We start from the raw sequence: 118,758 nt of genomic DNA, 5'->3' as shown, positions 1-118,758 counted from the left end.
GGGGCGTGATCGGGAGAGAATCTAGTGGTGAAGAATGGAGGTGTGACTCTGTATGCAGGGTTATGACCAGGGAAGGAAGGCCTGGTTCAACTGTGAGGTCATGGGGGGGGTGGGGAGGGGGAGACAGGAAGACAAGTGACTGTGCCTTAAGGAACCAGACCGGCGCGTCTTTTAGCGATCAGAGAGCATTTAGGAAGGTCAGCGGGTAGAGGCGTGGTCGGGAAAAGAGAATAAAATAACATAGAATAAAATGCCTGGGTCATGGACAAGGCCACCACTTCTGCCTTAATAGATGTGGTTAATGAACAATAGAGATGTGAATTTGCCAGAGGGGAGACCGAGGAATAGTGGTGAGATTCTGCGGTGACCACGGGAGGTGGGTGTGGTCAAACAATTGGGGCGTGGCCAGTCTCGTGGAGAGGTGGTACCCAACCAACGCTCCTGCCCAGGCTCGAGGCCCGAACTGGATATTAACTGTCCCGGTCCGGCGGTGTCCGGAGCCGGGTGCCTCAGCTGTGGTCCAGGAGAAGGAGCGGATGTAGGCAAAGGTGAGGAAACGGGATCTGTCTGCGTGAGGACAAACCCGAGCGAACAGGCTCCTGAAACTGGACCAGAGCTGGGGGATGCAGGGCTTGTGGGCTGGGCGGGACCGTAGCAGACAGTGGCGCCTGGGAAGGGGCCCCAGAGGGGTGATTGTGGAATCTGAAACCGCCCTTGTCACAGCCTCCCACCCGCCCGAAATGTGTCGACTGGGGGTCCTGCTGCTGCTGTTCCCCTCAGCCTTGGTGTCCTCTGCCGCCCCGATCCATGATGCTGATTCTCAGGAGAGCTCCTCCGGGTTTCTGGGCCTGCAGAGTCTTCTCCAAAGCTTCAGCCGACTGTTCCTAAAAGTGAGTGATGGCGCCGGGCGTTGGTGGCGCACGCCTTTAATCCCAGCACTCGGGAGGCAGAGGCAGGCGGATCTCTGTGAGTTCGAGGCCAGCCTGGTCTCCAGAGCGAGTTCCAGGACAGCCTCCAAAGCCACAGAGAAACCCTGTCTCGAAAAACAAAAACAAAAACAAAAAAAAGTGAGTGATGGCAGGGTTTGGGGGACAGAGAGATGGGTCAGGCAGGAGGGAAAAGGAGTCAACAGAACAGAGAGGGCTGGCAGGGTCGTGTCTCGGATGGTAAAGTGATTGCTTAGGATGCACACAGCTGGGCTCGATTGCCCAGCACGGGTTACACCAGCCCTCAGGAGGCAGAGGCAGGCGAAAAGGGAATCTAAAAACCACCCTCTCCTACATAGGAAGTTTGAGGCCAGCCTGGGATACGAGACTTTACCTCAAAGAACAGCAAGGTTATAAGACAGTGGCTTGAACAGACAGATGATGGGGGACAGGACGACACAGCATAGGAAGAGAAGCTGGGGCTGGCCAGGGCTGAAAACGCATCATCTCGGGTAGCAGGGCCTGGATGTGGCCATGGCTCACGTGAAATCCCAACATGTGAAAAAAAAAGTTCAAGGTCATCCTAGGCAGCTTTAGTCAAACCCTGTTTCAAAAAATTAAAAGAGCCAGGCCTGGTTACCCATGCACTTAGAGATAAAGTCAGGACAATGTCTGTGAATTCGAGGCCAGCCAGGTCAGCCAGAGCTACAGAGTGAGACCCAGTCAAATTAGATACATGAAAGAGGGCTGAGGCCGGGCAGTGGTGGTGCACACCTTTAATCCCAGCACTCGGGAGGCAGAGGCAGGTGGATCTCTGTGAGTTCGAGGCCGGGCCTCAGAGGTAGAGCCCTCCAGCAGGGTGCATGGGGTGAGAGGTGGAGAGGAGAGGTGGGAGCCAGGCCCTGCAAGGACAAGAGCAGCCTGCAGGCGCACACGGTTTCCCTCCCCCCTAGGATGACCTGCTGCGGGACCTGGACAGCTTCTTCTCCTCCCCCATGGACTTCCGGGACCTTCCTAGGAACTTCCATCAGGAAGAGAACCAGGAGCACAGAATGGGAAACCACACCCTCTCCAGCCACCTGCAGATAGACAAGGTGCCTCACCAGGACGGCCCTTCGGAATTCCCACCACTCTTTACCTGACAGGAGGAGGAAAGGTGAGGAGGGAAGCAGGTTTGCTCTGACTCTTGTATAATCCTCACAGATGACTGACAACAAGACAGGGGAGGTGCTCATCTCTGAGAAGGTGGTGGCCTCCATCGAACCAGAGGGGAGCCCGGAAGGTGACTGGAAGGTAAGGACCCATCTTGCTTCCAGGTAGCCAGGAGTCGGCGTTTTTCTATAGTTAAGGAAGTCCTTTGTGCCATACTGCTCTGGTTTCCTTTCTGTTGCTGTAATAGAATATTTCAGCCAAAAGCAGTGTGGGGAAGGAAAGGGCTTATCTGGTGTACGCCCATCACTTAGGGGGACTCATGGTTTCTACTGTCAAAAGCAAACAGAGAAAGAAACATCTTCGCTTGCTTTGTCCTGTCTTAGGTGGTTCAGGACCCATTGCCTAGGTAATGGTGCTTGCGGCCCACAAGGGGATGAGTCTTCCTGCGTCAGTTAGCGACATTGATGTAGTTAATTTCCTGTTCCGAGTGTCTTCCCAGGTGATTCTAGGCCGTGGCAAGGTGGCATCTAAAATTAGCCAGTGCACACTCTGTACACGGAATATCTTCAAAATTTCTGGGGCTCAGTGTGACGTGTGTGAAAAGGGACAGGTCAATAGGTGTGATTGTAAACACATGTGATCCCAGGACTTGGAAGGCTGAGGCAGGAGGAATGCCACAATTTTAGGCCAGAGGCAAGAGGATCTTTGCAAGTTGGAGGCCAGCCTGATCTATAAAGCAAATACCTGGCCAGCCAAGGCTACGTATCAGGACCTGTCTCAAAACAAATACAGAAAGCCTACTTGTAAACTTCAGAGAGTTTTAGAGTCTCCACCAATCGTAGAAACACAGAGCACATCTCAGAGATGTTTTGTCTTGATTCAGTTTGGGGTCCGTGTACACACATGGGGATGCCCAAGTAGCTGAGTGTCTTCCTCAATCACTCTCCACCTATGTATTTGTTTCCCTTTTTATTGTTTTTGACACAAGGTCTCCTTGTGAACCCTGGCTGACCCCAAACTCACAGAGATTGCCCCCCTCCACCCCGCTTCCGAGTGCTGGGGTTGAAGGTGTGGGACGCCACAAAAGGCCTCTCTCTACCTTGCTGGGGTTTTTTGTTGTAATTTTGTTTTTTGTTTTTTGCTTTGAGTCAGGAGTTTCTCACCGAATCTGAAGCATCCACAGTGCAGCTAAGCTGGCTGACCATCAAACTCCAGGGACCCTCCAGTCTCTGCCCTACCCCAACCCCGGAGTGGCCATTGCATGCAGCTCCTGGCTATCCCGTGAATGCTGGGGAGTGAACTCAAGTTCTCATAGTTGGGCACAAGCACTTTACCAACGGAGCCCCTTTTTTTTTTTTTGATAGGGTGTCACTTTGTAGCCTAGGCTGGCCCCAAACCTACAGGTTACTGTGAAAACAAGCCTGCACCACCAAGCCCAACTGAGGTTAGGGTAATTTCAAAACAGGAGCTTGGCATAGACGCCAGGAATAGTCACACACCATGTTTCGTTTGGTTTGGTTTTTTGAGATAGGATCTCTCTATGTAGCCCTGGCTGTCCTGGAACTTGCTTCCTATTCCAGACTGATCTCCACCTCTGCTTCCCAGATGCTTGTTTTAAAGGAATGTGCACCTGGCATAATTTCAGGCTTTTTATTTAGAGCGACCCAATATTTCCACCTTTACCTTCCAAATGCTGGGATTGCAAATATGAACCACCACACCAAACTTAATGATTTCTTTTTTGTTTGGTTTGGTTTTCTCAGACAGGGTTTCACACAGCTCTGGCTGTCCTGGAACTTGCTCTGTAGACCAGGCTGGCCTCAAACTCACAGAGATCCACCTGTCTCTGCCTCCCAAGTGCTGTGATAAAAGACATGTGCTACCACTGCCTGGTATTTGTTTTGTTTTGTTTTTCAAGACAAGCTTTTCTTCCATGTAACCCTGGCTGTGCTGAAACTTGCTCTGTAGACCAGGTTGGCCTTGAACTCCCAGAAATTTCCCTGCTGCTTCTGCCTCCCAAGTGCTGGCATCAAAGGTGTACACCATCCCCACCCAGCTAATGCGTTTGGTTAAGAGAACTGGCTATTTTCCCAGAGGACCCAATTCCCAGCTCAGTTCCAGGCACCCGTATGGCAGCTCACAACTGTAAACCCAGCCCCAGGAGACTAACACCCGCACACCAATATACATAAATAAAATGAAGTAAATTATAGAAAAGAAAATTTAGCCACACAATGGCCAGATGAGTTACATGAGCCTGTGAGACACCTGACATGGGTGTTGGGAACCCCTCCTAGCGCACCGCTGATTCGTGCAAGTGATGCGCATACTTAGCATGTAAACATAAAATAAATCTCCCAGGTAATAGTGGGAGTTTAAAAACAAACTTGTGTGCTGGAGAGACAGCTCAGTAGTTAATAGCACGGCTGCTCTTCCAGAGGATCCGGGTCCATTTCCCAGCAACCACATGGCGGCTCACAGTTATAACTCCAGGTCCAGGGAATCTGGTATCCTCACACAGACATGCATAAAGGCAAAACACTAATGCACATAATAATCTTTAACAAAATAAATAATAAAAACTTATTACACAAAGAATGCAGCAGGCCAGACAGAAAACAGAACTGCCAGCCCCAAAAGGGTTTTTAACCCCAAAGCACCAAGTGGGCTGAGATGTAGGCTGAGGCGTTCCAGTGTCTTGGAAGTGCTGTGTGACACTTGACCAGGATCTCCCTGCGCCTCCTTCACAGGTGCCCAAAGAGGAGGAGAAAGAGGCCCTGCCGCCAGTGCAGAAGGCCATGGACGGTTTGCACCCAGAGCCCCGGAGGGTGTCTTTCTGGATCATGAAGCTGCCGAGACGGAGGACCCAGCCAGATGTCCAGGATGGGAGCCGCTGGCTCATAGAAAAGCGACATCGCCTGCAGGCCATCCGGGATGGGCTCCGTGGTGGTGCCCATGAGGACAACCTCGAGGAAGAGGCCCATGTCCCCCAACACATCAAGCTGCCTATACGAAAGACACACTTTCTCTACATCCTCAGGCCATCCCAGCAGTTATAGGGTGGCAACCAGATGTCCCTGCATGTCCCTCACCCTACCCCAGCACCATAAGGAAATAAACTTTTTTCTTACATCTAGCACTGTCTCCTTTTGGTATCCGTTCCCAACCAAGCCACAGTAGCCATTCCCTCTAACGCAGACACTCAATATGTCACGTCTGCTGCGCGGCCTGTGTCCGAGAACGTGCGGAGGGTGTCGGGTATTGATAACACAGAGACTCGTTCAATGATATAAAGAGAACTTTAAACAGGCTCCAAAAAGGTTCAAGAAAAACTTCCTAAGAAAGGCTCCCACCAGAGAAGCCTCTGCTCTCTCCTCTCCCCTGGCTGGTTCTGCTCTGACACCAGAGGTGGATGTGTGTGGGTTTCTGAAGGTGCGGTTAGTCTTTGGACAAGGTCGAGGTCAGGGCGGTTTCTGTGGGAAGGCCTTTCCCAGGAACTTATTGTATCATTTTTAGTAAACATGTTTTTACTAAACATTGTCTTACAGCTGCCTACTCCCAGGCAGAAGGGGAAGTGGCCAGGAACTTATTGTATCGTTTTTAGTAAACATGTTTTTACTAAACATTGTCTTACAGCTGCCTACTCCCAGGCAGAAGGGGAAGTGGGTCTCTGCTCAAGGTCTGGTGTTCCCACAATTCACCCCTTTTTATTTTTAAATGAGGCACTCCTGGCTTAGGTCAAGTAGGTCACCCTCCCTTTCCCGTCTTTGGGGGACCTTGAACCCCTGTTTTAGGTGGGAGGGGTCTTCCCCACAGGTTGCCCGTCATCGGAGATACCCCAACCTTAAATCATCTGTAACCAACCTTCATGGCTATCGGGATTGCCATGGGCTAAGCTAAGCAATACTTGGTTACGGATCTCTTGTCTCTGGAACAAGGCACGTTTGAGCTTGGCATAAAGCCAGAATGCCTACCGCCACTGCCACCATTTCCAGGACCCCCATTGACATAGCGCCTCTCCATCACCATACCCATCACCAGATCTGGGCCATAACATTCTACCAGCCTTCGTCTGTTACAAGGGTAACCCGCATGTGATTTACATTTACAATTTGATAAAGTTTCCAATCGTTTTAAGATCTGCTCAGGAAAGCATTTAGAGAGTGCACTTGCACAGATACATTGGGCACAATCATTGACGTTACACATGTAGCATTATGAAAAATATGAACAATAGTTGTCACATTAGGACAAGTTGCATTTCTCCAGAAAAATACACTGGCCTAGGCGCGATTTCAGAAACAGGAACCACCAAGTTTGATATTTCAAGTGACCATGTCCTGTTCAAATACTGAAAAGAGGCTTTTGCCACTCATAGTCCATACCAATGTCCAAATGCTTTAAATGGGTCCTTTTTTCTCTGTTGGCTTCACGATGAAAACTCATGGGTCTGGAAGGTTGATGCAGCAGGTCTGTTGAGAAACTGGAAATCTCGAACCAACTATTTTCTTTCTTTCTTGGGCTGTAGATTCGATGACATCAAGGGTCAGGAACACTGATTTAGGAGATCTCACTCAAACTGGCTTAGGTAGGCTCCCATGGTCTCAGGTCCAGTTTTTCTCTGCTCCATGCATCTCACTAAATGGTCTGACAGCTGCCGAAGCTTTATTCTTTTCCTACAAGAAAACACAAACATGCCCTCGACCCCAAATTAGGGTCTTCTCCACTGTCTAGTGTATGGATGTCTCCATTTGATCTGAGCAATGGTTGCTCAAGTTCCATCATGCCAGAATCTGTCTGAAGCAATCTGTCTGAAGCACTGGCATTCACATTATAAAATTTTTAAATGAGGAGTGTATTATTTGATGAGTCATGTGGGGACTGGGGACATTATTCCCCCTTTTTTATTTTCTAAAAAAATTTTCTTTTTTGAACTGTTGAAGCTGGACCATAACAGTAGAAGGATTTGTCTACCCTCCTTGGTTAACTATCTAGGTAAATTGGGCTTACTAAATAACTTTTGAAAATTATTTGAAGTCTGTGAGCAGTCTTTCCCAATCTAACCTGTAGAACTCTCACTAGCTGACAAGGCCTCATTTGTATCTTAAATTTTTCTGTTAAAACATTAACAGACTGGCTGGATGTTCCTTTTGGCTATATTTAACGCAATCTAGGTAGCTTCTTAACTATTTTTGAAGGGATTTAAGTATCCTTTTAATCATATAAGCAGTTCACACTCACACATTCGCAATCACATTTCATACATACCGGTGTGGCCACACCATACATTCAGAACATACATGCATCTTTCAGTCATCCTTTTTCCCTAGGTCATGATTAGTCTGTTGCAATGAAGCTTCCTTAATTGAAATCTATGTAAAAGAACAACTCCAGCCAATCCTTGAACTAAAAAGGTTAAAAAGTCCTATATGTTTTTATCATTCCTCCATTTGAGCTACAGTCATGGGGTACAGCCGTACCTACTCCTTGTAACTCTGTAGATGCAAGGTAGAGAGGCCAGGCTTTTGGCCAAAAGTTTTTAGAGATGACTCACAAAATAGAACTTAAATGTAAACAAAATTTTCCATTCCATATACCTTTGTCTTTTTCTTTTTCTTTACTTAATACCAGTACCTCTTTTACTGTTACCAAAAAAAAATTTTTTTTTGAGTCAGGGTTTCTCTGTATTGTTTGGAGGCTGTCCTGGAACTTGCATAAAGGTGTGTTGGGATTAAAGGCGTATGCCGCTGGGAATCTCTTGGATTCCCCTACTTCCTGACCCTGGTATCAGGCTTAGGAGGGGAAACTCAGAATGTCTAGTTTCTGACTTTTTAATCTCATTGGCAGCAGCCGCTTCCAATGTATTATTGGTGTTATAAAAATTGATGAACAGGGAGCTGGAATGACTAACTGGCATCAACATGGGAGGAATCCTCACCAACGCCCATATTTCACTTACCTGAGTGTTCAGCAATGGTTGGATCTTTATCATGGTGAGCATTCCTAGTATCCGGAGTAGTATTGGGGTCGACATGCCTGATGCACCGTTCGGGGACCCAAATGGGCTTCTCACTTCCTGGAGGGAAAACACAAACAGCCCCTCGGACCCTAGCTAGTAGGGGAGTGGGTGGCTGCCATTTTCCTGTAATCAAATCCTTCCATCTGACCCATCCCAAGGACTGGGAGGGTTTGTTCCAATGTCTCTCCATAGCAGACAAATTATTACGGTCTACGGTCAAAAAATTTAAAATGTAAAGTATGGTGGATAACTGAATATTGGGGGAGGTAACATACTCCCCCTTTTTATTTTCTTAAAATACTGTTTGAGAGTGGCATGGGTGCGCTCCACAATAGCCTGTCCCGTGGGGTTGTGAGGAATACCAAATGAATGGACAATGTGATGTTCCCTGCAAAAGGCAGCAAAGCGATTGCTGGCATAGGCAGGGCCATTGTCCGTTTTTAGGAGCATCGGAGTACGCCCATGTAGGCAAAGGCCTGTAGGCAATGAGAAATAACATCTTTAATCTTCTCTCCTGAGTGGAGAGAGGCAAAAATCAGTTTAGAATACGTATCCACAGAGACATGCATATATTTTAATTTCCCTGCCTGCGGCAGGTGAGTGACATCCATTTGCCAGAGATGGTTGCCCCTGAGGCCCCGGGGATTTACCCCTCATTGGGAGAATTATGATAAGGGGCACAATCAGGGCACTGAGAGGTAATCTGTGTAGCTATGGATAAGGGGCACCCAGTGTGAAATTTAATGGAGCGGGCATTTAGATGATACCTCTCATGGAGCTGGTGGGCCAGCTGCTCCTGAGTAAATAAGACCCTAGGGCGGGTCAAGGAGTCAGCAATTTCATTGCCCTGGGCAAGGGGTCCTGGAAGGTTAGTATGTGCACGAATAAATCCCACATAAGCAGGGTGGATGCGCTGCCAAATAAGATGTTGGAGCTGAACTAATAAGGAACGAACCTGGGAGGTTGGAAGAACATATGGAGAAGTTTCTAAAGGTCTAACAATGTTGGCAACATAAACACTATCCGTATATAAATTAAAGGGCTCTCCCTCAAACATTTGGAAAGCCATCAAGCAAGCAAACAACTCGGCGGCTTGTGCTGACATCTGCCCTATGGGTACCCTCTTCCGTACCTGAGAAGAAACCACCACCGCGAAACCCTTGGAGGAGCCGTCTGTAAAGACTGAGCGAGCTCCAACTAGAGGGTTCTCCTTTAAAATCTTGGGAAAGATCACAGGGTGTTGTTTAAAAAAAGACATCAAGGGGCTGTTGGGATATTGGTTATCAAACTGTGCGCCTGTAGATGTAATAAACAGGGTCCACCCATCATGGAAGATCTGTAGATGTTCCACCTCCTCCTTACCATAAGGAAGGATAATTTTATCAGGACTCTTTCCAAAGGTTTGAATGCTAAACTTGTGTGCCTTCCACAACAATTGTAAAATGAGATCATAGTAAGGGGTCACTACCTTCTTAGGGAGGCTGACAAATGTACCCAATAAATAGGACCAGTCTGCCAAAACACGGCCGTGGGCGAAAAGCTAGATGAAAGTACAACCAGAACAAGGGGCTGCCCATAATCTATACGCCAAAGGTGGGCTTGCTCTATACTTCTTAACAGCAATTGTAGGGCTTCCCTGGCCTCTGGGGTAATCTGTCTAGGGAAGTTGGAGCAGGATCTCCAGGAAGAATATCATAAAGCGCTTTAAGGGCCCCTGTTTTAATAGAAAGAGAAGGGCGAAACCATTGCACCTCTCCCAAGAATCTCTGCCAATCATGAAGTGTTTTTAAATTTGAACAATCAATTTGGAGTCTTTGTGGCCGGAGGCCAGTTTGTTGAATTTGATGACCCAAATAAGTATAAGGGGGTCTCTTTTGGATCTTTTCAGGAGCCAAAATAAATCCGTGAGCCTCCAGAAGTTCCTGTAGCTCTGCAAAGGCTATGTAACATTGTCTTTCTTCGGCCGCGGCCAAAAGAATATCATCCATGTAGTGGATAATGTAAAGATCAGGAAACTTACGTCTGAGGGGATCTAAACAGGCAGCTACATAAATCTGGCATATAGTTGGACTATTAGCCATCCCTTGGGGAGCACCACCCATTGGAAGCGAAGGGCAGGCTCCCTAAAGTTAATCGCAGGAAGGCTAAATGCAAACCGAGGACTATCTTGAGAATGCAAGGGAATAGAAAAGAAGCAATCCTTCAAGTCAATAACAATCAAATGCCAGTCTTTAGGAATGGCCACAGGCACGGGCAAGCCAGGCTGCAGAGCCCCCATAGGCTGCATGGTCGCATTCACGGCCCTCAAGTCTTGTAGTAACCTCCATTTCCCTGAAGATTTTTTTATTACAAATATAGGGGTATTCCAAGGGGACGTGGAAGGAACCAAATGACCTGCCTCCAATTGTTCTTGAACTAACTGGTGAGCCGCCCTTAGTTTCTCCGCTGGTAAGGGCCACTGTTCCACCCATACCGGATCATCTGATAGCCATGTGATGGGTATGGGGGCTGGCGGCGCAACAGTGACCCTCATCAAAAATGGCCAAAACCCTTCCTATCCCCTGGGGCCCTGGTCTCCAAAGGGAGGGATGCCACAGGGCAAACCTCTCCCTGTTCTAGTTTACCTAGTTCCCTCCCCAGGCTCCAGCCCCTCCCTTGTGTCATCTGGGGGCCCCTGCTTTTGGACTTGGGTGCCTGGGTGGTGAGGACCACTCCCATTTCTTGCATGAGGTCCCGTCCCCAAAGGTTAATAGGGAGGCCAGGCAAAACATATGGCTGGAAAAGCCCTGTGTGGCCCTCAGAGTCTTGCCACTTTAGGATTCTGAGGCTTTTTTGGGGTACAGCCTGTCCTATTCCCTGGAGGGTCACTGTCCCTTCCTCTTTCGGCCAGGCGGGGGCCAGAATTTATCTGAGAGGACAGAGAAATCTGCCCCAGAATCTAAGACGCCCCTAAAGGACTTGCCTTCTATCTTTAATGTAAGCTGGGGCGGTTCTCCATAGTGGCTACCCAAAATGCTGCCGGGCCGGTACTTCCAAAACCTTGGTTGCCCCTTTTCTCTTTAATTTTTCTAGCCTCACAAGGAGCTGTAGGGAGAAGGAGTAACTGAGCAATCCGTTCTCCTGAAGGGATGGCAACAACCCCATTGCCCACTGATGTCATTATTTTAATCTCCCCCTCACTATCCTGGTCTATAACACCGGGGTGTACCTGGATGCCTCGAAGAATAGTACTGGACCGTCCCAAAAGTAGTCCGACCGTGCCTGGGGGCAATGGCCCATGCACCCCAGTAGGGAGGGCCTGGATCCCCATTTCCGGTGTTAGGATTGCCCGGGCAGAGGGAGCGAGGTCCAATCCTGCACTCCCTGAGGTGGCTCTAAGGAGGTCTGAGATATGAAGGGGTTGCTCTGGGGGAGAAAATGAGTCCTGCCACTGCCCAGAGCAGGGGTCATTGCCCCGTACACATTGGTTTTGGGGCCCTGGGGCGGGGCCCTCCTCCCGTTTCCCTGATTATTATTAGCAGAAAGGAAATTTCCCTCCCTGTCAGTTTTAGAGTAGCAGTTATTGGCCCAATGATATCCCCTTCGACAACGGGGCATAAACCAGGTCTCTTGAGACCCGTAGTACTATTTTGAGGGCACTCTCTACGGAAGTGTCCCTCCCTACCGCAGCTAAAACATGTTTTTCTCCCTCCCAGAGTAGGTCTTTCTTTCCCCACTTGGGGCCGAATAGCAGCAGCTAACACTTGGCCCTGGATGAAGTTCCCATCAATGTCCCTACAGATCCGGATATAGTCATTTAGACTTTTATTGCGATAGGGACGAAGGGCTTCCTTACAATATTTATTTGCATTTTCAAATGCCATCTGCTTTATGACTGGCATCGCAGGCCCAATGCCCCCAAATATTCTTTCTGCTACCTGACTGAGACGGTCTCACGAAGTCTTGAAAAGGTTCGGAAGGTCCTTGAAGGACTTTGGACAGATGATCTCCTCCTTCCTTGGAAGGCAATGCTTTCCAAGCTCCTTGGGCCGCTGCTGCCACTTGGGCATAGACTGCGATGTCATATTGCATTTGCTGCTGAATGGTGGCGTATTGACCACTTCCGGTAAGCATCTCCACATTTCTCTGGGGCTGTCCGGCCTGTGCATTCCTTTGGGCTGTCTGGCTGCATCTTTCCTGAAACTCACCTCTCCAAATCAAATAATCTCCCCCCGACAGAGCTGCTCTGCAAAGCTGCTGCCAATCGCCAGGTGTCAAATTAAGAGACGCAAAAGATTCCATTAAGGAAAGTGTAAAGGGAGCCTGTGCTCCATAATTTAAAGTTGCCTCTTTCAGTTGTTTTATATCTTTGAAACTTAAAGGGTCATGGCGCCGAATGACCTGTCGAGAATTGTTCGGGTCTGGAACTTCCATTACCGGGGCCACCACCGGGCAGCATTGGACCCCTCCTCTGGGTCTTCCCTCCAGGTCCAAGAAGGACTGGGTTATCTCATAGGAGGAGTCCCTTTTTTCAGAGTATGGGGAAGGGTTTCTCTCCCTGTCCTGTCTTTCCTTAAGTAGAATCTTTTTTAGTTCTTTTTTAAGGGCCGCGATCTCAGCAAGTAACCGTTCCTTTTCAGACTGTGACGAGTCTGAGTCTGAGCTACTTCCATTTTCTAGGTCTGATAGAGAAGGATATAACCGATTCTGACCGGAGTCCTTCTTTTGGGTCGCGCCCGGAGATGTCTACCCGTTTTTTTGTTGTTACTAAGAGACTCCTCCTCATCCTCACTAACAATGGAGCCTCTAGTTTCAATCACGGTCTCTTCATCATCACTCTCTGCCCCTGAACTCAAGGAGGCTTGAGTCTCAGTCTCTTGTAACTCTAAAAAGCCTCTTTTGTGTCCTGAACTACCTGGCGGTGACGAACCTTATCTGTCAAAAGTGCTCCCCTCACTAATCTCCATAAGGAGAATGTCGTAGGGGGCAAGGACTCAGATCCCTCTTTTCGTAAAAGTCTATGAAGATCACGGCGAACCTCCTCCCAATCTGGAATGTTTAAGCTTCCCCAGTAATGAACCATGGACTGGCTCGTTCGATCGATTTTAGAAAGCCTTCTAGGGTTTTAGACTTGACTGCAGTCCCATGTTCTTTAAGTAACTTTTTTAGTTGATACTGTAATGATTCTAGCTTCCCGGAACTATTCCCCATAGTTTCTTAACCCCGTCCACTTACCTCGCTTTCACGATCTCAGTGGGACCTCCAATTGTCACGTCTGCTGCGCGGCCTGTGTCCGAGAACGTGCGGAGGGTGTCGGGTATTGATAACACAGAGACTCGTTCAATGATATAAAGAGAACTTTAAACAGGCTCCAAAAAGGTTCAAGAAAAACTTCCTAAGAAAGGCTCCCACCAGAGAAGCCTCTGCTCTCTCCTCTCCCCTGGCTGGTTCTGCTCTGACACCAGAGGTGGATGTGTGTGGGTTTCTGAAGGTGCGGTTAGTCTTTGGACAAGGTCGAGGTCAGGGCGGTTTCTGTGGGAAGGCCTTTCCCAGGAACTTATTGTATCATTTTTAGTAAACATGTTTTTACTAAACATTGTCTTACAGCTGCCTACTCCCAGGCAGAAGGGGAAGTGGCCAGGAACTTATTGTATCGTTTTTAGTAAACATGTTTTTACTAAACATTGTCTTACAGCTGCCTACTCCCAGGCAGAAGGGGAAGTGGGTCTCTGCTCAAGGTCTGGTGTTCCCACATCAATACACACACATACCTTTGCCTGTATCTCATTCAGAACACTGTCTTCAGGTTCCTATTGCTTCCACAAAACACCATGGCCAAAAAGCAAGTTGGGGAGGAAAGGGTTTATTTGGCTTACACTTCCACTTAGCTGTTCATCACCAAAAGAAGTCAGGACAGGAACTAAACAGGGCAGGATCCTGGAGGCAGGAATTGATACAGGAGTCACGGAGGGATGCTGCATTACGGGCTGGCTTCCCATGGCTTGCTCAACCCATCTTTTTGTTTTTGTTTTTCGAGACAGGGTTTCTCTGTGGCTTTGGAGGCTGTCTGGAACTAGCTCTGTAGACCAGGCTGGCCTGGAACTCACAGAGATCCGCCTGTCTCTGCCTCCCGAGTGCTGGGATTAAAGGCGTGCACCACCAACGCCTGGCTTTGAACCCATCTTCTTATAGAACACACAATGGGCTGTGCCCTCCCCCAATAATCACTAAATGAGAAAATGCCTTACACCTGGATCTCATCTAGGTATTTTCCTAAACAGAGGCTGCTTCCTCTGATGACTCTAGTTACGTCAAATTGACACACAAAACCAGCCAGTACAACTGTCTCTTGGTTAAGAAATTTGGTCTCCTATGGCACCATGATGTGTGCCTGGTACTAAAGCCTTTCATCCAGTCTGTTTGTCCTTCTGAGCCCCAAGTTTTAAAGCACCAGACCTACCGAGCCACAGCAGATGTTTTTTAGATTTTACAAAAATCCCCAAGATCTTACAAGAGGAAAAACAACAAATATTAAAAGATTATTTGTTAATATAAAATGTTTTTGTTTAAAAATACTAATTTTATTTATTTTGGTTTTTCAAGACAGGGTTTCTCTGTGTATCCCTGGCTGTTCTGGAACTCACAGAGACCGCCTGCCTCTGCTGGGATTAAAGGTCATTGTATAACTCTTAGATCACATTCTGTTAATGAAAGTCAGGGCAGGAGCTCAAAGCAGGAACAAGCAGAACCATGGTACCCTAAGCCTGCTTTTTTTTTTTTTTTTTTTTTTTTTTTTTTTGGTTTTTCGAGACAGGGTTTCTCTGTGGCTTTGGAGGCTGTCCTGGAACTAGCTTGGTAGTCCAGGCTGGTCTCGAACTCACAGAGATCCGCCTGCCTCTGCCTCCCAAGTGCTGGGATTAAAGGCATGTGCCACCAACGCCCGGCTCTAAACCTGCTTTTTTCACACAACTAAGAACTACCTCCCAGCCGGGCGTTGGTGGCGCACGCCTTTAATCCCAGCACTTGGGAGGCAGAGGCAGGCGGATCTCTGTGAGTTCGAGACCAGCCTGGACTACCAAGCAAGTTCCAGGACAGCCTCCAAAGCCACAGAGAAACCCTGTCTCGAAAAACCAAAACAAAAAAACAAAAAAACAAAAAAACAAAAAACAAAATAAGACCAAAAAAAAAAAGAACTACCTCCCAGGTGGTTCTGCCCACAGTGGGATGAGTCTTCCCACATCACACAGGAACCAAGGAACTATGCCCCTGGCTTGCCTACAGTCTAATGAGGCATTTTCTCCATTGACTTACTCTTCCCAGACGACTAGATTTTATCTAGGTGACAAAAACCTAACCAGCACACACGGGGTCTCGTGTGCCAAGCTGAGAAAGACTTTGAACTTTTGCCCCTACTTCCTGAATGCTGGTCCACCACCATGTGCAGCTCACTGTACCCGCTGAGCTACATGACCACTCCCTATCACTAAATACACCCTTGCGTTTTCGAACCAGGGGTAGGAGGGTACACACGTGACATGGTGTGCGCGCGGATTCAGGGAACCTCCTTCCACCCCGGTCACCAGGATGGGTGACAAGCGTCTGTGCTCACTGAGTCATTTGCCAGCTTTATTTTTGGATAGTCTCACTATGTAATGTGGCCAGCCTAGGACTCCGTAGACCAGGCTGGCCTCACTTTCCTCCGTCCCTCCTCCTGCCTCCTGTGTGCTAGCCTAGCCTTCAAGCAACCTGGCCGTTCTGCAGAGAGCACACAGGGACGAAGCCTGGGAACGTCCCTCCCAGATACACCCTACCACTTGATGGACCCTAACAGGTTGAGCAGACCCAGAGATGAGGTGGAAAGTGCGGTAAGAGGAGCACGTTTTCTCAAGTGACAAGCCAACGAGAGGTTGGAGTCTTCTGTTCCAAAGATCTTTGGGAATCAGTCCAGTCACTTTCTCCTTCTTTACTGCCACGGGAAAAAAATAAAAATCGTAAAAAGCTGCATGTCTCTCCTTCCTCTTGAGTGGGAAGGTTTGAGTAGCCCCGCGTGACGGGCTGAGGCAGGGTGATTGCTCCAGCCTGGACTACATAGCTAGGCAATGCAGTAGCAATGGCAGTGTAGAAAGGGAAGAAATAGTAGATTTGGGGGGAATGCTAGTTGGGTACGCATTAATGCCACAGGAGGGCATGGAGCGGAAGTGAGGCTGAACCAGGCTGCGCATCATTGTGACGGTAGCGGATGGACCCGGACCCAAGAGAAGACAGAAAGGACTCGGTTCAGTGACTGACAAGAAGCGAAGGGTGAACAGTCGAACCCTAACCTTCTACTTCATCAAGCAGAGGGAAAATCCCCATGCCACATAAGAAAGCTGCAGGTGGTCTAGCGCCATCAATGCTCGCTCCGCCAGGGCGCATGCGCTCGCACTGGTCTAGGCGGGCCTCCCGAGGAGTTCTACGCATGCGCGACTACGGGGCTCAGGGTAAGGGGATCCCCTGGCGCCTTCGACCTGGTGTGCGCTTGCGTGGAGACGAGAGGGGCGGGACTTGGCCGAAGCCCGCTCGTTTGCATTTCTGGCGGGATAGGCGCGCGTGAGCTCGTCTCCCGCGCCGCTCGCAACCGCCGTTGGTCGTCGGTGGCCCTCAGCCGAGGCCCGACTCCAGGTACGCCCTGCCCGTGGCGACTTTCCCCGCCGGAGCCACGTCAGAGTCACTCCCGAAACTATGGCAGGACTCCCCAGTGCCGTCAACCGCCGGCTCCTTTAGAAAACGCTCCTACTTCTGACCAAAGCCCCTCCGATGATTACTTTTGTTTTAGTTGTTTTTGTTTTCTCCCCGAGACAGGGTTTCTCTGCGTGGCCCTGGTAATCCCAGAACTCACTCTGTAGACCAGGCTGGCCTCGAACTCAGATACTTAGATATTTGCCGGCCTCTTCTCGACCCCAACCCCCCTCTGGGATTAAAGGTGTGCGCCACCACTGCCCGAATTGTTTTGTTTTGTTTTGTTTTTTGTTTTTGGAGACAGGGTCTGTCTCCCTTGAGCAGGCACTAAAGGCCACTCACCTGGCTGGCTTGTTCGAGACAGACTCCAGTGTTGCCCAGGCTGGTCACGAACTTGTTATCCTCTCCCAAACATGCCCAGGTACAATCTTCCAGAAAGTTTGAAATTTAGCAGTTAGTTATATTGCGGCTTGGTTTGGTTTGATTTTGGTTTTTTTCAAGACGGCTTCTCTGTAGCTTTGGAAGCTGTCCTGGAACTCGCTCTGTAGACCAGGGTGGCCTCGAACTCACAGAGATCCGCCTGCCTCTGCCTCCCGTGCACCACCACCGCCCGGCAGACAAGAGTGACCCTTATTTTGGCTGACCTGGCTGTAGCAGAGGCGGTGCAGAGGAGGCATGCTGAGTTTCTGTGGTCGTGGCGAGTAAAGGACTTGGAGGTCACTGATAGAGAGGAAAAATGGTTCAGTGGTTAAGAACAGTTGCTGGACGTCAGCTTGATGATTCATGCCTTTAATCCCAGCACTCGGAAACATGTGGCTCTCTGAGTTCAAACTTGGGCTAGTCTTCATGGCAAGTTCCAGGCCAGCGAGGGCTACAGAGGGGGACCTTGTTTTAAAGCACAAAACCTGAAACAGTACTCTTGCAAATCACCCTCCCAGCACCCATGTGGCAACCCACAACCATCGGTAACTCCAGTTGTTCCAGGAACTCTGATGCCCTCTGGCCTCCAAAGGCATCAGACACACGTGTGGTACATACAGATGAGGACAAAACACATATAAAATAAAATAAACCTAAAGGGAAGATAGGGAGGCTAGAAAGCAGTCCTGGTGAAGCACCTTCCTGTTGAGGCAGAGGTCGCAAATTCAAGGCCAACCTGGCCATCTTAGGGTGGTTTTGTCTCAAAGAAAAGGCTGGACTGGAGCCTAGTGAAGCGGCTGTCTAGAGTCGACTAGTGAGGGGCTGGTGTGGTCCAGCAGGAGAGCGCTTGCCTAGAACCCGCAGTAGAAGGCAGTGTGGCGGCGGGAGAGCGGGCTGAAAGTGTCTCAGGAGGCCAGCAGTCTCCAGGCGGTGTGGGGGCCAGCTGGTTCTCAGCCCCAGGCAGAGTGAAAGGTGTTTCCAGAAGACGCAAAGGCAAGGCAAGGCCCAGACAGAGACCACAGCAGGAGCAGGTTAGAGTTGCTACAGGGTACAGCATGATTTGGGGAGAGAAAGCAGCTGGCCCAGACCACACTGTGCCTCTGTTGCTAGACACAAGCGGGCTCTGCCCCAAGGTGATGGGAAGCCATGGCCGCACAGGTGAGCTCTGCAGCCTGTGGGAATGGAGGCTGGGACATGGGCCCAGGGAGAACAGGGACCTAAGGCAAGACTGAGGAGGCAAGAGGAGTCTCTAGGACAGGGACAGGTGACTCCACCCTCTTGTCTCCCCATCCCACACCTCAAATCCATAAAACACGCTGGAGTTGGGATGGGGATGGCAAACAGGTTCTGAGAGCCCTGGGGCAGAGAGGGAGCAGTTTAGAGGCAGATAGTCTGAGGAAGCCATCATTTTTCTTGTCCTTCTAGAAGCTATCTGGGCAGGCTGTCCCTTTCCCAGCCCTCCTCTCAGTGGGGGGAAGGTGAGAGCTTCACCAGCTGCCGCAGAGACACAGGAGTGGTCCATGGACCTGTCATCGGACCCGGCTAGTGACTGCACTGCACAAAGTAGGTGTCTGCTTGGAAGAGGAGGAGGTGGGAGCCGTGGGTCAGCGTGGGAGCAGGAGAGGTGGCCAGGCAGGGTGGGCAGGCGCTAAGGATGGTGGGAGAAGTGTCAGTGTGCTTGCCACATGTCTGTCCCCATTTGCTCCTCTCTGGAGGGCTCCTGGGGACAGAAGGCTGCATTTGTGGTAATCCACACCACCCCACCTCTTCCCACAACTCCTCCTGTGTCCCGATGGTGGGCCAGTGAGATCTCGTACTTGGGGTAAAAGAGGTTCCCTGCCCCCTCTCTCCCTGCTGCACTTCTCTTCCTAACACCGGCATCTGTCAACCTGCTTAGTCTAAGACTCTCCTCTGGAGCATGGCTCCCCAGAACCTATTCCACTCTTGGTGATATTTCCCTCTGTGTGTGTGCGTGTGTGTGCGTGTGCATGTGTGTGTGTGTGTGTGTGTGTGTGTGTGTGTGTGTGTGTTCTTGCAGTGCAGGAGTTGAAATCCAGCGTTTTGTGTGTGCTAGGCAACCAATCACCACTGAGCTATGTTCAGCTGTGTTGAGCTCTGGGTTTCGTTTTTTGGGACAGAGTCTGGCTTTGAACTTTTCACTCCTTCTGCCTCTGTTTCTCAAGTGTTGAGATTACAGGCATGCTCCACTATGCTCAGCTCACATATGTAACTTAATTTTTTAAAAGAGAGAGGCTGCCAAGGGGCTCATACCTGTAGTCCTGGAACTGAGGATCTAAGGCAATAAGATAGAAACTTCAAGGCCAAATCAAGCAGGTGATGCAAATGGTATTAACTGATTTTATTTAGTTTTGTATGCATACAAACTGTTTTCTGCTTTAAGCAGCGTAAAAACATACTGAGTTACCCTGTTTTCAGACATCTTTGAGAACTGGTATGTGGTGTTTCGCACTAACAGAACACTGTTCCATCGTGGCCTGCTCAGGTGCAGGCAGCCTCAGCCCACTGGTGCTGCTAGCTAGAGCAATGCCTGCTTCACTGTGGAAGCTTGGTGCCTTGTGGGCAGATGCAGATACGTAGGTGTGGGAGCCAGCACACATCAGCTCAGGCAGGAAGGTGCTGGCTAACCGACTGTCTTCTGTGGGCCAGCCTCTGTCTCTGCCTCTCACTCCTGTTCTCTTTCCTGTCTATCTCTGTCTCTGCCCTGACTCAGAAACTCTGTTCCCCAAGAAGCTGTTTCCTTCCTCTGTTGTCCTAGTCTCTCCCCTCAACTCATCTCTGATTTCTGTCTCTCTCTCCACCCCCTGAGGATGAGCTAACAGGGAGAGCCAGTCTGATTAAGAAGCTCTCTCCTCTAGATAGTCAACTGGGGTCACTGCGGGAGTATCTTGTCTTCCAGACTCCTAGGTGTTCATAACCAGGCCTGCAGCTTTGCTCAAAGCTGAGATCTGCCCCTCAGCTTCAGGAGTAACCTCTGCAAATAGGAGGGATTTACAGGCAGACCAGCGTGCCAGGACTAGAGAGGGTTGAGGGCCATCTAAACCTCGCCTGCACCAGCAGAGGGCGTGTAGCCAAGTCGACTCCTGAGGCTGCCCTAGGAAAGGGAATAACACACCCACAGGAAAAGCAAGGGCTGAAAGACAGAGACGGCAAAGCAGAGAGGAGGCACTTGGAACAGAGTAACAAGATGGAGGACGGGAGAAAACAGGACCTAGGGACACAGGGCAGAGGCTAGACATGTGAGAGAGGTTGGGGAAGAAGGGGGAAGAAATATCCCAAAAGAAAAGTAGGGCTTGGGGCTGGAGAGATGGCTCAGAGGTTAAGAGCACTGACTGTTCTTCCAGAGGTCTTGAGTTCAATTCCCAGCAACCTCATGGTGGCTCACAACCATCTACAATTCAATCTGGTGTATATGTAATAAATAAATAAATCTTCAAAAAAGAAAAAAGAAAAGTAGAGCTTGGGACTGGAGAGATGGCTCTGTGGTTAAGAACACTAGCTGCTCTTCCAGCAGTCCTGAGTTCAATTCCCAGCAACCACATGATGGCTCACAACCATCTGTAATGAAATCTGGTGCCCTCTTCTTTTTTTTAAGATTTATTTATTATTATGTATGCAGTGTTCTACCTGCATGTCTGCCTGCAGGCCAGAAGAGGACACCAGATCTCATTACAGATGGTTCTGAGCCACCATGTGGTTGCTGGGAATAGAGCAGAGGCAGAGCTGTGAAGTGAAGGAGGAAGGGGGGCAGAAACAGTGTCTCTGAGGATGGTGTCTCTATGTACCATGTCCTTACTGGGCCACAGAGTCCTCCTTTGTAACGCTGGACGATGAGGAACAGTAGACCAGCTGAAGGCCACCTCCCTCACTAACCTGGGCTCCTAGTGCCCTCCCATGGGAGCCAGAAAGGGTCCAAATCAAACCGGTGCAGTGAGTCCTGAGCTGCAGGGTGAGAAGGGGATTCTTGTGCTAGAGGCAGCTGGGGCAGCTTCGGATGCTTCTGCCTCAGACTGTCTTTAGGAATAGCAGCTGCCGTGGTCTGATGCTCCATAGGTGCCTGTAGTTCTGTGCCAAGCAGAGACCCACCTCATTTTATCCCACTCTTTCTAGAGGACACCGCTGAGGCTCAGGTTGAGTCCTAAGCACCGTGGGGGGTGGGGCAGGCTGCTCACTTCATCCCCAGCTCACTCTAACCCTGCAGCCACGTACAGTGCATTGGTTTCAGCAAGCCAGGCCAATGAAAGCCACCTCCAGCATGGAGAAGCTTCCCGTGCGCAACAGTTACTGGGTGCCTTCACTTCATATTCATGCAGTGTGAATAGAGCTGTAGGTCAACAGATCTAAGAAGATAGACACATGGGCACACATACACAACGAGTCGATCTGAGCCAGTCAGAGCTGACCTACCACCACACACCACACATGTTCACATATACAGACACATACACAACGAGTCGATCTGAGCCAGTCAGAGCAGACCTACCACCACACACCACATATGTGCATACACATATGTTCACATATACAGACACACACATTGCACATACACACTGAACAACTGAACATATCACACATGCATGCACATACACACATCTTCACTATGGGGGTGGAGCAGCCTTCTCAGTTCTCTTGAGGAGGTATTTTACTTGTATGGAAACAGACCCCCAAAGAAAAAGAGTCTAGCAACAGATATGCTGTGTGTTGGTGTTGCTGACTCAGGGGAGTCTAGCAGGAGGCTCAGCTCCTATCCCTGCTACCCCTGTTTAGACAGCCCCAACCCTCTTCCTCCTGATGCTGGCCCTGAGCTCCTCCAGTGCTGACAACACCAGGCTGGGGATGAGAGATGAGCAATGGTCCCTGGGGCTGTAGCGGGCGGGCGGGCGGGCGGGGTCGATGAGGCTGCCCACGCCTTATTGGATTGTTCCTGGCTCCTGGGCCACCTTCATCCTGGCTCTTCCCAGAATCCTTTTCCTTGCTTTCCTCAAGCCTGGTCCCCTTTGCCCATTGCCTGAGAGGCTGGAGAAGGGAGGGGGTGAGGGTCATCTCAGAGCTCATTAATGGCTCCTGAGCCCATTGGAAACAAAACATTAGACAGATAGCAGGGGGCATTCCCTGACGTGAGAGATGAGGCCCACATGGGAGAAGTGACTCAAAAACCCTCATGTTGTCGCCTCACCGGAAGCCTCCTGCTGTCTTTCACCAGTCCCAACCACAGACAGCTCTGAATTAATAAATTAGCCCCAACTCAGCAGCCTGGGTATTGGGCAGGAAGATCTTGGGGTCCCCTCACACAGGACAGGCCCTCATTTCTCTACAGTGTGCCTCTGGGAACAGCCTGAGGAAGTGAATTCAGAACCACTGCTCAGCCTAGAGGAGCAAATCCTTAACTCCACATTTGAAGCCTGTGATCCTCATAAGACAGGTGGGGGCTGGGGAGCCACAGGGAGGAGGGCTCGGTCCTTCAGGAACGGGAAAATGACATGGGTAAGGGGTGGAGTAGGAAGAGCTTGAGCCCCTAGTAAGAAGTTAGCGTCTGGCCGGGTGCAGCAGTGGGCACTGCCCTGGCTCATCCTCTTTGGTCTGCTCTGAGATGGACAGGAAAACTTGACTCGGGAGGGACTTGTCCCAGGGTCCTCTGCATGCCATGGGGCAGGCCTGTCACCAGCCCACTGATGACAGTCACTGTCCACAAGCCATGACCTGCCCTACTGGCCATCGCCCAGTGCAGTCCTCCCCACCATGCTCTGTCCCAGGCACTGTGGCTGTAACACACCTCCTGGCCTACCTGGAGGCTGTGACAGGACAGGGCCCCCAGGATGTGCGCCTCCAAACACTGGCCCGAAGTTTGGACCCTTATGGGGAAGGTGCTGGAGCCACTGTGGAGTTGGACACCTTCCTGGTGGTGATGCGGGACTGGATTGCTGACTGCCAATTGCATGGGTGAGTCCGTACACCAACAGCCTCCCACTGAAGTCTTTCAGGGTTGCTCAGCAGCCAGGACCAGCTAGGCCCAGGGACCCATGCAGTTGGCTTGAGACGAAGGAAAGACATGGGAAGATGTGGAGGGCAAGGGGGGGCTGAGGACTAAATGCCCAAGAGGTGGAGCTGCAAGGGGCTGACAACAGGAAGGGCTGCCCGGCACAGCCCAGGCCCTGCCCTCTGGCTTTACCCTCCGCCCCCACAGAGCCACTCTCTGACTGCCTCCCTTCACCACCCGACCCTCCCTACAGGCACAGGTTGTGGCTGTGGTGGCCACAGGGGACCTGAGCCTCTTGCCTTTGATACAGGGGATTAGAGCGGGCAGAGGAGCCCGCCTTCGGGGGAGCCCTGGCTTCTCCACACCTGCCATCTGGTGAGACTATTTATAGAAGGAGACGGGTGGCAGGGGTCAGCAGGGTAGCAGGGGCCTCTCATCTGCTCGCTCCTCACAGCAAGGACTAAAGAGACAGCTGGGGCTTTTGCTCAGCCGGCAGCTCTGGTGGATTTCTGGGACAGTCCCCTCATCCTGGACTTTGGGGTCAGGGTTTCCATGCCCTCCTCCCAGCTCCAGCCCTAGTGTAGAGGCTGAGGAGATTGCAGTTTCCTTGTTCTCCCGCTGAGGGGCCCTAGGACGCCTACATTATTGAAATCTTTGCATGGCACAGGGCAGTCTTGGCCTGCTAGGCTCCTCCTCTTGGCTCTGCCCACCCTCACCCCCAAACACCTCTTACACCTGCTTGCCTTTCCTTGAGGACAGACATCTGTCCAGCTGTACCCAACCATATGCTAGGTGCTAGGTGCCAGGGCCTCACACCCAGAGGTGTGCACTAGAAAGTGCCTTACAGAACCCAGACTGCAGCCCTCTTGGCATTTTCTTTTTGTTTGTTTTAGTTTCAGTTTGGGTTTTTTTGACACAGGGTTTCTCTATGTAGCCCTGGATATCCTGGAACTGACTCTGTAGACGAGGCTGGTTTTGAACTCATAAAAATCACGCTGCCTCTGCTTCCTGGCTGCTGGGATTAAAGATGTATGCCACCATACCCAGCTCTTGGCATTCTCTTGAACCTTGAGGCTTCTTCCGTCTTGGGGGCCAGGGAGGAATGTGAGCAGCAGAGGGGCAAAGACGGAGAGAGAAAGGAGGCTTAGGTAGAGGCTGGGGAGTGCCCAGGGAGAAAGAGAATGGGTGTGGCTGGAAATGGAGTCAAACTGGCTGAACTCCAGCAACTGACAGATAACAAGGGCCCGACGAGCCTTAAGACTTGAGGGAAGCTGGAACCAGGAGAAGAGTGGGCTTGGGGAAGTGGAGGCACCCCTGTTTCTGAATACTGGCTGGGCCCAGGCAAGCATAAGCAAGCAGCCTATGCAGTAAGAGTAATTCAGCCCAGGGGACCCCAAAGTTACATATGGAAAAACTGGGATGCCAGAATCCTGGGACAAATCCTGGGTGCTTTGACACCCAAACTTTTAAAGTCACCAGAGAGTCCAACCTCCTTTTGTCTGTCTCTTTCCAGCATGCTCAGAAGCAGAGGAGCCAGCCAACTTGGAGAGCTTTGGAGGAGAAGACCCCAGGCCTGAGGGGTGCCTGTCCTCCCCACCCCATCCCACCCCATCTTCTCCAGCCTATCTGGGGCCCGGGGGGATTGATGTCTTTTGGCTCAGGAGAGCCTTGGAATTTGATTCTGATTGTCTCCAGAGAAACCCATGCCCTAGCTGCCAGCACCTGCCCCCCCCCCCCCAGGAGATTGGGGTTGTGAGGGCAGGAGCAAAGCTGGTGACCAGGCCCTTGCTGCCCTCAGGCCTGCCACAGCCGAGCTGCTGAGCAGCCTAGAGGACCTAGAGCTCAGCAACCGCCGCCTTGCTGGGGAGAACGCCAAGCTGCAGCACAGCGTGGAGACTGCAGAGGAGGGCTCAGCGCGTCTAGGGGAGGAGATCGCAGCCCTGCGCAAGCAGCTGCGAAGGTGAGTGTCTGTCCGAAGGTGAGTGTCTGTCCGCCTGGCTGCCTCAGGTCCAGGCAGCCCCTCCACTGCCCAGCCCCTTCTGTCTGGGAAGGGTTCAGTCTGACGTCACTCCCGCTTTTGTTCTCATCCCCTCTCCTCCACCGCTTTCTCTGTTTGCTGTGTGACCCCATGCTCTCTTCCTCAGGTGACACCCCACGCCGCATGCCCCCGTCCCTTTCCCTCTGTTCCTGCACCCTCGTTCTAGCTGTGCCTCCTCATAGTCTGGGATGTTTTACTCACTTCTCTGCCTGCCTCCTCAGCACCCAGCAGGCCCTGCAGGTGGCCAAGGCGTTGGATGAGGAGCTTGAGGACCTGAAGACTCTGGCCAAGAGCCTGGAAGAGCAGAACCGCAGCCTGATGGCCCAGGCCCGGCACACAGTGAGTGCTAGCGAGGTCCATTGCCTATGGCAGAGGGGCAGACGAGAAGGGCAACCTGCCATCCCTCATGACCCTCAGCCCAGCTCTTCAGTGAGAAAGGCCCTGACTGTACTCCTCAGTCAGGGAGACTGACAGGGCAGGAACTGGAACCGATTCTGTCCTCTCTGGGGTGGGCCAGGAGAAGGAGCAGCAGCACCTGGTGGCTGAGGTGGAGATACTACAGGAAGAGGTAAGCTGAGGCCCACCCACCCATCTTTAAGGGTTCCTGCCCCTGTCCTGCAGACCAAGGGGGTCCAGGATCCCACAGTCTGTGGTAATCCCTGGGCTCATGTTGAGGGCCTGGCCAGCTCTTCCCTTGTCTGCATTGGGGGACCCTCGACATCAGGGGAGCAAGCCAGTGGCTTCACAACACGGGGTAGTGTGAGGTTTCAACCAGAAGACCTAGAAAATTCCTAACTCCCGCAGGGCGGAGGTGGGCACGTCTTTAATCCCAGCATTCGGGAGGCAGAGGCAGGCGGATCTCTGAGTTTGAGGCCAGCCTGGTCTACCAAGCGAGTTCCAGGACAGGCTCCAAAGCAATACAAAGAAACCCTGTCTTGAAAAACCAAAAAAAAAAAAAAAGAAAGAAAGAAAATTCCTAACTCAAGGTAGAATATGTAGGATGTACGTAGTAAAATCCCATAAACTGTCATAGTGTTTCATACCTGTCATCCCAATATTCGGGAGTCTGAAGCAGGAGGATTTTGAGTTCAAGGCCAGCCTGGGCTATATAATAAGACTGAAAGAAAATGTCAGATATCATTATTTATATCAGTATGTTGGCTTGATTCCTGGCAGTGCAAATGAAACTGCAAAAACTCATAAAGCATTTTTTTTTTTTTTTGGTTTTTCGAGACAGGGTTTCTCTGTGGCTTTGGAGGCTGTCCTGGAACTCGCTTGGTAGTCCAGGCTGGTCTCGAACTCACAGAGATCCGCCTGCCTCTGCCTCCCGAGTGCTGGGATTAAAGGCGTGCGCCACCAACGCCCGGCTCATAAAGCATTTTTTAAGCAAAGGTTTTGAAGTCATCTGCAGAAGCATGGTGAACCACCTTCAGGCCTATGATTCTTCCCTTCCTTTTTTTTTTTTTTTTTTTTTTGGTTTTTTGAGACAGGGTTTCTCTGTAGCTTTGGAGGCTGTCCTGGAACTCTGTAGACCTGGCTAATCTTGAACTCAGAGATCCACCTGTCTCTGCCTCCCAAGTGCTGTGATTAAAGACATGCGCCACCACTGCCCGGCCTTCCCTTCCCTTCTAAGCTTTTGTTTTTCATTTTGGTTCTAAGCTTTTGTTTTTCATTTTGGTGGTGCTGGAGATGGAGCTCTGGGCCTTGGGCATGCTGGGCAAGCAGCCACCAGGCCTGGGTGTTCTCCAGAAGCCAGCAGGAACCTGGACAGCCGGGTTGCAGTAATGGTGAAGTGATGGTATTTACCTGAGGGCCAGCCCTACAGCCCAGACCTATTTAAGTCCCTTTACACTCTGAGCTCTTGTCTACATTGCAGTTCATCAAGGGTTAAATGCTATCGGTGCCATCCCTCCTCCCCCAAGGTGGCAGATGAGTTGCAGGTCCATGATGGGTTCACATCCCAGGCAGCACTGGTCCTCTCTTGACCCCATCCTCTACTTAGCCATCCATGGGGAGGCCAGAATTGCCTTCAAATCTGGGTTTAGCCCTTGCTCTCTACCTGCTGATGCCTGGATGCCTGTCTCCTCTCCTGGGCTGTGACTTTAGCTCAGCCTCCCAGGGTCACCTGGGGAATGTGGCTGCTTTCCTGTGAAAACACACAGCTGTACTGTGTGGTCTCCATCTGCTGCCCTGCAGCAGTTCTGGGTGAGTTGGAGTTGGAGGGATGCTCACTCAGAATCAGGTGTCCCCTGGTGCCCCGTCTCCCCCAACCCCTGTTGGCCAGAGCTTTTCAACCCCAGCTCCAAGTTGCACAGCTGCCTCATGGGCCCCAGCTCCTCTCCTGAGTCTCTGTCCTGTGTCTGCACTGGGCTTTTTACTGAAATCCTAAGTCTCTCTTCTTCACTGCTCAGTGGCTTCTCTGTGGACTGTTAACCCCCTCCCAAGGCAATGGGAGTCTCTGAGCAAGATGGCTGCTGCATTCAGTCGGGGTAAAATATCTTGTAGAACGTTTTTAGGAAGAATTTAATTTATGTCTTTGAGTGTTTTGCTTGAATGTATGTCTGTACACCATGTGAGTGCCTAGAGCCTATGGAGACCAGAAGAGGGTATGGGATACTCTGGAACTGGAGTTACAGATGATTGTGAGTGCTGGGGATTGAACCCGGGTCTTCTGGAAATACAGCCAGTACTCTTAGCCACCAAGCCATCTTTCCAGCCCCCAGAATTTTTTTTTTAAGAATGAAGAGATCTGGGGCTGGAGAGATGGCTCAGAGGTTAAGAGCACTGACTGTTCTTCCAGAGGTCCTGAGTTCAATTCCCGGCAACCATACGGTGACTCACAACCACCTTGAATGAGATCTGGTGCCCTCTGCTGGCATGCAGGCAGAAGACTGTATACACAACAAATAAATATATATATATATAAAAGAAGAATGGCCGGGCGTTGGTGGCGCACGCCTTTAATCCCAGCACTTGGGAGGCAGAGGCAGGCGGATCTCTGTGAGTTCGAGGCCAGCCTGGTCTACAAAGTGAGTTCCAGGACAGCCTCCAAAGCTACAGAGAAACCCTGTCTTGAAAAAACAAAAACAAAAAAAAAAAAAAAAAAGAAGAAGAAGAATGAAGAGATCTAATCCCAGCACTTGGGAGGCAAAGGCAGGCAGATTTCTGTGAGTTCAAGACTAGTCTGGTCTGAATAGTGAGTTCCAGGACAACCAGTGTTATGTAGAGATACCCTGTCACCAAATGGGGGGAAATGGAGACCTCTCCCTGCAGGGCCCTGTCCCAGCTCATAGACACCCAGCAGTGATGGCTTTCCTGTCCCCTGATGTCTGCAGCACCAGTGCAGACATCATGCTGCAGCATGCCAGCTCCAAGGGAACGAACGGGCCAGTTCTGCCCAAAGCAGTTTCTGGTCTCTGGGTTATCGGGTGGCTCAATGGCTTTTTAATATTATTATTTATGTGTGAGTGTTCTCCCTGCATGTCTGCCTGCAGGCCAGAAGAGGGCACCAGATCTCATTACAGATGGTTGTGAGCCACCATGTGGTTGCTAAGAATTAAACTCAGAACCTCTGGAACAGAAGTAAATGCACTTAATTGCTGAGCCACCTTTCTAGCTCTGTTGTGTGTGTGTGTGTGTGTGTGTGTGTGTGTGTGTGTGAGTGTGAGTGTGAGTGTGAGTGTGTGGGGGAGTGTGAATGTGTGTGGGAGTGTGTGTGAGTGTCAGTGTCTGTGAGTGTGTATGTGAGTGTGAGTGTGTGTCAGTGTCTGTGAGTGTTTGTGTCAGTGTCTGAGTGTGTGTGTCAGTGTCTGTGAGTGTTTGTGTCAGTGTCTGTGAGTGTATGTGTCAGTGTCTGTGAGTGTGAATGTGTGTGTGTGTGTGTGTGTGTGTATGAGTGTGTCTTTGTGACGGTGTGCTGAGAAGGGAACCCAGGTTCTGGCAGCAACACTGAACCATATCCCCAGACCTGGGTTTTTTGTAACAGGGTCTCACTGTGCAGTGTGGGCTGGATTTGAACTCCTAATCCTTCTGCCTTAGTCAAGTAAGATCTGGGACTTTAGGCAAGCTCCTGCATACCCAGTCTCTCACCAGTTTACCAGTTTTGTTTGTTTTGTTTTTTTGTTTTTTTTCCTGCTTGTGGTCTTATAGTCATAGATGGCTCAAGACAGACAGGGAGGCACCAGCCTCCCTCCCCCACCACACACACACACACACACACACACACACACACACACACTCCTGCCTCTCTCTGTGTCATTTCAACAACCATCTCATATCGTTGGCTGGGAGGATTCCTTAACCACTGCTGGAAGGAGCCTGTTAGGGTGTCTCACCTTCAGCCTGGAGCTAAGACAGCCAGCCCTGGGTTGGAGTAGCTGCTCCCTTAGCAGGCTGTTTTCCTTGTCACTGCCCCAGGGCATATAATGCTAGACAGCAAGAGTTAGCACCCCTGCCTCCTGCCCCAGAGGAACTTCCTAGGCATGCTAGCTCCATACCTTGAACTATTGTGAGCTCCTTGCTGGCCTGCTGCACTACCCACTGAAATCTAGACATTGAGATCTCAGGTTACAGCTGGACCTGGTAAAGTAATGAGACATGCTGCCTCCAAAGCTCTGGCTGCTGGCTGGATCCCAAAAACCTAGAGCCGCTACTTCTGCAGAAGGCTGCAGGGTGCTTTTGGGTCCCACCAGGTGGACAGGTGTTGACACAGCACTTCCAGCTGTCCTTCCTCTGCCCTTCACCCAGCAGCAGCCCAGGCCGCTGAGGTGAGTGAGAGGCACTGATGACCCAGAGCAGAAACAAGGCTGGAGGCCGGAAGAGGCAGCCTCTGTCTCCTGGGGCTCTGAAGAAAGATGAGATGTGCCAGACTCAGGTGTCCGGAAACTTGGACTTTAAATTGTCATATTCTAGTTTGTTTGTTTTTCGAAACAGGGTTTCTCTGTCACCACCCAGTTTGGGCCATTTTATTCTTAGGTCCCACTGATCAGCTGTTGTGGGTGACTTTTCCTGACCTCCTTTTCTCCACTTGGAAGACTCAGGCCAGGCACTACCTCCTCATTAAGCCTGTGACTGTGCCACCACCTAGCCTGGGCCTCTTCAGCGAGCCTTGGGCTAAGCATTCTCTGCTACTCCACTTCTGGCCCCTGCACACCTTGTGCCTTGAGTACCACCACTTTTCAAATGCCTTTTGTCACCCAGGGCTTCATCTGGCCCCCAGAAAAGGTTGAGTATTAGAAGTGGGACTGGGCTGGGCAGTGGTGGCGCACGCCTTTAATCCCAGCACTCGGGAGGCAGAGGCAGTCGGATCTCTGTGATTTCAAAGCCAGCCTGGTCTACAGAGCAAGTTCCAGGACAGCCTCCAAAGCTACACAGAGAAACCCTGTCTCGAAAAACCAAAAAATAAAATAAAAGAGGTGGCACTGGGCATCACACAGATGGTGGCCTTGCCCAGGGTTTTAGCACCTGTGCACTTTCCTCTGTAGAGCTGAGGGAAGGATGCTATTAATGGCTGTACAGCCATGACAGGGCTCTGTTACAGGGCCAATGTAATGTGGACATTGCAAGCCCTGGATCTCCTGCCTGCTTGCAGGAAGGGAAAAGGGCACATGTGGGGTGCATGTCAGGACAGGGGTCCACATCTGGAGGTGTGGTGTCCACCATGGACCTTGTGTAAAGTCCTCTGTGTGCCAACCATAGTCTTCATGCTCAGAGAAACAAGAAGACTGGTTGATTTTGTTGCTGATTTTTTTTTTTTGGTTTTACAAGACAGGGTTTCTCTATATTGTTTTGGAGGCTGTCGGTCCAGCCTGGCCTTGAACTCACAGAGATCCACCTGCCTCTGTCTTTTGTTGCTGATTTTAAGTTATGGTTTTGCTAAAGGAAATAAGTTGTCACAAGTAGGTAAACGCTGGGGTTGTTCCAGGGGAAATGGGAGATCTGATTTAAAATGACTGAATTAGACAGGAAAACAAAAGATATAGGGAAAAGAAGAAACCAAAATATAATTATTGCAGCTGGGCATGAGGATTAGGTGTAGTGACCACACCTGCTGAAGCAGGAGGATCACAGGCTCAAAGCCAGCCCAGGCTGTGTATTGAGTGTGTTCATTATACTTTCCTATAGTGTTGTATGTTAGGAAACATGAGTGCAAGCATCCATAAACATCCATCTCTAACATTTATATCTGGTACGTGCCAGGCACTGTTGACTCTGCTGTAAATACCTGTGGTCATTAGCATTCACTGGCCTATGTTAGAATAAGAGCTTTGTGGCCAGGCAGTGGTGGCGCACGCCTTTAATCCCAGCACTCGGGAGACAGAGGCAGGTGGATCTCTGTGAGTTCGAGGCCAGGCTGGACCGACAGCCTTCAAAACAATATAGAGAAACCCTGTTAAAAAAAAAAAAAGAGCTTTGTGATCCGGAACATATTACTCCATCCCTCTGTGCCTGAGTTGCCCTTATCTTTAAAAATGGGAAAAGAAATGGAATGTCACATGCAAAGTGCTTGGAAGTTACTGGCTCCTTTAACTCACAGGGACCCAGGGAATCAGTGGGGGAACCGCCTGTGGAGAAATTGCAGCTGAGGGCGCGGCGTGGTGGGGGGGGAATAAAGGACTAGCTGGGTGCACACGGGGCAGGGAATGTCAGCTGTGAGCATGAGCACTGCTGACTCACGGTGAGCAGGGCTGTTCCTCCCTCCAGAACGGGAAGCTGCTAGCAGAGCGAGACGGAGTGAAGAGGCGGAGTGTGGAGCTGGCCACAGAGAAGGATGCTCTGAAGGTGCAGATGTACCTAGGCCTGAGGACCATCACCTCCCGCACCCCAGTCAGCACGTCAGCTGCTGAGAACAGGGTCCTGCATCAGAGTCCTCCAGAGTGGCTGACACACCATGGGTGTCACTGAGGGGAGATGTGGGGGGCTGCTGGGAGGCTGGGTGAAGAGATAAATGGACTCTTTCCTTGGCAGCGGCAGCTCTGTGAGTGTGAACAACTCATTTGCCAGCGTGAAGCAGTCCTCTCAGAGGTGAGGAACAGGGAGGGGACAGACCTACCCTTAGCATACCTTCCTAGCCCCCACCTTGTGTGGCAGGAGCCCACCCAGCTCTGAACCCTGGGCAAACCCTGGAGACGGGCCTCCTCCGGTCAGTGCGGCCTGCAGGGTCTGGAAGCAGCTCTGCTCCAAGCTTTCCCAACTCAGCCAGCTCCCACTTCAGCAGCTTCATGTCTTAGGGGACTGAACCCTGGCTCTGTTCCCCAGCGTACCCGCCACGCAGAAAGTCTGGCCCAGACTCTGGAGGAGTACAGAACCACCACCCAGGTAATGAGTGCTCGTGGCACCTCTAACAACCATCTTTCTGGGGTCTCCCCAACAGTCCAGTGCTGCTCTGTCTTCACTCTCCACCCCTCCTACCGCATTCTGCCTCCCGCCCACTCACCTCCCCGGAGCTCCTCCCCTCCCTCAGCATCTGCCTGGGTGGCTCGGGCATGTTTTCTGTGAGTCTGCCTCCTTAGAAGAGTCTCCTGCCTTTGTCGTGTTGCTGGCTGTGCCTTACGCTCTGGGCCTCTGTGCTCTCGTCTTTATGAGTGTCTGCACTGCTTCTTCACCTGGTCCCTTAGCAGTTGGTGTCTGGGAAGAGGAGCCCGAAGTATGTGGGACTCCACCAGGGCCCACGCTCTGCCTTCCTTACAGGAACTAAGGCAAGAAATCTCGAACCTGGAGGAGCAGCTGAGTCTAAGCCAGGAGGGCCCAGAAGAGTGAGCGGATAGTCAGGAGGGGGGCAGGGATGAGTGGTGGGTCACGGGTGGGGAGGATCAAGCGGATGGTCAGGCAAGAAAGGGGCAGGAGGGGGCTGGGCCACAGGATGAAGGCTGCAGAATGTGGTCCAAAAGATAGGCCTCCCCCTGTGGCCAGGCTACTGGAAGGGGCTGAACCGGGAAGAGTAGGCTGGATCATGGCACTGCCCCCATCACTGGACTTGGAGATTCAGGCTATCCGACAGGTAGGCTCTGCTTCCATGGAATGTTCTGAAGGACACCAAGACAGAAACTCCATGTGTCCTTATGCAGACCCTCAGTCCCAGAGGTCTGGGCACTTGGTGATTCAGCTCTCACACTGCTGCCAGAGTTACCCGCCCTCTCCAGCATGCCTGCTCTGCCTCAAGCCCAGCCCTGAAAAGTCCCCTCACGTCTCCTACCAGTCTATGGTCCCTTCACCGGCATCCTCCTCCCTGTTTACCTTCCCATCATCAATTTTCCCCAACCCTTCTGCCTCTATCCTACCTGGGGCCCCACCTTGCCCTGGCCCTCCCAGGTTCAGACGCAGCCTCTGATTCCAGGAGAGGGACGCCGCAGGTGCTGGCCTCTCCAGTCCCCTGTGTGGAATGTGGCCCTGGGAGGAGGCCGCTAGGGAACAGGTGAGGAGAGGGGACTCTGAACCACAGAAGTCTGGAGGACCCCAGGATCCCACCGACCCTCTCAGCCCTCTGCTGTGTCGTCCACCCCTTGAGCTTACCAGATAGCCTGCTGCATGCCAAGGGTGTGGCCCCAGCCAACAGGACACACCCCTACCCTCAAGGGATGGGCAAACTCAAGTTGCCCTGGAGAAAGAAACCCTGTCACGGTTCCCTTATCTACAATTGTGCATATTGTGGAAGACATGAAATGTCTTTGAGAAAAGCTGCTGGGCAGTGGTGGCGCACGCCTTTAATCCCAGCACTCGGGAGGCAGAGGCAGGCGGATCTCTGTGAGTTCGAGACCAGCCTGGTCTACAGAGCGAGTTCCAAAACAATACAGGGAAACCCTGTCTCGAAAAACCAAAAAAAAAAAAAAAAAGACAAAACTTGGGAGGCGGACATCTTGGAGGACATGTAGGGGCTACAAGAGCAGCCAGGTGTGCAGGCCTGGAGGCCACCAATTACTAGAGAACTGTTGGGTGGATGTGACTCACACTGCAATTCTAGAACTGGGAAGGCTGAAGCAGGAGGCTTACCATGAATTTGAGGCCAACCTGAGCTACCGAGTTAGACCCTGTCTCAAAAAACAAACAAGGAAGGAAGGAAGGAAAGATAGATGCGGGGCAAGGAAGCCACACAGCTCTATCCCAGCTCCTAGGAATCAGAAGCAGGAGTTCAAGGCCATCCTCTGCTACTTAGTGACGCTCAAGCAACATGAGGCACTGAGCAAACAAAATAAGTGTCAGTTAGTGCAGTTAGTGGGGCCACAGGCACAAAGGAGGCTTCTCTGGCTCTGGGCCCTTTGGAGGAGCAGGAAACAGCCTGAGACCCCACCAGAGGGAAGGGGGGAGAAAGTATCGAGCCCTCTCCTGGCACAGGCACCCTGGAAATACTGATCTCTAGTCCTCAAAAGCAGCTAGGTAGAGTCACCAGCATCCACGGCATATGTGGCTTTTCCTGGGTGCTGAGGGAGTCCACAGAAAGCACAGAGACTTGTGTCCCTGTGCTGTCTACTTCAGTCTGGACCTCAGGTAGAAGGTGCTGGCTGGAGCTGGGTCAGAAGCTCAGAGAGAGAGAGAGGGTTCCTTGGTGCGAATAGTCAAGGAAACCAAACCTTAATGTTCTGCAGAGAGACTTCCAGGGAGAGCCAGTGTGTGCTCTAGGAGGGAGCAGAGCAGTGTCTTTAAGGTAAGGGGTAGGTGATGGAGCCCTCCCACCCTCAGCCACAAGGACTATAGCACCCTGCAAAAGTCGGCATGCCCCTCCTCCATTCCTCAATCCATGGCTGCCTCAGAGCTCTGGGCCTGGCCCTGCCCTCAGCACACCCTGACCCTGGCAACTCCAACAAGAGGTGGGCACCTGGACCCCAGGGAGACTTTCAGGAGCTGTGGGGAGCACTCCAAGGGCCAGGCTGGATGGTACAGGCTTGTAATTGTTCCCCTACAGGGAGCCAGAGATGCAGGAACCAGGCTGATGGGGCCTTGAGGGCTCCCAGCCATGGAAGACCCCGTCCTGGGCACCCATTCCTTGAGGGGCTGGTATGAGCCTGCTGGATCCCAGAGTCCAGCTCTGTGACTGACAGGGTTGTGTTTTGAGGCCTTACTCAGGCTTTGAGTAAGGATGGAAAGCGCTGGATGTCTGGTCACAGTGCCCTCCGCTTCCTGTGGTGCCCCCCTCCTCCAGACTCCTGCTGCCACAGCTAATGAGGCCCCTACACAACCTCTAATTGGACTTGCCTGGGCAGAGCTGAGATGGGACTGCCTGGGTGCTCTGAGCAGTGTGACCTCCTCCTACGTCAGCAGGATGGAGGGAGGAAGGGTGGAACACGCAGCTCACTTTACTCTGGGAAGCGGAGGACTTGGGGGTGACAAACCCTGGGGCCTGACCTCGGGATTGTAAGGGGATCACACAGCAGTGTGCACTGGACTGGACTGGGAGCAGCTACGTCTGGGGTTGGTGCTGGTCTGATGGCAGCTGCAGGGCTGAACCCTGATCCTCAGGCATAGGCTGGTGTCAGGGACACCTGGGTCCCTGTGGAGCCATCAGCCTTTGGAGCTTGATACCGGGGCCTCAAAACGGTCTCTGAAGCATAGACTTGGGGAAGCATGGCCGGCATACCTAGAGAAGTGATTTGGACATGGGAGAGTCCAAATAGTGAAGTCTCGGGGCTGAGAAGAGGGGAGGTGTATTCCCAGTCTCTAACAAAACCTGAATGACTAAGGCTAAGAAGTGACATGACACTCCCAACAGGGTGCCAGAGCTCACATACCCTGAGTCTGTGGTGGGGGTAACGTAGGAGCTGAGGTCAAGGGCTTCCGAGCCTAGTGGGGTCACAGGCTCCCAAGAGTTGGTTGTGTGGAGTCTGTGAGCATACAAGGAGCTGCCAGCAGACCCTGAGCGCCCCTGTATCTGCCGCTCAGTGGGAAAGTCAGTGATGGTGTTTGCTCTAGGTTGTCCAGGAGACAGGAAGAAGAAGAAGAAGAGGAGAGCTGGGTCCTGGTAGGCGATCCTTCCTATCCCAGCCCCTTCCCCCAGCTTGAACTCCTTGGAAACAGACAGAAAAATCATTTGATCAGGAGATAACAAGGCCCTCGGTGTAGCTAATGAGAAGCAGGGGTGGGAGAGGAGAGGGGGAAGGGAGGCTGGAGGCAGTCGGCAGCCAGGATGTTCCCCAGAGACCCCAGCCACATGAATACAAGCTGCAGTCCTCACACCCTGAGCCTGGAGCTTCAGACATGGCTGCTCACTAACCCACAGCCCACTCACCAAAGATCTGGTGGCCTCGGTGATCTGGCCCGAGCGCCTGACCCACCCTTCTCTGGTGGGACAAGGTGGAGGTCTCAAGAGAAGGTAAAGGAACTTGAGGGATGAGTCCAGAGTCCGCTAAGGAACGTAGGAGCCTGCCCTCCCCTGCCTTGTCACTTAGACCCCTTCAGTGAGGAAGTCCAGCTCGTTTTTTTCTGCTCTCAGTTCTGGGCCAGCAGTGTGGGGGCGGGACCCAGCCGTTGGGAGTGATGTGCTGGTTGTTTGTCAGCTTCATGGTCAGTGTATTTGGAGTGGATGTGGACATGAGAAACCCTGAGTGGCACAGAGGTTGGAGAGACAGGAGGAGTGGCAGCAGGCTGGCAGAGCCCTCAGGAACTGACTGGCACTGGGAGACAGCTCAGTCACAGCCTCTGTGCCCAGCATATGGACAGGCCCCTGTAAACCCTTGTCCCTGGAGCTAGAAACCTACAGAGTCCGTTGGGAGGGGGGAGAGCGGTGCTAAAAAGCTCCTGCCTTACTGGCTACCGTGTGGGCACTGTTGAAGCCCTGCCTTCTTTCCCCATTCAGTCAGCCCTGCCGTCATCCGATCAGGGACAGGTGGCCTCCTCTGTGTAGTCTGCACCCAGGGTACTGACCACAGACTCTGCAGATGGAGTAAATGGGTGTGTCGTGTCCTCTTTCCTCCCAGGTTGACCCCTCCAGCCCTCTGGGAACCGCTCACCGTGAGCTTGCCTCAGGAAGCTCTCCTGAGAGGTAAAGGGATGCATGGGAACTGGAAAGGGACTTAGGACAGACCAGGCCTAGCAATAATGCCCTTCCTTCTGCCTTCCAGTTGTCAAGATGTGCCCGAGGTGCGACACGCCCTCGTGCCTGTGGTGAGAGATGTGGTGCCAGTGGAGAGGCCCTGGGCCCAGCACTCCCCGGGGCTCAGGTGTGCCCTTCAGGTGTCTCCAGGAGCGGGCGGGTGCCACATGCTGGTGAGGCCAACCTCCCGGGCTACCTTGAGCCTCTCCTGCCTCCCCTGCAGAGTCAGCCGGCACCTGCTGGCTCCCACACCCATCCTGGGCCTGCTGCTGCTGCTGCTCTCCATCCTGCTGCTCAGCCAGTCCCCGACGCCCACTTGGCCACACCTGCAGCTCTGCTACCTTCAGCCCCCGCCAGTGTGAGGCACCGCACCCTGCCTCCTGCTTCACTGACTCAGTCAGGGCTCTGGGCCCGCACCCCTGCCTCGTTTCCGTGTAACCATGGCCCCTCCTGGGTCTCTCCTGTTTTCCTGACAATAGCAAATCATGCAGTAATGACTTCAGCGCGGGATGATTTCCTCATCAAACGAGTTGGAGGGAGGAGGGCAACTGGGCGTCAGCTGAATCACAGGTTCCCAGGCTTCCTCCATCCTTCTCTCCTGCTTCAGAGGCTGCTTCTGCAGCACCCCACTCATAGTGCAGGGCTGGTGAGAGCTTGCTGTCCCTGGTCAGTCAGGGTGTGTCAGCAGGAAAGCCAGAGGCTTCTCTGACAGCTCTTCACCGGCAGCTCCACAAAACGCGGGGCCACGCAAGACCGTTGGCTTGCCGGCCCCAGAGCCCTCCGCAGTTGGCACACTGCTGTGAAGGGCCCTCTGGACGCTGGCGGCACCCTCAGCTTCCCTCGCGTTTCCTTTGTCAACGCTGGCGCCGTGATTGGCAAACACCCTCCCCCACCCTGTGCGTCAGTTTTGAGTGCTGCCACAGGCGGGTACAGGTGTCATTCAGGAGAGGCAAACTGGCAGCCACGCAGGCTCTCCCGCCCAGACGCTTTTCCTAGTGCCCTTGAGAGGGTCGCGATGCGCAGTCTCAGCCTCTCTGAACAAGACTGGCCGCCTACGGAGCCAGGAGGTCTGAGCAGAGCTGCGGGCGGGGGAGGAGCTGGAGGAGGAGAACGGGGGGCTTGGAGAAATGCGAGCGCTTTTGACCGCACCCTGAGTCCCGAGCTGAAGCAGCCTGGTGTGGTCGGCTGGAGACAGCCGCCAAAACTCGGGTTTCGGGACGCGAGGTGTCGGCTCGCGGAAGCCTGGATTGCTGCTGCCCGCTAACGGTTTATGCACGGTAGCCCAGGCTTCAGAGCCGCAAGCAGCAGCTCCGCCCTCACAGCGTAAAGGCCAATGAGGGCTCGGTCCGCCTCCGGGAAATGCAAATTTAGGAGGGCGGCCTCTCCGACCTCTGTAGACCAATCAGGGCACGGTCCGCTAGTCCCGCGGGCTTGCAGACTCGACTGGTGTCGTGGGGGGGGGCCCTCCGGGAGACGCGGGCTCTGATTGGTTGCCTGCTCTGGCACTCAGGACCGCCCGAACTCCTGCGAACTCTGTAAGACCTCCAGGGACCGAGGAATGAGAAACCTGTGGAGGTTAAGGAACTCCCGCCCTAGCCTGGAGTGATAGCGCACACCTTGCAGAGGCAGACACATCCTTGTGAGTTCGAGGCTAGCCTCGTCTACAAAGTGAGTTTGTGGACAGTCAGAACTGTTATACAGAGAAACTGTCTAGAAAACCCCCGGGTGGGGGAGGGGGAACCTAACACAGACGCACGCCTTTAGTCCTGGCACTCAGGAGGCAGAGATCGATGGATCTCGGATTCCGAGGCCAGCCTGTCCTACAGAGCGAGTTCCAGGACAGCCAGGGCTACACAGAGAAGCCCTGTCTGCAGAAAAAATTAAAACAACCCATCACAGAGTTGGGTCAGGGCCCCCGAAACTGCGACCAAGGAGAGCGGGGTGGCGAGGGGATCCGGAGAGGACAGACTCGGGGAGGGGCCCGGAGGCTGCGGAGACGGGCGAGGCCACGGGCTGCAGTCAGGCGGCGCACCCCGCTGGGCCCCTCCCCACCCCCGCGCTGGGGCGGCTCAGCAAGAAGGCGCGGTCGCTGCGGGGCAGGCTCTTTATTGGGCTCAGGGCGCGTCCAGTAGCAACAGCTTCTGCATGTACGAGTCTAGCCAGCGGCGGCGCTCCAGGGCGGCCAGCAGGCGCGCGCGCTCCCGAAAGGCTGCGTCGTCCGCTAGCGCCAGGCTGCGTCGAGCCGGGGAAGCACCCAAGCCCGCCCAGGCCCGGCCGGGAGCGCGGAGGCTGCGGGAAGAGACATGCAGTGGGCTGAGCGCCAGGCCCCACCGGCCCCGGTCCCCACTGGGCTCTGACGTCAAGTCCTCCCCCACCCCCGCCGGCTACTTCGCCTTCCTCAGGGGGTCGCCTCCCTTTCCTGGGTGTCCGGGATCTCACACGTACCTGAACACACCAGCGAGGGGCAGGGCAACACCTGAGGCAGGGCCGGTGCCCCAGGGCACAAGCAGGAGCAGCAGCAAAAGCAGCAGCAGCCGCTCCCGGGGGCTCCTGGACACCTGGCAGGTCTCCATGACCTGTGGACACAGGAGACGGGATCCCGATGGTACCATCCCACCCGGAACCTGGAGCCCACCGTGAACCTCCCCGCCCGCCTCCCGCGAGGCCCCCTACCGTGCAGCGGGCTCGGGGAGCGGTGCTCACACCCCCCTTATATACCCGCACAACCCCCGCCTTGGCAGTGACGCAGGCCGGGCTGGGGGCGCGGGGTCACTCCACCCCACGCTCATTAGGAGCCGCCAGCGGTAATGAGAAGCATGGTGGGGCCTCTACTGCTGCGGCCGCCACCAACTAATTGGGACCCGGAGCTGGTGCCGAAGAAGAGGAGTGGGGAGGACAGCAGAGAGGTGGACACAGGGGTGTGTCAGAGGGATAAAAATAGAGACTGCACAGGGGGACCATCGGAACACAAGTCGGGGACACAGGCAGAAAGAGAGCGGAGGAACCCAAGAGGGGAGAGAGGGGGAGTAATAACGTCAAGACAGGGCAAGGCAGGGTGCCCTAGGGAGGCAATAACGGGAAGACAGGCAGGCCGAGGACTCTGCAGACGGAGAGGCCACCGAGAGGAGGGTGTGGGAAGGCCAGCAGAGACGGCCAGCAGGCGGGGAAGACGCAGCCGTGTGCACACAGGTGATGTCACTCAGGGCCTGGGCTTCCACGGGGAGGTGTCTCCACCCTTCTCCCAGGGGACACTGGGACGTGGTGAAGATAGGACCCAATCCGCCATGCCTGGCGTGTTTAAAGGGGGCTCCCCAGGCCACCCCACAGTGCAGCACACCTGTCGTACCCGCACTCAGCAGGCTGTGTATGCTGCGCAACAAGACCGTCTCACAGGGGGGTGGACGGACTCCTACCTCTGCAGAGAGCAGGGGTGCACGCTTGAAATCCCAAACCCGAACCTGGTCAAGACAGGCTTCTGGCAAGGGGACACCCGGAAGCCGGGGTCTTTAGTCTGGAGAGGACAGAGTGGCCTAGTAGGATTAAAGCGGAAAGGTACCAGGCACTTAGGTCCCTGGGTTTGGCTGGGGGAATGGGAGAGGGCCCAGGACTTTTTTGTTTTCGAGACAGGGTTTCTCTGCATGCAGCCCTGGCTGTCCTGGAACTCAGTCTGTAGGCCAGGCTGTCCTTGAACCCGCTCTCTAGACCAGGCTGAGATCCCTGCCTTTGCCTCCCAGCTGCTGGGATTAAAGGCGTTCACCACCACAGCACGGCTGATCCCAGGACGCATATTTGGGGAGTTTATTTTGTATCTATTGGGCTGGTAGTTTTGAGGGGGGAGCTTTTGTGTATGGTTGAATGGTTGGGTATTTTGGTTTTTGTTGTTTTGTTTTGTTTTTCAGTCAAGGCTGTAGCCCAGGCTGGCCTGGAACTGATTCTGTAATTTGTGGCAGTCTTCCTGCCTCAGCCTCCCAGATGCTGGGATCAAAAGCATGGCCCACCACTCGTGGCTGTGGTTTTGACGCACAGCCTTGCTAGGCAGGCCAGACTAGCCTGGATATCACTCTGTCGCCCAGACAGCTTCGAGTTCATAACCCTTCTGCCTCAGCCTTCCAAGGACAGGGGTCACGGGTCTGTACCGTCACACCCCGCCAGACTTTGGCTTCAAAGGGAAAACAGCGTGGTTAAACCCTTCCTCCTCTGCCCTAGTGATGAGGTCCTGTCTCTGCTTCTTTAAGAACCTCAGCTTGTTGCTAGGCTCCCAGGATTCCCCAGAGAGGGGTCAGGTGCTTCACCTGTGCGCCTGTGGACCCTAGCGCCTGCCCCTTCCAGCGCCATTCAGCCACGCTCCCGCCTGTGTCTTTGTCCAGCGCTGATCATCTGCGGTCTTGAACACCACTGAACAGGTAAGAGACCCCATGACCCGAAGTGTCCCACCCAAGACCACGCCCCCATCTCCAACCCACCGCAGAAGCCACTGAATCTCTACAAACGGGACAGAGCTTACTGTCCTGACTCCGTCCCCGGGCTGCACCTCACGTCCCTATTTCTCGAAGACTAGAACCCAGAGTCACCTCACCCGTGGTCCAAGGATCCCGTGTCCTCTCCCCACTTCCAGGTCCCAATATCCCAAACTTCTAAACGCCTGGTTTCTGGCAGGATCAAGTGACACAGACCCCCAGCCCTTCCCGGTGGGGACTCAGAACCCCCCAGCCCTTCTCAGGACCATGGAGTCTCCCTCCTCCCTGGCTCAGCTCTCCCCTCTTAACCTGTGGTGTCAAAACCTGTGCAGTCCTGGTGCCCCAAGAGCCCTGGGAGGAGAAGGTTGTCCTGTGTCCCTTAGCCATCTGAAGCCCTCTGGAGGTGGATCTAACATTTTGGGAGCTTGGAGAGGGCATCATGTCCCAGTTTTTCGGGTACCCACTGGGAACCCAGCACTGCCACTCCCAAGAATCCCTGAACTCCGTAACCTTGGTGACCACAGTTACCACCCCACAGCCACTAGGGACTTGCAGTTGGGTTTTGTCAGAGTCCCTGTGGGAGCCAGTGGGTGTGGCCGCTGGGAGAGGGTGTGGCTCCAGGATGCTCTGGCCTTAACCTTTTCCTGCCTACTCCTTCCCCAGCTCTAGGCCTCCCTGAGCCATGCAGCCCTTCAGCCCCATCTTCCTCCTCCTCCTCCTCCTCCTCCTGGATGGTCTGGGTTCCAAGGCAGCTCCCTCAGCCTCGCTGCCTGTGGGCTCCGATGCCCAGGGGATGCTCCCGCCCTCTAGGACACCCGTTGGTGCTCTAGAAAATTCTACTAGAGATGGACCTACGCCAGGATACCCTGCAACCGTTCCTCCTGAGCCCGCAAAGACACCGCCCTCAGCGCCCCATCGCATCTCCCTGGGAAACCCAAGTGAGACCCCCGGCCCCAGCCTCTCAGACGCTCCAGAGACCCCAGTGCCCGCCCAGCTTATGACCTCAGTCACAGAATCCCAGGAGGCTTCGCAGGCCAGCCCCTCCAAAGCCGCACTGCCAGAATCTCCTGAGACCCCCAACCCTGACCTGACTGCAGTTTCCCAGTCAGGAGCTCCCGACACCCAAAAACCGAATCCCTTCGAAGCTCCACTCCCAGAGTCTCCCGAAGCTAAACACGCTGACCCTGTGCCAACTGTACACCAAGACTCCCCTGGAGCCCCCAAAGGAGGTACTCCCCCACTCTCTCCAGGCGAAGGGCCTAAAGCGCCAAGTCCTGAGCCCACCCAGCTCCTCCACTTCAGATCCCTAGAGACCTATGGCCCTGGTACCTCCAGAACCCTAAATTCCGCCTTACCGCCAACCACCCATCCTGACGCCTCAGAAACACCTCAGCCGTCATTTCTCATCACCCACCATTCCAATCCCACTGCTGTCCCCCAAACACAGTCCCCCACCACCCCCAAACAAAGCGCAACAGAGGCGGCTGTGGCCTCTGACCTGGAAATCACCACTAGTCTTCCCACCCAACCAACAGCAGCCTCCAGAGAGGAAGCCACCATGCCCGGTGAGTCAGGCTTGAGTCCCAGCCCGGGAGCCCCTGCAGCCACCCGAGCTGACTTTCCTGGCCTGTCCACCTCAGATTCCCTAGGAACCAAAGAGCTCAATGCACCCCAGAACTCAGGCCCTAAAGGGCCAAACAACGTTCCTCCCGCTGCACGGATTGCAGGCCCCCCTGCTCCTCCACAACACCCCAGTCAGGGAGCCCCCAGGGAGCCTCAGGCCCCTCAGAGACACAGCCCAAGAGAGACTGTCAACACTATCATCGTGGTGGAACGAGTGAAGGAGACCGGTGAGGAGCCTGGCCGTGGATCTCAGAGCAGAGGGCTGGGCCTGGAGCCCTGGGTCTGAGGGAGGAGGCTTGGCCTGAGGGAGGAGGCTGGGCCTGGAGCCCTGGGTCTGAGGGAGGAGGCTGGGGTCAGGATTCCTGGGTCTAAGGCAGGAGGCTGGGGCTGGACCCTGGGTCTGAGGGAGGAGGCTGGGGTCTGAGGGAGGAGGCTGGGCCTGGAGCCCTGGGTCTGAGGGAGGAGGCTGGGCCTGGAGCCCTGGGTCTGAGGGAGGAGGCTGGGGTCAGGATTCCTGGGTCTAAGGCAGGAGGCTGGGGCTGGACCCTGGGTCTGAGGGAGGAGGCTGGGGTCTGAGGGAGGAGGCTGGGCCTGGAGCCCTGGGTCTGAGGGAGGAGGCTGGGCCTGGAGCCCTGGGTCTGAGGGAGGAGGCTGGGCCTGGAGCCCTGGGTCTGAGGGAGGAGGCTGGGGCTGGACCCTGGGTCTGAGGGAGGAGGCTGGGCCTGGAGCCCTGAGTCTGAGGGAGGAGGCTGGGGCTGGACCCTGGGTCTGAGGGAGGAGGCTGGGCCTGGAGCCCTGGGTCTAAGGGAGGAGGCTGGGGCTGGACCCTGGGTCTGAGGGAGGAGGCTGGGCCTGGAGCCCTGGGTCTGAGGGAGGAGGCTGGGGTCTGCACTCCTAGATCTGAGGGAGGAGGCTGGGGTCTGAGGGAGGAGGCTGGGGTCTGCACTCCTGGGTCTGAGGGAGGAGGCTGGGGTCTGAGGGAGGAGGCTGGGGTCTGCACTCCTGGGTCTGAGGGAGGAGGCTGGGCCTGGACCCTGGGTCTGAGGGAGGAGGCTGGGCCTGGAGCCCTGGGTCTGAGGGAGGAGGCTGGGCCTGGAGCCCTGGGTCTGAGGGAGGAGGCTGGGCCTGGAGCCCTGGGTCTGAGGGAGGAGGCTGGGGCTGGAGTCCTGGGTCTGAGGGAGGAGGCTGGGGTCTGCACTCCTGGGTCTGAGGGAGGAGGCTGGGGTCTGCACTCCTGGGTCTGAGGGAGGAGGCTGGGGTCTGCACTCCTGGGTCTGAGGGAGGAGGCTGGGGCTGGAGCCCTGGGTCTGAGGGAGGAGGCTGGGCCTGGAGCCCTGGGTCTGAGGGAGGAGGCCCTCAGTTTAAATGACTGTGTCATTTCTCAGGGGTGACTCTGGTCAGCCGCCCGCGAGGCTCCATCAGTGGGGCCCTGTGCCTGTTCCTGGCGGGGACAGGGATGCTGATTGGCGTCTTCCTGCTGCTGTGGTGTCTCTACCGCCGAGCCTCCAGACACAGGTCCTTTGCACACCACAGGCTCCAGGAGAGTGGAGACGAACCAGGTGAGTGCCCACAGGTCCTTGCCCAGGCCTTGCAGGGGACTTGGGATATTTGAAGGGCACGGGCCCAGCCCCTTGTCTGAAATTGCTGCTCTTCTGGAACCTCCCCCGCGCGTTCCCCTCTTCTGAGAGAGGGTCTCACCATGTAGCCAGACCCACACACACTCAGAGCCCCCAGGATATCCCCAGCTCCTCCGCACACCCTCGCCCACCCTTGCCCCTGCAGTGCTGCACCTGGAAACCCCGAAGGACCCCTTGGACCTGTACTTCTATGCCCCTGACGCGTGGGTGCCGTCACACATCGCCACGCGGCAGCCACCTGCCGCACCGCCCCTGCCGCCCAAGCTGCCCCCGCCACCCCGAGGGCCGCAGCGCCTGGAAGCCCTGTCGCCCTCCGCGCTGTCCCCCAACTTCGCCTGATGCCCGAAGAGCTGCAGACCTCACCCAGCTTCAGCGCCCAGAGGAACCCCAGAGCCAAGCAGAGCTCCCCAATAAACCGGCTCGCCCACCAGAGTTTGCGCCTGCGTGCTCGGCGGAGGTGGAGAAACCGAGTCTAGACTGGGGTCCAGCCTGGAGCAAGCAGGAAGCTGGGAGCTGCAGTGTAGACAGCAGGGAAAGACTGAGGAGGCTGGGGTCTGAGGGAGGAGGCTGGGGTCTGAGGGAGGAGGCTGGGTCTGAGGGAGGAGGCTGGGGTCTGAGGGAGGAGGCTGGGGTCTGAGGGAGGAGGCTGGGTCTGAGGGAGGAGGCTGGGGTCTGAGGGAGGAGGCTGGGGTCTGAGGGAGGAGGCTGGGGTCTGAGGGAGGAGGCTGGGTCTGAGGGAGGAGGCTGGGGTCTGAGGGAGGAGGCTGGGGTCTGAGGGAGGAGGCTGGGTCTGAGGGAGGAGGCTGGGGTCTGAGGGAGGAGGCTGGGGTCTGAGGGAGGAGGCTGGGGTCTGCACTCCTAGATCTGAGGGAGGAGGCTGGGCCTGGAGCCCTGGGTCTGAGGGAGGAGGCTGGGGTCTGAGGGAGGAGGCTGGGGTCTGACTCCTGGGTCTGAGGGAGGAGGCTGGGGTCTGCACTCCTGGGTCTGATGGAGGAGGCTGGGTCTGAGGGAGGAGGCTGGGTCTGAGGGAGGAGGCTGGGGTCTGAGGGAGGAGGCTGGGGTCTGAGGGAGGAGGCTGGGTCTGAGGGAGGAGGCTGGGTCTGAGGGAGGAGGCTGGGTCTGAGGGAGGAGGCTGGGGCCCGGGCCGCATCAGCTGACAACCTACCATGTACACCAGAGCGTTTATTGGGCGTGGGGTGGGCAGAGCGGGGTTCACTGTCACAGACAGACACAAAGACACGCCCCTGCCCCAGGGACAGCCCCTTCCTCCCGCCTGCTCCCTTCCTGGGCGTCCTCCTCCTCGCACACCTCCCCAGATCTCTACATTGAAAGAGGGGTGTCAGTGAGGGAAGCACCCCGCATTTGGGGTAATTTAGCCCCCGAGGGGACACACTGAGAAACTGGTGGCAGCCGGATCTACCCAGGAGAATAAAGCGCCAGGACGGGGCGGGAGGCCCTGAAACCACCGCGGGAAGCCAGAGCCAGTGGACCTGAGCAGCCGCTGCTCAGACCGAGTCAGAAAGAGCACGGGGCGAGCCGAGCCACTTGGGCCATTTCCCTGGGCACTGTGCTAAGCTAGGGGCAAGGACAGGCCCGGCGAGTGTGCCGGCGAGGACGGGAGGGACGTAAGCAGCGGGGACGCTTGAAACCGCCATTTCCCCTCAGAAACGCTGGTGAGAATCAGTCCCTGGAATGGCGGGGTTGGTGGTTGGCCGAACCAACTTGGGAACTGCAGAATGACCAGGGGAGCCTTGGAACTAACAGATGACAACCACGAGTTTCTCTGGGTCGGGGACCAGCTGAATAATCTTGGGGTGGCCTGAGAATCCCTGGGGTCCTACGGAGAGGGGTGGAACCTCAAAACCACGAGAGAGAAAGGGGTTGACCGTCCAAATAAAGCCCTGAAAGGAGAGACTGGAAACCACTCGGGGGGACAAGCGGAGAGGCCTTGAAACTGCCGGTGAGCAGGCTCGCCCCTGGGGAGGCAGATGAGGAGGGAGGTCGGCTGACAGCACGGGAACGGGGGAGACTCGCATCCTAGGCCCCGGGCAGGGCCCAGAGGAGGGGATCCCTCCCCGCCGCCGCTCGGCCGGCGGGTCCTGAGCGGAGGTCTGGAAACTGCCAATCCGCGGGAGGCACGTGGTCAGTAGCCCCGGGCCGGGGGCGGGGGCCTGGGGGGCTGCACTGTGCTGTGCGTGGCGCCGTAGGAGGGCGGGGGCGCGGGGGGCGCTCCCGGGGGCTCGGCCTCGTCCTCCGCCTCGCTTTCGTCGCTGCCGGCCAGCTGGTCGTGGCCCACGAAGCCACACTTCTCCTCGCTCAGCTCCTCCGGCTCCGCCCACGGCTGCTTCTCCCCCGAAGCGAAGACCCCGTAGAAGATGACGCCCCCATAGTGCACCAGGGAGGCGATGAGAAACACGTACTGCCACTCCTCCCGAGTCTGGGGGGCAGACAACGCGGCAGGGGTCACAGAGGGAGGGGCGCACACCTGCCATCTCAGGAACTCTGCAGCCCGACACAGGAGGATGGCCAGCGTGGGCTGAGGAGGCCCTGTCTTTAAAAATACGGATATCCGGCTGGGCCTGGGTGGCGCACGCCTTTAATCCCAGCACTCGGGAGGCAGGGGCAGGCGCATCTCTGTGAGTTCGAGGCCAGCCTGGTCTACAGAGCGAGTGCCAGGACAGCCTCCAAAACAATGCAGAGAAACCCCGTCTCAAAAAAACAAACAAAAACATATATCCACGGGCTGAAAAGATAGCTCAGAGGGTAAGAGGGCTTACTGCTTTTACAGAAGACCCAAGTTCAATTCCCAGTGCCCGCATTAGGCAGCTCGCAACGGCCTGTAATTCCACGGAGTCAGATGCCCTCTGTGGACACAGCAGTCACGCTCACCAACACACAATTAAAATAAAGGGAGGCCAGGCGTGGTGGCGCACGCCTTTCATCCCCACTCAAGAAGCAGAGGCAGGTGGGTCTCTATGAGCTCGAGGCCTGCATGGTCTACACAGAGTTCCAGACCAGCCAGGGCCACATAGTGAGACTCTGATCAAAATAAATAAATAAATAAAAAGAAACAATAGGGTTGGTGAGATGACTCAGCAGGAAGAGGTCTGCCAACCCTGATGACCTGAATTCCACCCGGGACCCATACGGTGGGAAGAGTTAACCAACATACATCCCAGAGCACAAAATAGCTCACGCACGCTTCGTTACCAGAAAAGCTAATAAAAATGGATATTTTAGAAATAAAAGAAAATCTCTGAGGTCAGCCTGGTCTACAGATTGAGTTCCAGAACAGCCGGAGCTACACAGAGAAACCCTCTCTTAAAAAAAGAAAGAAAGGCCGGGCGTTGGTGGTGCACGCCTTTAATCCCAGCACTCGGGAGGCAGAGGCAGGCAGATCTCTGTGAGTTCGAGGCCAGCCTGGTCTACAGAGAGAGTTCCAGGGCAGCCTCCAAAGCCACAGAGAAACCCTGTCTCGAAAAACCAAAAAAAAGAAAGAAAGAAAGAAAGAAAGAAGGTAAGAGAGACAGACAGACAGAGAAGAAAGGAAGGCAGGCAGGAAATAAATAAAAGAGGAGGAAGGCTGGGTACCAGAAGGTTCCGGGCATCAATGGGAGGGCTGTACCAACCTTGTGCTTGGTCATGGCACCCACGATGATGGGACACACCATCCCAGACAGCGTGCCCACGCCATTGGAGATGCCCATCAAGATGCTGGCGTATCGAGGGGCAATGTCCAAGTGGTTCACGTTAAACCCTGGTGGGGTTTCAAGTCAGCAGCTGTCACACCAAATCCTCACTGCAGTGTCACGCCCACCCATCCTGTGCTCTTCTGAGGCACTCATTTAAGACAATCTGTGAATGTGTGTGTCTGTGTGAGGGTACGGTGTGTGGGTGCGGGGGCCAGAGGGGTCCACTCCTGGCAGTTGGGCAGGCTGGGAACCAAATTCAGGGCCTCTGAAGGAGTGGCAGATCCTCACTGCCACGACGTCTCCCTGGCTCCTGAGACGCCCATTTCAGGGCCTCAGCTGACTCCAGTCCCCCCCAGCTACCCATCGGGGTTCTCACCAGAGATGGCAAAGCCGCTGAAGCCCACAGCCAGGACCAGGAAGGAGATGGCCACCCCTTTGGAGTGTGAGTATCCGACCACCAGCAACAGCGTGGCTTCCATCCCGAAGCCTGCAAAGGGCCGTGTCTCCCGAGTCCCTGTGACCCCACCCACCGGCCACCCTGCCGCATCCCGGCCCCCTCTGACCTGCAGAAGACCTGATTCCAGTCCCGCCAAACCAGAGCAGACCCCACCTCCAAGACCCAGCCCCATCTGTGTCCTTGGGCCACTCAGCCTTAAAAGGACCCACTGTGGTCCTGTCTTCTGACTGGGGCAGCTCTGCAAGACCCAACTCCCCGTCTCTGAACCTTCGAGCTCACTTCTATGTCCCTACCACATAAGCAAGCCTGGAACCCCAGTCACACCCCCACCCCACTCCCAACCACCAGCTAGGTCCCCTCTCGGTCTGGAGTCCCTAGTCCCCACCCACGCACGACCTGTCTCCCCAAAGCCCAGCAATGACCATCTGGGGTTTTAGGGTTATATAGGTCTCAGATGATCCCCGTCCATAGCTACCCCTGCTCCCCTCCACCCCAGCTCCCAGACTGGGCTTTTTGTTGTTGTTTGGGGTTTTTTGTTTTGTTTTTTGTTTTTTGAGACAGGGTTTCTCTGTGTAGCCCTGGCTGTCCTGAAACTCGCTCTGTAGACCAGGCTGGCCTCCAACTCAGAGATCCTCCTGCCTCCGCCTCCCGAGTGCTGGGATGCGTGCTCTACCACCTGGCAAGACTAGTTTAAGTCTGGTTCTACCCAGCCTCATGGAGGCCCCCTCCCAGTTTAGTGTCCTCTCTACCCCACCTGGGGCTGTACTCGTCCGTCTGCCTTTCCACATGGTGGTCTTCAAACCTAACTTCCTGAAAGTGTTGCACACTGCCCTTGCCCCCCCTGGTGGGGTCAGGTCAGGCACACCCTGTATCCCCACCTCCACCCTGCCCATCAGCCCCGCCCCTCCGCTCCACCTGGGCCTCCACCCTGCCCATCAGCCCCGCCCCTCCGCTCCGCCTCGGCCTCCACCCTGCTCATCAGCCCCGCCCCTCCGCTCCGCCTGGGCCTCCACATCAGCCCTGCCCCTCCGCTCCGCCTGAGCCTCCACCCTGCTCATCAGCCCCGCCCCTCCGCTCCGCCTCGGCCTCCACCCTGCTCATCAGCCCCGCCCCTCCGCTCCGCCTCGGCCTCCACCCTGCTCATCAGCCCCGCCCCTCTGCTCCGCCTGAGCCTCCACCCTGCCCATCAGCCCCGCCCCTCTGCTCCGCCTGAGCCTCCACCCTGCCCATCAGCCCCGCCCCTCCGCTCCGCCTGGGCCTCCACCCTGCCCATCAGCCCCGCCCCTTCGCTCCGCCTGGGCCTCCACCCTGCCCATCAGCCCCGCCCCTCTGCTCCGCCTGAGCCTCCACCCTGCCCATCAGCCCCGCCCCTCTGCTCCGCCTCGGCCTCCACCCTGCCCATCAGCCCCGCCCCTCTGCTCCGCCTCGGCCTCGCCCACTCACCGCCACAGTTCATCAGCTTTCGCACATTGGTGGTGGACATTATGCGTCGGCTGCGCAGGAAGTCGGCGATCTGGCCTCCGATGGGCACGATGATGGTCATGACGAGGTGAGGCAGCGCCGACACCAGGCCCACCTGTGAGGACAGGCCAACGGGCAGCCACTCCCTCTGGGCGACTACAGCCTCCTCCTCCAGCCCTGCCTAGGGACGCAGGTACCCTCTCCTCTCCCCCGAGTCCCCTCCTCCTGCATCCCAACCTTGCTGATCTCAAAGCCGAACACTTCTTCAAAGTAGGCGGGCTGGGAAATGAGGAGCAGGTAGAAGGTCCAGCTGCGGCAGAAGTTGGCCACGATGATGGCGTAGACTGGCATGGATGTGAAGAAGCGCCTCCAGGGCGTGTTAAACTTCTGTGGGGGAGGGGAGGGGAGGGGAGACCGTGCTAGGACAGGTAGCAGGGCTTGGAACTTCATGTCCCTCAGGGACCCCACCGTAGCTCACGAAGCCTCCAGCATGGACCACGTCTTTACTCCTGGGGACTTAGGAGTTCTAAAAACCCAGCTTTAAGGTTGCATTGCAAGGTTGCAGGATGTCCTGACTCCAGAGAGGTTCAGATGCTGCTGTCCATGATAACCCATAAAGGTGAGCCCCGTAAAATGTCTCTTCAATCACCCCCACAAAGTTTAGCCATACCCACAGCAATATCTAGCAAAATCTCAAATTGTAACCCCCTGCTGCTTTTAACCTCATCCCTGGCTCTAGCTCAGGGTTAGGGCCACCGTGTACCACTCTGTGTCCAGTACCTGTCATCCTGAGCTCCATCCAGCCTAATCGCAATCTAGCCCGGCCGTTTTCCTTTTCTTTTTCTCTTCCATTGTTTTCAGTAGTGGGAATAAGACCCACAACCTCATGCTAGGCAAGCACTCTATGGAATCACCCCAGCCCCTCACTGGGGATTCCAGGCCAATGACCTACCATTGAGCTATACCTCTAACCCACTTTTCACTTTTGAAACAAGCTTCACTATGTTTCCTAGCCTGGTCTTGAACTCGCTTTACTGCCTGACCTCCTTGCAATCCTCCTCCTGCCCCAGCGCCTCCAGTAGCTGGGACGGCAGGCCTGCATCACCACGCCCCGCTCAGCCCCAGCCTTGTGCTGGGCAGTCCTGTCTCCTCTCCACCCCACCCAGCCCCGGAGCACCGCGACCGACCAACCGTGAGAGGGTTCATGAGCTTGGCGCTCTCTCCAATGGCATCCTCGATGTATTTGCGCTCCTCTTCTGAGATGCTAGGGTGCAGTGCGGGGGACTCGTAGGAGACGAGCAACCAGAACAGGTACCAAAAGATCCCAAAGCTGCCTGGGGGGGGGAGGGGAGAAGGATGACATCGGCCTCACTCACCCCCAGTGCCACCCAGAACCACGCATTCAAGTCCCTCACCATAGACATAGAAGACAGAGCTCCATCCCGAATACTGCACCAGCACCCCAGCCAGGGGCATGGCAACCACTGCCCCAGCGTAGGAACCTGAGGAGACAAGGGGCAGAGAGCTGGCCTGTCTTCCCTAGGTCCAGGAGAGCAGCCCCTCAGCCCTGGGACGTGCCAGCCTCATCTGAGATCGCAGCTCAGCCACTCACACACACAGGGGCCAGCCCCTTCATCTCACCACAAAAGGCTGTCGTCGCCAGCCGACTCCGTTCTAAGGGAGGAGCCCATTTGCTCCAGATGCCGTGGCAGGCAGGGTACGTGACCCCCTAGGGAGGGAGCACCGAGGTCAAAGAGAAGAGGCCAGGTCAGAGAGGGGAACGGGGCTCATGGGGCAGGCTTTACCTCCACCAGTCCCTGCAGGATCCTCACGAAAATGACACAGCCATAGTGGACACGGGCTGCTGAGGGGATCAACATATTTAGGGTAGAGGTAGCCACGATGGCAAAGCCAAAGACCCTGTGGAGAAGGCAGGAAGAGAGCCCAGACAGGGCAGACGCAGTGAGCTAGTCTCGTGGTCCTAGCCACCCAGCCCTCCCGCCAGCCCTGGGATTGTGCCCTTCCTGCCCGCAACAGAACTCAAGGCCACCTTTAAGATATGCCCTCAAACAAGGACCCTCCCAATTTGCTGGAGCCAAACCCCGGGCTACACCCTCTAACCCCACGTGCATGGCTGAAGGTCTGCCGCCTGGACACTCCACACTGTACCTGTTGGCTGCGAATTTCTGGCAGATAAACCCTCCAGGAATCTGAGTGACAATGTAGCCCCAGAAAAAGGAGCCGTGTATGAGGCCGACAGTCTCTGGATCCCAGTTGAACTGGGCTTTCTGTGGGTCAAAATACACATCAAAGTAGCCGCCCTCCAGACTCGACCCTCCACCAATCGGCAGCCACAGACTTAGTCCTCAGACAGTCACCGACGAGATCCGCCCCAGCCCAAATCAGAGCTCACTGCAGCTCCGCCCTCTACGTTGCCTACCTCTTCAGCTATAAGCGCGGCTGCTAGAAGCCTAGTGTTTGCTTGCTCACCTCAGAATTCCCTCCCTGAACACCCCCAGGAGTGGGGACGACTGCCTCCTGTTTGGTGACAGACCTGTATGGGGTCTAGGCAGGGCCAAGAAGCAACTAATTAGGGGCATTCCTTATTACATGGGAGCAAAGGATGGGGCTTCAGGTAAACTACAGAGCAAACTAAGGTTTTTTTTTTTTTCTGTTCCCAATCATGAGCGTGACTTCTATAGTACCCAAGTTAAAACAGTGTAAATCTGAGTGTGGAGGAAGCTTTAGGTGTGGGTCAGAACTAATCAGGTGGACAAAGGCGGAGACAACTTTGGAAAGGAGCTTGAGATAGGAGTGAAATTGTTTAAATGTCACCCAGGAACATAAACAGGGGACACGGCTGGAGGAGAACTGGCCACAAGGTCCAAAATGGACTGAGGTAATGAGAATCAAACCTAATCCCGGTGTGACGTTTCCTAATCTGGGATGGAAAGGGGTGGAGCTTTCTATCCGGGCAGGATTTAGGAAGGCGGGGACAGGGAGTAAGGTCAGATCTGTAGGGGGGCCACAGGATTATAGCTGGGAAGGAGTGTGACCTGGCCACGAATGACGTCACGGGCCGTGAGCAGGGCTCGCTAGAGCAGCTACCTGCACCACCACGTGGCCCCCGCGGTGGGTCGTGCTGTTGTTGACCATGGACACGATGGCCACGCCCAGGTTGCAGCGGATGCCGAAACTGATGCAGAAACCCAGACCGCTCATGATGGCAATGATATAGCGGCGAGGGAGGCCGAAGCAGGTGCAGTCCACCACCGGCGGGTCCCGCGTGTGCGTGGTCACCGGGCGCCCATCGGCGCTCAGCTCCAGCGTCTCCGCGCCTTCCTGACGCTTCTCCAGGAACCTGCAGGGCGTCGGGAAGCAAAGACTCAGCAGTCCAGGCCCCTCCTCCCAGAGACGCAGGGGATCCCGGCTTAACCTTGCTCTGCTGCCCTCACTAGGATGCAGGCGTCTCTGGACCTGACTTTCCCTCCAGGAACTCAGGCTGTCTCCTCCCTGTGACACAGGAGTGCATGGCAAAAACCACATCTCTTGTCAGACCCAGAATCCTGAGTCGGAATTCCTTCGGGTCCCAAGAGTCTAGGTCACCACCAGCTGTCTCCTGCCTCGATTCGACTCTCGGGTCAAGATCTTCAGTCACCTCCCCAGCCCTGTCTCTCCGCCAAGGAGTTATAGACTCTACACTACCCTTTGGAATCAAAGCGCAGGTGCCCGCAAGCCCCCAACACGAGCTCCAAGTTGGTCCCCTGCCCCCTCCGCAGACGCAGATCCGAGTCTATTTGAGTCAGCAAAGGTACAAAGGAGAGGCCTGGGCAAAGGTGTCAACAGAGCAGATGCTTCCCAGCGCCGTGGATATATTTACAGCCCCTCCCCCTGCCCGGTGCTTGCCCGGCCCTGCTTCTAGGCCCCAGCTGTGGGGCTGCAGCCCATTCCCACACATGTGGGTTTGGGGAGTTCCTCAGGGGTGAAGTCCAGCAGTCCGGCTTGGGCCCCCTGGGGAATCTGGGGTTCAGACTGTCAGCCTGGGGAAGTGAGGACTGGTGTCCTGGCAAGGGACAGATGGCCCTGGTAGGGAGATTGGCGCATTCACTCCCCAGCGTGACTCTCGCCTCCGCCCGATCTGCATCCAGGATTGAGTCTGTGATGATGGATAGGGCTCATGGAGGGGCTGTCTCCCAGCCAGAGAGAGGCTGCTGGAGGCAGGGGGCCTGACCTGGAGACGGGGAGGAGAGACCAGAGAGGTGGGAGACGGCTGAGTGGACAGACAAAGAGCTACGGGACAGAAGCATGGGGGGGGGGGATAGAGGACCAGCCTGAGACTGGGGGAGGGGCTAGTGAAAGGCTGGAGACTGAGAGAGAGACAGACAGACAGACAGACAGAGACACACAGAGAGAGAGACAGTGACAGACAGAGAGAGACAGACAGAGAGAGACTGAGAGACAGTGACAGAGAGACAGACAGACAGAAACACAGAGAGAGAGACAGACAGAGACAGAGAGACAGAGACAGAGAGAGAGACAGAGACAGACAGAGAGGGACAGAGACAGAGAGAGAGACTGAGAGACAGACACAGAGAGAGAGACAGTGACAGAGAGACAGACAGAGAGAGAGACAGACAGAGAGAGAGAGAGACAGAGAGAGACAGAGACAGAGAGAGAGACAGTGACAGAGAGACAGACAGAGAGAGAGACAGACAGAGAGAGACAGAGACAGAGAGAGAGACAGACAGAGAGAGACAGAGACAGACAGAAAGACAGAGAGAGACACAGACAGAGAGAGAGACAAAGACAGAGAGACAGACAGAGAGAGAGACAGACAGAGACAGAGACAGAGAGAGAGACAGACAGAGAGAGAGACAGAGACAGACAGAAAGACAGAGAGAGAGAGAGACAGACAGAGAGACAGAGAGAGGAACCAAAGGATAGAGTGGTCCAGAGAGTAAGAAACTAGAGCGGGGAGATGACAGAGACCTAGAGACAAGGAGGAGAGAGGGTCAGAGAACTAGAGAAAGACAGACAGAGGCTCAGGGAGAGAATAGGGACTGACTGACATTCAAGTAAGAGACACAGAGGTGGGGTGAGGAGGTCAGAGCCTGATATTGAAATGGAGAGATGAGGAGACTTGGAGGACAAGCCATCTGAGGCGGGTGAGGCGCCTGAAGTGCGGGGATACTGAGTTCACCGTGGCCCTCTGAGGCGGGTAAGCAACCAGGGCATCAGGCCGGATCCCAGGAAGGGGTGAGAACAGATGGAGGCGAGGGAGACAGGGACGGGGGAGGAGAGAACAGCCAGACGGGCTGGGGGGAAGGGGGACCAAAGAACACGCCACAGCCCCATCCCGAGACTTGAGGAGGCGGGGGAGTGGGCAAGGGGTGGGGCGGAGACCAGCATGGCAGTTCACACCTGCAACCCCAGCACTCTTTAGGCTGAGGCAGGAGGACTGTCGTGAAGTGAAGACCAGCCTGGGCGACAGAGACAAGGAGAGCAGGACGCAGCCCCGTCTGCAGTGTTTGCCGCGCGTGTAGGAAGGTCTCTACCCTCAGCACTGCACACCAGGCATATCAGAACACATCTGTAACTGCAACACTTAGAGGCAGAAGCAGGGGGATCAGGAGCTCAGGGCCATCCTTGGCTACGTAGCTGAAGCCAGCCTGCTTTACCAGACTTTGTCTCAACAACTCAAGCCACATGGTGGCGCTCGCCTTTAGTCACAGAGCTCTGAGTTCCAGGCCAGCCTGGTCTACATAGACAGGGATGCATGAGAGCCTGCCCAAAAAAAATAAAAGAGGGGCTTGGGGACAGAAAGAGAGATGGCGCAGAGAGTGCCCACGGAAGGAAGAGAAAGAGGGAGTCCAAGACCTGGGAAGGAACGCTTCCAGAACGACCAAACCGGGCGTGCGCCCCTCCGTAGCACATTTCCTACCTGTGACACTGATTCCTGATACCTGACTGACTCTGAAACTGCAGGTGTGGGTCCAGCCCCAGACTTTTGATATTTGTTGTTTGTGTTGGATGGCAGACCTAAGACAAGCTGTTCAAGCAGGGATTCTGAGTATCAGACAAGAGCAGAATACAGCCATCACTGCGGGAGCAGGTGGGACCAGGCGGTGCGTGCTTGTAATCCCGGCACTGCGGAGATGGAGGCCAGGTGATCGGGAGCCCAAGGGTCAGCCTGGGCTACTGGACACCTTGTCTCAAAATAACAAGAGTCATAGAGAAGCCCCAACCAGGCCAAGGACTTGGTGAGGGAACGTGTCCCTTAGGGTGGAGTTTCCCCGATCTCAACTGCTCTCTCTAGATACCTGTCCACTCCCTCATCCTATGCCTCGGTAGCTGCCTGGTTTCTTCTTATTATAGAAGTAGGAAATTGAGACTCCAAAAACAGATGTCACAGGTCCAAGGTCACACCAAAGGAAAGCAACTCGGTGTGGTCCATTCCTGGCCCCCAGCATTGCCCTGCCCAGAACTTGGCTGAAAGAAACAAGACCCCTGTCTCCTGGCTCTTCTTCTCTGTCCAAGAGAAGCCCCCACCCCCAGCTAGTATCACTCATCTCCACCTTCAGGAGCATCTGTGGGCTCTTAGCTCTCGTCCCAGGCTTGGGAAGAATGACCTGCGTTCCAATGATGATGTTCCTCAGCCGTGGATGCCCCCACTGTCAAAGTGAATTCTGGATTTTTGTGAGCAAATAAAAGCTTGCCCCTCCCCAGTTTTCTGCTGCTTCTCCTGGGGTCTCTGAGTTTGGAGAGGGAAGGCAAGGCCCAGAAGGGGAATGGAGAGCCGGGGAGAGGCCGGAGGAACACCTCCCTCCTGCCATCACTCCCTCCAGCCCCCTCCACCGGCGTGTCTTTCTCCCGCTGCTCCCCTGACTTCACGCTGGTGTATTTTGAGAAACTCGTGAAAGGAGGCGAGAAAAAAGGGTGGGGAGGGGCTGGGAATTGGAAAATGGAGAGAGAGGTGAGGCTGTCTCGGCTGCCCTCCCCCCACGGCACCCTCCTGCCTCCCTCTGTCCACCTTATCCCTCCCGTGCTACCAGAGGGTGGGGTGGACTTTGGATGGAGGAGGCGAGCTGGACTACCAGGCTAACACTGGACGCAGGTGGCCCAGTGGCATGGACTGGGACCATGTATGGACCAGGGCACTGATGGAGGAAGCAGGGTCTAAGGGCACCATGCCCACGAGGCCATCTCCTCCCCGCACTGTGGACAGATATTTTTAGGCTTCTCAAGAGCTGAGTAATTTCTCTGACTTAGAGCCAGAGCTGGGGTTGGGGGTGAGAGGCTGGGAGGTGTCCAGGCTACCTCAGGGGACACTGGGGTCACTGGAATCACGGCTCTGGGTGGGAGCATATCTCACCCAGTTCCAGCCTGGATCCCGTGGGAAGTCCATATTACTCCCCAAGATTAATTTGGTTTTGTGGCCTGAAACTCCCTCACCGCCCTGGAACCTGGGATACCCCAGCTTTTTCCTCTCAGCTTAACCCCCCTCAAGGACAAGAACCAACAGCCCCAATCCGCTTTAGCTCCAGATTAAACGCCTCTAGGGACAGAACCTGAGAAGGAGGATAGATGGAGAGAGCCAGATTGGGAAAATAGCAGTGCCGGGGAACGGTGGGAGATTCCAGGAGAGGCAGAGATCAAAGTGGAGAGCAGAGGCCGGGAGAAGGGAGGGCTGGGGAGCGCAAGGGGCGCAGAGTCAGGACCGATGGGCATTAGTGAGGGGATTGAGACCCACAGATAGGGGGAGGAGGAACCCAGAGAGAGGAGACCTAAAGTCAAAAGACAGGGGAAAGGTGGAGAGTCAGAGAAGAGGGAGGATACTCGATCTCAAAGAAAGAGGCAAGCCCCGGTGAGATAGGTGCAGGGGCAAAGATGATGGACCAGGCTGGCTAGGAGAACAGCATCCACAGGACAGAATCCTGAACAGATGGGTGGGCCTTCCGCACCATGCCGGGATGTCATGTCTCTTCTCCCTCTGTCCGTCTGCTCCGGGTGCAGTGGGGGCGTCCTCACCCTTCCCCTCCCAGGAACCCCACCAGGCTCACCGGTGCAGCCTCCCCAGGGCGCGCCCCGCCAGCTTCCGAAACTCCTCCTGCCGGAACTCCATGGTGGCTGTGCCCACGCGGGTCCCCTACCGATCCCCCCGCCCGCGGGCCCGGGCGGCCGCGTCCGGGATCCCGGGGTCCGCCCCGGCCCGGCCCGGCCCCGCAGCTCCGCTCGGGGGGAACCAGGCTGAGAGTGCCAGCTGCCCGGGGCTGTAGCGGGACTCAACGTCGGGGGGCGGGGCGGGGCGGGGCATTCACGCCCACCCAACGAGGCCCCACCCCTTGCAGACAGGACCCGCCCTCTCCTTCCTCCTTCCACCCGCCTACCTGGGGGCTTTTAGGCCAGTCGGCTAGGCCCCAAGCCTTACAGGCTAGACCCTCCTCTCCTTCAGTTCTCCCGGCCTAGAGCCCCCAACCTGACCATCTCAAGGCCACGCCCCTGGGATTAAACTCTGAATTATCTCGTGCCTCGCTACAATCCAGTTCCCCAGTTACTCTGCCTGGTCCATGCTCTCTGGGTCCCTCCTTCCCAGAGCTCTGCACTCCTGAGCTCATTTCCCCATCCGATCTTTGGCTTTCTTATTTTCTTTACCTTGAAAAAACATTTTTTTTGAGCCGCGACTTGGGGAGGCAGAGACCCTGTCTCAAAAAAACAAAATAAGCAAACAAAAAACACGTGAGTGATGGTGGCGCACACCTTTAATCCCAGCACTCAGGAGATGGAGGCAGGCGGATCTCTGAGCACGAGGCCAGCCTGGTCTATAGAGCAAGTTCGAGGACAGCCAGGGCTACACAGAGAAACCAAAATAAAATAAGTTGGGTTTTTTGTTTTGTTTTGTTTTAAGACTGGGCGTGGTGGCACACGCTGTTCACTCAGCAATTGGTAGGTAGAGGCAGATGAATCTCTGAGTTCAAGACCAGCCTGGTCTACAGCGCAAGTTCCAGGACAGTCAGGGCTACACAGAGAAACCCTGTCTCGAAAAACAAACAAATGATGATGATGATGATGATTCTATATATGAGTGTTTTGTCAACATGTCTATCTGTGCACTACTTACATGCCTAGTGGTCGTGCACACCTAAAAATAGCATTTAATCCCCTGGAACTGGAGTTGTGAGCCGCCACGTGTGTGCTGGGAACAGAACCCAGGACCTCTGGAATTACCAAAGAGATATCTCTCCGGCCCCTTCTTTCCTGTGTGTGTGTGTGTTTGTTTTTTTGTGTTTTTTTGGTCATATTTGAAATTGGATCCAGATCCCCACACATTAGGCAAGCCTCCAGCCCTCACTCTGTAGCTCAGGCTGGCCTTGAACTTATGATCCTCCTGCTGCAGCTACACAGGTCCCTGGACTACACTGGCTTTCCCGTATGTTTCAGATCCCACTATTCCCCTTGAGTTCTGCTTTTCCTCGGGACTTATGGGCACGCACCCCATCCTTCTCTTCCCTCGCCTTGGAATTCTGCGCTACACCTAGGCCCACCACACTGCCCTTGGTGCCCGGTGGTTCCCTCCACACTACCCTAGGAGATCCCCAGGCTCTATGACACTCTTTTTTTTTTTTTTTTTTTTTTGGTTTTGGTTTTTTGGTTTTTTGAGACAGGGTTTGTCTGTGGCTTTGGAGGCTGTCCTGGAACTCGCTCTTGTAGACCAGGCTGGCCTCGAACTCACAGAGATCCACCTGCCTCTGCCTCCCAAGTGCTGGGATTAAAGGCGTGTGCCACCAACGCCCGGCTCTATGACACTCTTTTGAGTCTGCGCCCCATCAGCTGAGTCTGATCTCCTCTAAGTTCTACTCCCGCCCCCCAGATGTGTCCCTCTGCTCCTGTGGACATGCTAAATTCTGTCTCTGCCTTCTGGGGCCTGGCTCCTCCCCTTTAGTCCCTGCCATCTGGGGCCTGGCTCCTCCCCTTTAGTCCGTCTCCTCCCCCCAAGTCTATCCCAGTTGTGACTTCCACTCCAGCCCCAGGACCCGTCCCCGCCCGTTCCAGTCCCACACTATGTGGGGAACCCCAGCTCTCCGGTGGCTCTGAAACCCTGAAGCCCGCCAGGCCAACACTTTTCCCGGTCACCCCCAGCTCCAGGCCTCAGCAGGGAGCTGGTTTCCCCACCGCCTCTTGCCCCCGCGTGTCGGGCCACAAATGCATTTGGGATTAAATTTTCATGATGCGGCCCAGGAGGGGACGAGAGAAGCCGATCGAGCGGCAGGCGGGCGCGGAAGAGCTCAGTCGAGTCCCGGGGGAGGAGGGAGGCCGGCGAGCCGCGCACACGCGCCACCTGGTGGCTGTAGAGTCACCGACTGTGTGCGGAGGAGGCGTCCGCGGCTCCCGGCCAGGTGTGAGGGAGGAGCAGATGGTGAGGAGGAGGGTGTGGGAAGGGGGCCCCGCCGCTGCCAATTCTCCGGGCCGGCGCCCGCACCATCACCATGGCGACGGAGGAAGGAGGAACGCACCCAGCCTCAAGCTTTTTCAGGACCTGGCAACTAGTCCTCGGTTGCCCAGGGAGGACCTCAGTCTGGACTACACACCCCAGGGACCTTTGCACCCCACGTTTCTACTTGCCAACGGCTTCTAGTTATGGTTGTCCTTGCTATAAGAAGCCCTAAAGTCCAAGGCTTCCTTGCGCCCTCATGTGGGCAGGACTTTCCAGTTTGTTTGCCCGCATTCTAGGGCAGGACGGATCTCCTATTGCACAGACTAGCCTGGAATCTGTCATCCTCCTGCCTCACCCTCTCAGGAATGTTACTGCAGGCGTACCCACCAAGCTTGGCTACGTGCTAGACAGACTTCTGACTTTACCAACTTTTCTCAGAAGTTGTATATACTCCCCCCCCACCCCCCAGACAGAGTTTCTCTGTGTAACAGCTCTGGAACTGATTTCGTAGACCAGGCTGGCCTCGAACTCACAGAGATCCTCCTGCCTCTGCCTCCTGAGTGCTGAGATTAAAGGCGTGCGCCACCAATGGGCCGGCCGTTGTAATTTTTTGACACAGGATTTTTCTGTGTAGCTCTACCTCTCCTGGAACTCGATGTGTAGACCAAACTGGCTTTGAACTTAGAGATCCCACTGTTCTGCCTCCCAAGGAGGATTAAAGGCATGCACCACCAGACACCCTGTCTGGAAAAACAAAAAAAAAGAAAAAATCAAGTCAGGCAGTGGCGCATATATATGCCTGGAAATGGTGGCTTTTCATTCTAGTCCTCGGGAGGCAGAGGCAGAATTATATTATCTCTGTGTTCAAGGTCAGCCTGGTCTACAGTTCCAGGATAGGTAGAGCTACACAGAGAAATACTGCCTTGAAAAAACAAACAAAGGAAACCTAAAAACTACACACACACACACACACACACACACACACACATATATATTTGGGGGTGGAGAGATGTTTTAGTAGTTAAGAGCATTTGAAGAGGAGCCAGGTTCAGTTCCAATCACCCTTACAAAGGCTCATAAGAGGAGGATCTGGCTCCTTTTGAATTCAGCAGGTACCAGACAGCATACATACAGGTAAACCACTGACACATAGATAAATCAGGTGTGTGTGTGTGTGTGTGTGTGTGTGTGTGTGTGTGTGTGTTCGGGCAGGCATGCCACAGGGCACCTGTGGAAGTTGGAGGACAATTTTGGGGAGTCAGTTCTCTCGACCATGTGGTTCCTGGAATGGATCTCCAGTCATCAGGCTCGGAAGCAAGTGGCTTTACCCATCAGATCATCTGGACTGCCAGGAGTGATGTTTTAAATATCTTTAGCTGCATGTATTCTTCTTTCTCCCTTTGCAGGGCCAGCCTGCCCCAGGACAGGGAATCTCAGAGCACATTTGAAATAAATGTGTTTGGATCTGAGACAAGGTAATGGCCTGTCCTTTCTCAAGAGTCAGCTTTTGGCACTGGAGAGATGAGTCAGTGTTTAAGAACACTTGTGGCAGGGCCCTGGCGTTGGTGGTGCACTCCTTTAATCCCAGCACTCGGGAGGCAGAGGCAGGTGGATCTCTGTGAGTTCGAGACCAGCCTGGACTACCAAGCGAGTTCCAGGACAACCTCCAAAGCCACAGAGAAACCCTGTCTCGAAAAACCAAAAAAAAAAAAGAACACTTGTGGCTCTTGCAGAGGAACCAGGGTTCGGTTCCCAACACCCACATGGTGGTTCACAACCACCTGTAACTCCAGGTCCGGGGATGCAATCAATACCTTCTGACCTCCACAGGAGGTCACATACAATACATATAGACAAAACTGTCATAAATGTAAAAATAAATAAATCTCAAAAGAAAAGGTCAGGTTTCAACATCATAAAACAGCACGTAATAATTTACCAATATAACTGACATTACAGCATGGGTGTGGAGCTTGGAAAAGTACCTCAGTTGCAGGAGAGCTTGTCTAGCATGTGTGAAGTTCTGGGTTTGGTCCCCAGCTACATAAACCAATGTAGTGGTGCAAGCTAAAATCCCATCACTTTAGGGGAGGCAGGAGGATCGGTGTGTTCAAAGTCATCCTCAGCTTTGCTTCAAACCAGCCTGGGCTATATGAGGCTTTTTCTTTAATCAGAGAAAAAAAAGAGAAAAATAAAGAAAAATAAAGGGAGGGGCAGTTACCTGAAGTGTTACTCAATGGTACAACAAATGTATGCCAGACATTGTTTTTCCAGGGTTTCTCTGTAGCCCTGGCTGTTCTGGAACTGTGTACACCGGCTGACCTCAGATTCAGAGATCTGCCTGCCTCTGCCTCCCAAGTGCTGGGCCTGAAGGTGTGCACCGCCGCCCGTCCCGCATACGCTTGACATTAGAGGCCCTGGGCACCCTCAGCACTAAAGAAGTGAGGGGTGCTGGGAGTGTCCCACAAGAGGGGACAGCACGTGTGGAGTCAGGAGGAAGTGAAGCCGGGGGCTTGGGGACCTTGACTTGGGTGTGCCTGTGACAGGAAGCTGAACCCCAGGGTGGATACAGGTCATGGAGTACAGGCCAAAGACCCTAGAGACGCTGCTTGAGTGCGCTCCACGAGAGCACCCACGGTCCAGGGGCGGCTTGTTAGTGACCCCGAAGATGGGGGCACAGAGCAGGCAGCGGCGGCACGGCGGGACACATTCTGTGGGCCTGCCGGGCACCAGGGAGGGTGTCTGGATGTTCCGGGACAATGAGTACTGAAGGACAGAGAAAGCCAGGAAAGGCATGCAAGTTTCTAGGGGACACTGGGGTCAGAGCTGATAACCCTCTTAGCTTCCACCCACCATCTCTCAATTTGTGAAGCTGGAGAGAACTGGAAAAACTGTTTATTTCACATTTAGAGAAGACACCAACATCATCTCCACATCTGGAAATACAAGGGACTCTGGTCAAGACACTGACAGGAGGGGCATGGACACCATCAGTTGCTGAGAAAGGAAAGAGAAGAAGGATTCAAGACCCAGGCCTCCAGGCCCAGCCCCCTCCCTCAGACCCAGGCCTCCAGGCCCAGCCCCCTCTCTCAGATCCAGGACTCCAGGCCCAGCCTCCTCCCTCAGACCCAGGATCCAGGCCCAGCCCCCTCTCTCAGATCCAGGACTCCAGGCCCAGCCTCCTCCCTCAGACCCAGGATCCAGGCCCAGCCCCCTCTCTCAGATCCAGGACTCCAGGCCCAGCCTCCTCCCTCAGACCCAGGCCTCCAGGCCCAGCCTCCTCCCTCAGACCCAGGCCTCCAGGCCCAGCCCCCTCCCTCAGACCCAGGACTCCAGGCCCAGCCTCCTCCCTCAGATCCAGGACTCCAGGCCCAGCCTCCTCCCTCAGACCCAGGACTCCAGGCCCAGCCTCCTCCCTCAGATCCAGGACTCCAGGCCCCAGGCCCCCATATCCCAGCTTTCCCTGAAGCCTCCCCAGGCACCTTTCTCCTATGATGGAAGGCAGCCCTGCTGGCCTCAGGGTTGATCCGCAGGGGAATGGAGGCATTGAGGTGGTACAGTTGCTGAGGACCTCCCATCACCAGGCAACTCTCTCCTATCTCCAGTGTCAGCCCTTGAGGTCCATCCTGGTGATGAGGTAGAGTCAGGCCGCATGCCCTAGCTTTGGGAAGCGGTGCGCTCCACAAGGTCACAGCATGCGTGGCTGTGGCATCAGTCCTCAGCACCAACAATACAAACAAAGTCAAAGGGCAGTACTTATAAGTCTCAAGGAGCTCACACTCAGGATAGCAGTGGCTGTACCCGCTGGTTTTCTGGGCCAGCAGAAGCAACTTATGCAGGTCTGGGGACAGCCCACACCACTGCCTCTGGAGACATAGCCCAGTCCTAGGAGTCCAGGCCCCAGTCTCCGCCTCCAGACCTAGGAGTTTGGCTACTAGACCTCCTGCCTCAGGCCCAGTGTGCCCAGAGTCTACCTCTTTTCCCTGACTGAAGAACCCGCACTCACCAGCTTGGGGAGGTCGACTTCAGCCAAGAGGAGGTCAGGGGCTTCCAACCAAAGGTTCAGGTGAGGCCGTTCTGCACTGTATGGGAACAAGGGCAGACTGCGGGTGACCACCTGGTCTGACTTGACTTGCTGTCCCTTTCTCCTCCACCCAGCGCTGTGTTTCAACTCCATCTGCGTCCCTAGAGCCCCAGGGTAGCCACCAGCCCAGACAGGCAGAAGGCTCACCCCTGCAGGCTCCCCAGCTCCTGGATCCGAGGACGCTGCCGGGAACGGATGTTCTGCTGTGAGATGGAGCCCAGGAAAGGTCGGTTCTTCAACATGCGCCATTCTGGGGTTGCAGAGGGAGAGAGCGCGGAGGCAGGGTTCCCTCAGGGGGTGCTTCCCAGCGCAGAGGCGGGCATTCCCCTCTGACCGCTTCAACTTTGACTCTAGGAACCCCTGCCACCTTAGCCCCGCTCTTCCTGGGGAATCATCAAGACACTTCCACCGTGGCCACCACACCCCACACTGGACCCCCCAAAAACACCAGGCTCCTGGCCCCGCCCTTATCTGCTCCACCTTCACTCTGAGAAGCTCCACCCCTTCTGAAGGCTGGTCTAGGAAACCCCTGACACACAGGACTGACTTCTCCCAAGTGTGCCATTCTCCCGCTGCCCCTCACCTGGATTTAGCTGTAAACCATACTTGTCCTCAAGGCCCTCCCTGGCAATGGTGACCACTAGCTCTCGCAGGAAATCGCTGTTCTAAGGTGAGAGGAAGAAGAGGTGTGGTGGAGGGCGGGGCAGGAGGAAGCACCCTCCCCAGGCCGTGGCCATAGCACACACCCCACCTGCATCCTCAGGTAGAAGTTGCTATTGACGGCGACATCATAGGCTGTGCAGCCCTGGCCTTCTGTGGAAAGAGAGGGAATGAGGCTCTTGCAAGCCTCCATGTAGTGCACTTAAGGAAAACTTAGCTCAGGACCAGAGACCCAAGCCACAGGAAGTAAGAGGCAGCACACACTCTGCCTTCCAGCCAACTCAGACCACATCCTTCTTGGCTTCAAGGCTCAACTCCAGGTTGATGCCCACATCCCCAAGACAGACCCTGATCTTCCCCAGTGACCCCAAGAATCATCTTACTCTTTCCCACCCCTATCTAGAGAACACAGACTGTTCACACTGCCAGTGTCTCCTGAACGTTGGCCCATCCCCCAGACACAGGTCAGTTTTCTATGGAGCTTGGTCTGTGGTCTCCGGCCTTCACAATTCTCCTGCCTCAGCATCCTAGAAGCTAACATTCCGAGAGAGAGCCACCATTCCAAGCTCACTGTCACCTCTGCCTGAAACCCTCTTCTCTGACTTTGCCTGGCTACTCTTAAAATCTTTTTAGAGACAGGGAACTCCCATTGTAGACCAGGCTAGCCTTGAACTCAGAGATTCACTTGCCTCTGCTTCCAGAGTGCTGACCGCCTCCCGCCTGGCTAACTGCTCAAATCTCGTATCAGACCAGCACTAAGCAGGAGGAGCCCGGGCGTGTCCCCTCCATCCTGAATCGGTCCCCTCTGGCTCCCTGGGAGGCGCATGCTCCTGGGGGAGCAGACTTGGTGTCTGCCAAGGGCACTGACTTGCATCAAGCTCAGCGTGTGGCTCTCCCAGGCTCATGGGGATTCGGAAGCCGGCTTGGTCCTCCTCCAGCATCTGAAGCAGTTCCTCCTCGGTCACATCCACCGGGGGCGGGATGGAGGGGGAGTGGCAGATGTTGATGAAAACCTTTCCTTCCGCTGAGCTGGTCTTTACGCAGAAACCTGCACGGGAGGGCTTGTCTCGGCCATCTGTCCCTCAGCAGCCTCACTCTCACCCCCTCTCCCTGTTCTGAGACAAGGCCTCTCCCTCTGTGCCCAGGCTGGCCCCAGACGTGGGGTACTCCTGAGATTACAGGCATTCACCAGCACTCCCAGTCCCTTCCCCTCTTTTAATGCCTCTGCCTTCCCTCTGTCCCCTCTGCTTCCCGGCGTTTTCTTACTCTGAATCTCCACCCCACTCTGCTTTCTGTGGTGCACTATTTGTAGGTGGTCTTCCTGCCTGTCCCTCACATAACTACCTCTAGGCCTCTGTACCCAGTTGTGACCTCTCCCCTTCATTCTGTATCCCCTGCCCCTAGTTTCTACTGACCTCTCTCAGGGCCTCCCATCCTCTCTCCGGGATACTCTACATCTCTATATCTATATCTATATCATATATATATGTGTGTGTGTATACACACACATACATACATATATATATATATATATTCCTATATACCTAGAATATACCTAGATCTATGTACATTTCTCACCAGGCTGGGGCTGGATCTGTGTAGATTCTGGCCTGTGTGTCTGGGCTTGCTGGAGCTCTTTGGAGGCCTGTGGGAAAAAAGCCACCATCCATGATGATCCTGCCCTGTCACACCCAACCATCTGCCTCCCAAACATTTATGGGACAACTCACGTGACAGCTGAGGATCACGTCTTTTTTACTTATGTTATATTTTTGTTTGCTTTCTGTTTTTCGAAACAGGGTTTCTCTGTGTAGCCCTGGCTGTTCCGGAACTCACTCTGTAGTCCAGGCTGGCCTTGAACTCAGAGATCCACTTGCCTCTGCATCTCCAGTGCTGGCATTAAAGGCGTGCTCCGCCACCACCCGGCTCACTTGTTATATTATACAATCTAGCCCCCCCTTTTCTTTTCTGATGACCAAATTCACCCCAACTCCATTCCTATTAAAACCTAGTAAACTTTGAACCAAACAACTACAATTCCCATAGGCCTCCTTGCTGCCGCCGTCGGGCATTCTGGGAACTGAAGCAGCAGCATCTCTGAGCGCCAATATATAAATCTTTAAACACCCACGTTCCCATAAATCGTCGGCCCGCACCTGCAGTAGCAGCTCCTGAAACCGCACCGTCTCATCACCCATCGACTCTGCGTCGCTTAGCTCTGGTACCAGAAGCTTCGAGTCCGCCATGGCCCTGGGGAAAAAAATTCCTAAGCGTCCAAAACGTGGAGATACACTAAGCCAGCCTATCGCAGGGCCTCAGTCGATTCTTAACACACAGCTCTTTACCCAGAACCCTAAGATCTAGGCTGGGAATGGTCTACGGTTCCATTACGATGACGGCACCGTCCTCAAGTCACTTAGGTCTCTGTATCGGTCCTGTTTGGCAGATTCGTAAAAGAAAGTCACACTTCCGGTCCCTTTGTAACCAAGGAACTGAAGTAGGCACACTTCCGATCACCCGAACGCTCTACCATGCAAGCAGGCACCCACGCCGACCATTTGTATTAGAAAGCTGAAGTCACGCCCCCTAACCAACCAATCAAAAGTAAGGCCTGAGGAGGACCGTGAAATGATACACTTCCTGAATCCATAAAACCTGCATTTCCGCCCTTCCCCAACAACTGCAGTCGTTAGAGCGCAGAATGGTTTTTAGTATCTCTGTATGTAGCTCTTGTCTATCATGCATTAGGCTCAGCGTCCGATCCCACCCAACACACACACCCTTAATTTCAATGCTATTAACTGCCCTTTTTGAACAAAATCAAGTCTTTTGTTTATAAAGAAACAGTGTATGTTGGGGTGGGGGGCGCTAGAGAGATAGTTCATCATTTGAGTGCTGACTGGTCTTCCAGAAGACAAAAGTTTGATTCCCAACACCCACATAGCATCTCATAATCCCTTGTAACTCCAGTTCTACGGGATCCAACGCTCTCTTCTGGCTTACTGGGATACTGCATGTATGCAATGCACAAGACATGCAGGTAGGCAAAAATACCCATGCATGTAAAAAAAAAAAAATACCCATGCAGGTAAAACAAAGGCAAATCTTTGCTTGCTTTAAAGAAAAGAAGATATTAGCGGTGGAGAGATGGCCCAGCGGTTAAGCACACATGCAGCTTTTGGAAATACCGGGGCCCAGCTCCTACCACCCACACGGTGGCTCACCACTGCCTGTAACCCCAGGTACAGGCCCCCCCCCGTCTCTTCCGGCCTCCATCGGCCATCGGCACTGTGTGCACGTGCAGCGAAGACATGCATGCAGCCGGGAAAACGCCGGGACAAGTAAAACAAAGATTAAGTAACTTCAATCGGTGGCGGCCACGCCTTTAATCCCAGCGCTTGGGAAGCCGAAGGAGGTGAACTCTGAGTTCAAGGCCAGCTTGGTCTACAGAGAAAATTCTAGGACTGAATGGGCTCTACAGGCCAGAGCATGGCAGGCTTGTCCTTCCTTTCTCCTTTGCTAACTATCGCAGAGATTACACCCTAAAGCCGGCTACCAAGGTCTGGCCCCTTGTTTGGCCACTCCCTCCTCCTGAGGCTGACCTCCAAGGGCCAGCAGTCAAAGTACTGAAGTCTGGCAATCAGAAGACCCCTTTTTGGCTCACCTAATTAACATGGCCAGTCAAAACAAACCAACTCAGGCTAGAGAGATGACTCAGTGGTTAGGAGCACTGCCTGCTCTCTACCAGAGGATCTGGGTTCAATTCCCAGCACCCATATGGGAATCAGCAACTGTCTCTAACTCCAAGATCTGACACCCTCCCACAGGCATAACAACAATGCACAGAAAATAAAAATAAATAAACTATATATAAAGATATTTTTTAAAAAGACCCCAACTCTTCCTGACACGGAGTTTCCCCTTTTCCTTTTCTTTTCTTTTCTTTTTTTTTTTTTTATTTGGTTTTTCGAGACAGGGTTTCTCTGTGTTGTTTTGGAGCCTGTCCTGGAACTCACTCGGTAGACCAGGCTGGTCTCGAACTCACAGTGATCCGCCTGTCTCTGCCTCCCGAGTGCTGGGATTAAAGGCGTGCACCACCAACGCCCGGCTCCCCTTTTCCTTTTCTAACTGTCATTTGCCTACGGGCCATGCCTGCCTCCACTTTATCCAGAGGCAGACCTTTGTACCTTCAGGACAAACGTCCTTCCTCCCCTTGTCTTTGCCCCCCCCCACACACACACTTTGTTTTTTGAGACACGGTTTCTCTGCACATTTGGAGCCTGTCCTGGTGCTCTGCAGACCAGGTTGGCCTCTGCCTCCCGAGGGCTGTGATTAGAAATGTGCACTGCCACCACTACCCGGCTCCCTTACCCCCTCTCCCCTCTCCCTTGTCTCCTCTCCCCTGTCTTTGTCCCTCTGGGGCAAATAAATCTCCTTTATGCTGGAAGCTTGGTCTTGTGTTCCAGCCCTTTCTTGCTTTGTTTTTCTTTTTTGGTTTTTCGAGACAGGTTTTCTCTGTTATCTCTGGCTGTTCAGGAACTGCTCTGTAGAAGGGCTGGCCTCAAACTCAGGGATCTGCCAGCCTCTCTCTCCCAAGTGCTGGAATTAAAGGCATGCACAACCACCACGTTGTGACTCCCAGGGCTATGTTTCTAAAAAGAAAACAAACAAACAAAAAATTGTTTTTGAACTATCACTGAGACCCAGTGGTCGTTCCTGCTCCCTAATGGATTTTTGGACTAAAAGCCTACCTGCATCCAATTTTTTTTAAGGTAGGAAAACATCAAAATCACTTTTTTTCTGCCAGGTGTGGCCGTGCACTTCGGGGGCAGAGATAGACCGATCTTTTTAAATTTAAGCCGGACTGGTCTACAGCCAGAGCTACCCCGTCTCAACAAAACAAAGCTATTTTTTTCTAAAGAATCAAGATGACAATATGCTGTCCTTCCAAAGCTAGTGCGGAGACCCGCCCCCCAGGTCTGCTATCCAGGAAACTACATTTCCCAGCGTCCGCCCCTAGGAGGCCTGGCGCGGCTCTACGGTGGGCGGGACACGCCCTACAGCTCGCCGCCTCGCGGTTCTTGCTGGCCCCGCCCCTTCGGCTGGAGTGGGCGGGGCCGCCCTTCGGACCTCCAGGTTCCCCCAGGCGGAGCGTCCGGCAGCCCTTCGCGGAAGGCGTTCGGCGAGCGATGGCAGCAGCGCGTGGAGGACCCTGCGCCCGCGAGATTTTCACGACACTGGAGTACGGACCGGTGCCTGAGAGCCACGCATGCGCGCTGGTGAGAGCTTGCCTGGCGGCGGCGATCTATCCCCGTCCGCAGACCTGCCGGCCCCAAGTGGCGCGGGCTCCCGTCATCCACTGCGACACCCCCGGAAACCCCGCCCCCTGAGCTCGTGATTCTCGCCCCGGCTTAGGGACCCGGCCTAGAGTTCTTCCGGTGATGCTTATGCTCGTGGTTCTGGTCCACGATCGTGCTGTGCTGTTTCCTCAGAACCCTTCCGGGACCGGTGGTGCTCGCGAGGCCTCACACCTTGGTCGACCGTAGTTTCTTGGGGCCCCTGCCACTTTTGAGGCTCACGGGAACGCTCAGAACCTCAAGTTCACTAAGATCTTCCTGTGACTGCCTGCCCCGTCTGACTATCCTTGGGTTGCCCCTCAGGGTCCATTTAATCCCCCGCCTCATGGTTTTTTTTTTTCGGAGATTTTCATATTTCATAATTATTCCTTAAGAGCCTCTAAGACCCTGCGCTTCTTAGAGCTCTTGTAACCCCCCAGGGTCTTCCAGAATCCCCTTGGTGTCCTGATGGAATTTAGGAGGGTGCTTGGGGTCTTTTGCCCGTGGTCCCACAAATTATTCCAGCATCCAGGCAGGCATTGGGGGGTTGGAGAGGCGGTCCAGTGAAAGCTTTTAGACTTTGAGGGGAGGGCTCCAGCTTTGGAAGGACAGCATTATAACACTCAAGTTTAGAGTGTTAATCCCAAAGATTCGAGGAGAAAGACCACCGACCCAAATCATCAAGGCAAAATTAATTAAACTCCCCTAAGAGGTCAGCCTTGAATGAATGTGAGGAAGACAAGGCTTTTATAGCTCAGGGTTTCCAAATGGCGAATGTGGCAGGCAAAATAGTCTTTGGGGGTTACAAGAGCAGAACATAAGATAACAAGTTAGCCCTAAAGATCTTCCTGAAACAAAGACAGGATTGCAAAGTGGTTGTAGCAAGGTAGTCATAAACTTTTGAAACCACGTTGGCTGTAGTAATTTTTTGACGCAAGGACATGGTTGCCATTTCCTGGAACAGGCAGTACAGAACCATTTGTAGTTAAGGTTCCAGGTGGGGCATAGCCCAATCTTTGAGAAACATAGGTTTAGCATAAATAAGGATGAGCCTAGTTTGTCTTTAAGATGGCTTTCAAGCCTCTGGTTAAGAGGGCAGGATCCCAGCCCTGGTGGCTCTTAGGGCTGCTGAGCTGTTCCTGCATGGAGAGTCCAGGAAAGGATGGGCACTGAGCTCTGGTGGCATGGAGACTGAATCTGACATGAGGTGGGGTCTAGTGTTGCTTGTCTTTCTGCTTCTAGACAAACAGTTGCAGTGCAGACACCAACCAGAGAGATGCCATTGTAAAAAGATACTGCACTAGGATCACTAGAAGTACAGCTGCCGCTGAGAGGATTTGGGACAGCTGGGAATCCCCACAGATGGAGGCTTGTTAGAGTGGAATGCCCTGGAACAGCAGTAATAGCTTGAAGGCAGGGGTGCATGGGTGGATGGGTTGTGCCAGCCCCTGTGCTAAGCATGATTTCACTTAATCCCCCAAAGGCCCAAAGAACAGACAGGATTATTCTTGTTGTTTTAGTGACAGAACACAAGTTTGATGAGGTGAGTCATTTTGTCCATAATCCACACTGCTTAAAGGAGTTGGCTATGGGGACACATACCAGTAACCCCAGCATTTGGAAGGCCAAGGCAGGAACCCAATTATGAGTTCCAAAACAATCTCACAAAATGACAGAGCTGGGCCTGTCACCATGCCCTGGGTTCTGGACCCTCCAGTTGCCCCCATTACTCCAACAAAGGTCTTAAGTTTACAGTTGGGGCAACTCGATCAGAAAACATGTTTTCCTTGGCTTGAACTTTGTTTTTGGAAATGTCAATTATTGTACAATTAATTCCATCTAAACATCCTGGATTCTAATTTCTCTTGAAAATAAAATTCCACAGTTTGGCAACCTTTTGGCTGTAGCTCCCTGACAGAACTCATCTGGAACCGATTGTCTAGGCTACTTTGGAGACATTTTCAGCTCTCAGTGTCCAACAGGGCTCCTCGCCCACCCCCGTGGCCTGCCAGAACCTTGTGGACATTCTCCTGGGAGTTTGTTTTCCTTTTGAAGGGAAGTTTTCCATCTTTTACACAGCAGTTGCTATTAGGAACTCCCATGTACTCATCACTCAACTTCAACGGTTAGCGTTTAGTCCAGTGTTCCCTTGTGTTTTTTCTTTTCTCTCAAGAGTACTTTAAACAAATACCAGCTGTCATGCTTCTTTCCCATAAATATTTGAGTCTTTGTTTCTAAAAGATAAGAGTTTTGTTTCACAACCAGCACTCTGTTATTCGGTCTCCTTGCCTTAACTGACATTTATTAGTATTTAATGCCCAGCTCATGTTCCCATGGCCCCACTTCCAAAATGGCTCTGTCCCTGTGGATACTGTAATTTGGGACTTTTGGATGACAAATTTTTTCTTTTTTCTGAGACAGGGTTTCTCTGTATTGTTTTGGAGGTTGTCCTGGAACTCACTCTGTAGACCAGGCTGGCCTCGAACTCACAGAGATCCGCCTGCCTCTGCCTCCCGAGTGCTGTTAAAGGAGTGCGCCACCAACGCCCGGCTTCAAATTTTTCTTTTTAAAAGATTTTTGTCTGTTTGTTCTGGTTTTTTGTTCTTGTTTTTACTTTTTGGGACAGAGTTTCTCTATGTAGTCCTTCCTGGCTGTCCTAAAATTCACTCTGTGAACCAGACTGACCTTGACCTCACAAGCAGTCCACCTACCTCTGGCATCCCAAGTGCTGGGATTAAAGGTGTGCACCACCACATCTGGACAAGATTTACCTTTTGTTATTTCTGGCTGTGTGTGCATGTGCTTGTGTGATCACGGAAGCCAGAAGGGGGCTTTGGATTCGGAAGCTGGACTTGCAGGTGGCTGTGCTCTGCTGGTGTGGGTGCTGTCTCTGCAGGAGTGGGATGTGCTTTTCTCTCCAACCTTCCTTCTTTTGAATCAGCCTCTCACTGGTCTAGAATCCCCCATATATGCTAAGCTGGTTCTCCTTTGAGCTCCGAGGATTCTCTTCCTCCACTTTCCCAACACAGGGATTACAGATGTGTGAACCATGGTCTACTTTTTCCGCGTGGGTCCTGGGGATTGAACTCAGGTCTTCATAATTGTAAGACGAGCATTTTACTGGCAGAGATGTTTCCTCGCCTGCCACTTTTTTTCCCCCCATTTTTGAGACATGGCCTCCCTATGTAGCCTAAGTTGCCCTTTAAATCATGGTGATCCTCCTGCTTCATCATCCCAAGTGTTGGAATTATAGACCTATGCCACCATACCAAGACCATTTTTTTAATTTGTTTTTTATTTTATGGACATTGGTATTTTGCCTGCATGAATGTCATGAGCTGCCATGTGGTTGCTGGGAATTGAACCCCGGGTCCTCTGAAGAGCAGTCAGTGCTCTTAACCACTGAGCCATCTCTCCAGCCCATACCAAGCCCACTTTGCTTTAAAAAATAATAAATAAAAACGACAAGGCCAGTTGTCAAGTTGAGGGAAAAGAACAGAAAGTGGGAAGTGGATGTTGATTTAACAACCACAAAAATGTGAGCAGAAGAGAAGGCGGCATGGAGCGAGCATGGCGGGTAATAAAGGTCCCGGGAAGAAGTAGCGCGGCCGGGTGTTTGCGTGCTTCGAATCCTTCCTTTGTCTGCAGGCTTGGGGATGGCTAGCAGAGGCGTGAGATCCCTGGCTAAGCTGGGTGCGGGTGGCTGTCTACACAGCGAGTTTCAGGACAGTCAGGACTACACAGAGAAACCCTGTCTTGAAAAGTAATGGTTATTAATAAATAAATAAATAAATAAGCAAGCAAGTCCCGGTTAGTAAAGTGCTTGTTACACAAGAATGAGGACCTGAGTTCAGATTCCCTGCACTCAGTCAAAGCCCAGTGCAGCCGGGCGTGGTGTACGCAGTTTCAACTCCTGCATTTGGGAGGCAGAGGCAGATGGATTGCTTGTGAGGAGTTCCAGGCCAGCCAGCCAGAGCTACGTAGTGAAGCCGTGTCTCAAACAAAACTAAGCGGGTAAGTGAAGCGGTGCAGCAGCCTCCATGTAATCCTGTGTGAAGGAGACTAAGCTGGGAGAGCCTGGGCCTGCTGGCAGCCAGTCTAGCTGAAACTGCGAGCTTCGGCTTCGTGAGAACTCTCTGGCAAGAAGACGGGTGGACAAGCTCAGCCGTTAAGAGAGCTTGCTGCTCCTGTTGAGGACCCAGGCACGTGGCAAGTCACAGCCATCCGTAACTGCAGTCCACAGACACTGCCTCTGGCTTCTGTGGCACTTCATGTGTGTAATGCACTCGGGTGCATGCATGGAAACACTCATACATACAAGAATGAATCAACAGTGAGTCTTCTAGAAAATAAGATAAAGAGCAGCTGGGTCTTGGTGGAGCGCGACTTTAATCCCAGCACTCGGGAGGCAGAGGCAGGCGGATCTCTGTGAGTTCCAGACAAACCTGGTCTACAGAGTGAGTTCCAGGACAGCCTCCAAAGCCACAGAGAAACCCTGTCTCGAAAAACAAACAAAACCGGGCTAGAAGTATAATTTGATAGAAGTGTTGGGTCCTGAGCCCAATAACCAGCACAGAACAAAACAAACCCAGACACAGGAGGGAAAGAATCGGCCGGGGGCAAAGGAGTGCAGGCGTCTCTTCAGGGGCCTCTGGCTAAGGACTGAGCTGTCCCAGCTGCCACAGGCCCCTCTCCAAACTCTTTTCTTCCTCCAGGCCTGGCTGGATACCCACAACCGCCTCTTGGGCCACTATGTCAACGGGACGTGGCTGAAGCCAGAACACAGGAACCCAGTGCCTTGCCAGGATCCCATCACAGGTCTTTTGGGAGGGACAAAGACTTCTTGGGGTTGCAGCTGTGTCCGTAGCTGTGCTCAAGCTCCTGAGTGCAGGAGCCGTTGATGGTGGTCATGAGGATGAGGGGTCTCATTTCTCCTGATGGCGGTCTCACTAGTGCACCCCAAAAAAGGCTTTTTGAAGGCCCTCTCTACTAAGGGGCCTGCCCTCCCTCAAGCTGAGTGTGGTGGCTCATGTCTCTAATCCCAGCAACCCAGAGGCAGAAGCAGGAAGATCATGAAGCCAGCCTAAACTATAGAGTGAGTTCCAGGCTAGCCTTGACTTCATAGGGAGGCACTTAAAAAAGAGTAGGAGGGGAGGGCTGAAGAAGACAGCTCAGTGGTTAAACGTGTTTAGGACCTTTCCAAAGACCCAGGTTCGGTTCCCAGCACCCATGCTGGCAGCTCACAACCACTTGTAACTCCAGCTCCAGGGATCCTGTCCCCTCTTCTGGTCTCCAGGGGCACCCACACACAGACAGCCAGCAGAGGCAGGTGGATCTCTGAGTTCAAGGCCAGCCTGGTCTACAGAGTGAGTTCCAAGATAGCCAGTGCTACACAGAGAAACCCTGTCTCGAAAACCAAACCAAACAAATCCTGAATTGAAAAGACACAGTAAAAGAGGGACTAGAGAGATGGCTGTGGTTAAGATCTCTGGCTGCTGCTTTCAAAGGACCTGGGTTTAGGTCTCAGTGTTTTGTTTGGTGGCTCACAAGCATCTGTATTTTCCCGAGAGTCTGACTCCCAACCCCTGTCGGCACTGCATATATGTGATGTACAAGATCCTTGCAGGCAAAACACTCATGTACACAGCTAAATCCAAATAAATCAACGTTTAAGAAAGACAGCAAGCAAGGGAAGAAGAGGGAAGGGAAGGTCAGCTTTGGGACTTGATGAGAGCAGTGAGTGAGGAAAGAGGGGGCTGGGCAGTCTTTATTCCCTCGCTGGCCTCCTCCATCTTGCTCCCACCCGTGTCTGCAGGAGAAGAGTTGGCCAGCTGCCTGCAGGCACAGGCTGAGGATGTCACTGCGGCTGTGGAGGCGGCAAGGACGGCATTCAAGACCTGGAGCCAACTCCCCGGAGCTGCTCGAGCCCAACACCTAAGCCGGTAAAGAAGCCCAGGCTAGACCTGCAGAGGAAGAACAGTCCTCATCCTCAGGGTTCACAGGAGGCTGTGGAAACAGATTCCATTTCCCAAGAGCCTTTCAATCATTGGCCGGTGTTTCCCACAGGCATGTGGGGCTTTAATGGCCAGGACAGCCATTGTTTCCCACAGTTCACAGTATCATAGTATCATGAGCGCTCCATTATTTCTCACAGTTCACAGTATCATAGTATCATGAGCGCTCCATTATTTCTCACAGTATCATAGTATCATGAGCGCTCCATTATTTCTCACAGTTCACAATATCATAGTATCATGAGCGCTCCATTATTTCTCACAGTTCACAGTATCATAGTATCATGAGCGCTCCATTATTTCTCACAGTTCACAGTATCATAGTATCATGAGCGCTCCATTAGAATCTGAGCTCCAGGGCTGGAGAGATGGCTCAGAGGTTAAGAGCATTGACTGCTCTTCCAGAAGACCTGAGTTCAATTCCCAGCAACCACATGGTGGCTCACAACCATCTGTAATGAGATCTGGTGCCCTCTGCTGATGTGTAGATGTACATGGAGGCAGGGTGTTGAATTCGTAATAAATAAATAAATCTTAAAAAAAAAAAAGATCGGGCGCACGCCTTTAATCCCAGCACTCGGGAGGCAGAGACAGGCGGATCTCTGTGAGTTCGAGACCAGCCTGGACTACCAAGCGAGTTCCAGGACAGCCTCCAAAGCCACAGAGAAACCCTGTCTCGAAAAACCAAAAAAAAAAAAAAAAAAAGATCCCATTTCCCATAATGTAATTGGATCAGAGGCTCAAATTCACGTTCCTGGTATCCTTGGGACTGGATGGTAATTGGTGACTAGGACCACTCTATAGTACTGCCAGAGTTCTGAGACTCCCTAGACTGCATTTCCTATACAGCTTCGGTGCTTGCTGTCCCTGATAAAGTATGACTCTGCTCCAAAGGCTTGTGGGGATTGTAGTCCAGGTTGCTCTGGGCAAGGACCAACCCCTTGTATTCTCCAAAGGTTGGCCAAGACTATCCAGAAGCATCAGCAACTGCTGTGGACCCTGGAGTCTCTGGTCACTGGGCGGGCTGTTCGAGAAGTTCGCGATGGAGATGTCCCACTGGCCCAGCAACTGCTTCAGTACCATGCAGTCCAGGCATATGCCCAGGAGAAGGCCCTGGCAGGCTGGGAGCCTATGGGTGAGAACCTGCAGCCCCCGGAGCCCTCCTGCCCCAGTCGACCAACCCGTCCGTCCCTCATTATGGATTTTTTTGCAGGAGTTATTGGCCTCATCCTGCCAACTTCTTTCTCTTTCCTGGACATGATGTGGAGGGTCTGCCCTGCCCTGGCTATGGGTAGGTGAGGGCGGTGTCCCCCACCCCCTCCCCTCAGAGAGGATGTTTGGGGTCCAAGGGAGGAGGCCTGACACCTGGGCCCCTGCCTGTGCAAGGGGGGAGGGGAGGGGTCTGGCCTTCAGGGTTCCTCGGTTGTTCCCTTTCCCAGGCTGCACTGTGGTGGTCCTTGTGCCCCCAGCCCTCCCAACGCCTCTCCTCCTCGCCCAGCTGGCAGGGGAGCTCGGCTCTTTCCCGGGGATCCTCAATGTGGTATGCGGCCCTGCCTCACTCGGGCCTGTCCTGGCCTCCCAACCTGGAGTCCAGAAGGTGGCCTTCTGCGGAGCTGTGGAGGTATCTTCAGGGCTGGGCCTGGGATGGACATGGCTAAGGGCCAAGAGGCTGCTGCCACAGCTGAAACCCATGGGGTTCCCACAGGAAGGACGTGCTCTGCGACGGACCTTAGCAGGCAAGGGGGCCAGGCTGGGCCTGGCCCTGGGCACAGAGTCACTGTTGCTGCTAATGGACTCAGCAGATGTAGACTCAGCTGTGGAGGGCGTTGTGGATGCCGTCTGGTCAGACCGCAGCCTGGTAAGACCCGTGTGCTCATGCCACCAAAGTCCAGGGCTCCACCATATCTCTCCTAATACTTGGGGTGTTCACTCCCAACTTGTTTTTACTTCCTGCTCTTTGGACCTTTGTAGCTCGTGCTGGTTTCCAACTCACTGTGTAGCCTAGGAAACTTGGGCAAGTCACCAGCTTCTGGCCTGCTGCCGCTCCCCCATCCCTGAGGCCCAGCCCTCTGTGGGAGCCTGTTCTCCCTACATTGCCCCTACTTTGCCTACTTTTGATGCCCTTTTTCCAACAGGGGGGACTTAGGCTCCTCATCCAGGAATCTGTATGGGATGAAGCTATGAAGCGACTCCAGGCTAGGATGGCAAAGCTACGGAGTGGACGAGGCCTGGATGGGGCTGTGGACATGGGGGCCCGAGGAGCTGCCGCCCGAGACCTAGCCCAGAGCTTTGTGGATGAGGCCCAAAGCCAGGGAGGACAGGTGAGCCCCAGCCACAAACTGGAGTCTTAGAACTTGGCTACCCAACGACTGTTTCAGAGTCAAGAGGGACAAGCCTGAGCCCCCTGGGTCTGAGAGAGGACCAAGGCCTAGAATCCTGAGTTTGAGAAAGGAAGCTGGGCCCTGGACTTCAGTGTCTGAGGGAGGAGGGCTAGGGTCTAGATGCCCAGGTTGAGGGAGGAGGCTGGGGCATGGACCCCTGGGTCTGAGGAAGGAGGCTGGGGCATGGACCCCTGGGTCTGAGGGAGGAGGCTGGGCCTAGATGCCTAAGTTTAGACAGGAGAGCTGAAGTCTGACGGGTTAAGAAGGAGGGCTGAGACACAGTCCCAGGTCTAGGATGGAGAGACATCTATGTTTTCTCCTCCTCCCAGGTATTCCAGGCTGGTGACGTGCCCTCCGACGGCCCATTCTTCTCTCCAGCCTTGGTTTCTGGCCTGCCTCCAGCTGCCCCCTGTGCCCAGGCCGAGGTGAGACCCCCCAGAGATTGTAGCTACCCTTCCCTGCCTTTCTGTCCTAAGTCACGCATGGGCAACAGCACTATCCTTAGGGTGATTCTGAGTGACCCTGTGGCCTGGGTCTGTGAACACCAGTGACTGCTCCCCAAATAGGTGCAGTATTGACAAGAGGAACTTGTTCTGCAGCTAAACTCCTGACACCACTCCTAGGTACCATGGCCTGTGGTTGTGGCTTCGCCTTTCCGAACAGCCAAGGAGGCGCTAGCCCTGGCCAATGGGACACCGCGGGGAGGCAGTGCCAGTGTGTGGAGTGAGAGGCTCGGGCAGGCCCTGGAGCTGGGCTTCGGGTGAGTTGGTGCTTGCTCCCCTGCCCTGCCGTATCTCCCCCTCAGGTGTCTCCCTCTCCTCTGACCCAGCTTCCTGGCCCCTCCCCCACCCCGGTGTCTTTACCTGCCTCACAGGCTCAAGATGGGCACCGTGTGGATCAATGCGCATGGCCTCCGAGACCCTGCGGTGCCCACGGGTGGCTGCAAGGAGAGTGGGTCTTCCTGGCACGGGGGCCTGGAGGTGAGTGCCCGTCTTACCCTGTGTGTCCTGACACCCAGCACCCTTGAGGCACTTTGAGTCCGTCTGGCCTCCTTGTGTCCATGCATCCCTCACAGGGTCTGTATGAATACCTGTGGCCCTCCGGCACGCCTTCCTGGGAGCCCTTCCTTTGTGAGAGTCTCAACTATGACACATTTGGCCTTGCCGTGCCCTCCAGCCTGCTGTCGGGGCCAGAAACGGGGCCCAGGTGAGCTGTTGCAGGCCTGGTAGTCTAAGGGTGAGGGTAAGGAGGTGGAGGGGCAGGCCAGTTCTGAGTGTAGCTTTCTGGGTCTTAGGGCCTCCACGCCCTAACCCTAGGCCTGGAGACCGTCAGCTCTACCTAACAGTTTGAGTTTTCCCAGAAGCAAGAATCCAGGGGGTATCAGATGCATGTGGGAACAAGAATTTGAGCATCCTGGAGGTTCATTACAATAAACATAAGCTCATGGGACAGGAATTCACAATCCGGTAGAGGCTCATGGGAGCAGGTGTTTAAATCCTTCAAGAAGCTCATGAGAGGGCTGGAGAGATGGCTCAGAGGTTAAGAGCACTGACTGCTTGCTCTTTCGAGAGGTCCTGAGTTCAATTCCCAGCAACCACATGGTGGCTCACAACCATCCGTAAAGATATCTGGTGCTCTCTTCTGATGTGCAAACATACATGGAGGCAGGATGTTGTATTCATAATAAATAAATAAAATCTTAAAAAAAAAAAGCTCATGAGAATAAAAATTTGAGTCCAAAAGGTTCATGGGAACTGAGATGGTCGCACTAATATAGTGGATCGTGGGGCCTAAGCGGGCCCAGCACCTCCTCACACCTCTCTCTGTGCAGCCCAGCACCCCCCTATGGGCTGTTCGTTGGGGGCCGTTTCCAGGCTCCTGGGGCCCGGAGCTCCAGGCCCATCCAGGATTCTTCAGGCAAACTCCACAGCTATGTGGCCGAGGGTGGAGCCAAGGATATCCAAGATGCCGTAGAGACTGCTCATCAGGCCGCCCCTGGGTAAGGGGGCCCAACGGAAGCCCAGATATCAGGGTGGCTGGGAGGGGAGTAAACTTGGGCCTGTAGCCCTAGGTTGGAGTTGTGGACAGAGGTGGCTATCTGGGACTAGCTAGGGCCCCGCTATACCTCTCCCTAACTTGCATTGTTTGCCCACAGCTGGGGGGCCCAGTCCCCAGGGGCCCGAGCACGCCTGCTGTGGGCCCTGGCAGCTGCACTGGAGCGGAGGAAGTCAGCCCTGGCCTCGCAACTAGAGAGCCACGGAGTAGCCCCTATGGTTGCCAAGACCGAAGTAGAGCTGTGTGTGAGGCGACTCCAGAATTGGGGCACCCGGGTTCAAGACCAAGGCCAGACACTACAGGTGAGACAGCTCTAAGCGGGTGGACAGGCTCGGCAGCCGGGCAAGAGTCAGAGCCCAGGCTCCAGTGAGCCAGGCATGTGTCTAGGCTCAGCCCTAGGAATTCTAGGCAGTACAGCTAACCCTGATGAGAACCCGGAGGACTCAGACCAGCGGAGGAGGGAAGGTGATGCTTGCAGGGAAGCAAGTGTTCATGCGCACATCAGAACCGCTCAGGTGGCCATTTAAAGTCTATGGTTTTTTGTTTCCTTTGGTCTTTTTAAGATTTACTTGTTTATTATGTATACAGTGTTCTCCCTGCATGTCTGCCTGCAGGCCACAAGAGGGCACCAGATCTCATTACAGATGGTTGTGAGCCACCATGTGGCTGCTGGGAATTGAACTCAGGCTCTCCGGAAGAGCAACCAGTGCTCTTAACCTCTGAGCCATCTCTCCAGCCCAGCTCATTTAAAGTCTTTGTAATGTAAGCTCAATTATATTCAAGCAGGCTTTTGTAAACACACATAGTAGTGCAGGCCTAAAATCTCAGCATGTAGAAATAGAGGCAGGAAGGAAGATCAAAGGTTCAAGCTCGCCGGGCGTTGGTGGCGCACGCCTTTAATCCCAGCACTTGGGAGGCAGAGGCAGGTGGATCTCTGTGAGTTCGAGGCCAGCCTGGTCTACAGAGCCGATTCCAGGACAGCCTCCAAAACAATACAGAGAAACCCTGTCTCGAAAAACCAAAAAAAAAAAAAAGGTTCAAGCTCAGTGTCAGCCTTGGCTACATAGTGAAACCCTTTGTCAGAGCAACAAAGAGGGCGTGGGGGGCACTTTCTGTTCGCTCAGAGGGTGGGATTGATTTCAGCACCCAAATCAGGGTGCTCAAAACTTCCTGTGACCCTGCCTAGCTCCAGGGTAATCTTGTGCCCCTTTTAGCACTCACAAGTGCACGTAGCTGCGCCCCAACACACACACCTACACACAATTAAATAAACCAAGCCAGGTGTGATGGCGCATTCATTCCTTAAGTCCCAGCACTTGGGAGGCAGAGGCAGATGGATCTCTGAGTTCAAGGTCAGCCTGGTCTACAAAGCAAGTTCCAGGACAGCCAGGGCTACTTAAGAGAAACCCTGTCTCGAAAAAAACCAAAAATAGTTAAATAAATATACAATATATAAGCCGGGCGTTGGTGGCGCACGCCTTTCATCCCAGCACTTGGGAGGCAGAGGCAGGCGGATCTCTGTGAGTTCCAGGACAGCCTCCAAAGCCACAGAGAAACCCTGTCTCGAAAAAACCAAAAAAAAAAAAATATATATATATATATATACACACACAATATATATAAATCAAGCTGGGTAGTGGTGGTATACAACTTTAATCCCAGCCTGAAGGACACAGAGGCAGGCGGATCTCTGAGTAGGCTAGCCTGATCTACGTAGGGAGACTGTCTCACAACAAAACAGAAAACAGCTGGGCAGTTATGGCGCATACCTTTAATCCCAGAACTTGGGAAGCAGAGGCAGGTGGAGTTTGAGGCCAACCTGGTCTACAGAGTGAGTTCTAGAACAGCCTCCAAAGCCACAGAGAAACCCTGCCTCGAAAAACGAGAGGAAAAGAAAAAAAACCAGAAGGCAAACAAGAGTTGGAATATGGTTCAGTGGTAGAGCACTTGCCTATCTGCATGCTTGGAGCCCTCTGCAGTACCACAAAACACAGTATTGGCACTGGGCCTAATCCCAGCTTCTCCGTAGGCTGTGCCGCGGGCAGGTTTAAGGCAGAGGTCTGACTCGTGCAGACCCACATAGCCAATGAGTGGCCCACTTTATTGGAGTTACTCTGGGGATGTGAACTTGTCAGATGTGGGGAAGATGGAACAGGCTCTGGGAACCTACCCTGGATGTGTCATCTGTCCATATAGGTGACAGGGTTGAGAGGCCCTGTGCTCCGGCTTCGAGAGCCACTTGGAGTGCTGGCCGTGGTGTGCCCAGATGAGTGGCCCCTGCTGGCCTTTGTGTCGCTGCTGGCCCCTGCCCTGGCCCATGGCAATGCTGTCGTCTTAGTACCTAGTGGGACCTATCCTCTGTCGGCCCTGGAGGTCTGTCAGGTAAAACCCCTTGCCTCCCCTCCTGCCTGCGACTGCTTCGAGTTCTTAAGGAAGCCAGCCGGCCTCTTCCTAGTGGCCATGGCAGCTTGAGTCCCAGCATCCCATCCAAGTCTGTCACCCAGGTCCTATTCCTTCTAGGAGCCCCTGCAGCCACTCCCAGATGCCCAGTCCTCACCCTGGCTGTCCTGCCCTCTCACATCCTAGGATATAGCCACCCTGTTCCCTGCTGGCCTGGTGAGTGTAGTGACGGGAGACCGGGACCACCTGACCCGCTGCCTGGCCTTACATCAGGACGTCCAGGCCCTGTGGTACTTCGGCCCTGCCCAGGTACTTCAGAGTCTTTTGACTTCATCCCCTGGGGACCCCTGTCGCTGAGAGGAAGAGACTCCTTGGCAGCACCTTCCGAGATCCTCTCCTGGTAAAAGTCCAGTCATCAGAGGGTCATTTTTTTTAATAGTTTCTCTGTGTAGCCCTGGCTGTCCTAGAATTCACTCTGTAGACCAGGCTGGCCTTAAGCTTGATCCGCCTGCCTCTGCCTCCCACGTGCTGGGATGAAAGGCGTGCGCCACCACTACCTAACGGAAGAGAGTCGTCTTCATAATAAGGGCCTAAATGCCTCCCCTGCCCAAAGACATCATCTTTTTGGAAGACCTGTTGCTAAGGGACTGAACCATAGCAACATTCCAAGCTCCAGGTCTACCCTCCTGAGTCACCTGTTGGCAAGATTCTGGGAAAGACAGGGATTCCCTAGGTCTACTCCCTCTGTGTCTGGAAAGAATGCTGGCCAGGATCCAAATACCCATCTCTATCAGGCCCTCAGGTCTCTCAAGGCCTCATTGCTAAGAAGCAGACGTTTAGCACCTAAACCACTGGCAGTACTAATCGCTTGTCTCCCGTCCCAGGGCTCCCAGTTTGTGGAATGGGCCTCTGCAGGAAACCTCAAGTCTGTGTGGGTAAACAGGGGCTTCCCGAGGGCCTGGGATGAGGAGGTCGAGGGGGCAGGACCAGAGCTGAGTCTGCATGCAGCACGAACCAAGGCCCTGTGGCTGCCAATGGGGGACTGATGCCCGAAGCTGTCCACTCCGTCTTGCGTGCCCAGAGATACCAGATGCTTGGAATTTTTCTCAGACTTCCCGTGGTTTCCAATAAACTGAGTGACTTTTACTGCTTTTGAGGATTTGGGAACAGACGCTTCTTCATGTGTGGCCCGGTAGGCAACTGTGCAACAACACTGTTTATCGGATGGATAAAGAGAACTCAGCCCCACCCAGTACTCTAGGGTGTGAGGAGTTAGAGGGAAGTCCCTGGAAGGCTCTGTCCCCTTCGTGCTTGATTCTAGAGTTGGGTTGGCTGCAGAGTCACCTCCTTCCCATAAGTCCTCTTTCTGAACTGGAAGGTCTGACCCCAGCACATCCCCAAGGGGCCACCAGGTACTGAGGGCATGCGGCCAGGCAAGAGCTGGCTTCCTAAGGAGCAGCTCAACGGACCAGGTGTGTGCTCCCACAGCAGATCCCTCTCAGCAGATTTAGCTTTAGTTTGGTTTTTAGGTTTGTGGGGGATTTTGTTTGTTTTTCCCACTGATGTTTTCAGCAAGGTCTCAAGGAGTAGCTCAGCTGATCTATACATCTGATCCCCACGCCTCAGCCTGAGGTTACCGACATGCGCCTGCAGGCCTGACCTGGAACTCTGTGTGTGTGTCTGTCTGTCTGTGTGTGTGTGTCTGTCTGTCTGTCTTTGTGTGTGTGTGTGTGTGTGTTGTGGGCATACACAAAAGTCAGCAAACAACTTATGGGAGTCCATTCGCACACACACACACATCCCAGAACTGCTTCTTATGGCACCAAAGATGACCTTGAGCTCCTGATCTTCTGCCAATGGGATGACAGGCGTGAGCCATTAGGCACAACTTTTTCTTAGTCCATTTTCTGTGGCTACAACTGATTATCATAGACTGTCACTTGCCAAGAATAAAACTTTCAGCACAGAGCTGTGGAAACTAGGTGGGCCCCATCTGGTTGGCATCTGCAAGGCCTTCCTGGTATGATGATGAGATGGAGGCTACCTTGTAGCATGACAGCTTTTTAGAATGCTCTTGACAATCCCAGCACTAGAGAGGTTTCTCTGTATTGTTTGAAGCCTGTCCTGGAACTCACTCTGAAGACCAGGCTGGCCTCGAACTCACAGAGATCCGCCTGCCTCTGCCTCCCGAGTGCTGGGATTAAAGGCGTGCGCCACCAACACTGGCCTCTCTGTGTCTTACTTAAGGTCACTGTTGCTGTGTTGTAGCACCATGCCCAAAAGCAACTTGGGGGGGGCGTTTATTTACTTTGCACATTCCAAATCACAATTCACTGAAGAAAACCAAGTCAGGAACTCAAACCTGGCAGGAACCTGGGAGCTGATGCAGGAGTGCTTAAAGCCTTGCTCAGCCTGCTTTCTTCCAGCATCCGTGACCACCAGGGGTGGCACTCTCTGGGCTGTGCTCTCCAGTGCCACTGATTAAGAAAATGCCCCACACACAGGCTTGCCTGAGCCACATCTTATGGAGGCAATTTGAGAATTGAGTCTCTCCCCTCAGATGACTGTAGCTTGTCAAGTTGTCATGAGAGTACCCAGCCCAAGCGCGGCAGTGGTGGCGCACGCCTTTAACCCCAGCAGGGGAGTCTGAGTTCCAGGCCAGCCTGGTCTACACAGTGACTTCCAGGACGGCGAGGGCTGCCAGAAACCCTGTCTTGAAACAAATAACAAAACAAGCCAGCACAGTATGTCCTTTGCTTTTACTATGTAAGTGGGTGTGGGCATGCGAGGCCAGAAGAGAGTAATTGGATACCATGGAGCTGGGACCTGAACTCAGGGCCTGGGTAGTAAGTGCTTTTAATCTCGAGTCCTCCTTCTAGTCCTTTAATTTCCAGAGGCAGGGCAGGAGGGTCTCCTTGAGTTTGAGGGCAGCCTTGTCTGTATCTTGTTCCAGGCCAGGGCTACAAGTATACTTAGTAAGACGAGAGAGAGAGAGAGAGAGAGAGAGAGAGAGAGAGAGAGAGAGAGAGAGAGAGAGAGAGAGAGAGAGAGAGAGAGAGAGAGAGAGAGAGAGAGAGAGGAGAGAGAGCTTCACCCAGGGGACCCTCAGTCCCTTCTCTCAAGTCATTGGCCAAAGCAAGACATACAAGCATGCCAGAGTTCCCGGCCGGGGTGGAGTTAGGATTCTACAGGAAAGGCTGTGGACAGGCTAGAGATTTGGAGCCATCTACCTCAGGTGGCCCAAGGAAGAGACGGAACTGCACAGGGTTGGAGGTGTGGCTCAGCAGTAGAGCTCCTGCATAGAAATCCCCAGGAAGAGGCTGGGACCTGGTTCAACAGTAGCATGCCTGCCTAGCATGGGGGAAGTCCTGGGTTCAATCCCTAGGACTACACAAAAAGAAGATCCCTTGAGCAGGGGGTGGTGGCACACGCCTTTAATCCCAGCAGAGGCAGAGGCAGGTGGATCTCTGTGAGTTCGAGACCAAGCCTGGTCTACAGAGCGAGTTCCAGGACAGCCTCCAAAACAATGCAGAGAAACCCTGTCTCGAAAAACCAAAAAAAGAAGATCCCAGTCTGGAGAGACAGTCCAGTGGTTAAGAGCCCTGACTGCTCTTCCAGAGGACCTGAGTTCAATTCCCAGCACCCACATGGTGGCTCACAACCCTCTTCTGGCATGCAGATATGAATGCAGGCAGAATACTGTATACATAATAAATCTTTTTTTAAAAGATTTATTTATTATGAATACAACAACATCTTGTCTCATGTATGTCTGCATACCAGAAGAGGGCACCAGATCTCACTACAGATGGTTGTGGGCCACCATGTGGTTGCTGGGAATTGAACTCAGGACCTCAGGAAGAACAGTCAGTGCCCTTAACCTCTGAGCCATCTCTCCAGCCCCAATAAATAAATCTTAAAAAAAAAAAGAAGATCCCTTGTGTTTTTGTCCAGTTTACTACCTCACCTCTCAGCACAGGGTAGAAAAACTTCAACTTAGAGAGGACTAGGGGCTAGCCAAGCTCACAGTGACAAAGCCAGCACTAGCCAGACATCTGTCAGACTGGTGACAAATTCCTTGAAGCTTTGGTGCTCTGAAGACAACACTGCTCAACAAGCTAACCATGGCCTGTGCACCCCACCATCTGCATCAGCAGCAGGATGCAGCACAGGGAGCACACATTGGCAGAGGACTTCAGTCTCAGTGGGTCTGCTGAAACTACAGGTGTGCACTGCGCAGCCCTGTTTCCGCCATGCCGGAGCTGGCATCCAGGGTTTCGGTGGATTCCAGCCAAGGACTGTGCTGTCTGCAGCCCCAGGATCTTGAGATGAGGTCGCCGTACATTACCTAAGTTGACCCTAAATCCAAGAAAAGACACAACAGAAGCGTGTGCAGAAGGGTGAGGGGAGGGGGGGAGGGGGGGAGAAGGAGAGAGGAAGGGAGGGGGGAGGGAGCTGCCACAAAACCAAGAATGTCAGGAGCTGTAGTAGCAAAGTTCTCCCCTGGGTCCTGCAGAGGGAGCCAGTTGGACTTTATGACCTTCGGATTTAATGGGCTTTTTTTTTTTCCTTTGAGACAGGGTTTCTCTGGGTAGCCCTAGCCGTCCTGGAACTCACTCTGTACACCAGACTGGCTTCAAACTCAGAGATCCACCTGCCTCTGCCTCTGCCTCTGCGGTTAAAGGCATGCGTCATCACTGCCTGGCTGGGGATAAGCTCTTGTTTCCAATCACTGAATTTGTAATCTCTTGTTGGATGAGCAGGAAGCTAACACAAGAGTTGTCCCAGATCACCGTGGTGGAACCAGCATTGTGGGAAAAGGACTGCAGAGGCTCCACATCATCTCTCGGACTGTGGTCCAGGCTGGGGGCTTTTGCTGGAAAGACTGGGGGTCCTGGAGGCTAAGACCAGAATCACCTTCAGCATCATCTGACTTTTTGAGACAGCGTCTCATGTAGCCCAAGCTAGGCTAAAACACAGGAGAGACTTTTTTAGTGTTCAGAATTCACACCGGGGTCCTGGCAGATAGGCAGACAGAGCCCTGAATCTTCCAATAGGTGGCTGAGTTGTACACAGACTGGCACTGAAACCAGCGCTGCCCTTAGCCTCTGTTTCCTTTTTGAATTTATTTATGTTGTGTGTGCGGGTGCCATGAGGATACATGAAGGCCATCGACCAGTTTGGAAATAGGCTCTCTCGTGGACCCCAGAGATTTGACTCTTGGATTATCTGGCTTCAAAGTGGGTGCCTTTACCCACTGAGCCATCTTGCCAGCCGGCCTTGGTTTTGTTTGTTTGGTTGTTTGGTTGATGTGTTTTCTTTTGTTTTATGTTCTTGAGACAGGGTCTCACCACGTAGTCCAGGCAAGTCTGGAGCTTGCTGTGTAGACCAGGCTGGCCTTGAACTCGCAGAGATCCACCTGCCTCTGCTCTCCTGGGTGCTGGGACTAAAGGTAGCATCACTCTGCCCTGCCTATTTGGAGACAGTGTCTTATGTAGGCCAGGCTGACCTTGAACTCCTGGTCCTCCTGCCTCCATATTCTCCATTCTTGGTCTTTGGGACACAACCTGCTTCTTTCTGAATCGCCTCAGCGGAAACTCGGGTGCAGTCCAGGTCCAGTCCTGGTGAACACACAACACTCCCCCTACTGGGAAAATCCCAGGAACCAAAACCAAAGCCAGACAGAGCCTGCCAGGCAGTCATCAGATACACATCCGTGTAGTTGATGCTGCAGCCAGGCAGGTGTAGTTGTCGGTGCGAGGGCTTTGCAGGGTGGAAACAGCCACTGCGGAAGCCAAGACAGTGGGGAAGATAAGTAAGCCACAGGGTGTGCTCAGTGCCGATAAGAACAAAGCAGGGTGAGTCCCTGCTGCAGGGGTGTGACTTGGAAGACGGTGTTTGTGAAGCCTCTGCCTTGTGCTAAGCAGAGACTTGGATGAGATGGGGGAGGACATAGGTATCTGGAAGGGAAGGGTATTCTCCAGTGAGGAAACAGCCCGTGCAAAGGCTGTGGAGTAAGAGTATACCCACCTCACACACACCAAGGCTGGCTAGTGTTGGAAAGGAACATAGCATGAGGTTAGCAGGGAGAGGTTAGGGTAGCACAGGGTCAAATACTGCAGATCTGGAGGCCTGAGGCAGGAAAGGGTTGAGTCAAGGGTCTGGACCATGCTAGACAAGCACTGTGCCACCGACTCACTGGTGGCTTCTAGGCAACTGCTCTCCAGCTGAGCTGTGCATCTGTCCTGCTTTAATTTTTGAGACAGGGTCTTAGTAAATTGCCCAGGCCAGCCTTGAACTCATCTAGCCCTCAATCTTCAGTCCTCCTGCCTCCAAGGCTTCTTGGTAGCTGGGGTGACCTGTCTGCACCATCACCACACACGCTGAAGCCAAGACCTTTTTTTGTTTTGTTTTGTTTCGAGACAGGGTTTCTCTGTATTGTTTTGGAGACTGTCCTGGAACTTGCTCTGTAGAGCAGGCTGGCCTCGAACTCACAGAGGTCCACCTGCTTCTGCCTCCTGAGTGCTGGGATTAAAGGCGTGCTCCACCAATTCCCAGCTTGAAGCCTAGACTTTTATCTCGAAAGATTCAGGAACCCAGAGACTGGAGGGACTGGATTGACAGGTTCACAAGGTCTGTGCTCCCGGGGCAGCAGGGAGCTAGGCAATAGGGACCTCAGGAGGCCACTATGCCATTCTTTGTGGGAGACGGTGGAGGCAAGGCTAGCATGGTGGCAGCTGATGTGATGGGCACTGGTCGGATTCTATATACACTTTGAAGCTGGAAGGCCTGGTTGCAACTAACTAGCTAAGGTGAACTACACCCTGTCGCTGTCCATAAGCTGTGCTGAGGCCTGTGAGCACGCCACTTGTTACCACTAGGTGGCGCGTCCTGCCCGGGCACGGACTCACCCCTTGCACTGTCTTACCCCAAAGCTTCGTTTCACTTTCGGTCTTTGGCTGTCACCCAGCTTGATCGTTCCACACCCAGCTGGGGCAAGCCTGGTGCGTGGGGTGAATGGCTTTCCAGGTCCCCGAGGGGCGGTTCCAGGGTCCCCACTCCCGGGCCGAGGGAGCAGGGTGCAAGGCCTCGGGAGGATTCTGGGGATGGGACCGTCTGTCGGAATTCTTAGAAGAGGAGATGACTTTTCACTGTAACTGGGGATCATGCAGGAAGCCTGAGGGAGCAGGAGGCGGAAACGCACCCACATCAAAGGCGACAGGGCGGAGCGGGGTACCGAGGCGAGCAGGGAAGGGGCTGCAGGGTGTGAGGCCTGTCCTTCTGTCCCTTCCAAGACCCTGCCACAGGCATGAGGGGTCCCCGGCCGAGATGACAGTGCTGGTGCCAGCCTGGAACCCAAATGTGCGTATACTGAGGGGTGATGGAGCAGGGCGGGGAAGGGAGATGGACGAGGGATGGAGGGACAGACCCGGGACAGGGTCGGAAGGATGAGATGGAGAAACATGGACACAGGTTTGTCACACCAGCCAAGTGCGGGACAGGCAGAGACAGGGGAGATAACACCCAGTTAAGGAAGGAAACAGGGTGCAGGGAGCCAGCCCCTGCATGGATGCCGCCTCTCTGTAGTCCTCCCTGCTGCTGCTGCTGCTGCTGAGTCCTTGCCTGCGGGGGACACCTGACTGTTTCTTCAGCCACAGCCCCATCTCCTCCAACTTCCACGTGAGGATCAGCGAGTTGGTGAGCCGGCTCCCACCCAGGCCAGGCCACCGTGCTGGGCCCCTGCCGCCCACCACTGCCCATCTCTCTCTGTGTCCGTTCCTCTCTGGGTTTCTGTCCGTGTCTCTGGATCTCTCTGCGTGGGTCTCTGTCGCTGTGTCTCTGGGTTTCTGTCTCTGGGTCTCTGTCGCTGTGTCTCTGGGTTTCTGTCTCTGGGTCTCTGTCGCTGTGTCTCTGGGTTTCTGTCTCTGGGTCTCTCTCTCACTGTCTCTAGGTCTCTCTCTGTTTCTGGGTCCATGCTCCGTCCGTTGTGTCCCTCTCTCTCTGGACACCTCTCTGTCTTCCTTTCTCTGTGTCCCCTTGTCTCAGGGTCTGTCTCCCCTGACTATAGCCTGTCTCCTGCTTCCAGTCAGATCTCAGCTTGTTTTCTCCCACAGACTGACTACCTGCTTAAAGATTACCCAGTCACTGTGGCCATCAATCTTCAGGACGTGAGTCACTGTCGGGAGGGCCCCGGGATGGAGGTGGGAACCAGACTCAAGATGCGCCGCCCTTTAAGGGACAAGGCTAGTGGGCCACCTCCTGCTCCCTCAGCCCTGGCGATCTAGACCCTCGGCCCGCCCCCACCCGACCCAGACGACCTGGCTCGATCTTCCACAAGTCTGGGCCGCCAGTCTCCCTCCATGAAGCTCTCAAGCCTACCCTCACTGTCCGTTTCTCCCTCTCGGGCCCCGCCCTTCCGCCAGGGGTCCTCAGACCTATAGTCCTGACACTTCTCCCCCTTGGTATCTGGCCAGGCCCCACCTCACACAAGTACCAGCCCACCGTTCTGAACCTTCGGGTCTCTAGCAAGCCCCGCCTCTTTCAGGACCCCGGCCCCGCCCAACCTACCTTAGGCATCTGGCCACGCCCATCCTCTTCTGACACCTAGCCCCGCCCTCATGTGGGCCCAGCCGTCTCTTTCGACCATCACCCTTGAGACTCGGGCCACCCCCTGCTAGTCCTCTGCTCCCGCCCCGCCTCCCTGAGACCTGGCCTCTCTCTCGATCTGCAGGAGAAACACTGCAAGGCCTTATGGAGCCTCTTCCTGGCCCAGCGCTGGATGGAGAGACTGAAGACCGTGGCAGGGTCTGAAATGCAAAAGCTCCTGGAGGTTGTCAACACGGAGATACATTTTGTCACCTCGTGTGCCTTCCGGGTTAGCACTGGAACTTGGTAACAAATGAAGGGAGCCAAGTCCCTCCCCAAGCCGTGAAGCACACACAGCTCCCCTAGGTCTTTTGCGGGGAGTCCCTTTGCCCACAGCATAGCACAGTGGTAGAGCTGGAACCTCCACGCCCTCAGGTCACCTGGGGATCAGTAGGTGAAGAAGGCCGTTACTAAGGGGTTCTCTTCCCTAACAGCTGGGCAACCCTGGAGTCTGAGACCTGGGCCCGCTGGCTCCGTGTCCTCTGCAGGTTTGGGGGATGGGTTGGTGGAGACACTGGTGTGACATGATAATGACCTATCCCTCCCTGCTCCCAGCCTCTCCCAGAATGCCTTCGCTTCGTCCAGACCAACATCTCCCACCTCCTGCAGGACACCTGCACGCAGCTGTTGGCCCTGAAGCCTTGTATGGGGAAGGCCTGCCAGAATTTCTCTCGGTGCCTGGAGGTGCAGTGCCAGCCCGGTAACAGCAGCGCCGGAGCCCAGCATCCCCCAGTGCCACCGGGCTCACAGCCCAAGCCCACAGTCTTGCCTGTTGCATGCCCTAGAGGCCTCTGCTTCCACTAGGCGTGATTTAGCCTTGAGACAACCTCTCTTTTTCTTATTTCTTCTTCTCCTTCTCCCTCTCCTTCCTCTTCTCCTTCTTTTTTGGTTTTTTGTTTTTGTTTTTTGGGACAGAATTACCCTGTGTAGCCCTCGCTGTCCTGGAACTCACTCTGTAGACCAGGCTGGCCTTGAACTCACTGAGATCTGGCTTCTGCCTCCCAAGTGCTGGGATTAAACGCGTGTGCCACCACCACCTGACTTTTTTTAATTAATGTTTTGTGTATAAGTGTTTTACACTGAATGTGTGTCTGGTGCTGTAAGAAGCCAGAAGAGGGCATCAGCTTCCCTGGAACTGGCATTACAGGTCGTTGTGAACATAGGTGCGGAGAAAGGAAACCAGGTCCAATGTAAGGGCAGTGAGTGAGCTCGACTGCTGATCGTCTCTCCAATCCTTTTCCTTTCTCTTCCTTCCTTTCTTTCTTTTTTCTTTTTCGAGGCAGGGAAGAAGGCTAGTCTGGCCTTGGACTCAAAGCAACCCTCCTGCCTGTCCTGAGTGCTGGGATTATAAGTGTGAAGCCACCATGTTTTTCTTTTTTCACATTAGTTATATATGATTGTAGCAGGCTTTGTCTTTGGGCTCTCAAATAAAGACATGGAAACTTGTCAGTCTTAGCTTAGCCTTGTTTCTAACTAGCTTTCTTTTTTAACTAAAGTAACCCATTTCTGTTCATCTGTATGCTTTTGTTTACCTCATCTGTGTGCCGTCCATCCTGCTGCCCTGCTTCCTCTGAGTCTGTCTGGCTGACTCCCCTTTTCCCTCTGCCTACCAGCCCCGCCTATCCCTCCTCCGCCTAGCTATTAGCCGGTCAGTTTTTTATTAGACCAATCAGGTGGCTTAGGCTCAGTGAAAGAGCAATACATCTTTACATAATTAAACAAATACAGCATAAACAAATATATTTTTACACTGTTAGCAAAGGCAGCATAAACAAATGTAACACACCTTAAATAAATGCAGAATCAACAAAAGTAACACATCTTTACATAGTTAAACAATTATTCTGCAACACAAATAAATGTAACACAATTAAACATCCTTTTTTTCTAAAAACAGGATTTCTTTGTATAGCTTTGGAGCCTGTCCTGGAACTCACTCTGTAGACCAGGCTGGCCTCAGACTCACAGAGATCCACCTGCCTCTGCCTCCTGAGTGCTGGGATTAAAGGCGTGTGCTGCCACTGCCTGACTCTAAACAAATATTCTATTTCACAACAAATAATATGTCTCAAGACATTTCCATACTACGTAGGCTAGTCTGGCCTTGAACTCAAAGAAACCCTCCTGGCTGCCTTGATTGCTGGGATTACAGGTGTGAAGCTGCCAAGTCTGGCTTTGTTGCCTTTCTTTTTTTCAAGTTTTTATCAATATATTTATATATAATAATGTGTCTCAGCCGGGCGTTGGTGGCGCACGCCTTTAATCCCAGCACTTGGGAGGCAGAGGCAGGTGGATCTTTGTGAGTTCGAGGCCATCCTGGTCTACAAAGTGAGTTCCAGGAGAGCCTCCAAAACAATACAGAGAAACCCTGTCTCGAAAAAAAAAAAATGTGTCTCATGAAACATGTACACATTTTTATTATATTCTTACTTCCTCTTGGCTCCCTTTATCACTGATCCTCTGTCCAACTAGTCTCTCTACTATTTTTCTTAAGCCAATGAGGTAGGTTGACTACAGGAACTCTGCTTGAGAAGTTATTTACAGGGCACCTTACCAATTGCTACACTACTAAAGAAAACGTCTATTTGCCTTTTTATGACCTCTGATTACCTGTTGTTGAGAAAACAGAACTTCAGTCTGTCTGTCTAGGGCAGGAAGGGAGACTGAGTGAGCCCTGGGTTTCTGGGTAACAGTTTTTTTTTCTTGTTTTTTCGTTTTCTTTTTTTCTATGTCTCTAGAATGCTGGATTAAAGGCATGTGCTGCCTGGCCTATTTTCCCCCCTCCCCTGCCCCAGATCTTGGTCGGTCGATTGCAAACCCTTCATGCACCATCACCCGTGGTGCTCCAGGACTTCCCAGCGCTCGCTCTGACGACCCCTCAGTTACCTGGTTCTGTTCTCTCCCCAGACTCCTCTACCCTGCTGCCCCCAAGGAGTCCTGTAGCCCTAGAAGTCACAGAAATTCCAGAGCCTCAGTCCAGCCAGCTGTTGCTCTGGCTGCTGCTGCCTCTCACGCTCGTGCTGCTGGCAGCTGCCTGGGGCCTTCGCTGGCAAAGGGCGAGAAGGAGGGCGGAGCTCCGACCTGGGGTGAGCGAGAGCCCAGGGCAGATGGATGGGGAGGGTGGCAAGGGGTGAGGGTGGCATGTGGCCTTGCAAGTGTACTGAGGCTGGCGCTGTGGGGGCCTCAGGTGCCCCTCACCTCCCGTCCCTAGGATCTGACACTTGGGCAGCGTTGACTCAGCCAGGGTCTTATCTCGGTGAGTCCTCCACTGATACTGGAACATGGGGTCAGGCTCAGGGACAGAGAGTCAGTCCAAGGTGAGGGCGGGTCTCCCTGTGTCTCTTAGGAGGGACAGCGGTTCAGGGAAGTGGGGTGTGTCGGGGAAGAGCAGCCTTCCATAGACTTCCAGTGTGACGAAGCTCAGGGGGGTTCTGAAGTGGCCACCACACGAGCAGCAGAGAGCCTCGGGAGGCTGAGAGGGAAGAGTGGCATGGGGAGAAAAAGCAGGAGGCAGGGAAGAAGGTGAGAAGGCCGGTCCCCCCAAAAGTACCCATACTTTAGAGTTGGCCGTGTGCTTTACACTCACAATACGCATAACGTGGAGGCTACACCTGTAATCCCAGAATTTGAGAGGCCAGAGCAGGATTGCTCAAAGGTCTGGCCAGCCTGGGCTACACAGTGAGTTCAAGGCCATTGTGAGATACACAGTGCACCCTTGTCTCCTGTCTCAAATAAACAAACAAAAACTCAGTCCAGTTACACTTATTTTTTTTGCAATGGCTCAGTATGTTCCCCAAACTGACTTTGAACACGTCGATGAATCTTTCTGTCTCAGCTTTCTGAATAGCTGGGCCTATAGGCATGTCATAGATGAGGCTTTCCTTTTTCTTTTTTCATTGTTTTCTGGGTGCTAGAGTTGGGAACCAAAACAAGGAGCAAGCTAGGCAAGCCCCAAGCGCTGACCACATCCCTGCCCAGAGGACTCGATGTCCGGGTCCGGCGACGAGCGCCTGTGGTCCAGCACCTCTGAACTGGATGCTGAAGCTGCGGACGCTGACTTGGAAAGAGGGAGGCAGAAGAACTTTGTAGCCTGTGTGGTTGCTCCTTAAAACAAAGCAACTGCTGGGATCTTAGGATGCGAAAGGCTGAGGCGGAGGAAATGAATGTCACAGCCGGCCTGGACCACTTACTGAGATCTTTCTCAATAAGTGTAAAATGGAGATGCTGAGGTGGAGCTGGAGCTGGAGGCAGGGCCACCACAGTCACTAGAGTCACCAGAGACCCTTCACCTACACTCACCATCTACACTGCCAAAACAGACCCCGTCGTCAGCTCGGTTAAAACGAGCTGGAACAGTTCCTAAATTCTGTGGTTTCCCATTTTCTGGGGATGTTTCTGAAATGCACACCATTTATCAGACATAGTGGTACATGTCCATAATCCCAATTATTTTTTTTGAAATGGTGTCTCTGTAGCTCAGATGGCCTGGAACTCCTAGGTAATCCGTTCTCTTGCCTCCACCTCTGGAGTGCTGGGATCACAGCTGTGTACTATCACTCCACACAGTAATTCTTCTTTTGAGAAAATTACACTCAACCCTCCCAAAACAAAAATGTTGCTTTTTTTGGGGGGGGGGTTCCGAGACCGTCCTGTTTTGGAGGCTGTCCTGGAACTAGCTCTTGTAGACCAGGCTGGCCTCGAACTCACAGAGATCCACCTGCCTCTGCCTCCCGAGTGCTGGGATTCCAGGCATGCGCCACCACCGCCTGGCAACAAATAAGAATTCCTGGGGGCTGCATAAGTGTATCGTGATGCCTGTGAGCAAGTCAGAGGTCAACTGGCAGGAGCTGGTTCTTCTCCCAGGTGGGCCCCAGGGATGGAACTCAGGTCTTCAGGCTTTGTGGCAGGTTGGTGGCAGAGACCTTTTATCCTTTAAGCCAGCTTGAGGGCCACGATTTGTTTTGTTTGTTTTGAGACAGGGTCTCTTGTAGTCTTATCTGATTTGGAACTGCTGTGTAGATCAGGCTAGTTTGCAACTCAGAGATCCACCTGCCTCTGCCTCCTCAGCAATAGGATTAAAGGTGTGTGTCACCACACCTGCCTGTAAGACTCCCTTTGGAAAAAAAACAAAACCAAAAAAACTTGGAGCAGATTTTGTGGTGCAAGTCCGTAGTTCCTACACCCTGGAGAGGAGTCAGAAGGGTCAGGATTCTGGGTTATCTACTAATACATAGAAATTCGAGGCTAACCTCAATGGGGGCGGGGCGGGGCGGGAGGGTGTAGCTCAGGGGCAGAGGGCTGGCCTGAAAGGTGCTGGGGGCGTGGCTCACAGGTAGGGGCAGACTGAGAACTCCAGGCCTCAGACAGACCATTGATGATCCAGTTTCACAGAGCATACTGAGGCCCAGCACGACTCACCTGACAGACGTTGGACACAGGGAAAGTTGGGTGGAGGCTGGCCCCCTCTTGGACCTCGCTGCCCCTCCAGCCCTCTCCCCTGGATGGAGTCAACATCAGAACCCAGCCCCACTCACCCCACTCTGTACAAAGACCTTGCTCCCATGAATTTGTATATAAATGGTTTTTTACCAGCTCTTCCGGACCTATCTGTGGATGGGACAGGGAATGGGTGGGCTGTTTTAGGCTTCAGGATCTTGGTTTTGCGGTGCTTTGTGATGTAATCCCAGCTCCCCAGAAGCTGAGGCAGGATCGAGTTTAAGGCGAGCCTGAGTTGCAGAAATCCTGTGTTAAAAGCCAAAACCACGACAACAGGTTCTGCTTGTTTTCTGAAGCCACCGATGGCCCAGGTCAGCGCTGGGTAATGCTCTAACAGAACTCTAAGAGGCAGAAGCAGCCCAATCGGAGATCATAGCCGAGTGGCAGGAGAACAAAGTGTTGGAGCCTCCAGGAGGAGTCGATTCAGGCTGGGATGTTTGGGGAGTTTCTCTAGAGAAACTGAGTCAACGAGACTGCCCAATCTACTGCTTTTTTTTCGCGGGGGGGCTATAGGTGCACATCGGGGAGGGCATCTCAGATAACGTGCTTAGCTGATACGAAGGCCCGTGGAAACACAAGCAGGTGTGCGCGGCTCAGGACCTGCAAGGCCTCCTTCCACCATCTCTTCATCTTGGATAGCTGCCTCTACCTGTGTAATATTCGGAAACTCCTAGACTCGCCCACCACGAGGCTGAAGTGAGGGGACGCACCCGCAAGACTTCCGACGCACACACTGCAGAGCCGGCCAGGGCTTACGCTCGCCCCCTTATGGTCACCACGTGCTCTGCGTCCGTGGTTACTAGAGGGGCGTCATGGCGCTCCCCAAGGCGGGCCCACGCACGGAGAGGAGCACGCCCTCCAAAATATGGCCGCCGCGGCGGGACGGCCTGGTGCCGCCGAAGCCGCCTCGGGACCCACGTGACCTCCCGCCCCGCACAGCCATGGCCGCCGAGGTCCAACCTTGATTGGACAAGGTAAAGACGGCCCACCTTCCAGCGTGCGCATGCACGGCGCTTCAGCCAATGAAAAGGCAGAAAGCCTTCCGTTCGGCCCTGGCTGCGTCACTTCCTCCGCCCCTGCAGCAAGGGATAAGAAACCCTGCGCCAAGACCTCCTCCTTTCCCAGGCGGCTGCCGAAGATGGCGGAGGGACAGGTTGGGCTCTGCGCGCGGCGGGCGGTGTGGGGTCGGGTGTGCTCCGGGCGGGAGCGGGCTGGGGGCCTCCGCTGCACTCCACGTGTGCGATGGAACGTGAGGACGGCAGCTAAGCAAAAGAGGAACGCTGGGACGCGAGGGGAGTGTGTAACGTGGGCATAGCGAGCCGCCGATGCCTTTCGGTACGGGGCGACGAGGACGCTACGCTTCTGGGAAGACGGGAGTGGGGCTTGGTTCCCAGCTCCGCTACCAACTTCCAGAGGCCTCGTCTCAGGCCGATGGGATGCGGGGAGCTTGGTCGCTCGTTGCTGGGGTTGTAGGTTTGTGCGGTCCGAGGGAGCGGGAGACTGCTGAGGTGGAGGCTGCCGTTTCCTGTAGCTTCTGGTGCGATAACATGCAGTCCTCTTGGGTGCTCGCAAAGTCCGTAGCTGATACGGAGTGAGCACGTGCAGACCAGACTTCGGCAGAAGCATCTGATTTTGAGGTTATTCAGGAATCGAATTTCACCTCTGTTTAAGATGTCTTAGACAAGTCTGTAGTGATGCTGCCTGTGGAAAAATTTTTTCTCCCTCGAAAATGCTTGGAGGATCTCTTGTGGTTTGGGCAGGGTTACAAGCACATGCCAGCCACCGTATGTGAGTTGAGTGTCCACTGGCTTTACAGAATTACGAACTAGTAGGTTTTGCTTTATGCGGTTTGTTTTTGGTTGTGAGCCTAGCCTTTAACGGCTGAGCCATCTCCAGCTCGCTTTATGCGGCTTGTAAGATGACTTCTGTTGCTTATGAGCGAGTTGAGACTGATGCAGAGCCGCTGTAGCCTAGACTTAGCATTGAATAGATGCCAGCTGTCTAGCTACTTGAGGCGTGGCGTGAAACGTGGTGAAGCTAAGGTTGCAGGCACTTGAGGTCTTGTCTATGCTGGGGCAGCCTTAGGCTTTTGGTTTATTGTACCCCTTTGGGACACTATCTGGTTGATAAGGCATGCTGTTGGTAACTTAACTAGGAGAACCTGCTTCCTAAACCTTTTGTCTCCCACAGGTTCTAGTGTTGGATGGCAGAGGCCATCTTCTGGGCCGCCTGGCGGCCATTGTGGCGAAGCAGGTGCTACTGGGTAAGTTTCATTAGGAACTTGTTTGCCTGCAAGTCAGTGATGAGCAACAATCACCATCTTTCGTTTGAGTCTCACGACTGTGAGATCAACCCATGCACCGCTCTGAGACTTGACAGCCCCTCTTTGTCCTGGTTTTGGAGCAGATTTGCATCCGGTCTGGGATGTGGTTTTGGTGGGTATTCAGTTGTGACATTTCTGACTCTTCTGTCTAGGCCGGAAGGTAGTTGTTGTTCGCTGTGAAGGCATCAACATTTCTGGAAATTTCTACAGAAACAAATGTGAGTGAGGGCCCGGGCATCGTCTCCAGGTGGGGTGTTGACTTGAGTCCTGGACAAACAGGTCTTTGGTATAAGGAACTGTTTCTGGGACTGAGGAGACCTCATCCACTTTCTTCTTGACAGTAAAGTACCTGGCTTTTCTCCGAAAGCGGATGAACACCAACCCCTCTCGAGGCCCCTACCACTTCCGAGCCCCGAGCCGCATTTTCTGGCGCACTGTGCGAGGTAAGCTGGGCCTGTGGGTACCATGGAGAATGGGGAATCTGCAGCCTGTGATGAGGATGTCTCCCACTCATGTTCGAGTTTCCCAACTATGAGACAACTCTACATGCACTACCATCTGAGGCTGACTCATCTCCCTGCTCTGGGCTACGAGGGCCTTTTCAGCCCCTCTGAAGGAGTCCTGTTCTCCCACAGGCATGCTGCCCCACAAGACTAAGCGAGGCCAGGCTGCCTTGGAACGCCTCAAGGTGTTGGATGGGATCCCTCCACCCTATGACAAGGTGAGCGGCGCAAGCCTAGCCTCCCACTGCCTGTGTCCAGCGTCTGTGATGTTCTGCTATTACCTACATTGTTTGAGCCTCATGAGAAACTCCATTGGCTGAGACGCATGCCCCACCAGCCTCCTTCCCAGGTGTTACTCACAAAAGGTCTCTGAGCCCTCTCCTTCTCTAACAGAAAAAGCGGATGGTGGTCCCTGCCGCCCTCAAGGTTCTGCGGCTGAAGCCTACCAGAAAGGTAAGCTCAAAGTTGCAGAGTGGTCTGTCTAGGCGTGGTTCTCAGGACTGGCAGATGATGGTTTTTTCTCACGATGGTCTGCGGAGGCCACTGACGGGCAGTGCCGAGAATGCCACAGGCTCAGCTGATGCCAGGAGGGGCTCCTGTACAGGGGTGTCCTTTGGTAGACTCTAGGGTCCTTAGCTCACCCTTGTGCTGGCGGGCACCTTCCCTGTCCTTACAGCCTTGTGCCCCTGCAGTTTGCCTACCTGGGGCGTCTGGCTCATGAGGTCGGGTGGAAATACCAGGCAGTAACGGCCACACTGGAAGAGAAGCGGAAGGAAAAGGCCAAGATCCACTACCGCAAGAAGAAGCAGCTGGTGGTAAGGACAGGCCCTGCGCCCTGGGGAGGGAGGGTTGTCCTGGGAGAGCAGCCACTCACCACTGTTACTTCACCCCACAGAGGCTACGGAAACAGGCAGAGAAGAACGTGGAGAAGAAAATAAGCAAGTTCACAGAGGTCCTCAAGACCAATGGACTCCTGGTGTGAGCCCAATAAAGACATTGTGCTAATGCCTGCCTGTGCTGCTCTTCCTCCATCGCCGACCAGGGGAGTGGGACAAAGGTGCTGTAGTCACTGCTCCTGTAGGAGGAGGGTGCTTAGGAAGCTGAAGTGATAACCATAGACTTTCTTGGCCTCCAGTGTTTGAGTCTGACCCACTGCCATATTCTGTAGCAATGAGAATGGGGGCCATACCTGGGCTGAGATTAAAAAGAGAAACGGGAAAGTGTTGGCTGGCTCCGTTGCAACACTTACCAGAAAGAAAGCAGCTATATTTTCTTGCTGCAGGGTTCTACTGTTAATAAATTATTTTTTGACGATTAAACTTGGTCTTTGCTGTGTGTGCTGTTTAGTCAGGGGGCAATAGGGCATGGGGGGGCCAGAAGCGGATCTTGAGTTCAAGGATAGCCTCCAAAGCCACAGAGAAAACCTGTCACAAGAAGCAAAAAGTATCAGATCACATAGCGCTGTGCTTCATTCATGGTCCCTGCCGGTTTTTTTTGTTTTTGAAGGCATGATTGATGTGTGCTGTGTTTCTCAAAGGGTGCAAATACAAATCTTAATGGATCCCTGTCTGAGATGGTTTTGCTAGCTTTAGGGATCTTGGAAAATGGGAAGGAGATCATGGCTAGTGTGTAAGCTCTATCTGAAATTGTAACTGTAAAAATCAGGGAGGGGTGAGAAATTATCAGTTTTCTTCCCAAGAGGGCTTTAATCTTGGTGGCTATAAGCATCCCAACTTAATAGCACTAGTGACCCTCACGGAAACCCTGTACATACTAGGCGTTTCCTGCCAACCTATACCAGGTATGAGTAGCATGGGCAGTGCAGGCAGCTGTAATAAAGAATCACATCCATCTCTGATCAGGACCCCCCCTCTATTTGCAGTACCCATGGCTGTGCGGTGCCCACTCTGTAGACCAGGCTGTCTCAAATCTAGGGATGGGTTTAGGGGTGTGCGCCACCACTTAACCACCTGTGAGGAGTTTAAATGTGGATTGTTGCCTTCTGATAGGATTGAAGACGTCGCTGCCCAGTTGTGAGGAGTTTAGATGTAGAATTGTGACAGTGGTCTACACATATGGATGGTTCCAAGTCACCTTCAACTATTTCTATTCCCTCTGAAAGGAAAGCCATGGGATGGGCAGTGTGGCACAAGCCTTTAACCTCAGTAGTTGGAAGGCAGGGACCCTAGGGCCTTGTGGGTTTCAGGTCAGTCTGGTTGGTCTACAGAGTGATCTAGACAGCCACAGCTACCCAGACCTGTCTTGAAAATAATCCCTTGACCCAGTCTGGTCCAGGAAGGGAGTTCCAAGAAGGCCAGATCTGTTTAACACAAAACCTTTCAGTCTGGAAAACCACGTCCTAATTGTATCCTTGTAATTTTAGGGTGGATGATGGTCAGCCTGGACTAGTTAAGCTGGCAGAATATAAGTCCACATGTCAGAAGGGTTTCAGTGGAGTTTCCTAGGGGTAGGGGCATATTACCATGAACGCACTTTTGGATAGAAATGGGTCTTGGTGATATATATATATATATCAAATCTTTCCCATGATAACCCTTTTTGTGAAATTGTAACAGGAAGTTTTTGCTACTCCTGATGGGGAGAGACAACTACAATGTATCATTCAGTCATGAGAACGTATGAAGTCGTTTGTTTCAGTCTAACTATGAGACAGTTTCACTGCGTGGCCCGGGGCCGGCCTGAGTGATGGGATTAAAGGTACCCAACACCATTCACGAAAGTCATTGTTTTGAAAATGACTGCCCTGCCCTGCATCTAGCATGAAACTCCATTTGTCACAAGCTCTGCCTCCTGAGCCCTGGCTTAATTTACTGCGCGGGCTCCCTCCGTTTCAGAGAGGAATGGCCGCCTCAGTAACCGGCACCTGAACCCAGGGGAGCGGATGAACTGGTTAATTCTAGCTCATTAAACGCCTGCAGCTCCGGCCGCCAGGCAGCCTGGGGCAGGGATATGGTGATGTAAAGAACTCTATCACAGAGACCGTGCCACGAAAGCACTCAACACCAGCCCCGTGTGCATGTGTGCTTAAGTTCTGTGACAGAATAAAGCCAACCACTTCAGTGACAACAGCCACATTTCACAACCCAGGGCACCCGTGAAACGGGTCCGCCGCCCGGGTGAGAGATGGCCGCCGCCGCGCCCGGCCCCGATCCCACGGGACTCAGCCCCACCCCCGACTCTCGCGATACCGCAGATGCAACGGCCGCTTGGGATCTCGCGAGATGATAGGCTCTGCTTCCGGTCCCCACCGTCATGGCGGCGTACGGACAGTCCCGAAATCGCGTGCTCCGTACCGGAAGTGCCTCCTGATCCGTAAAGGGCTGGCCCTTGCGTCACTTCCGCTCAGGCCTCGCGCTGTGGATAAGGGAAGCCGGGAGTCGCCCCGCGCTCTCTTTCGCAGGCTGCCGGGAAGATGGCGGACATTCAGGTTGGAGCTGCGGCCGGCGCCGAGCCTGCGGGCCCCGCGCGGCAGGGTGCGCCCTGGTCCTCGGCTTCTCGGTCGCTTCCGAGCTGGCTGAAGGGAGGGGCGTCCGCGGGAGGGGGGTCCCGAGTGCTCTGCGAGCGGGGGCTGCTGGGCCCCGGCGGAGGAGCCAAGACGGAGGCCGGCCGGACAGAGCCCTGCAGCGGGGCTGAGCCCGGGCCTCGTGCTCACCGGAAAGCCTCGCCGTAAATTTAAGTTTTGACTCAGGTTCTGGCCTTTAGATCCCTTAGTAGGTCAGACAGGACGAGCGCTTGTCATCCTCCTGCCTCAGCTTGGCGAATGGCTTGATGACGCGTCTGGCCCACCAGGCTCAGTTACTTATGTATGGTGTGAATCCTGGAGTGGCTGAACCTGTGTGTTTGGAAAGTCAGCATGCCCAAAGGCCATGATTCTGGCCTAAGACAAACTCTGGAGGCCGTGGAACGTGCTGGAACGTTAGTGTGTTTAAGTTTGGGGTGACTGTTTAGGTTCATTGTGGGACGCTGGAAGTTTACCTGTAATCTCACCAAATTTGTTGATTCCTACAGACCGAGCGTGCTTACCAGAAGCAGCCTACAATCTTTCAAAACAAGAAGCGTGTTCTGCTGGGGGAAACTGGCAAGGAGAAACTCCCTCGGTACTATAAAAACATCGGTCTAGGCTTCAAGACGCCCAAGGAGGTACAGGACACACTGCAGATGTGGGGGCATTGCCTCTGGGGCCCCTGAGGCTCATTCTTGGTTCAGTTTAGGAACCGGTAATCCAAACCGCGCCTTCTCATCCTTTCAGGCCATCGAGGGCACCTACATAGACAAGAAATGCCCCTTCACTGGTAACGTCTCCATCAGAGGGCGGATCCTGTCTGGTGAGTGAGAAGTTGAAAGTGGCTCTGGGTTCCCGAGTCTGGGACCGGCCGCTGGCAGATGATGTCCATTCTCACGATGGTCTTCAGACATTCCCACGGACACTGCTGAGAACAGCCAGTTGGCAAGGCTGATGCCAGAAATGGGGCTTCTGGGGGAGCCCCACTCAGCGGCTGGGTTACCCTTGGCCTGCTAACACCTCCCTTCCCCAGGTGTGGTGACCAAGATGAAGATGCAGAGGACCATCGTCATCCGCCGGGACTATCTCCATTACATCCGAAAGTACAATCGCTTTGAGAAGCGCCACAAGAACATGTCTGTGCACCTGTCCCCCTGCTTCAGGTGAACACCTGTCCGGAAGGGCTGCTGGTGGGGTGTGGGCAGAGCAGAGGCGTGAGTGCTGGCTCCGCTTGTGTGGACTGCTGGGGATGGGCGGGCAAGGGGAGACACTGCTAAACTTTTATCTGGGAGATAAAAGGGAGGGTTTGTTACTCTTACCACCTGAATGGCAAATGTGGGCGGAGCCAAGGCGGGACCCTCAGCCTGCCACTGGGGACAAGGGGGTTACTGAGGAGGCCCCTCTTAAAGACCCCCACTTGTCTAACTCCACAGGGATGTACAGATTGGCGACATTGTCACCGTGGGAGAGTGCAGGCCCCTGAGCAAGACTGTGCGCTTCAATGTACTCAAGGTCACTAAAGCTGCTGGCACCAAGAAGCAGTTTCAGAAGTTCTGAGGGGACTCTAGCCAACTCCCTGGGACGAATAAAAGTTATTTTCCACTGAAGAACTGGCTTGGAGTCTATGTCCTGATCCAGAGTGGGCATTGCCAGGGGCTTCTCATGAGGGAGGGCTTCTCTGAGCTTCGATAAACCCCGGCACCGGATGGACAGTTACCTGCTGCAGCAGCCCCTGGCCTCCCACCCCCCTCCCTTAGGAGGAAGTTAGGTGAGGCCTTAGAGTGCCCCAGGGAGCAGTCTGAGCTTTCCAACTGGGCTTCTGGCATCCCTGCAGCTAAAGAGAAAACAGGGTCCCACACTCACCTTGCAGGACTGACACCGGAGTACCTGCTTAAATGCCTACTTCCGGAGATCCTGTACACTCTTGAGAGGCCCTGTGTCCAGGACAGGGAGGACAGGATGGGGTTGAGAATTGGGGAAATGAGGTATGGATGTGGGGTTGGGGACACCCGCTCAGGAAAAGTACCTCCAGGGCATCCCGAGGTATGTGTGAAGGGGGCAAACCTGGATGGAGAAGCTGCCGCTGCCGGGGTCCCCAGGTCCCTGTCCCCCAGGCCTGTACCAGGGTCTGGAGCACAGCACTGGTACAAGGGTTGGGAGACAGGGCCTTGGGAAGAGTCCGCCGCCTGTGCCTGCAAGAGATGCCGCTCACTGCCTCTGGTGCCTTCTGCCTTCTAGTAGGCTGCTGAGGGCGGGGTTCCTGTCAAAGGAAGTGGGCCCACATCAAAGCGAGCAGGAAGGGGCAGGGACAGGTCAGGGGGCCACCGCCCAACCTGGGAGCCTGCCAGCTACCCAGGAGGGACTACAGGGGACAGGGACCCTGAGGAATCTGAGCCCAATTGTTGAGAGGTGTGGCCCCCCAACCACAGGTGTTTCCGTTCGGGTGGGGCCTGTGTTTACAACAGCCTAGCTCCCTCATTTCCTCCAGTGGTGGTTGGGGTGTCTCCTCAGTACCCTTCATGGGCCTTGAGGAAAGGAAACACTCCTGGTGCCCCTTAGACACTTCACCTGAAGAGTGGAGCTTGTGATTGGGCCCCTCCTTGAACAGCTCCCTGACTGACCGAGCCCGGCAGTTCCCCTCCTCCACACTGCACTATTGCTTGCTCCAATACCCTACCCAGCCAGACCTGGCACCTCCAGGTAGAAGTGTCCTCCCTGATTTTTTAAATTACTTTGACACTCTTGCTATGTGTCCTAGCTGGCCAGACGCTCTGTGTAGACCAGATTGACCTCAGTCTAGCAACTCTTCCCATCTCCTGTCTCCAGCCCCTTGTGATCTTTCTTTCGTTTCTCTTTTTTGTTTGTTGTTTGTTTGTTTTTGTTTTCAAGATGGTTTCTCTGTAGCCCTGGCTGTCCTGGAACTAGCTGTGTACCCAAGGCTGGCCTCAAACTCACAGACCCGCCTGCCTCTGCCTCCCAAGTGCTGGGATTAAAGGGAGCACCACCAACGCCCAGTCCGTTTTAGTCTTTAACCTTGGCACCTGTTTCCATCTGGCAAATGTCCAGCTCCAGTCATTTGAAGACATCAGTGGTGATCCAGATGCCTTGGAGGCTGAGTTGAGGCAGGAGGATTGCCAAGAGTCCGAGACCAGCCTGGGGATGTAGACCCTACCTCAGAATGGAAGGCTAGAGCTGGGGATGTGACTCAGAGCTCTAATGCCTGCCCAGAGTCCAGCAGCGGGGATGGGACCGGCTCCACGGCAGACTGCTTGTCTAGGAGCCCCACAGACCCACTGCAAGCACCTGGTATGTCAGCATTTGGGGAGGAGGAGACCGTCGGGAGGCAGAGGCAGGTGGAGCTACACAGCTACACAGAGAAACCCTGTCTGAAAAAAAAAAGCATGGTGGTGCACATCTTTAATCCCAGCACTCAACAGGCAGACAGGTCTGAGGCCAGCCTATCTACATAGTAAGAATCCTTTCCAAAAATGAAAATATGCATGTGAGAGTGTGCCTGCCACAGACTCCCACACGGAGGTCAAAGTAGTCCTCTTCATCATGTGGGTCCCACGAGTCAAACACAGGCCTTCACGCTTGGCAGCGAGTACCTCTACCCAACACCATCCCACTAGCCCACACTTCCTCCTTGATTCTCCTAATCAGCTTAACCTACTTCCTGCCTGTTTGTGGCAAACACTGAGACTATCTGCACCCCTCATCCCTGGAAGTGGAAACCAGCAGGTAACTCCCAGCTCGGGTGTCCTGAGGCTGAGCCCCAGCTCCCAGCAGCTCTGTGGCCTTGGATAATTGACTCAACCACAGACCCCGAGTCTCCTCGTCTGTGAAGGGTGGCCGTCAGCAGCCGTGCAGGTGCGACACTACAACAGTGACCTTTGGCAGGTCACTGCAGAGGTTTTCTATGGTGTAGAGCCTTAGGTCTTTAAGAGCAAGCTCTGCCGTCGTTTTAGTATGTTCCTGGAAGATTCTGTGGCATATCTGCTGGAGGAGACCATGGCAGGAAATTAGCTCCAGGTAAGACTCCTCAGCAGGGTGCTGGCCTTGGTTTTGTTTTTCGAGACAGAGTTTCTCTGTGTAGCCCTGGCTGTCCTGGAACTCACTATGTAGACCAGGCTGGACTACAATTTGAAGAGAGCCACCTGCTTCTGCCTCCTGAGTGCTGGGATTAAAGGCCTGTGCCACCATTGCCTGTCACAGGGTCCTGGTTGGTGATGGCAGGCTTCAGGCCCACCAAGCTGCAGACAGGGCAGGCCTGGCGTGGCTAGTACTTCCCTAGTAAGATCCCTGGATTGCTCTAAGGGAGGCAGAAGGGCCAGCAGGTGTTGCTGCTACTCCTTTTGGGTTTTTGTGTTACGTCTTGTTTTGTTTTGAGACAGTCTCACTCTGTAGCTCTCTGTCAGGGAAGTCACTGTTTAGCCCAACTAACCTGAGATTCAAAGCCACTCTCCCGCCACAGCCTCCAAAGTGCTGGGACCGCAGGTAGGTGTGATGCCTGGGCTCCCCGTGGGCTGGCATAACGGGAGCCTAAATACTAACACAGGTGCAGAGCCCGGGCTGTATACATACTGACTTTTGTTTGTTAGCTTTGAGACAGGGTCTCGACATAGTCCTGACTGACCTGGATCTCACTGCGTAGACCAGAATGGCCTTGAACTCACAGAGAGCTTCCTGCAGGGATTAAATGTCCTATGCCTGATGCCTGGCTCTGTTTTTGTTGGTTTGTTTGCTTTTTGTTTTTTAGGTTTTTTTTCTTTTCTTTTTCTTTCTTTAATTTATTTTTGAAGACAGGGTTTCTCTATGAGAGAATCATGATTGTCCTGGAACTCACTCTGTAGACTAGGCTGGCCTTGAACTCACAGAGATCCACCTGCTTCTGCCTCCTAAGTGCTGGGATTAAAGGTGTGTGCCACCACTGTCTGCCTCTGTTTTTGGTTTTTTATTGTGTTTTGTTTTTGTTTTGAGATTGGGCCATACTATGGACCTTAGGCTATCCTCAAACTTGTGGCAAATTCCTGCCTCCCCCCTCCCAGTGTCACTGAATCCCAGCTGGCCTTGCAGCCAGTAACTGAGGGTGGGTGACCTTGAACTTGTGATCCTGCTGCTTCTACCTCTTGTGTCTTGAGATGACAGGTGTTCTCCACCATGCCCCATTTATGTAGAGTTTGGGATCCAACTCAGGGTTGCACATTTGCTAGGCAAGAATTCTGCCAACTGAGCTACGTCTCCAAGCCCCAAACCAGAATGCTTTGCACTTTTTTTCTTGGACTGGAGAGATGGCTCAGAGGTTAAGAGTACTGACTGGCCGGGCGGTGGTGGCGCACGCCTTTAATCCCAGCACTCGGGAGGCAGAGGCAGGCGGATCTCTGTGAGTTCGAGGCCAGCCTGGTCTACAAGAGCTAGTTCCAGGACAGCCTCCAAAGCCACAGAGAAACCCTGTCTCGAAAAACCAAAAAAAAAAAAAAAAAACCAAAAAAAAAAAAGAGTACTGACTGTTCTTATAGAGGTCCTGAGTTCAATTCCTAACAACCACATGGTGGCGCACATCTGACATGGTCTGACATGCAGGCTTACATAATAAATAAATAATGATTTTTTTTCTTAACTTGGTAGTAGTGATGTACTCCTTTAATCCCAGCGCTCAGGAGGCAGAGGCAGGCAGATATCTGTAAATTTGAGGCTAACCTGGTCTACAGAGCAAATTGTAGGGCAGCCAGGGCTACACCAAAAGTAACTGTTTTGAAAAACGAACAAAAAAGACCTTTAAAAGCTGGGCAGTGGCTGGGTGTTGGTGGCACACGCCTTTAATCCCAGCACTTGGGAGGTAGAGGCAGGCGGATCTGAGTTCAAGACCAGACTGGTCTACAAGAGCTAGTAGCTCCAGGACAGTCTCCAAAGACAGAGAAACCCTGTCTCTCAAAAAAAAAAATCTAACATACCCTCACACAGGCAAAACACTGATGTGCATAAAATAATAAAAAAATAATTTTTTTTGGTTTTTTCGAGACAGGGTTTCTCTGTAGCTTTGGAGGCTGTCCTGGAACTCACTCTGCAGACCAGGCTGGCCTCGGCCTCACAGAGATCCACCTGCCTCTGCCTCCTTAGTGCTGGGCTTAAAGGCGTGTGCCACCAATGCCTGGCTATACATATTTATAATCTTTTAAAAATTTTTTTTTTCAGCCGGGTGTTGGTGGCGCACGCCTTTAATCCCAGCACTCGGGAGGCAGAGGCAGGCGGATCTCTGTGAATTCGAGGCCAGCCTGGACTACAGAGTGAGTACCTGGAGAGGCTCCAAAGCTACACAGAGAAACCCTGTCTAAAAAATAATAATAAAATAAATATATAATATATATGTGCCTGAGTATAAGCACATGCATCATGTGATCTATATATGAACATTAACAGAGAAAGAACAGTGCACATCCAAATGCAGCTCTGGGCTTCTCAAGAGACAGTCCTCTGGGGTCCTTTCTTGTTTGTTTGTTTGTTTGTTTGTTTTTGTTTTTTTGAGACAGGGTTTCTCCGCCACCACTGCCCAGCTTATGAGACAGTGCCCTGTGGGGTCCTAACAATAGCTATATAAGGGGCTGGAGAGATGGCTCAGTGGTTAAGAGCACTGTCTGCTCTTCCACAGGACCCAGGTTCAATTCCCAGCACCCACATGGCAGCTCACAACTGTCTGTAGCTCTAGTTCCAGGGGGATCTGAAATCTTCATGCCAGTGCACATAAAATAAATTTAAATAAATTACAAAAAATCAATAGCTTTATAAGTGATTTTGAAGGCTTCTGAAGTCACTGTGCAAACAACTCTTTAAACATCAGAGGACAACTTCCAGAGGTCAGTCCCTCCTGCCACATGGCCTTCAGGGATTGAACCCAGGTCCTGGGTTTGCACAGCCAGCACCTTTCTGTGATGAACTAAGTCTCCAGCCCTCTGCAAACACTTTCTTAGGGCTGGTTCCTCCACTTCCTTTGGTAAATGAACTCACAGGGTGTTTGCTGAGAGGCTCAGGGTAGGACCAGAGCTGATAAAGACACAGGTCGCAGGGCAACACAAGGGGCTTAAGATGTGTCTGTACTGACACAGTTTATAGTCTTGTTTGCAAAATTCCAGGAAAATTTGCAGGTTCACAGCTGGGAAAGGAGTAAGATAAATTCAAGGGTCATGTATGCTTGGCCTTAAACATACTTTGTTGCAATTTTGTATTTCCTTGAAATTTTGATACATAGAAGGGATGTGTCATTTGTAAGCAGCTGTCACCACAAATTTGGTTAGTTGTTATGACTTGCTGTCTTTTTCCTGTTTCTTCTTTTCTCTTTTCCTTCTTTCTTTTTTTTTTTTTTTTTTTTTGGTTTTTCGAGACAGGGTTTCTCTGTGGCTTTGGAGGCTGTCCTGGAACTCGCTCTGTAGACCAGGCTGGCCTCGAACTCACAGAGATCCACCTGCCTCTGCCTCCTGAGTGCTGGGATTAAAGGCATGCGCCACCAACGCCCGGCTTCTTTTCCTTCTTTCTTCCCTTCTTCCTTCCTTTTTTTTTTTTTTTTTTTTCTTTCTAAGATAGGGTTTCTCTGTGTAGCCCTGGCCATCCGGGAACTCACTCTGTAGACCAGGCTGGCCTCAAACTCACAGAGATCTGCCTGCCTCTGATGCCGGGATTAAAGGGTTAAAGGTGTGCGCCACGGGCGTGGGTCTCTTATTTTGAAGTTTTTCGTGTGTTGCTTGCATGAATGTGTGTACCACCAGTGTGCCCAAAGAGGTCAAAACAAGGCATCAGCTGCCCTGGAATTGAAGCTGCAGAACATTGTGAGCCAGCAGGTGGGTGCTGGGAACTGAACCCTTCTTCAAGAACGGCAAATGCTCTTAACTTGTGATTCATCTGTCTAGCCCCCCAATTCTTATTATATTTATTGTGTGTATGTGTCAAAGTGTATATGTGGAGGTTATTATATTTATTGTGTGTATGTGTCATAGTGTGTTTGCGGAGGTTATTATATTTATTGTGTGTATGTGTCATAGTGTGTTTGCGGAGGTCAGAGAACCATTTTTGGGGCTCTGTTCCATTCCAGCATTATAGGTTCCTGGGGATGGAACTGAGACGCCAATGACGGGTTGGCAGCAAACACCTCTACCCACCAAGCATCTCCCCTTCTCTTTGTTTTTTTTTTTTTTTTTTTTGGTTTTTTCGAGACAGGGTTTCCCTGTATTGTTTTCAAGGCTATCGGTCCAGCCTGGCCTCGAACTCACAGAGATCCGCCTGCCTCTGCCTCCCGAGTGCTGGGATTAAAGGCGTGCACCACCACCGCCCGGCATCTCCCCTTCTCTTTGTGGTACCTTTTGTCCTTTAGTTCTGTAAAATTTAGGAAACATTTTTCCTGCTCCTAGGATGTTGCTGACAGCCAGGCGCTGACTGAATTCACCAAGACAGAAGGGCCCGTGGGAGAGTTTACTAGATGCAGCTGAGAGACCCTGTGGGCAGAGGCGCTCCAGGGGCTCCTCCTGGAGCCATGTTTCTGTCACCGTACCCTGGTTACTTACATCTTGTCAGGGAGGACTCCTGTGGGACTCATGTCCTGCCCACGTGGACATCTCATTTTGCTGAGGAATGAGTTTGACAGTGTGGGTTGTCTCTTCTTGGGGCTGGCTGGCTGCAAGCATGGGTCACAGGGTCAAAATCCCAGCGATGCGAGCTTGCTTAGTAAAGCGTCTCGGAAAACCAACCAAACAAACAAAAAGAGTAGTGTTAGGGTGGGTGAGACGGCTCAAAAGTGCCACACTAGCCTTATGACCTTCCCTTGATCCCCAAGAACCCACACACACACCACACTCACACACACACACCACACTCACACACACACACACCAGCCTTGTGACCTTCCTTTGATCCCCAAGAACACACACACACACCACACTCACACACACCACACACACACTCACACACCCACACACACACACTCACACACCAGCCTTGTGACCTTCCTTTGATCCCCAAGAACCCCTTGGTGGAAGGAGAGAAACGATTCAAAAGAGCTAGCCTGTGACTGCTACACGAACCACCCACTACCCATGGACGCGCATCCTCTCCCTGTCTCCCCAACACACACACACACACACCACACTCACACACACACCACACACTCACACACACCACACACACACTACAAACTCACACACACTCACACACTCACACACACCACATACACACTCACACACCACACACTCACACACACACCACACACACACATACACCACACACACACTCACACACATACAAACACACACACACCACACACAGATACACACTCACATACACACCACACACACACACATACACCACACACACACAGTAAACTTGTGAAACTTGTGGGGAGTGTTGGAACTGAATCTGAGAGATGGCTCAAGATGCAGATTCATTCCCGCACCTACACGGAGGCTCACAACCATTTCTAACTACAGTTCCAGAAGATCCCGCACCCACACGGCGGCTCACAACCATCTCTAACTACAGTTCCAGAAGATCCCGCACACACACACGGAGGCTCACAACCATCTCTAACTACAGTTCCAGAAGATCCTGCACTCGCTTCTGGCCTCCCTGGGCACCAGGCGTGCGCAAAGCACACAGACACAGATGCAGACAAAGCACCCACACCCACGAAATCAAAATAAAGAGAAAACAGAAAGAAAGAAAGAAAGAAAGAAAGAAAGAAAGAAAGAAAGAAAGAAAGAAAGAAAGAAAGAAAGAAAGAAAGAAAGAAAGAAAGAAAGAAAAAACAGCCACTACTGGGGCCGAGGCTGTCACTCAGAGGTACCGCACATATCTAGACTCTGGGGACCTGAGGTCCAATCTCCAGCACTTGCAGACTAACTAGCAAATTACCTAGCTAAAAGCACGCATGCGTAGATCCAGCCCGCATGCGTACATCCAGCCCGCATGCGTACGTCCAGAGCAGAAAGTTCTGCCATGGCATCAGGAACCCCTGACACAGATTGCAGCCTGACTTGTGAGCTTGGTTTTGCTCAGAGCCCAGCCTGTTTCAAACGCAAAGCCAACCTACCCTGAGACTAAAATGAGGAATCTCCTCACCTGTCGGGTGCTCTGTGTTGTGGATCGGTGGAAGAAAGAGGTCATTCCAAGGTGAAATCTTAAGGCCTGTGTGGCAGCAGAAAGGTCCAGCCTCTGATGGACATACATACAATGGCACATTCATTGATTGTTACACAAAGCTGTTTGTTTGTTTGTTTGTTTGTTTTCCGGGTGAAGTATTTCCTCCTGCCGAGGTCCCTGTTCTAACCCATATGTCCCTCTAAAGGAGAGCGTCACATCCCTCGTGACTTGAGTCCTTCACTGTGTACCATTTGCAGCACCCGATTATCTAAGAGCCTCAGGTGTGCCAGAGGCGTCTTGTGACCAAAGTCATGCAAAGGCTGTAACGCCCCCAGAAAAACAGTTCTACAAATCATGGAAACAATCACTGCTTTCCACAGAGATTCTTCAAGGTCAAAGTACTTCTAGAAAACAACTACTCACTCTGTTTACATTGGATACAGAGAAAACTCGTTCTAATGTTTACCCTTGGTACAGTGAAAACTATTCATTTAAATGCCCACTCTAGATACAACAACTCTGCTAAATTCCTACATTTTCCCGTTTTGTTTAAGCTATTTTAGTTACATTGAAGATTATGCAGCTACACAGTGAAGACAGCCTTTTCTTTTTCATCATGCTGTCTCATAGTCTTTTTTTTTTTTTTTTTTTTTTCGAGACAGGGTTTCTCCTTGGCTTTGGAGACTGTCCTGGAACTCACTCTGTAGACCAGGCTGGCCTCGAACTCACAGAGATCCGCCTGCCTCTGCCTCCCGAGTGCTGTGATTAAAGGCGTGCGCCACCAACGCCCGGCGTCTCATAGTCTTATATATGTAAGTCGGAACACCTTTGAAAGCCAGTAAAATTATTATAGCAAAATCAAGTATAACAATTGTTGGGAAAGAAAACTATCAAAATGATTCATAGAGTTAAATGAAGGTAGGGTGTCTATAAGGCTTTCCATAACATCCATCCCAGAGACATCAGGTAATTTACTAGAAAAGGTTCCTTGATTTCTTGTAAATCACTGGAGAAAAACTAGGGTGACTCAACAAATGCATTTTAACCTTTTCCCAATCACACTTGCTTTCATTAAAACTTAAAGGTGTAATACAGTAAGTTGTAACATTTCAATCATTTTTTTTTCGAGACAGGGTTTCTCTGTATTGTTTTGGAGGCTATCCTGGAGCTCGCTCTGTAGACCAGGCTGGCCTCCAAATCAGAGAGATCCCCCTGCCTCTGCCTCCTGAGTGCTTGGATTAAAGGCGTGCGCCACCAACGCCCGGCCTCAATCACATTTTTTTTGTTTAATTTGTTTCTTTAAAGTTTCTAACTGATCTTTCACAAATCAGCAATTTCATTTACTATCTCACTGTCTATTTGGTTCTGTTGAGCTCAAAGTTCTGCAGAATGCTGATGCCAGTCTCTAACAGATTCAGCAGTTTGGATTTCCTTCCTTAGGAAGGCTCCATCGGCTGTGGCAGCAGTAGCGGTCCATGCCTGCAGCAACAACCAGTCCAGCCATTTGGCACGTTCGTCTTATGATTCTTCTTTTTTTAAAGATTTATTTATTTATTACTTATACAGTGTTCTGCCTACATACCAGAAGAGGGGACCAGATTGAATTGTAGATGGTTGTGAGCCACCATGTGGTTGCTGGGAATTGAACTCAGGACCTCTGGAAGAGCAGCCAGTGCTCTTAACCTCTCTCCAGCCCCCGTCTTATGATTCTTTTAGTGAGTTTCTGGACTAGAATCAGCACAGGTGAGTCTTGCCATGGCCGTAACAATGTCGCTGGCACCCAAGAACGTATAAACTTTCAGAAGTGACGTCCGATAACATAATAGCATTAATGCAGGTATGGAGAGTACAACGTTCCTAAGTGATACTACAGTTATTTGGGTGTTGTTGCACAGGCCCTTTCAATAATGTATGAGGTAATGGTATACATGCGACAAAGGTGTGACTTTGGGTCAAGCTAAGGGACAAAGTATACTTACCATCATAAGCATTTAACTTTTCATTCCAAAGTTTAAGATGGTGTAAGTCATTTGCTAACTTCCACAGATTAGTCTGAACTCAATTGCCAAATAGTAGCACAGAACCTGACATTCCAACTCCACACCATTGGATAGGTTTATCAACAGTAGAGCTGATTCCCACAGCTCCAGTGAAACTATACCACAGCCGTCTTAACTCTGAGTGAGAATACTTTCCTTGAGGGAAGCTGTAAGGACTCAGACAATGATGTCTCCATGGGAGATAGTAATTATCACACGAGGCTTCTCACTCTTACATTGTGCCAATGCGGCCAGTCAGATTCCTTGTTGGTAAACCTCATCTCTCAGAACAGTAGTTTTATGGCTGGAGTAGCATTAATCTCCTGTCCTCTGAAGCCAGATGCATGAAGCATATAAAATTTATCAGCCGGGCGGTGGTGGCGCACACCTTTAATCCCAGCACTCGGGAGGCAGAGGCAGGCGGATCTCTGTGAGTTCGAGGCCAGGCTCCAAAACAATACAGAGAAACCCTGTCTCATAAAAACCAAAAAAAAAAAATTTATCATGAAAACTCTGGGTAATGCTATGATTAACTATAGATAGTAAAATTTGAAAAGTTCTATTTACAGTGAGTGCCATTACCCACACAAATAGGACTTCCTTGTACTCCCACAGTATAGTTTGTAATCTCCTCCCCCTCTTCCTCAGGCTAAGCAGGTCCTCTATGCTCATAAGGACCAGAGAGACAAGAGGCTTCATTGACCACAACAGGAATATCCATGTCTCCCCAACTTATCCCTTTAGTTTTTTTTGGGGGGGTTGGCTTTCCTTTTTTTTTTTTTTTTGGTTTTTCGAGACAGGGTTTCTCTGTATTGTTTTGGAGGCTGTCCTGGAACTTGCTCTGTAAACCAGGCTGGCCTTGAATTCACAGAGATCCACCTGCCTCTGCCTCCCGAGTGCTGGGATTAAAGGCATGTGCCACCACCGCCTGGCTAATTTATCCCTTTGTTAATGACCAATCCCTGTTACCTGTACAGTTACCGCAGACAGAGTTGTAGCATTCAGACTTTTGTTTTCCAAATTTTTGTTGATTTTTATGTTATTCATAACTTCTCTCCTGCAGAAACATAAACATACCCTGGAGCCCATCATTAACATTTACGCTAATTTCCATTCTGATGTTGAACATCCTTGTGGTGCACGGGTTGATTCAACACAACACTTTTTTCTACGGTGCAATGCCTTTCCGCAGATGTTTCATTAATTAGCATTGAAAAAATTTAAACCAGATGCCAGGTGGTGGTGGCTCACGCCTTTAATCCAAGCACTGGGGAGACAGAGGCAGGTGGTTCTCTGTGAGTTTGAGGCCAGCCTGGTCTACAGAGTGAGTTCCAGAACAGCCAGGACTGTTACACAGAGAAACCCTGTCTCAAATACAAAACAAAACAACAATAATAATATGGGGCTGGAGAGGTAGTTCAGGGGTTAAGAGGGCTGCCGGCTCTTCCAGAGGACCAGGGTTCAATTCCCAGAAACCACAGGGCAAGCTCCAGGACAGGTTCCAAAGCTACAGAGAAACCCTCTCTCGAAAACCCAAACCCAAAAACCAACCAAAAAAAGGGCTGATTCTGTAATTACACATGTATTAGAGACAGTGGCTGTAAAGGGTATACCAATACAAATTAAAAATTGATAATACTCCTGCTGATGTTTCCAATAAAATAAAACAATTTTTACATGTTATAACATGAAACACATTACAAAAATACCATATAATCATACAAGACAAACGATTGTTAGAATCAGCCCAGCAAAGGTTTCTTTATTTATTACATATACAGTGTTGTGTCTGCATATATCCTTGCAGGCCAGGAAGAGGGCACCAGATCTCATTACAGATGGTTGTGAGCCACCATGAGGTTGCTGGGAATTGAACTCAGGACCTCTGGAAGAGCAGCCAGTGTTCTTAACCCCTGAGTCATCTCTCCAGCCCCACCTTCTTTTCTTATTCAATGTTCCCGGAGCCATTTTTCTTGCTGCAGATCCTGGGATGGGAATTTCAATCCCCTATGTTCCTGCCCTGTCCCTGACTCTCACCTACTACTATGGGTGAACCTTACCTCCCGTGTTGGGGTGGGTGTCCAGACCCTTCTTTCCTTAAGCTCCATGTCATTGAGTGTCCAGTGTTGGGGTGCTCTGTGTTGTGGG

General features: G+C 53.2%; 9 protein-coding genes, 1 long non-coding RNA gene and 5 other non-coding genes across 47 annotated transcripts; 11 read left to right on the top strand and 4 right to left on the bottom strand.

The window, feature by feature from the left end:
* Positions 1–174: 174 nt before the first annotated feature.
* Dkkl1 (dickkopf like acrosomal protein 1) lies at positions 175–5,214 on the top strand. 2 transcript variants are annotated; one of them, XM_040736183.1, is made up of 5 exons: positions 175–197; positions 724–890; positions 1,880–2,020; positions 2,130–2,219; positions 4,829–5,214. In XM_040736183.1, the coding sequence occupies exons 2-5, from the start codon at positions 741–743 to the stop codon at positions 5,135–5,137; spliced, it is 690 nt and encodes a 229-aa protein (XP_040592117.1). In that variant the 5' UTR covers positions 175–197; positions 724–740; the 3' UTR covers positions 5,138–5,214. The 2 variants fall into 2 exon arrangements, with proteins under 2 accessions (XP_040592117.1, XP_012979570.1); XM_013124116.3 differs by lacking the exon at positions 175–197 and adding an exon at positions 213–548.
* A 10,585-nt stretch (positions 5,215–15,799) lies between these two features.
* On the top strand, positions 15,800–37,766 carry Kash5 (KASH domain containing 5). Of its 9 annotated transcripts, XM_040736135.1 has the most exons (21): positions 15,807–15,941; positions 16,258–16,556; positions 18,640–18,777; positions 22,532–22,654; positions 22,986–23,172; positions 23,520–23,584; positions 24,723–24,789; positions 25,008–25,169; positions 25,469–25,586; positions 25,765–25,815; positions 31,932–32,027; positions 32,214–32,270; positions 32,505–32,564; positions 32,937–33,001; positions 33,159–33,246; positions 33,583–33,660; positions 34,829–34,887; positions 36,150–36,198; positions 37,154–37,218; positions 37,298–37,396; positions 37,493–37,766. In XM_040736135.1, the coding sequence occupies exons 2-21, from the start codon at positions 16,430–16,432 to the stop codon at positions 37,629–37,631; spliced, it is 1,893 nt and encodes a 630-aa protein (XP_040592069.1). In that variant the 5' UTR covers positions 15,807–15,941; positions 16,258–16,429; the 3' UTR covers positions 37,632–37,766. The 9 variants fall into 9 exon arrangements, 8 of the variants coding, with proteins under 8 accessions (XP_040592074.1, XP_040592072.1, XP_040592068.1 ...); XM_040736138.1 differs by having other exon boundaries at positions 15,801–16,556; positions 32,937–32,944; XM_040736134.1 differs by having other exon boundaries at positions 15,804–16,556.
* A 1,599-nt stretch (positions 37,767–39,365) lies between these two features.
* Positions 39,366–41,642, bottom strand: Pth2 (parathyroid hormone 2). Of its 2 annotated transcripts, none has more exons than XM_040736185.1 (3): positions 41,562–41,642; positions 39,715–39,845; positions 39,366–39,558 (listed from the first exon to the last, which is right to left on the bottom strand). In XM_040736185.1, exons 2-3 carry the CDS (start codon positions 39,840–39,842, stop codon positions 39,384–39,386), a joined length of 303 nt encoding a protein of 100 aa, XP_040592119.1. In that variant the 5' UTR covers positions 39,843–39,845; positions 41,562–41,642; the 3' UTR covers positions 39,366–39,383. The 2 variants fall into 2 exon arrangements, with proteins under 2 accessions (XP_040592119.1, XP_005084786.2); XM_005084729.4 differs by lacking the exon at positions 41,562–41,642 and adding an exon at positions 39,943–40,467.
* On the top strand, positions 41,543–45,416 carry Gfy (golgi associated olfactory signaling regulator). Of its 3 annotated transcripts, XM_040736144.1 has the most exons (6): positions 41,543–41,672; positions 42,390–42,664; positions 43,262–43,291; positions 43,367–43,576; positions 44,735–44,908; positions 45,132–45,416. In XM_040736144.1, the coding sequence occupies exons 2-6, from the start codon at positions 42,409–42,411 to the stop codon at positions 45,323–45,325; spliced, it is 864 nt and encodes a 287-aa protein (XP_040592078.1). In that variant the 5' UTR covers positions 41,543–41,672; positions 42,390–42,408; the 3' UTR covers positions 45,326–45,416. The 3 variants fall into 3 exon arrangements, with proteins under 3 accessions (XP_040592078.1, XP_021091435.1, XP_005084883.1); XM_021235776.2 differs by having other exon boundaries at positions 42,390–43,291; XM_005084826.3 differs by having other exon boundaries at positions 42,390–43,576.
* Positions 45,417–46,155: 739 nt separating this feature from the next.
* On the bottom strand, positions 46,156–58,835 carry Slc17a7 (solute carrier family 17 member 7). The gene is made up of 12 exons (XM_013124290.3): positions 58,657–58,835; positions 53,705–53,957; positions 52,766–52,884; positions 52,402–52,516; positions 52,238–52,325; positions 52,012–52,098; positions 51,788–51,930; positions 50,834–50,983; positions 50,579–50,711; positions 49,055–49,165; positions 48,616–48,743; positions 46,156–47,423 (listed from the first exon to the last, which is right to left on the bottom strand). The coding sequence occupies exons 1-12, from the start codon at positions 58,716–58,718 to the stop codon at positions 47,130–47,132; spliced, it is 1,683 nt and encodes a 560-aa protein (XP_012979744.1). The 5' UTR covers positions 58,719–58,835; the 3' UTR covers positions 46,156–47,129.
* A 5,072-nt stretch (positions 58,836–63,907) lies between these two features.
* Positions 63,908–71,121, bottom strand: Pih1d1 (PIH1 domain containing 1). Of its 6 annotated transcripts, none has more exons than XM_040736180.1 (10): positions 71,023–71,121; positions 67,929–68,022; positions 67,351–67,417; positions 66,641–66,820; positions 65,864–65,925; positions 65,696–65,777; positions 65,260–65,362; positions 65,035–65,110; positions 64,511–64,756; positions 63,908–64,025 (listed from the first exon to the last, which is right to left on the bottom strand). In XM_040736180.1, the coding sequence occupies exons 2-10, from the start codon at positions 68,016–68,018 to the stop codon at positions 63,987–63,989; spliced, it is 945 nt and encodes a 314-aa protein (XP_040592114.1). In that variant the 5' UTR covers positions 68,019–68,022; positions 71,023–71,121; the 3' UTR covers positions 63,908–63,986. The 6 variants fall into 6 exon arrangements, with proteins under 6 accessions (XP_040592114.1, XP_040592115.1, XP_040592113.1 ...); XM_040736181.1 differs by having other exon boundaries at positions 71,064–71,110; XM_040736179.1 differs by having other exon boundaries at positions 70,903–71,034.
* Aldh16a1 (aldehyde dehydrogenase 16 family member A1) lies at positions 70,919–85,104 on the top strand. Its single transcript, XM_005084731.4, has 17 exons — positions 70,919–71,051; positions 75,824–75,926; positions 76,924–77,050; positions 78,079–78,257; positions 78,336–78,413; positions 78,562–78,743; positions 78,828–78,980; positions 79,258–79,443; positions 79,833–79,928; positions 80,127–80,263; positions 80,378–80,483; positions 80,579–80,709; positions 81,335–81,502; positions 81,659–81,860; positions 83,755–83,940; positions 84,145–84,267; positions 84,843–85,104. Exons 1-17 carry the CDS (start codon positions 70,962–70,964, stop codon positions 85,002–85,004), a joined length of 2,409 nt encoding a protein of 802 aa, XP_005084788.1. The 5' UTR covers positions 70,919–70,961; the 3' UTR covers positions 85,005–85,104.
* A 5,730-nt stretch (positions 85,105–90,834) lies between these two features.
* Positions 90,835–100,624, top strand: Flt3lg (fms related receptor tyrosine kinase 3 ligand). Of its 15 annotated transcripts, none has more exons than XM_040736173.1 (10): positions 90,835–90,962; positions 91,254–91,320; positions 91,546–91,656; positions 92,073–92,126; positions 92,690–92,833; positions 93,160–93,304; positions 95,512–95,690; positions 98,614–99,253; positions 100,291–100,363; positions 100,576–100,624. In XM_040736173.1, the coding sequence occupies exons 2-8, from the start codon at positions 91,288–91,290 to the stop codon at positions 98,653–98,655; spliced, it is 708 nt and encodes a 235-aa protein (XP_040592107.1). In that variant the 5' UTR covers positions 90,835–90,962; positions 91,254–91,287; the 3' UTR covers positions 98,656–99,253; positions 100,291–100,363; positions 100,576–100,624. The 15 variants fall into 15 exon arrangements, with proteins under 15 accessions (XP_040592107.1, XP_040592106.1, XP_040592094.1 ...); XM_040736172.1 differs by having other exon boundaries at positions 90,859–90,962; positions 91,131–91,320; XM_040736160.1 differs by lacking the exon at positions 90,835–90,962 and adding an exon at positions 95,792–95,860 and having other exon boundaries at positions 90,969–91,320.
* On the top strand, positions 99,184–101,931 carry Rpl13a (ribosomal protein L13a). The gene is made up of 8 exons (XM_005088091.4): positions 99,184–99,253; positions 100,291–100,363; positions 100,576–100,641; positions 100,765–100,866; positions 101,059–101,144; positions 101,320–101,379; positions 101,619–101,741; positions 101,822–101,931. The coding sequence occupies exons 1-8, from the start codon at positions 99,239–99,241 to the stop codon at positions 101,906–101,908; spliced, it is 612 nt and encodes a 203-aa protein (XP_005088148.1). The 5' UTR covers positions 99,184–99,238; the 3' UTR covers positions 101,909–101,931.
* LOC121136230 lies at positions 100,393–100,475 on the top strand. Its single transcript, XR_005873369.1, has one exon. It is a non-coding gene; the product is annotated as a small nucleolar RNA Z195/SNORD33/SNORD32 family (small nucleolar RNA).
* LOC121136229 lies at positions 100,907–100,991 on the top strand. Its single transcript, XR_005873368.1, has one exon. It is a non-coding gene; the product is annotated as a small nucleolar RNA Z195/SNORD33/SNORD32 family (small nucleolar RNA).
* Positions 101,183–101,253, top strand: LOC121136220. The gene has a single exon (XR_005873360.1). It is a non-coding gene; the product is annotated as a small nucleolar RNA SNORD34 (small nucleolar RNA).
* LOC121136221 lies at positions 101,429–101,516 on the top strand. The gene has a single exon (XR_005873361.1). It is a non-coding gene; the product is annotated as a small nucleolar RNA SNORD35 (small nucleolar RNA).
* Positions 101,932–102,608: 677 nt separating the features above from the next.
* On the bottom strand, positions 102,609–106,551 carry LOC110339719. Of its 2 annotated transcripts, XR_002381729.2 has the most exons (3): positions 106,476–106,551; positions 106,313–106,383; positions 102,609–105,734 (listed from the first exon to the last, which is right to left on the bottom strand). It is a non-coding gene; the product is annotated as an uncharacterized LOC110339719 (long non-coding RNA). The 2 variants fall into 2 exon arrangements; XR_005873349.1 differs by having other exon boundaries at positions 102,609–106,383.
* On the top strand, positions 105,326–105,413 carry LOC121136222. Its single transcript, XR_005873362.1, has one exon. It is a non-coding gene; the product is annotated as a small nucleolar RNA SNORD35 (small nucleolar RNA).
* Positions 106,552–118,758: the final 12,207 nt, after the last annotated feature.

Source organism: Mesocricetus auratus, unplaced genomic scaffold (genome assembly GCF_017639785.1).
Source record: "Mesocricetus auratus isolate SY011 unplaced genomic scaffold, BCM_Maur_2.0 Super-Scaffold_100054, whole genome shotgun sequence".
Lineage (NCBI taxonomy): Eukaryota > Metazoa > Chordata > Mammalia > Rodentia > Cricetidae > Mesocricetus > Mesocricetus auratus.
This window is presented reverse-complemented; position numbering and strand designations above follow the sequence as displayed.

Excerpts from the sequence above, each read along its gene's own strand:
- Dkkl1 (XM_040736183.1), top strand. The coding sequence starts at position 741 with ATGTGTCGACTGGGGGTCCTGCTGCTGCTGTTCCCCTCAGCCTTGGTG. Across the intron at positions 891-1,879 it reads TCAGCCGACTGTTCCTAAAA|GATGACCTGCTGCGGGACCT; the intron begins GTGAGTGATGGC and ends CCTCCCCCCTAG. Across the intron at positions 2,021-2,129 it reads GCCACCTGCAGATAGACAAG|ATGACTGACAACAAGACAGG; the intron begins GTGCCTCACCAG and ends TAATCCTCACAG.
- Kash5 (XM_040736134.1), top strand. The coding sequence starts at position 16,430 with ATGCCACATAAGAAAGCTGCAGGTGGTCTAGCGCCATCAATGCTCGCT. Across the intron at positions 25,587-25,764 it reads TGGCCCAGGCCCGGCACACA|GAGAAGGAGCAGCAGCACCT; the intron begins GTGAGTGCTAGC and ends GGGGTGGGCCAG. Across the intron at positions 33,247-33,582 it reads AGATTCAGGCTATCCGACAG|GAGAGGGACGCCGCAGGTGC; the intron begins GTAGGCTCTGCT and ends CTCTGATTCCAG.
- Pth2 (XM_040736185.1), bottom strand. The coding sequence starts at position 39,842 with ATGGAGACCTGCCAGGTGTCCAGGAGCCCCCGGGAGCGGCTGCTGCTG. Across the intron at positions 39,559-39,714 it reads CCCCTCGCTGGTGTGTTCAG|CCTCCGCGCTCCCGGCCGGG; the intron begins GTACGTGTGAGA and ends CTCTTCCCGCAG.
- Gfy (XM_005084826.3), top strand. The coding sequence starts at position 42,409 with ATGCAGCCCTTCAGCCCCATCTTCCTCCTCCTCCTCCTCCTCCTCCTG. Across the intron at positions 43,577-44,734 it reads GGAACGAGTGAAGGAGACCG|GGGTGACTCTGGTCAGCCGC; the intron begins GTGAGGAGCCTG and ends GTCATTTCTCAG. Across the intron at positions 44,909-45,131 it reads GGAGAGTGGAGACGAACCAG|TGCTGCACCTGGAAACCCCG; the intron begins GTGAGTGCCCAC and ends TTGCCCCTGCAG.
- Slc17a7 (XM_013124290.3), bottom strand. The coding sequence starts at position 58,718 with ATGGAGTTCCGGCAGGAGGAGTTTCGGAAGCTGGCGGGGCGCGCCCTG. Across the intron at positions 52,326-52,401 it reads TCCTGCAGGGACTGGTGGAG|GGGGTCACGTACCCTGCCTG; the intron begins GTAAAGCCTGCC and ends CTCCCTCCCTAG. Across the intron at positions 52,099-52,237 it reads GGCGACGACAGCCTTTTGTG|GTTCCTACGCTGGGGCAGTG; the intron begins GTGAGATGAAGG and ends TTGTCTCCTCAG.
- Pih1d1 (XM_040736180.1), bottom strand. The coding sequence starts at position 68,018 with ATGGCGGACTCGAAGCTTCTGGTACCAGAGCTAAGCGACGCAGAGTCG. Across the intron at positions 65,363-65,695 it reads TGGTTTACAGCTAAATCCAG|AATGGCGCATGTTGAAGAAC; the intron begins GTGAGGGGCAGC and ends CTGCAACCCCAG. Across the intron at positions 64,757-65,034 it reads AAGTCGACCTCCCCAAGCTG|TTGGTGCTGAGGACTGATGC; the intron begins GTGAGTGCGGGT and ends TTGTTTGTATTG.
- Aldh16a1 (XM_005084731.4), top strand. The coding sequence starts at position 70,962 with ATGGCAGCAGCGCGTGGAGGACCCTGCGCCCGCGAGATTTTCACGACA. Across the intron at positions 75,927-76,923 it reads TTGCCAGGATCCCATCACAG|GAGAAGAGTTGGCCAGCTGC; the intron begins GTCTTTTGGGAG and ends CCGTGTCTGCAG. Across the intron at positions 78,744-78,827 it reads CCTTCTGCGGAGCTGTGGAG|GAAGGACGTGCTCTGCGACG; the intron begins GTATCTTCAGGG and ends GGGTTCCCACAG.
- Flt3lg (XM_040736158.1), top strand. The coding sequence starts at position 90,976 with ATGGCTTTCCAGGTCCCCGAGGGGCGGTTCCAGGGTCCCCACTCCCGG. Across the intron at positions 92,127-92,689 it reads TGGCCATCAATCTTCAGGAC|GAGAAACACTGCAAGGCCTT; the intron begins GTGAGTCACTGT and ends CTCGATCTGCAG. Across the intron at positions 92,834-93,159 it reads TCACCTCGTGTGCCTTCCGG|CCTCTCCCAGAATGCCTTCG; the intron begins GTTAGCACTGGA and ends CCCTGCTCCCAG.
- Rpl13a (XM_005088091.4), top strand. Across the intron at positions 100,867-101,058 it reads TTTCTGGCGCACTGTGCGAG|GCATGCTGCCCCACAAGACT; the intron begins GTAAGCTGGGCC and ends GTTCTCCCACAG. Across the intron at positions 101,145-101,319 it reads TCCCTCCACCCTATGACAAG|AAAAAGCGGATGGTGGTCCC; the intron begins GTGAGCGGCGCA and ends CTTCTCTAACAG.